At 42.2% G+C, this 132,281-nt stretch overlaps 2 protein-coding genes and 1 pseudogene across 3 annotated transcripts; 1 reads left to right on the plus strand and 2 right to left on the minus strand.

Annotated features, from left to right (window-relative positions):
* Positions 1–16,575: 16,575 nt before the first annotated feature.
* LOC119901318 (beta-1,4-galactosyltransferase 6-like) lies at positions 16,576–43,668 on the plus strand. 2 transcript variants are annotated; one of them, XM_038716944.1, is made up of 10 exons: positions 16,576–17,344; positions 21,358–21,474; positions 21,549–21,581; positions 22,794–22,907; positions 26,410–26,534; positions 29,204–29,320; positions 29,553–29,740; positions 29,837–29,959; positions 34,921–35,022; positions 36,873–43,668. In XM_038716944.1, exons 1-10 carry the CDS (start codon positions 17,230–17,232, stop codon positions 37,018–37,020), a joined length of 1,182 nt encoding a protein of 393 aa, XP_038572872.1. In that variant the 5' UTR covers positions 16,576–17,229; the 3' UTR covers positions 37,021–43,668. The 2 variants fall into 2 exon arrangements, with proteins under 2 accessions (XP_038572872.1, XP_038572873.1); XM_038716945.1 differs by lacking the exon at positions 21,549–21,581 and having other exon boundaries at positions 16,577–17,344.
* A 7,672-nt stretch (positions 43,669–51,340) lies between these two features.
* LOC119900195 lies at positions 51,341–98,776 on the minus strand (annotated as a pseudogene).
* Positions 98,777–104,288: 5,512 nt separating this feature from the next.
* LOC119901319 (sodium/glucose cotransporter 4-like) lies at positions 104,289–118,262 on the minus strand. Its single transcript, XM_038716947.1, has 5 exons — positions 118,210–118,262; positions 108,983–109,133; positions 107,605–107,773; positions 105,773–105,988; positions 104,289–105,350 (listed from the first exon to the last, which is right to left on the minus strand). The coding sequence occupies exons 2-5, from the start codon at positions 109,117–109,119 to the stop codon at positions 105,039–105,041; spliced, it is 834 nt and encodes a 277-aa protein (XP_038572875.1). The 5' UTR covers positions 109,120–109,133; positions 118,210–118,262; the 3' UTR covers positions 104,289–105,038.
* Positions 118,263–132,281: the final 14,019 nt, after the last annotated feature.

Genomic DNA, 132,281 nt, shown 5'->3' on the forward strand with positions numbered 1-132,281 from the left:
CACATGCTGGACCACTGGCTGGAGTCGTTAAAGTAGGTACCCCCGTGAACACACGTCCTCAGACGGGGGGAAAAAATGTAATTAACCTGTGCCAGAATTTTAAATTGTCTGCAGCCCAGTCTGCTCTACTCAGCAGGGGTCTAAATTTCATTCCCTCAATTAGCAGCAACCCGGACCTCAAAAAACAAATCAGATTTGACATCCAACAGTACCACAGACGACTCAAATTAGCGACTTACTTTGCACACAGACCCGACACAGACCGCCCACTGTTCACCCCTAAATCGCAGTGGGTTCCCCCTAAGGGCAAATTACCCCCCGAAATTGAAACACTCATTCGGACGGACTTACAGTACTTCCAGGACCACTTCAGACTGGGCTGGGTCCCTCAGAACTTGAACAAATTTGAATTTGAAGCACTAGATCAATTACGACACAACAAAGACATTGTCATCAAACCAGCGGATAAGGGCAGTGCAATAGTCATTATGGACAGAGAGCAATACCTGTGGGAAGGATACAGACAGTTACTGGACACGACTTACTACTCCAAATTAAAGAAACCCATCTACATGGAAACAATCCCGGCAATTGACAAGATTATACAATCACTACATGACAAAAAATTCATTAATCACAAACAAAAACTGTACCTGATGGGAGACAGCGAACCCCGACCTAGACTCTTTTACATGCTGCCTAAAATCCACAAACCCCCTGCTGGGTGGAGCAGACCCGGGGAAATCCCTCCTGGGAGACCCATCGTGTCAGACTGTAGCAGCGAAACCTATCACACAGCTGAGTTTATAGACCACTATCTCAATCCTCTTTCGATCAGACATGCCAGCTACATCAAAGACACATATGATTTTGTGGAAAGAATTAAACAGATTCACATACCCCCTACGGCATTTTTATTTACTATGGACATCGATAGTTTATACACAAATATTGTCATTTCAGAAGGCATTCAGGCAGTGAAAAAATATTTTTAAAGTACCCAGACGCAAAAAGACCAGACAGAGAGTTGCTGCAGCTCCTTGAGATAAATTTGACCAAAAATGATTTTGAATTTAACGGACAATTTTTCCTCCAAATTAAAGGCACAGCCATGGGCAAGAAATTTGCACCTGCTTACGCCAATATTTTCATGGCACAGTGGGAAACAGCTGCACTCAACTCCTGTCCCAAAAGGCCACTTTATTATTATAGATACCTGGATGATATTTGGGGAATTTGGCCCTATTCGAGAGAGGATTTTGATAGTTTTGTGACCACCCTGAACAATCACAATCCATCCATTTCACTCAAATTCTGTATTAGCCAGACTGCTGTGGATTTCCTTGACACAACCACCTTCAAGGGCCCAGATTTTGTGTCCACCCTCAGGCTTGATCTCAAGGTTTTCTTCAAAGAAACAGACACACATGCCTTGCTACACAAATCCAGTTTCCATCCAAAACACACATTCGCAGGATTAATAAAGTCACAACTTCTGAGATTCCATAGAATTTGTACTAGAGTAGAGGATTTCAAAGGAGCCACAAAAGTGCTGTTCTCAGCTCTGGCCAACAGAGGGTACTGTAGGTCCTTCTTACGCGGAGCTGTGAAAACCTTTCAGCACCCTAAAGTTGTCAATACTGACTCTCTCCTCCCTGTTATCACTACCTATTCCCCAGCAGCAGTAAAGCTTATCAGGACACTCAAAAACAATTTCCACTATTTGACATCCACCACCCAGCTGTTACAGAACCATAGACTCATCGCTGCATACAGGAAAAACAAAAATCTGCAAGACACTTTAGTCAAGGCCAAGCTGGCAGCAACTACTCACTCTAGATCCATAGGACACGGAGAATTTTTTAGGCACCACCCCTGGGTGCTGAACCCACACAACAACAATGTTTTTCCTACACATAGGCATGGCAGTGTTCATTCCAGGAATTGTGTATATCTAATTAGATGCAGACGGTGTAACATGCAGTATGTTGGTGAGACAGGGAACACACTCTTGACCAGGTTCACACAACACAGGTATAACATTGGGAGGAAGAAAGACACACACATCCCACTGGTCAAACATTTTATTGAGCATGGCTGGTCCCAACTCACTGCACTGATCCTGCAGTGTAACCCCAGGTGGTCCACAGCTCAGAGACGGCGGGAGGAGAGGCTCTGGATTCACCGTCTGGGCACTTTGATTCCAGGAGGCCTCAATGAGAAGTGAGGGCTAAGAGCTAGCGGGCAGCCGATGGCCTGTGCACTCAATGTCGCCGCCTTCGGCGTCGACATTTCAATTTTTTCTTCCCTAACCCCCTAACCCTCACTGTCTACAGCTACTATTCTTTGAACCCTAACCTATCGGTTATCCTAACCTTAACCTTAACCCCATATTTGCCATTTTAATCCCTGATACTTACCTTTTTTTTCTCTGCAACATCAATACTTACCTGACTCCTAACCTATCGGTTATTCTATCCCTAACCTCACACATAGCTGGCAATTAATCCTTTACACTTATTTTTTAGAATATTTACATTTATTTTTTAAGATAAAAAGTCCTAACCTCAGCTGGAATTGCAATACTTACCTTTTTCCTACTTTTAACTGCAACTTTTATACTTACCTTTATACTTACTTGGTATAAATTTAAGGCTTACCTTTTATGCTTAAAAACAGCACTGGATTTCAAGGACACGAAACTTTTATACTATTATTTAACATGGGCTTTAACTACTAAAAATTGTTAAAACATAATGAAAGGGATACTCACCAGCAGGATTACAAGTTTCAAATAATTTTAGAGTTTTTTTGTGTTTATAATGGTGTTAAAAACAATGTTTACTGAGGGAAAAGACCGGACACGAACTTTTGAGGCCACAAGGGGGCGGAGCCGGCACATGGGTGAGTGTGGAAGGGAGGGGGGAGGGGGAGAATTCATTTCTCCTTCAACCCTCTCACAGACAACAGCTCCAACAGGTTGGTGATAGAGAGAGGAAAGAGTTTAGTGTGCTTTACCTGAAGAAGACCCTTTGTGGGTCGAAACGTCGTTCATTTTGCACACCTTTGTTTATTGTAAATAGTTCTTTCAGTTTTGTGAAAATAAATATATATTTAATTTTAAAGAGACTCTCTCTTGGCTTTTTTTTGGAGTCAGTTTTTTGGAGTTAGTTTTTTTTGGAGTTAGTTTTTTAAAAACATTTAAATATGTATGGATGGACAGAGGTCCGCTACGGGAGACGCCGTCAGCGGGCCGGTGAACCTGCTTGGGACCGGGGTTATGGGAGGTCCGAGGGCTGGATGGACCGTGCACCCTCCTTCCCGTTTCGGAGGGAGACAGTCCCCTTCCCTAACCCACCCTAACCCCCTAACCCAAGTCGGCCTGAATTAAGGATAAAATAATCAACAACTACAGGACCCGTGGAGTCCAATTTTTTGAACCAGCGCAGAGGTAATGCACTTTTGTGTCTGTTATAAGGGAAAATGTGGAGTGTGGAGGTGCTTTTCACTTTCTGGGGACTCTGAAGGCACATCACAGTACCGTGCACCAGTCTGGCTAACACTCGTTAGCCGGGACTTTTCCCCTCCTCCTAACCAGCCAGTGCCGTGTGTGTCATTCTGGAGCTTTCCCTGGAGAGTGAGGAAATCCTTACCCAGCTGCAACCCCTAAACTTAACATCAGTAATTATTGTGACCCACTGGAAATATAAAATTGAAACCTCAAGAAGAAATTGGATTTTAATCGTCAGACACCCAAATAGGGTGCAGATTACAACACTTACCTCAAGCCGGAAAAAAGGAAAATACTTACCGTTTTTGAACCAAATTAAAGGGAAACCTAAGGAAAAGGACATTTAAAGATACCACTCTGTTATGCCTGATGAAGGACAAGCCACCCTCCGAAACGTTGCAACAGGGCAGAGTGAAGCAGGACCAAGTCGGCCTGAATTAAGGATAAAATAATCAACAACTACAGGACCCGTGGAGTCCAATTTTTTGAACCAGCGCAGAGGTAATGCACTTTTGTGTCTGTTATAAGGGAAAATGTGGAGTGTGGAGGTGCTTTTCACTTTCTGGGACTCTGAAGGCACATCACAGGACCGTGCACCAGTCTGGCTAACACTCGTTAGCCGGGACTTTTCCCCTCCTCCTAACCAGCCAGTGCCGTGTGTGTCATTCTGGAGCTTTCCCTGGAGAGTGAGGACATCCTTACCTAGCTGCAACCCCTAAACTTAACATCAGTAATTATTGTGACCCACTGGAAATATAAAATTGAAACCTCAAGCAACAGAAGACTAAGAAATTGGATTTTAATCGTCAGACACCCAAATAGGGTGCAGATTACAAATTTAGCAGATATTATTCTGATTACAAGCCTCAAGCGGAAGAGAAGGACAAGAAAACACTTACCTCAAGCTGGAAAAAAGGAAAATACTTACCGTTTTTGAACCAAATTAAAGGGAAATCTAAGGAAAAGGACATTTAAAGATACCACTCTGTTATGCCTGATGAAGGACAAGCCGCCCTCCGAAACGTTGCAACAAGGCAGAGTGAAGCAGGACCAAGTCGGCCTGAATTAAGGATAAAAGAATCAATAACTACAGGACCCGTGGAGTCCAATTTTTTGAACCAGCGCAGAGGTAATGCACTTTTGTGTCTGTTATAAGGGAAAATGTGGAGTTTGGAGGTGCTTTTCACTTTCTGGGGACTCTGAAGGCACATCACAGGACCGTGCACCAGTCTGGCTAACGCAAAGCTACGTAAGTCGTTAGCCGGGACTTTTCCCCTCCCCCTAACCTTGGCAATCTGACCCTCTGACCTAAACCTAACCAATCAGGACATTATAATTACTGTAATTGATACACACTGAGTGTTAATTTCAAATTGATCTGGCACTACAATTAATTTATTTTTAAAACTACAAAATGACTACCCACTAGAGGGCGCCACTGGAGGATTTCTCACTTCCCAGGTGGTGGGAGGGGTCAAGGGTCGCAGAGATTGTTGACTTCCTGTCCCGCTCTCAGACCTTGTTTTCGCTCGTCTTTGGACAACAGAACTCATCGCACAGTAAGAATTTTATGCCTGAAGAAGGTCTTTTTAAAGACCGAAACGTTGCATTCTTGCGAGATTATTATTATATATATTTTTATTATTATAATAATAAAGCCTTGCAAACGGACCATCACGTCTCGCTTTTTTACTTTTTTCACTGTTTAGCTTAGTTTTGAAGTGCTAGCTAGCTGTCTTCCCGACACTGCCACACACTGAAAAGCCTGCTGAACACCGCAAACATGACGCACCGAGGAGAGGAGGACAGGACACGGGTCCACTACCGACGCGGCCGGATGCAGCAGCGGGGCCGCTCGCCACCGTCACGGGTAAGAGAGAGCCCGTATTCCCGCCGCTACTACGAGCCGCGGCAGCCTCCCCGCTCCTACGCAGCGGCCGCCAGGGCCCCGCCAGCTACACGGACCTACCGCCGCGAGCCCCCGCGTCGAGAGGACCATCGCGGACCGCCAGGAAATCACCGCCGCGGACCTCCACCGGTCCGAACCAGGACCGACTTCTCCAGACGCAGCAAATAGACAGCTTCCCTGGGGCCACCTTCAGGCACGCAGAAGCCATTTTGGCTAGAACCAATGTGTCTGCAAACATTGAAAAACTGGTGCTCTCCTTTGGGGTTAATAACAGGGCACAAAAAAACAATGACTACTGTTAAACAGGTACAGAGAGCAATCAGGATGGCGAAGCTGGCTTTTCCCCAGGCCACAGTCATGGTGCCGGAGATTAACTTCTCCAGACACCTACCTCACGCAGAGCAGGAGAACCTCAGACAGCTGAACCACTATCTCACTAACAATCAGCTGTTTCTCCCTGCTCTCCCAAGGAACGACTTCACCACCGAGAGAGACGGCATCCACTGGTCTCATTCCACGGCCCAGCACATGCTGGACCACTGGCTGGAGTCATTAAAGTAATCTGCCCTGTGAACACACGTCCTCAGACGGGGGGGGGAAATGTAATTAATTTGTGTAAATGTTTTATTTTGTCTGCAGCCCAGTTTGCTCTACTTAGCAGGGGACTGAACTTCATCCCAACGACCAGCAGCGACCCAAATCTCAAAAAACAAATCCGATTTGACCTACAACAGTACCACAGACGACTGAAATTAGCAACCTACTTTGAGCACAAGCCTGACACACAACGACCACTCTTCACCCCCAAGTCCCAGTGGGTCCCCCCTAAAGGTAAACTACCCCCAGACATTGACACACTTATCCAGACAGACTTGCACTACTTCCAAGACCAATTCAGATTCGGCTGGGTTAAACAAAATTTGAATAAATATGAATTTGAGGCACTAGAACAATTAAGACGGAATAAGGACATTGTGATTAAAGCAGCGGACAAGGGCAGCGCAGTAATTATTATGGACAGGGAACAGTACCTATGGGAGGGCTACAGACAGCTACATGACACGACCTACTACTCCAAACTAAAGAAGCCCATCTACAAGGACACCACTCCACTGACGGACAAGATTATACAATCACTCCAAGACAAGAAATTCATCAACCACAAACAGACTCTATACTTGAAGGGTGACAGCGAACCTCGACCCAGACTGTTTTACATGCTGCCTAAAATACACAAGGACCCTGCTAAGTGGAGCAAACCTCATGAGATCCCTCCAGGACGTCCCATTGTGTCCGATTGCAGCAGTGAGACGTATTATACAGCTGAGTTTATTGACCATTTTCTTAATCCTCTCTCGATAAGACATGCCAGTTATATCAAAGACACTTATGATTTTGTGAACAGAATTAAGCAGATTAACATCCCTCTGAATGCCTTCCTCTTCACCATGGACATTGATAGCCTATACACAAACATTATAATCCCAGAAGGCATTCAAGCAGTAAAAAACATATTCCAAAAATACCCAGACGCTAAAAGACCCGACAGAGAATTATTGCAACTTTTAGAGATCAATTTGACCAGAAACGACTTTGAATTCAATGGACAATTTTTCCTCCAAATTAACGGCACGGCCATGGGAAAGAAATTTGCGCCCGCGTATGCCAATATTTTCACAGCAGAGTCGGAAGCGGCTGCCTTAAATTCCTGTCCCAAAAAAACACTCTATTACTACAGGTTTCTGGATGACATATGGGGGTCTGGCCCTTTTCAAGAGAGGATTTCGACCAATTTGTTCATGTTTTGAATCACCACAATCCTGCAATCAAACTCAAATATTGTATCAGTGCCACTACGGTGGATTTTTTGGACACCACTACCTTTAAGGGTCCCACATTCACCCAGACTGCTAGACTTGACCTCAAGGTGTTTTTTAAGGAAACTGATACACATGCTCTTCTGCATAAGTCCAGCTTCCACCCAAAACACACTTTTGCAGGTTTAATCAAGTCTCAGCTGCTGAGGTTTCACAGAATCTGCACTCGACCAGAGGATTTTAAAGAGGCAACGAAGGTGCTCTGGCCAGCAGAGGGTACTGCAGGGCCTTTTTACGGAGAGCCTTTAAAACCTTTCTCCACACAAAACCTCTCAGCACAGATTCCTTACTCCCAGCAATCACTACCTATTCTCCCTCAGCAGTACAACTAATTAGGACACTCAAATGCAATTTCCAAAATTTAATTTCCACAACTCAGCTGTTACAGGACCACAGACTCATAGCTGCATACAGAAAGAACAAAAATCTGCAGGACACTCTGGTGAAGGCCAAATTGGCACCACGTGTTGACTCTAGACCCCTGGGTCACAGAGAATTTTTTAGGCACCGTCCTTGGGTGCTGAACCCACACAACCACAATGTTTTCCCTAAACACAGGCATGGCACTGCTCATTCCAAAAATTGTGTTTATTTAATCAGATGTGGACAGTGTAACATACAGTATGTGGGGGAGACGGGGAACACCCTTTTGACCAGGTTCACACAACACAGATATAACATTGGGAGGAAGAAAGACACACACATCCCCCTGGTTAAGCACTTTATTGAGCATGGCTGGTCCCAGCTCACCGCGCTTATTCTCCAATGTAATCCAAGGTGGTCCACAGCCTAGAGACGGCGGGAGGAGAGGCTCTGGATACACCGACTGGGCACTTTGACTCCGGGGGGCCTCAATGAGAAGTGAGGGCTCGGGACTCGATGTAGCGGCACTTCAGGTGTGTAGCTTCAGGCAAACAAAAGGCCTGTCTCGCTGGCCGAGTCTGGGCGTTGCCTGGCGAGGCACGCCACACGCGTGCCGAAGCGTCCAGAGGGCCGAGCAGAGTGGAAGAGCCAACAGCGAAGAGAAGAGTGCGAAGCGAGGTCGCGTGTCTTTCTTTTGTTGCCTGGGGCGTGGTTCCCCAGGGGGCATCTCAGGTTTCCCAAGGGACTGCCTTTCTAAACTTAATGTCTGAAAGAAATCTATTTGCGCGAATTATAATCAAATATTTTCCACAATCGAACCTCAATGGTCGAACGGTTGTACTGTTCTTAGGCATTAGGGAACAGGAAACAATTGTCACATTATTGGTCAGGATATTTATACATTTAAGGCATTTCCGACGAGGGCATGTAATACTTATTTCATCCACTTGGGGGAGCTCAGGTTACATGAGGAAAGCTTGGATTACATTAGATGAAGGAGTGTCTTGCTGAAAATAAAAACACTGCACAAGTAACTTTCTTTTCAGCACTAATAACAACGGAAAGCAACAACAGTTAACATAACTACTCAAATAGAGGCAAACGTAATCAGGTAACTAAAGATTTAATTAAATGCTTTGAGTCTTTGGAGACTGCAGTCTTTTTTACATTGAAAGTTCAGTGTCTAGACCATGTCACACCTAGGTGAGACAAGGAGTATCCCTTTGATGTGGTAATAAAACAAAGAAGAAGGTCAGTTGCTACGGAAACATGTGGGGGGGGGGCAGTTTTGATAGGCTGTTCAGGGAAATGCCAATGGCTGGTTCGTGTCCCTTTGTCAGTTTAACAGTCAGGCCCTGTGTTATCAGCTTCGGAATCAAAAAGGTGCCAGTTTTATGGTCGGGATAGCACTTAGAGAAAGCAACTTTGACCCCTCCCCTTCTTCTCTGGGGAGGAGAAAGGAATTTAGGGTAGCTCCAAATTTATTCAATGTAAAATGCACAAATCCACACCGTTGTTCACTACAATATATTAAGATCAGTGAGTGCACACACACTCTTAGGAAATCACATCTGTATTTTTGGCAGGGACAGATGTTGATTTCTGGATTTGACTGGTGACTTTGTGTATACACACGAAGACATGTACATCCAGAGGATTCCCAGAGACGAGGAAATCACCAAAAAAAATTTAAGAAAAAACAGACTGTTTATTTTATTTTTACCTGTGTACTTCTCTGGATAGTTAGATTATAATAATAATAATAATAATCTTTATTTGTAGAGCACATTTCAAAAACAAGTTACAAAGTGCTTTAACAAGTGTAAAGACAATAATACCCAAGACACAATAATAAAAAAACGATACAAACATGAAAACATTGAAAAGACTAAAATACACGTTTAAGATAAATATAAAATTAGTAAAATACAATAAAATAAAAGGGATAAAATAAAGTGAAATAAGATCGGGAAAGGCTCTCCTATAAAAGTATGTTTTAACCAGGGACTTAAAAGAGTTCACTGACTCAGCTGACCTGATTTCCTCGGGCAGGCTGTTCCAGAGCCTCGGGGCCCTGACAGCAAACGTTCTGTCCCCTTTAGTTTTCAGTCGAGACTCTGGAACAGATAGCAGACCTCTGTCCGAGGATCTCAAGGTACGTGCTGGTGTTAATGGGACTAAAAGTTCAGAAATATAACAAGGCGAGAGGCCATGAAGAGCTTTAAAAGTATCAATAGAATTTTAAAGTCAATTCTAAAACATACTGGGAGCCAGTGTAATGAAGCTAAAATAGGAGTAATGTGGTCATATTTCTTTGTTCTGGAGTCGATCAATAGATTTTTGGGTTAAACAGGTGAAAAGGCTGTTGCAATAATCCAGGCGTGATGAGATGAAGGCGTGTAAAATGGTCTCGGTGTCCTTAAAAGTTAACATAGATCGAATTTTTGCTATATTTCTAAATTGATAAAAACATGATTGAACAAGCTTTGTGGTGTGCTGCTCGAAATTTAAATTACTATCAAACCAAACACCAAGGTTCTTTGCCACAGGCTTAATGTGATTTACTAGGGAACCAGCAGATGGCAGTATTTGATTTGCCATCTGCTGAGACCCGATGACCAGGATTTCTGTTTTGTCTGAGTTCAGCTGGAGGAAATTATTTGACATCCATTTTTTAACTTCACAAAGGCAGTTGTTAAGTGAACTCAGCATTCCAGGGTCTGTGGATCTGACGGGCAAGTATATTTGTGTGTCATCAGCATAAATATGAAAAGAAATGCCATGTTTATGGTTAATATGTCCAAGGGGAAGCAGATACAAGGAAAACAAAATGGGTCCTAAGACCGACCCCTGAGGCATACCATATTTAACTGGACAGAACGAAGAGACATAGTTGTTTACAGACACGCAAATCTTCCTATTTGACAGGTAGGATGAAAACCATTCTAGGGCAGTACCAGAGATCCCCACCCAGTGCCTCAGTCTGTCTAACATGATGTTGTGATCAATGGTGTCAAAAGCAGCGCTAAGGTCCAGGAGTACCAGGACTGAGCACATGCCTTCATCAGCAGACATTAAAAGGTCATTGGTGACTTTAAGCAGGGCAGTCTCAGTGCTGTGGTACTTCCTGAAACCAGATTGAAACTTTTCAAATATTTTTTTATTTTCCAGTACAGTGAGCAGCTGTTTGGACACAATTCTTTCTAGAATCTTTGCAATAAAAGGCAGTTTTGAAATTGGTCTAAAATTATATGGGATGGAGGGATCTAAACCAGGTTTCTTTAAAAGGTGGTTCACGCAAGCCGTTTTAAAATAATCAGGGACACAACCAGTAGATAGGGAGCTGTTGAAAACAGAGATCAAATGGGGCCCAACAGAATCTATCACTTTCAGTAAAAACTTTGTAGGTATTACATCAAGTGGGCTGGAGGACACTCTCATTTGTGATACTATTTTTAAAAGCTCAGACAAGTCGATGGGATAAAACTGGTTAAAACTCTCTTGTTGCTGGTGAGGAACCTCTGAGTAAGAGGCCGCGGGGGTAATAGAGGCTCTGATTGACACCACCTTATTGGTAAAATAAGATAAAAACAATTCACAGTCATCATTACTTCCAGCTGAGGCACAAGGAGGGGTTGGGTTTACCAGCTGATCCACCGTCTTAAACAGAAACCTGGGATTGTGTTTATGTGTAGTAATGAGTTCAGAAAAATAGTGTGTTCTCGCATCCTTAACCAAGTTATTGTAGTTAATTAATAAATCCTTCAGACTGAGGTAATGGACTTGGAGACTGGATTTTTTCCATCTGCGCTCTGCTTTCCTGCATTTCCTTTTTAGGCTGTGAATGCTGTCATTTATCCAGGGTTTCTTAGAGGAGCAGTAATATTTATTGACGATAAGCAGATATGATTGAAGTGATCGACCAGATTGTTGGTGTTGGAATCAGACAGGTGTTGGCTTTGGTTTCTGAAAGAATGTGCAAAACTTTGAAACACTTTGTTCATTAAAGATGCGAGAACACATGGGGGCTTGGTGAGGTGGCATGAGTAACAGGCGAATCGCAGCTAAAAACAATACATCTGTGGTCAGATATGGTCATGTCCACTAATTCCACAGAGGAAATGCTGACACCCAGGGTAAAAACCAAGTCCAGGGTTTGCCCTTTGACATATTGTTTGAAGTTAAAAGAAGTGGCCATATTTAAAAAGTCAGTTGCATTAACATTGGTGGGGTCATCAACATGAATATTAAAATCGCCACAAAGAACAATTCTGTCATAATTTAAAACCAGAGTAGATAAAAATTCAGGAAGTTCTGATAAAAATCCTCCACGCGGTTTTGGGGGGAGATAAATTATAACAAATATGATAGGTTGCAGCCCTCCAACTTTTAAGAGTGAGAACTTAAAAGGAGTTAAATTCATCACAGCGTACTTGATGACATTTTAAATATTTCCTATACACGCTCACTAGCCCACCACCACGACCACTGACCCTCGGTTGACTAAAACAATCGTATTGAGGCGGACACAGTTCAGCTAGCTGGCTATAGTCATTCATTTGCAACCAGGATTCAGTTAAAAAATCTAGATATGCAGACAAGATAAAATCATTTAAGATAAAAGTCTTACTTGAAAGTGATCTCACATTGAAGAGAGCCATTTTAAATGTGTTTGTTCTAGGTGCTGGAGTTGGTGCAGTTGTCCTAATCCTTAAGAGATTACTAATATTTTTGTGTGGGATGTGCACATTTCGGTTTACTGGTCTATGCGTGATGATGACAGGAATAGAAGTCTTTGGAACAACGCTGGGAGCAGACAGTTTTACATGCCAGCAGGTGGAGACAGTTGTTTGTGGCAGTGAGGCAGAGATCTGTTCAGTGAGCGGTGGTGTGTCCAGGTGTGCTGCATGAATGATTAGTCATTCACGTAAGTCATGTGTGGACCGCACCACATGCTGTATGTGAGCAGCTAACATTTCTGAGCCCTGTTTGTTTGGGTGAAGACTGTCTGTCTTAAAAAGAGACATTCTTTGCCAGAAAATATTAAAATTATCCACATAACACACACGGTGAGCCCTGCAGGCGGACTGGAGCCAGTCGTGGAGGCCAAGGAGTCTACTGAAGCGGCCAGCACCGCAACCAACTGTGGGAATGGGACCAGAGATAAAAACGGACTTTCCACACTGCTTTAAAAAGTTAAAAAGACGGTTAAAATCTGATTTTGTCAGCTCAGACTGCTGAAGATCTGTGTCATTTGTTCTGACATGAACTATCACTCTTGTGATGGAGGACGGGAGCAATGGCATTAGGTCCTGGAGTTTTTTTTAAATGTCAGCCGTGGTGGCACCGGGGAAGCAGTGAGTGGTAGCGTTAATGATGACTAAAATCCTTAACCCACGTAAAAATTTAAGTTAAAAACTCAAGTTAAATAAAAAGGATATAAAAATGTAACGAAAAATAATGGATTAAAACTGGATAAGAGTCCGGTTTAAGACGGAGCTTCCGACAGGTAGCTACAGACGCCAACGCATGCGCAGAGTGCAGATTACGTCAGCAATTACGTCAGCAATCTTGTGACTTAGAGGGTATTACATTTCAGATTGTGACAGGACTGCACCATCACCTTACTTTCCTGCTATTCCTGCTGTCCAAAAAGAATGACCAGTGTATTCTAGGACACTGTTGGTCTGGGTTTGTACAAAGTCTTAGTTTTGAAAAAGTAGGTCCTGTTTTTCCCTGACTGGAAATTCTTTTACATTTATGATAGTTTTTTGATTTTAGGTACCTTGAAAGCAATTGGGTATTTCTAATTAAAAGCTATATATCTATACAGCTGCTTTTTTGAAAACATGTTAAATGTTTACCTTTCAATTTTTAGCCTTATTGTATGTCCTATCTGAAAAGCTTCAATGTTGACAATTGTTCATCTCCTATGAACGTTTGTGTTCATACAGTCAATAAATCATTCCTCAATGTATGCATTTATGTAGAATGTTAAATATTTTGAAAATTTTTATTTATGTTATGAATATTCATTTTCATATTGTTGAAGAAATGTTTTATAATATGGATTGACATTGCCAATAAAAAACATTTTGAACAAGTATACAGTTGGGTTACTTTTGAAACATTTGAAGAAACTGTAAATAGATAATAAATAAAATGAAAATGTAATTTATACATTTTGTGCAAAAATAAAGGAGAAAATACATTTGCAGTTACATATTTACAAGGTCATAGTCATGTATATTTAATAAGGGAAACAAAAAATTTTGTTGTGTTACTTTCGACTGTCCTGTGTGTCATTTCTGTCATAAAAAAGGTCACTGGAAAAGAGACTGTATGGCGTTTAAGTTGCGGAATAGGCAAGATGTGACTCGTGAAGCTGGTGGCTTTAGCGGTACCAGTTTTCAGACCAATCCAGTGTTGAGTTACCAGCTGTAGTATCAAAGCCAGACTTAAGCTCATACTTGCCTTTTATTTCAAAAGGACATGTGTCTTTGGTTGGAAATGAGAGGGTGCTGGTGACTATTTTACGGGACACGGAAGCATTTGATTCATTTGTCCTGGCCTCTGTTTTGCCTTTTTCTGAGGAAACGGATACGGGATCATTTATACCTGTGTTGGGCATGGGACTGTCTGTTTTTAATGTTCCAGTACATAAACTTGTTCTCTATTCAGAGTTGTTAAAATGGGAGTGCGTCCTGCTTTGCCTATCGACGGTGTCACCGTGATTTTGGGGAATGATGTGGCAAGAGCACGTGTTTGGGGAAGTAATCTAGTACATCCAGTGGTGTTCCCAGTAACGCTGGGTAGTGATGGCCCTGATAAGAATGAAAAGCAGTTTCCTGAAGTGTTCACGGCTTGCGCTGTGACGTGCACCATGAAGTAGGCAACTGACTTTGTAGATTCTGTGGAGGTGGAAAACGTAGAGGGTGAGTCATCTGAGTTGTTTGCAATGTCTTTGTCTAACACACCCTTGTCTGTCTCCCGTAGTGAATTTGCGCGAGCCGATGTAACACTGAAAGAGCTGTTTCTGTTCTGCGGGTGGATGAGGTGAAAAATCGGGCACATGGTTATTTTGTACAAAATGAGGTACTGATTCGGAAGTGGGTGCCACATGGTGAGGGTTTTGTTGGAGATCCTGTTTATCAGATTGTCATGCCCTCCAAATTTCGTGATGTGGTTCTGTGTATTGGTTTCAAGCAACAACTTTACTCTGCTGCAGAGGTAGCGGAAAAGTTGGCTTCGGCACAGAAGAAAATGAAACGTCTGTATGACCGCAGAGCTGAACGGTGGCATTTTAGTCATTTAGTGCTTAGTAATCCAGTGTGTGTTTGTAACACAGTTCTGTCTGGTATTGGAGCCGTTTGTGAGGATGATTTTGGTATTGACCGACCTGTGGGTTTTTATTCGAAACTGTGCTGCCCAAGTCAAAGACTTGTTAGGTGGTCTTTATTTCTCCTGTCCTATAATTTGGATATACATCATGTAAAAGGCAGAGATAACATTGTAGGACATCAACTTCAACTACCTCTAGCTCAGTATGAGCCTGCTAGACGTCTTACCTTGTGAAGAACCGTATGTCCTTGTCTGAGCCACAAAAATGATGAATGCCAAACCGCTGATTAATAGTCAGTTTCACAATTTGTTCTCAGCTGGAAGATCTCCTCTCTGAGAGACTTGTTTTCATCCAGAGCTAAGTTGACAACTGGGGGATTGCCTCCTCGCCCCGTGTGTCATCCTCTGTGTCCTCCGCTAGCAGCGGTCACTCTGTCCTCTCTCATACCTCCGGTCTTGAACGTGGAAAAGTGAAATTGTTCCACTAAACAACCCTGGAACAGCTCCCTTCTTTAACAGACGCCGCCCTGTCTCGGATCCTGGCTCACGAACATCCTCTTTTTTTAAAATGCTGGCTACAAACTTGAGTATGGGGGGTAACCGTAAAGTTCTCTCTCCAGATAGCGACAATCCATTTTTGCTACATCAGAGTGAAATGTATGAAAACTAAGTACTTGACACAAAGGCACACAGCAATGTTCAGCTGTAGAACTATCTGTGCACTGAAATTTAAACTTCTTCTCAGACATATCGTTTGCCAAAAATCATAGCAGTGGGATAATAGCAGAAGTGGTTTAGCTGGCGGGGAGTTTTAAGCGGAAGTACGTCAGCGCCACAGTGTGCATGTAGCCTATTGGAAGAGAGATTGATCCATTGAGTTTCCAGAAATCTTCTATTAAACTAAATAGTTATCAGGACATCAACAGGAGGGAATTTGCATGGCAGAGCATCACTGCAAAACTGTATCTATAAGGTAACCTTACCTATAATTTTAACTTCAGTTAAATAGGCTACAGCTGTGTAGGCACAGAATGTAAATGCTCCGTACTTGTATAGCACCTTTCTAGTCTTTTCGACCACTCAAAGCACTTTTACACTACATCCACCAGTCACACACATTCATACACTGAGCCTAAGTGCTCAAATGGAAACTAACATTCACACTCATTCATACACTGGCGGAATAGCCGCCAGGGGCAATTCGGGATTGAACCGCCAACCTTCCGATTAACGGCCAACCCGCTCTACCGCCTGAGCCACAGCCGACCCAGAAGCCGTTGCCATTGTTACTATCCATAGAGCGCCTGCCGTTTACTGTTGCTTCCCCACTGAAAATGCCTAGGCTTATTATAAATTTAAAAAAACTCCATTCTCTATTCCTCTGGGACAGTTAGTTACTGTCCATTGTCCCTGTGAGTAAAACCCAAACCAAAAAACAATTATTCTAATGTGGTTATTTTCTTTATTATTTTAACATGCTGTTTGAATGAAAAAGGGTGCTTTAAAAAAAGGAGCTACAGAAGGCACTCCGCTGCACCGCGCACACAGGTTTCCATGGCGACGTGAGGGAGGGGTGGTTTTCCAGCCACCGGAAACGGTCTCTGCAGTGGCAGCAGAAAATGAAAAGGAGGCAAAGCTGAGATTTATTTTCATGTATCATCCTGGACAAATGTGTGTTGAATGCGACTGTTACGTGGAAACAGTGTGGAGACACCCGGTGGCATGACTGGACTCCTGTGTGCGCGGTTTGATGAAGTAGTGCGCCGACTGTTTTGGAAACATCGCACCGGCCGCGAGTAGATTGTGTGGGATAGTAAGAGCGGTCCTGCCCCCTTCAATGACCAACCTACAGCGCTAGCGATAAAACTTCGCTGGCGACACCGCAACCATGGAAGGCTACCACGGGTATTCGTAAGCAGTATTGCTGCAGAGCTCTTGGTCCGCAGTAAAACGGTTTCAACATGCCCGACCGGCGGTGCTACACGAGGCTATCAGTTGCCTGATAATAACGTTAAAGGCCTGCTTTTTCCATCTGGAAATTTCTTTGCAGGGGAAGCAGGCCAGCTAGCACTGCTAGCGTTAGCCTTTCCGCGCTGCATTTCTGGGCTTTGGCGGTGCAGGTTTTTCCATGACTACGCCATCGACTTTGGTGTGTAATTCAATGACTGTTTAACTCAACGTATTGTATGGGATTCATATCGGCGAAAGAGAAGCGGGCCTAAGCCAAAATGGTGAACTGGAGGCGGCTGCTGCGAATGTCCAACCGATCATTTCTGGCCTTCATATTCTTCTTTTCCATGTCCACCACTTGTCTCTACTTCATTTATGTGGCTCCTGGAATAGGTTAGTTAACCGATGTTTACACTAAACGCTTTACAAGGTAACATTTAATGTGATTATGTGTGGATTATCTTCTGCAGCCCAACACGCTCCACCTGCTGTCACAATCAGTGAGCTAACAGGCTAACTAGCTAAAAGGTCCAGCCGAGGCATGATGTCCAGCTAACCTAGCCCTGTTTTACTAAGTTAAAGAGGAAACTGCTACTCCTATTGGCACTTGGATTGAAACATTGCCTAAATATTGTCCTCTTGTGTTGGATACATGGATGCTATGCGCTGTAAGTGCCAGTGCACAGCTAAACTGTAAATGAATGAACTGTGGGCATCACTGCTACTTTTAATTTCAGGGGTCATACTCAGGCAACCACGGTCCACACAGCGACATGGGCAGGTTGAGCCAGTCCATGAGTGGGCCCAAATGTGTCCAGTTTCTTTGAATTTCTGGTTAATATTACTTAACGAGTACCCCAGAGTTTTGTCTTGTTTGTGACATTTAGGACACAACTCTTGTGATTTTTACAATATACTTTAGCTGTCTAAAGTGTGTAACGTCTATTATGTTTAATCTTTGTAAATAGTAAATTTAAATGAATTAGAGATCCATCCCATAAACTTTGTCTTTATCTGCTGCCGTTTATATTGTATTTATTTTATATTGTTAGGATTTTATTGAAGCTATTTATTGGTTCTGTTCTTTATCTATATGGATTTGCATTACTAAATTGCCTTTTCAAAAATATCTGATTTTAAAAACGAATTTCAGAACAGGAATCAAATTTAATATTTTATTATAACTAAATGTTTTCAGAGCAGCAACAAAAGTAAAGTTTACAGCAGCAAAGTCACTATATAAAATCACTAAGTTTAGAAAGAAGACATTCCTCTGCTGCTGCTGTAGAGAGGAGCTGGTTTCTCTCAACAAGCATCTGAGTTTACAAGGATTTGCCAAATTGTATGGTACATAGCATCTCAGTTAAACAGGCTATACAGACACAGGTTTCATTTTCGCTTATTTATAACTAGCTATTAGCAGAGCTATCACATGTGCTTGGGTAAAACCAAAACACAGCTGCGGTGGATGAGACAGCAGATTAGAATATCGCTCTGTACACGTTCCTGCTTGGTCGAACTGATGCAGTAGCAGCCTTTTACTAGTACTGCAGGTTATGCTACACTTACAGTAACGAGCGTAGTTATGGTCAACTTGTGTAACCAATATAGACTGTTTTTCATGTGCAAGAATTTAATAAATGAAAATAACCCACAATTAATATTAGGCCTAGCAGTGAGTGGACTTTATATGAAAGTTTAATGAATATAGTAGGTGGGGTTGTTAACATGTAATACTAATACCAAACCAACAACACATAGGCTACACTGCAGACAAAAAAGAGGCTGAGGCAGAACAAAAAAAATTGAGGTTGAAGTTTATAAAACATATTTAATGTGATGTCTTAAGTACATTTAATAGCTATAATTTTTTTTAGCATTTTGCTTAAAATTTATTTATCTAATACTTATACTAATACTTATATAAATTTCAATCTGGTGCCTTCTTTAAGTTTGGATTTGACAGAATATCTTACTCCCTCAAATAAAAGGACAGAAACAAATGTATACGGCAATTTATTATTTTGGCTGGTGGATTTTTTTGTTTTTTTTCATCTACCAGTCCCACAGGCAGGTCAGCCTAAAAGTTCATTTCCGCCCCTGACACACACACTCTGAAACACACTGAAACTGGTGTACTGGCCAATAGGAGAAGTTACAATAGGGCTGTATAATACGATGGTAGGCCTTAATATTGTGAAACAGTCTAAATTTGTTAGCCTTCAAAGATTTGGCTTTACTGTTGTCACACATTTAGTTTGATCTAATAGCCAAAGCACGCACGCTTGTCTTTCAGTTAATATGGTGAAAATTACATTACCATATCTATGGTGCACAAGGGATGGGTCATGACTTTCGAATAGTCATTAATATTGTAAAAAAAAATCTAATAATGTATGTCTAGGGATGGACCATACGATTAATGTATGATTACCATATTGGTCCGAATATAAGATGGGATTTTTCTTCCTGGAAATTCATCTTGAAAACTCACGTTGTCTTATTTTTGGGTTCTAGCACTTCAAATGCCTATATTTGGGACTGGCGTCCATATGATCACGAAAACCAGACCGTGCGTCTAATGGAGACCTGCGTTTATTCGTCAATGTGTTCCCACACCAGGGGTCTTATTTATAAAACTGTGCGTAGAAACCTCACTAACAGTGTACATACTCCCAAAAGCCAAAAATGGCGTACGCCAAAAAATATTCAGACTTATAAAACCATGCGTGCGCTCTGGCAGGTGGGTCTGAGCTTGGTGGTACCGTATGGACCCAGTGCGGCGTTGACTCAACCTCCCTCGCCTCTAACCCAATAGCAATAGCCTTAGAAGGCTGCACCTATACTCATAGAATCCGGAGTTACAATACGTAACTGCAGTTTCTGTGCTACTACCTTGGCTGGTTCAGGTCTGTCATGGACAAGCTGACTCCCAACGAAACCATGGTACTAAAAGACATCTGCACTGGTGTAACTGTCGCTTTACCTGTTTCGTTCTTGTAAAATATATCCACTGTGTCTGCATCTTGCAATGCAATAGATAACATCTCTGTCTGTAAAATGCTACAGTGGTTCGCCAAATATACCTGGGCTGCCTGCCCAAGTAATGTCTATGTGTGGGAAACACTGTTTTCATCTGTTATAACACCTGACAGGGAACATCATCTGTAATGGAGTGATGTTTTCCTTTGAATGTCACATGGAGTTGGCCGCTTCTCTCTTTTTTTTTTTAGGCTCTAACTTGAAGTCAAACCATTCCTTCTTTATTTCTGCCACAGTACTTCTCTCTGAAGATATGGCATAGACAGCTTTGCTGATACTTTCTAATTATTTTGGGTTTTCTAACATGACTGCTGACACTGAAGTATTTACTATAATTCTGTCTGCTGATTTCTCATTTTATTTACTCTTAGTTAAACGAGAGTTTGGTGAACCTGACTTGGAACACTCATAATAATTACTTACTCATTAGCTAATTAGTGATGCAAACCAGTCCTTTTAAGCCATTGAGGAGCCATTTATTTTTGGATTTGAATGTGCAAATAAAATGCACCTCAGAAGGGAGGAGGTTTCTCATGTTGCCTATTTTTTATATTAATGTCTACAGATAAATGTCAGAAGCTGTAAAATGAAGACACAAAGCAAACATGAACAGTTGTATCTATAATGATTCTGAGGTCACATTAACAGGGTTTTCCTGCTGTTAAGGCTTAGGGGTGACGCCCAAAACATGCTGTGCCATCACTGTGGAGCAACAGAACCAATCAAATTACTTTACCCAGATCTAAAGGTTGTAGTTCCTCCAGTAGACTGATCTTTGGCTGTTGGAAAAGCTAGAGCAGATAATAAATAACCAACTATTTGTTCAGAGATATGGTGAAAATAATGGCCCAATATGATGTGAAATTACATATTTTTTATTGGAAAACGTAAACCCCACCGTCCAACACCAGAGCATTCATCTAAAGCTCACATTACGCTGGGACTACAGGGAGACAGGGAGGACAGCTGCTCATCCTCACACTGGCAGACCACATGCGACACGTGACACACTTGAGATTATTTTCATATGAGATCAGCATATAATAAAAGTGATTTTCTTTTTCTCCACACAGCTTGGGTCAAAAGAGGTGTCACTCACCTTAAATTTTCAACTTTAATTTAAGCCAAATATTAAATATTTCTTTTATTGTTGATTCATGGTGCGTTCCAGCTGGTCCCAGTATCCACTTCTGTGTTGTTGTAGTTGTGATAAATGTTTCCAGTGTTTCTGTCTTCAGCTTGAGAATCATATTTGTGTTTATGACAATAAGTGAGGGGATGTAATGGCATGAAGCAGATATAATTGAGCATATGGAATGCAATTGGTCAAGTGAATTAAAATCTCTTTTATGTCTTTCTGTCAGCCAACACATACTTCTTCATGGTGCAGGCTCAGGGCATCATGTTGAGGGACAACGTGAGGACCATTGGCCAGATGATCCGATTGTACACCAACAAGAACAGTACACTCAACGGGACGGGTAAGTGACACACACACACACGCACTTACCACATTGACTTGAGAAAAGCTGCTGTTTCTACTTTCCTTCCAAAGATGCGACCAGACTGACCAGCATGTGTGTACATGGTAAGTTATGCTCATTTTCAGGTTCAAAAGGCCATTGCTAGTGATGAAATTCCATATGGAAACTGTAAAATATAAACCTTTCTGTTGCTGGCCTCTGTCTGGTGCACGCGATGATGATGCAGTGAATAGTGAATATTCTCTCTGACCAATCAGCAGTCTGTCGTGTTTTCACATTACATTTTAGTATCCCTCAGCTCGCTTGGAACCTCGATGGAGGTGAGGTGAGTCGAAAAAAAGTACCTGGAAGTCGAGCCAAAGGGCCTCCGCTCAGACTAGCTTGGTTTGAGGGCGTGCCTGACCCCGCTAGCTGCTTGGCAATCTTTATAATGCATTTTCATCGTGACGTCACAGTAAAGGAAGTGAAGGGCTGGACTACAAATGAGCTGTTTTCAAGCGGTTCAGAGCAGTGCTTTCTGTGGGAGATGGGAACTCCCTTTGGGCTGGACTTTGGGCTTTTTCACTTTGCAAACCTGTTACATGCACAAAAAAGATATATAACTCAATAAAGGAGAGGGGGGGGGGGGGGGGCAAAAAGCATAATTCCACCTCTTTAAAAGTTAGCAGCAATGCCAGCCACATTTACAGTTTGCTATAGTGCTTTTCTAGATACTCAAGTTTAGTTAAGAAAGTAAAGCCAATAAAGTTTATTAAAAAGCAACTTAAAAGCCCATGCCCCCTTCAGCTATAAAAAAATGTATTCAACCTTGAACCTTAGACAGGCAGAACAGGGGATGTGGATGAATGGGAGATGGAAATCACTGGTCAACACTGTAAACTACTAGTATTTCTACTACTGCTGCATGCATCAGTTATATGCTCATCCTTCATGCTCCACATTGTCAGTGGAAAAAAGGCCTGCTCAAACTCCAAGTGCATTTCTGGATGTGAGTTTCAGCAGCAGAGGAGGAGAGGAATTGGGAAAGTTGTTGCTTTAATTTGACCACCTTGGCGTTGAGGTGCTCTAATCCTGCACAATATCCTGTAACTAAACTATAACTTAAAGTACAAGTTTATTATCAAAGTGTAGTGAAGTACAGTGGAACAATGATCAAGTATAAGTACCTCAAATTTGTTAGTACAGATGTTGAGTAAATGTACTTTCCACCACTGTATTATGCATCAATCTACATAGAGGGATTTTGAAAGTGAAGTTAGTTACTTGCTCTTCACCCACTTTGGTGATCTGTCTGATGTTTGTTGTTAATGCTGCAGACTATCCTGACGGTAGTAACTCCAGTGAATACCTGGTCCAACCAACCACGTACCTCCCTGAGAACTTCACCTACGTCCAGAACCTCCCCTGCCCAGAGCGATTACCTTCTATGAGTGAGTAGACTGGTACCTCAATAATTTTTTTTTATATAACTCCAATTCCTAACAAAAGCTATCTCATTGTACTTTTCAAATAGAGCAGGTCTTGACTGTACTCTATGTGATATTATTAACAGAGACCCAACAGTTCTTATCATGAGCCAGCGCTTGGCGACATACTTGATGAAAAACTGCTGCCAACACAATATCCCCTCAGAAATACAAAAACAGTAAAAATGGTAGTGGTACAGACTGAAAGTGAAAGACAACGAGGGCCACAATGGAAATAAGTTTGTAACTTTCTTGTGTTATCCTCGACAGTAATATATAATGTCACTGTGATGGCATCTTGTTATGCATTTTTTTTACTGTCTAGTAAATCAAATAAAAAAAATTGAACTTATAATGATAGTAATATTAATGATAACAATAATAGGACTCTACAACTTCAGAGCCAGAAACACCTGCAGAAAGCAACAGAAAGAGAGAGGGCAGGGACAAGAAAGCACAAGACTATGGGAGAAGGTAGAAGGCGAGTTAGTAACATGCATTAATGTGATAATGCATGGAGATGGAGAGAGTGGAGCTCAGTGCATCATGGGAAGCGTAGGCCTATAGCAGCATAACTAAGGGATGGTTCAGTGAAAGTAATATAGTAACGTAACTAGTTACTTTTATCACCCTGTAGTAAGTAAAGTAATATTTTTACTTTTTTAAGGAGTAAATTTTCTGAGTAACGGACAAACAGCTTTACAGCAGGTCACTAAGTTGAATACATCCGAAGAAAAAGGAATAAGTAACGTTAGTATTAGTTGTCCATTGGTTTATTCGAAGTAAGAAAAGAAGAGAAATTTGGACACATGGAGGGCCCACATGTATTATTTAGCACAAGAGACAGAGTGTGTTGGTCACCGTAGCTTCTCCTGGTCACTTGGAAAGGGAGGGACATGGGACATAAAGAAATATACAGTACTTTTTTTTTTTAGTGATGGCGAGATGGAGCTTCATGAAGCATTGAAGCTTTCCATCCAGTTGGTTCACTCATGGGCCGAAGCTTCACGGTGCTTGATTTGCTCTACTGTGCCATCCAGTGGACAATAAATGTAAAACAGGCAGAGTGATTATAAGGCAACACAGCTTTGGTGTTTGAAGCTTTGAATTGAATAAATTAATGAATATAATATAATAATAACCCTTATTTGTAGAGCATTTTTCAAAAACAAGTTACAAAGTGCTTTAACAAGTGTAAAGAATAATACAAAAAAAAAGATAAGAGCATGAAAAATTAATATAAAATTGATTGAATTGAATGCCATGTTTGTGATGCCAATATATGACTGATTAGCTTTTTAATAAGGTGTGTCTTTATGATACGATGACGGTGTCAAAAGGAAAGTGGAAACAAGGGAGAGGGTTATGATAACTTGGTTTGTGACTTTAGATGATAGAGACAACATTTTATCATCTTTATTTAAAAATAACACTTCCACAGTGCTGAGCTTCAGGCCCTTTCTTTTTTGGAGATGATTTTACCTGCTTTAGAAAATTATTATTACTGTAATATGGGGTAAGAGTTTAATTCTTACCAAAGCCACAAAATGTAAAAAAAAAAAAAAAAAAAGTCAACACTTTTTTTTAGTCATTTAAAATGAGCTGTTGATAAAATCTAATTGTGTTCAATTTCAAGTCCACAAAATGTTGAGGACGGTCCATTGCATTTTGTTCCTCCTTTCGAATCGCACGCCAAACCCGCAAAGCATCTCCTGAATCTGTCAGTACGGCCGGCTTGCGAGGCTTCGAACATCACTACATACGTCATCAACACAAGCCTTGATACGCGCTTCACAAAAATCATCCTGCATTACTTGACACACGCTTCGAAGCCTCGATACGGACGGACACATCACTACTTTTTTTAATTCCTGCAAAATCATGTATTGGATTTACATATTTCGCAATATGGTTCCATCCATCCATCCATCTTCATCCGCTTATCTGGGATCGGGTCGCGGGGGGAGCAGCTCCAGCAGGGAACCCCAAACTTCTCTTTCCCGAGCCACATTAACCAGCTCTGACTGGGGGATCCCGAGGCGTTCCCAGGCCAGTGTGGAGATATAATCTCTCCACCTAGTCCTGGGTCTTCCCCGAGGCCTCCTCCCAGCTGGACGTGCCTGGAACACCTCCCTAGGGAGGCTTCCAGGAAGCATCCTTACCAGATGCCCAAACCACCTCAACTGGCTCCTTTCAACGCAAAGGAGCAGCGGCTCTACTCTGAGCTCCTCGCGGATGGCCAGGCTTCTCACCCTATCTCTAAGGGAGACACCAGCCACCCGCCTGAGGAAACCCATTTCGGCCGCTTGTACCCGCAATCTCGTTCTTTCGGTCACGACCCAGCCTTCATGACCATAGGTGAGGGTAGGAGCGAAAATCGACCGGTAGATCTCTTTTCGCCACAACGGTGCGGCAAAGTGAGTGCATTACCGCCCCCGCTGCTCCGATTCTCCGGCCAATCTCCTGCTCCAGTCTCCCCTCACTCGTGAACAAGACCCCGAGGTACTTGAACTCCTTCACTTGGGGTAAGGACTCATTCCCTACCTGGAGTTGGCACTCCACCGGTTTCCTGCTGAGAACCATGGTCACAGATTTAGAGGTGCTAATCCTCATCCCAACCACTTCGCACTCGGCTGCGAACCGATCCAGTGAGAGCTGCAGGTCATGGACCGATGATGCCATCAGGACCACATTATCCGCAAAAAGCAGTGACGAGATCCCAAGCACCCCGAACCGCAGCCCCTCCTCGCCATGACTATGCCTTGATATCCTGTCCATGAATATCACGTCCGAACCCTCCGTTCCAGCACCCTGGAATAGACTTTACCGGGGAGGCTGAGAAGTGTGATACCCCTGTAGTTGGCACACACTCTCTGGTCCCCCTTTTTGAACAGGGGAACCACCGCCCCAGTCTGCCACTCCTTGGGCACTGTACCCGACTTCCACGCAATGTTAAAGAGACGTGTCATCCAAGACAGCCCCTCCACACCCAAAGCCCAGGTGGAGGGCAGGATGATGCCAACTAGAGTAACTACACTGAACAAAAATAAAACACTTTTGTTTTTGCCCCCATTCATCCTGAACTGAACTCCCAAGATCTAAGACTTTCTCTATGTACACAAAAGCCCTATTTCTCTCAAATATTGTTCACAAATCTGTCAAAATCTGTGTTAGTGAGCACTTCTCCTTTGCCGAGATAATCCATCCACCTCACAGGTGTGGCATATCAAGATACTGTTAAGACAGCACAGGGTTGCACAAGTGTGTCTTAGGCTGGCCACAATAAATAGGACTTAAACCAGCTTAGAGCGGTTCCTTTAATGCCAGTTAAATGTTCCAGTCTCTGTGATAGGATCTACAGAGACAAGTCCTTTGTCTGATGCAATTAGAAGATCATTTGTAATTTTCACTAGTGCTTAGTGCTGTCTCCTCCTACCCCCCCCCCCCCCCCCCCCCACCCCCCCAGAGGGCCTTATGGAAGTGAACATGACAGAGATCCCTATGGAGACGATAGAGCTGAAGTTCTCCAAGTTTTATGGCATTGAATTTGGAGGCCATTGGAAACCAAAGGACTGCAGACCTCGCTGGAAGGTAGGTTTATGCATTTTAAAAGTCTAGTAATTGTATAAACATGTAATGTACACTTAGTTAACAATATAAAAATATGTATATATAATATAATATAAAATAGAATGCAGTGTTTCCCCTCTTTTTTTTTTTTTTTTCCGGAAAAACTGTTAGTGTCGTGGAGCGGGCGTGTTACGGATATGTGGTGTTGTTAGGGCTAGGCGGTATATCGGTATAATGATTTGAATGAATTTCAAAAGAGATGTAAAATTGACAATATCGTTTATAACGATATAGTTTGATGTTGAGTTAATTAATTTGTTTCCGTAAAGTCCTGCCTGCATTTGCTCCCCTCTCTCCCTCACCACGCAGCCCCGCCCCTCCCTCTGCGTCTGCCCCCCTTTAGCTCACAACATGGAGGGATGCTGGTCGACACTGCTGAAGACTTTGGGCCTGTACCACGAAGCAGGATCTGAGCTTATCCAGATAACTTCGGGGTTAACCCTTGGTTTTCAGTACCATAACGGTGGTTCACTTCTTACTGGGGTAGATCGCCATGGTAACTTATGCTGAACGGCTAACCTGCTCCAGAGCAGGTTATGTTCCAGATAAGAGATCAACTCTATAAAAACGCTGCCTACTGACCAATCGGCTGTCTTGGGAAATGACATCATCATCTGTAGGAGATCCCACAGACTGTTTTATAGGCTGCTTTTTGTTTGCTGCAGTGATATGGAGAAACTTTTGTACAGCAATATCATCCTACAGAGACTGATTGAAAAGCCTTGTAAACTACTATTGTAGGTTTTTAGTTAGCCCACTTACTGCTTTGAAATGTGTTTTATATTTTTATTTGCTCCAAGTCTGTTTCACACAGCTTGTTGCAGACATTTAAATATATGGGTTTCATTTGTCTTTGTGAGGCTGAATACTATCAGCATATAGTTTGATATGGATTGAAATTAATTTTAATATGAATGTAGGCTATTTATTTTAGGTTGGTAGCTATCTTGTATTAGAGCAATTGGTCATGTACTGGCCCATCTTTTGCTATGTGGGCGCAGGTTATGTGCGGGGTTTTCAGTAGCCTAAATATCGAGATTCAGTCTTTCGACCACCTATTTGAGCACATTTTATGGCCTGAATAGATTTTTCATTTTGTTGCTGTATGAAGTTAATTTAGAACAATGTTTGGAACACTTTTGAGTGTGTTAAATAAATGAATCTCATTTTTTGAAGTGACAAGAAGTTCTTAAAAGTGAGTTGGATTGACCACTTATTCAGTGTCCGAGTCTTTTAATGTGGAAACGCTAAGACACAGCCGAGCTGAAAGAACAAGGCTAAGATTTTCATAGATGCCATAAGAACACATCAAATCAACGCATTATTATAGACTATGCGGTTCATTTAGGCATTCACACTGTCTGCAATTTTCTGTCTTCCTGCATGTGTCAGCTGCAGCTGTGCTATTTAGACTATGTCTATTTGTCTAATATTAGGCTACAGTTAGCTCCTGGTTTGTAAAATATGACTCTCTATTGCCAATGGACTTGGTTACAAGTCGCGACACAGTGGATATCTTACAAGCACAGACCAGGTAAAGCGGCAATGAACACACCAGTGCAGATGTCATTCGTTAGCTACCATGTTGGTACATGTGGCGCAGCAGCTGCTGTGAATGGAATTGCGGGTTGAAAAGTCCAGAAGACAAGTTTTTGTTTTTATAGCATAGCCTACTACTGATGGAGAAAGTCACTGCAGCAGACACACAGGGAGAGAGTGATGGCAAGAAGCGTGATATACAGATATATATTTTGTATTGGTATTCTGCCTAAAAGGTACCGGGATATAACTTTTGGTCTGTATTGCCCAGCCCTAGGTGGTGTTGTAGACGCGGTGCACTAATTTTTGCCTGTTAGACTCATCACTTTCTCCGTTCCTCTGCGACATCTTTGCTGCTCAAGTTACTACCTCCTGATCATAGACAAAAAGCTCATCATGGAGCTTGTTACAGTTATGCTACATTCACGTATTGGGCGACAAGACCATGGATAGAGCCCTATGAAGTCTGTTTACAATTGTTGCCAGATTCTGTTTTCTGTTTCTGTGTTTTACAATTTAAGCACATTTGGTCATCATAAAGAGTGTGTAATCATGTGGTATAATAACATTTCATATTCAACAATAATATTACATATTGAATAAATATCAATTAATTTGATGTATCATGCAGAATAGAAATGTTCAAATGTATGTGCAATTATTTATGGGGACAATTCACAATAAATGTATTGCAACAGTTCAAAAAAATACTATAATGCAACACTGAACAAAATTCTAAATGCAACCCTTTTGTTTTTGCCCCCATTCATCCTGAGCTGAACTCAAAGATCTAAGACTTTCTCTATGTACACAAAAGGCCTATTTCTCTCAAATACTGTTCACAAATCTGTCAAAATCTGTGTCATTGAGCACTTTGCTGAGATAATCCATCCACCTCACAGGTGTGGCATATCAAGATGCTCATCAGACGGCATGGGGATTGCACAGGTGTGCCTTAGGCTGGCCACAATAGAAGGCCACTCTAAAACAATGGCAGGGGAAACACTGTAATGTAAATTCTTCAGAGAAAACAAACATGGAAACCAGATGCATTTAGTAGGTATGGGTTGATGCTACTATTTGTGCTGTAGGTGGCCATCCTGATTCCATTTAGAAACCGCCATGAACATCTCCCCATCCTCTTCCAACACCTCATCCCCATGCTACAGAGACAGCGACTGCAGTTTGCCTTCTACGTCATCGAACAGGTATATTCTGTTGGTGTGTGTGTGTGTGTGTGTGTGTGTGTGTATCCTGCAGTGTTTGGGGAGGTATTGTTGTCCATCTACAAGTCATTCAGCTGAATTAAACTGTTCTGAGCTCATGTTTGAGAAGCTTTTTGGGTAGTGAAGACAGTTAAACAAGGCTTCCTATGACTTCTTTATTTCTTTGATAGTGGCACCAGGCTCATTGACTCAGAGAGTGTGTATGTGTGTTTAGAGTGGGAGCCAGCCCTTCAACAGAGCCATGCTGTTTAATGTGGGATTCCTGGAGGCTATCAAGGACTTGGACTGGGACTGCTTGATCTTCCATGATGTTGACCACATCCCAGAGAATGACCGAAACTACTACGGCTGTGGCCAGATGCCACGCCACTTTGCTGCCAAGCTGGACAAATACATGTACATGTGAGTGTGCCATTAACATGTAGATCTTTGTTGAGAAAATATAAAATACAAATGCTTGTAGATCTGTGTTTAACTCATGTGTTTTGTGGTTTGCAGTCTTCCATACTGTGAGTTCTTTGGTGGTGTGAGTGGACTCACCGTAGAGCAGTTCCACAAGATTAATGGCTTTCCCAATGCATTCTGGGGCTGGGGAGGAGAGGATGATGACTTGTGGAACAGGTTGGTCTACTTAAGGGGGGTGGACAGTGGATTCAGAGAGTATTCAGACCCCTTCATGTAGTAACTCAATTGGTTTTGTTCTTTTTTTGGGAAGGGATTTCTCCACGCACACTGGTGCAGGAATCGGCAGCTTTGTTTCCGCAAACAGAGCTTGAAGTATGCTCTAACAGACTCCCTAACAAAGATCACAAGCTTGATTATGACTGTCAGTCTCAAAGGTTAAATGTGAAATGTGATTTTCTACATCCTTGTGTGTTTCCAGGTGTTAGGGAGTTCTATTGCATATGTGAAACAAGTAGTGGGCAACTGTGGCTCAGGGGATAGAGTGGTTGTCCACTAACAAGAATATGCGTGGTTCGATCCCCGGCTCCTCCAGTCTGTATGTCGGAACTGTCCTTGAGCAAGACACTGAACCCTGCCTTTGGTGTGTGAATGTGTATGAATGTTATTTCGGTTCTGATGTGCAGTTGGTACCTTAGCCTCTGCCGTCAGTGTGTGAATGGGGTGACAGAAAGGCGCTGTACAGACCATTTAGTGTGTAGTAGTGTCTCAGAGGGAGGTGAGGGAAGTCTGATAAATGTCCTCAATAAGGCTGACCCGAATAGTCGAAGATTTGATGCTTTGATGGGCGGAGCCTAATTCGACTGTCAATCTCACAGTGGAAGCTTCGCAGTGAAACGAGGATCATGCTATTTTGGCGATATGGGGGTGCTCAACGTCTGATTTTACATTAACTACATCTCCCGATAAGTTAATATACAGCCTATTACAATATACATTTCAACGTTTAATGCTGTAAATAAACATGTAAAAAGAATAAAACTTTCAAATGTAATTTTGTAAATGTTTTTAAAGTGCGTGAATAAATCCAAAATTGTAACCCTAACCCTGGGTCGTCAGTGCGCAAGTGAAGGCGTAGCGTGTGTGTGGTGGCAGAAGAGGAACGCTTGCTGAAGAGACTGACCCCCGGCTTCACTGGTGTTGTCCGCACCTCGTGGGACTTTCGGATATTTTATCACCGTTGATGAACCACACAAATAATATATTATTGTTTTTAGACAGCCGGCTACTTGAAATGGACCCATGAGGAACCGCGACATGCGTGCAGTTGTCTGCAGCATGGCATGCACGCAAAACTCTGCACAAGACCGGTGAATGGCAGGCGAGAGAGGGAGAGAGAGAAAAGGGTCTTCAAAAAGCCTCAGTTTAGCCGGAAATTTACAGTGTAAGTTGAATGAATAGAGACTGCAGCTTCTCAAGATTAAAGCGGAGTCACCATGTTTTGACAAGGAAGAAAAATGTGTGGAATTAAAAAGACTATATTGGTCCGTCATAAGTCTGACAATGTTGTAGGAATGCAATGTTAAATCTGTGGAGTACTTTTAATAATTAAAGGAGCTGCACTCAACAAAATGTTTGCTACACTGTTTGTGTGAGGCAGGCCTTGATTTTTAGGGCCCGAGCATGACCGTGTGAGGTCCCTATTGAATTTGCTAAGATTATTAGGGCCTGAGCACGACCGTGTGAGGTCCCTATTGAATTTGCTAAGATTATATTTAGGGCCCGAGCACGACTGTGTGAGGTCCCTATTGAATTTGCTAAGATTATATTTTCTTTTTTCTGCAAAGTAGGCTCCATTGACGGGGCCTAAACATACTCGAAAACTCACCAAACTTTGCACACGTCAGGACTGGTGAAAAATTTTGTATTTTATGGGTTTCGCGCATGGGCGTGGCAAAATGACTCGCTAGCGCCACCTAGAAAATTGGAAAAAATTAGCCCCTCGTTCACGTTCAACCTACATGTACCATGTATCATATCAAGATGCATACCCTAAAGTCAACAGGAAGTCGGCCATTTTGAATTTTACGGCCATTTTTGGATGATTTACACACTTCGTACTTTAACAAACTCCTCCTAGGGATTTAGTCGGATCGACGTCAAATTTCTGCTGTGCCTTCTAAAGGCATTGACGATGAAAAGTTGTGCTATTTGCGAGTTTTCGTCAATGGGCGTGTCCGTGGCGTCGATGATTCGCTATGAAACAGGAAGTTGTTGTAACTTCAGTGTATATGCTCACATCTGGACCAAACTGTACATGTAGGATGAGAGTCCCGCCCTGAACACATGTACATGCCGACATTCACCCACAGTCATAGCGCCACCTGCTGGCAACAGGAAGTGACTTTTAACGAAGCAGCCCCCGCCGCACGTTTCACCTACGTGCACAAATTTTCTGTGGTACGTGTATCTTGTCCAGACGCACAAAAAAGTCTCTTGGAGCGATGCCCTAAAACCAACAGGAAGTCGGCCATTTTGAATTTTATGTCAAATTTTGGATGATTTACACACTTCGTACTTTAACAAACTCCTCCTAGGGATTTAGTCCAACCGACTTCAAATTTGTGCTGTGCCTTCTAAAGGCATTGAAGATGAAAAGTTGTGCTATTTGCGAGTTTTCGTCAATGGGTGTGTCCGGCGTGGCGTCAAAGATTAACTCTTCCCCATGACACAGGAAGTTGTTGTAACTTCAGTGTACATGCTCACATCTGAACCAAACTTTATGTGCTTGATAACTCTCCCACCCCGCAGACATCTACACACCAATACCGATTTATATTCATAGCGGCAAGTGCTATGTAGCTCCACATAGGGGACATAGGAAGTGACATATAGCACCTTCATGTGGCGTCGGAACCGCGTAGCAAATTCACAGCCGCACCGGCAGAGCTCCAGAATGTGCAACTCGGCCGGCTCACACCCGGACGCGCTACAAGTGCGAGGGCCCACCCAACGCTGCTTGCAGCTTTAATTTATAATTGTTATTGTTACAAATTTTACAGTGACCATGTAGAAACATAAATTGCATTACTTCAAATATGATGCATTATACATGATAGTTGCATAGGCCTACATCTAATGATGAACTTGGACACATCATCAGTGATAGTACCTAGGGTCACTGGGTGACCCGACGTGGAGTGATCAGTTCCTGGCCTGCGTCCAAGAGGCATCAGCCCACGTCTTGTCCCTCCTGATTGATGGCCATCTTGAAGCTTTCTCTGCCAATGGCTTTTCTTTTATGTGCACCAGTGATACCCAGGAAGGCTGTATGCCTTGCACACAGAGAATACAGTGTTACATCTACGTACATACATTTTTCCCCAGTTCCCCGGTCAGTTGAGTGTGGGAGGTGACATGGGCCACCTTGCTTTATGAAGGTTAATATCATGATGTAGTTGTGAGTCCAGTTTTTAACCAGTGTCAAGACACATAACCATTAATTTTTTCTGAATGTGGTACAACTGCGGACCTCTACACAGGCTGCCTGTGGTGTCTATAGTAACCCTCTGATTGTGTCTTCATGAGGTGTTTCTGGGCAAGCAATCACTGAACCAAAGATCTCTGCACAGGAGTAAATATTCAAGGCTCAACGTTAATTTTTTTTCAACTGGCCCCACCAGGTTTGAAACTTACTGGCCCCAAGACCATTTTTACTGTCCCTCCCTCTAAAAGTTATTTATCAGTGTCGCAACAAAACAAAAGGTTTATAAGTTATGTTATTCTGTTAACATGTTTAATCGTTTATTAAATACATCCTGGATATAAAAAAACTAAACTAAAATGTAATCAGGTTTCCATGGTAGCGACTTCTCAATCACAAGGTAGTATGGACTGCTTTATCATCTATTTCCCTCTGAATATTATTATTAATTCACTAAATGAACATCACGCTGTGTTGAAGAAGACTTGAAACTAGCTACTGAGACCATAAACTCATCAGGAAAGTGTTTACTGAGGGAATAAATCAGCTAAGAAGTAGCAACATTTTACCATCATTTCTAATAGAACCAGAGTTCTTTTTGCAAAAACAGTGGACTCGCCCCCTGCTGGCAGGTTTAAGTTACGTTGGCATGGTTTCACTTTCAGACTCAGAGGTTGCCGCTTGATTGAAATTAGAGAAATAACATTTGACAACCACTCATCACATTACTGCAACTCTAGATTGGCCAGCGGTGTGTCAAGTGCTGCAAAACAACTGCAGGATGCTGAGTTTCTAATGCAATTTTTTTGGATATGGTTTTTCAATACTAATATTTCTGCACTGGCCTGATTGGGCCAGTGAGTTGCTAGTTCAACAGTTCTGACGTTACTTTTTACTGGCCTCAGGCCACCGTTATTGTTGAGCCCCGATATTGTAATAACGGATTTATGCGCTGCTACCCTACAATAATATGGCCTGTTGCTGAATGTCTGATCACATCCTGCATTGACATTCTCAGCTACCTGTCAGGTAGCACATCATATTGCAACTACTTTTTCCAACTAAAGTACATAGCTGGTAACTAGCAGCCCGGACAGCTCTGCTGGTGAGGGATGGTAGCGAGATTTTGTGGTGGCGTTCATACTGTAAATGGAAACTTCATTTCCTCTGCAGCAGCAAACACAATACACAACCTCAATACTATTGAGTGAATGTGCTACACACAGGTGTTATTGACGTCTGATAGTGACGCCTTACTACCAGCCACAAAAAGACAAGACGATACTCAACACAGTCAGTCTTAAAAATCATTATTTTCATGTCAATGTGACCTGTCGAGCTTGATGTTACCAAAACATCTGTCCCCTCTCAGAATCTGTGTCAGACCTGCAGCTACCAGGTCAGGACTTGTCTGCAGCCCTAATAAATATCTCAGCACAGATTCAATATCAGTGCAGTGATTTAGATTCAGTTTGTGAGATGGGGGTTCAGATTAGTGTAATGTATGAAATTATACCATTGTGTCAGTAACATGTATAGAGTTTATGTACTGATATAATATTTAAGAATGGCAGTCTCAACTGACTGTTTGTACTTTTGTATTTTCAACTAAACAAATGTTTATGAAACCGTAAATATTCCTCATAGATTCAGTTCAGCTGAAGCTCAATAGTAATACAGCCTGGTTTTTCCTCAGGGTTCACTATGCTGGTCTGAATGTCACAAGACCAGAAGGAGAGATCGGCAAGTACAAGTCAATTCCTCACCACCACAGAGGAGAAGTGCAGTTCCTCGGGAGGTAAGAAACAATTTACCTATGAGTAGGGATGGGGATGGGTAATTAGGGCTCGAGCACGAACTGTGAGAGGTCCCTATTGAATTTGTAAAGATTATGTAATTTTTAGGGCCCGAGCACGACCGTGCGAGGTCCCTATTGAATTTGTAAAGATATATATATATATATATTCTTCTGCAAAGTAAGCTCCATTTTGTGGACCTAAACATACTCGAAAACTCACAAAACTTTGCACACATGTCAGAACTGGTGAAAAATTTCGTATTTTATGGGTTTTGCACATGGGCGTGGCAAAATGACTCGCTAGCGCCACCTAGAAAATTGGAAAAAATTAGCCCCTCGTTCACGTTCAACCTACATGCACGAAATTTGCTGGGGACATGTATCATATCAAGACGCACAAAAAAGCCTCAAGAACCCATAGCTCCACATAGGGGACACAGGAAGTGACATATAACAGCTTCATGCGGCGTCAGAACCGCGTAGCAAATTCACAGCCGCACCGGCAGAGCTCCAGAATGTGCAACTCGGCCGGCTCACACCCGGACCCGCTACAAGTGCGAAGGCCCGCCCAACGCTGCTTGCAGCTTTAATTTTATAAATAGTATTTTATATTTGAAAATGTTTTGAAGGAAACCTGGAGGAGCCCGTTTGAATGGGCCTGATTCAATTTTATTTATATAGCGCCAAATCACAACAGTTCTCACAGCGCTTTTCATAAAACAGCAGGTCTAGACCGTACTCTGTGATGTTATTTACAGAAGCCCAACAATTCCCACCAAGAACAGCACTAGGCGACAGTGGCAAGGAAAAACTTTGCGCTAAAACTCTTGCAGTGCCCCCTGACATTTTGTACCACGGGTCGGCCCTGAGATTGGCCCCCAGTCCTAACAGACTTCATTAAGTCTGTTAGGACTGTGTTAGTGCGCAGAGGTCCACTCAAACCAGCACTGAATTTTTCTAGAAGAGGTTTCTGTTCAGGCTTATTAAAGGGGCAGGATTGTAGTGGGAGCTTTGTGGTGTCAGGTGTGACTGTGCAGCAGCTCTGGAGTCGCAGCCAGTTTGTGAAAGAGTGGTAACGCAGCCGTAGAGTTTTACAATATAAACATCTGAAAACTGAAGCCAACTTTGCTCTGTTTGGGACTGTGAGCTGCATTTTATCAGAGGTGCAGAAGTTAACGTGTGGGATTGTGGTGAGATTTCTGCCTGATCAGAAGTGTTTCAGTTAGTTTTGGTGTCCACCTCCATGTCTCATTTTCACATACCTAAAGTCCCAAACGGGGTTCTGTGTCAGCAGAACAATAACGCAGACTAATCCTCCACACAGTATAGGAAATACACACTTGTCCTCTTGCGACTCAATTTTCCTTATTGGTATTTACTTTAACTTCTAGTGCTGTATTCAAACCTGTCTCGAGTGAATTTAAAGAGATACATTGTGTTTTGTAAGATCATTAGATTTGAATGTGTAGTACTTTTTACTTTTGATTACTTAAGTATTTGTAAAACCAGGTACCTTTTTTTTTTTTTACTTTTACTTGAGCAGGTTTATACTAGATGACTTTTACTTTTACGTGAGTAACATTTTTCATGTTGTATCGATACTTTTTACTTAAGTATCAAAATTGAGTACTTCTTCCACCACTGCTTGTGGTATATTTGTGAGGTGTTTTTAACGATTTCTGTCATCGGCAACTAAGAGACCAATGGAACATGCTGAAACCTCTGCATCTGTGCAGTTATCAGTTATAGAGCTAGATACTCATGAAAGCAGCCGTGTCTGTCCTTTAGCAGAATTTGCAGATGGCGTGGATAAATATTGATGTTAGAACTGTGTGACTTTGTGTTTGTAGGTATAAGCTGCTGAGGTATTCCAAAGAGCGACAACACCTGGATGGCCTCAACAACCTCCGTTACAGCCCCCACATCTCCCTCAGCAGTCTCTACAAGAACATCACGGTGGACCTATACCCCGAGCTCGCTCCTATAACGGACTACTGAACTGCCCCCACCAACCCCAACCCAACCTCTCCTCCCCAGCTCACCCAGCTCCCCTCCAGCCTGGCCTCCCAGTGCCCCGTTCAGCCATGCAGAGGATGGAGGAGAGGAGGGGGGCACAGGACAGGGGGGTGAAGAGGCGCACCATGTTAGCTGCCAAGAAATCTTAGTGAGGGGAAAAAAAGAAAATCCAAACTGAAAAAATGAGGTGGCAGTGGCAAGTCTGTCAGAGTTAACTGTGTGTGTGTGTGTGTGTGTGTGAGAGAGAGAGAGAGAGAGATGGGTGAGAAGCTGCATGTCTTTTTGTCCGTGCCGGCTTAACTACTGCAAGTTGACATGAGTCTTCGTTTAGGTTGGAGGGAGCAGCAGCATCTCAGCTCTGATGTTTACTGCAAAGCCTTACTGTGGCAGAACCACAGCTCCCTCTGCTCGGCTCTGCGCTGCTTCACTTCTCATGTATCACCGTCACCTTACAAGCCATCGTTCTACTACCATTTGTTTTAAACATATCATATATTAGGCCACAGTTTTCCTTTAACGGAGGGAACTGAGCAAGGTCAGCATTGATGTTTTTTTATTTTGATACGTGGTATTTATTTTCTCTGGTTCAGGGTGTTTGAAGAAACACTCATCTGTGTTTGCTGTTAGTTTTGCTGCACTGCTGCTGAATCCGCATGAACTCGTATGTAAATATCGGCCTCTTAAAGCTCGAACACAACACAGAAATGTAAATATGGGCCTTTATGCGCTCAGGCATATTCCAGCGATACTCCAGTGGGTTTGAATTTTATTTTGGCAGCTACCTTTGTTCTGAGGATTTAATAAGAGTGAGTGGTGTCTTCTATATAGGATGTTTGGCTTAAAACAGAACAAAACAGAAGTATCCAAATCTAAAGATTTGACATTATCTTTTGCATGCCTTAATTTATTTTGTTTACCTGTTTTTGTTCTTCTTAAGCATAAATTATTTCACCAGTTGGAGAGTGTATATTTTTTCATTTTGCCTTTTTTCTTTGAGGTGCATTGTGTGAAAAGAGTAGAGCTGCTGCTCAGAAAGAGGGAGTCCATAGTCCACAGCAGGAGTTTGTCCACAAAGCACACTTTAGTGCAGGTTCATGGTCTCATGTGAGTGTACATTTTTTTGTCTCAGATGTGTTTTTAGTTTATTTTCATTTTTTTATGATTTTTATTCTAGTGAGTTCTGGACATGTGATAAAGCTCTTCATTGTACTGTACCATGCTATGAAGCATGGGCATTTAAGCTGGATGCTGTGTGTGTCTGGACTGTGGTGTAATTATTTTCTTGCTTGAAGGGCCAGAATGAGAGAACCTTAGTGTCAGCTCCTCACAGCTGAAGCTACTGCTGTTCTTGAATGGCACATGCTGTGAAAAGTTTCATTTCTTAAAGCTTTGAGCACTATAAAGATGGAGTGAAACGTGTAGGCAGACGATATCTGAACAGATGTTCACTGTTAGGATTCTCGTCTATATCACCATATCTCTTTTAAATTGGACCGTGAATTGTGTTTTGGGACAATTTTTTTATTGTATGTCCTGCAATGATAAGTCAGAACTCAAACCATTTTGACCTGGCCATTATTTACCGTCTTATCAGACTATTTCATTCATGAGCAAGATTCTCACTTCTCTGTGAGACCGGTCCAACGACAGCCCATTTAGGTCTCTGGTGACCAAAGACATGTAAGAACTTCGAACCAAAGGGTCTCTCTGTGACTGCTGCTAAGACCCACGGCTACAAACCAATCAGAATAAGACATGAAACACACTGTCCAACCCAACAGATCTCTCACCACATCAGCTTACGTACTTGCGTCATGTGGTTTAGGTAGGGAATGAACTGGAGTTGGGTCAGAAGGATGTTGGCCATTGAAGTTGTGTCTGCTTGCATATTTCCTGTTTTCTTCTATATACGAACAGTTGGTTAGCTGATTGACAGAGTTAATCTGCAACTATTTAGATTACAGATGGAAGTCGAAAACAGAAATGCCAAATTATTCAGTCCATTTAACCAAATGTGAATATATGTTTAGGATAATAAAGCAAATATCTTTAGATTTTTGGTCTATTGGGTAGACAAAGCAAGCATTTTGAAGACATCACGTTGAAGTCTGGGAAATTGTAATTTTATAGGCAGACCAATGAAGGGATTCAGTGAGAAAATCAGCAGATTAGTTGGTTGCAGATTTTGTTTTCTATTCCCATTGTAGCACTGTAATTGACCAAGCATTCTAACGTGCCTCAACGGTGATGTAATGATGAATAGACATTATCATCTCATCTCAAAATGAACCTGTGCGATGGCCGCTGGCACACAGCGTGTGCAGTCATGCCCTCCTGTCTGTACTAGCCGGCAAATAAAAGCATGTCTTCTTTTGAAGTGGTGATACTCATGACATGACCAAGTGTTCCACTTGGTCCATGGCCTTGTAACCAAAGTGTTTGCACCAATGGTGATTTTGGTTTTAGGCTTAAACGTTACACATGTTGAAATGATGTTCTGTGTGTGCTGTTAATATTTGGAGTAGCACACACTTGAAAGCCTTACACAAATACATGTTTAGTGAAGCAGTTGATGAGGTTTTGTTGACAGTAGATAGATAGGTAAGATGAAGGTGAATAGGTTTCAGGTATGAAATGGCTAGAGTTATTTCTACAGATTTTTTCTTGTTTTAAATAAGGGTTGGTTAGCACACCAGGGTTCCCAGCAGCCTGTACGTTGTTGTTTTCTTCTCTGAAAAGCAGAGTGTCTGAACATCACACTGCAGTACAATGTGGCTTGTGTTCAGTTCAGCCACAAAGCTTTAACACTTAATAGCATGTTGATCTGATCAGAGAGAAGTGCAGAGTACCTCTGATGCTTAAGTTCACCCCTTCTAGCCGTGGTCTTTCCTGTCTGGGGAAGTGGACACCGAGCAGTGTTCATTTAGCAGATGCTTCTCTTGTGCAATGCCTTCCTTAGCTTAGTACCACAATTTTGCATAAGATAAGAGAGCAGCCCTGTTCTTAGGTTACTGGCTGTGATCTGACTGAGTGTTGTTGAGAAGAACGTAGTAGTCATAACTCCTGGTGATCAGCTGGTTAGGGTGTATACAAAACCATCATGCCATTAATTACGTGACCCCCCCCCCCACACACACACACACACACACACACACACACACTGCACATACACTTTCTGTTGATCTGCACCTCCTGTTCTGTTGCTACGGTATTCAGTACAGCAGTAATGCCTTAATTATTAACTACTGTTTGGAGTAATCTAAAATATCTTCAGAAGCAGTATTCAGATTTTGTAAAATTTCAAAAAGATGAACCCACTTCTTCTGAATGGTCTGGTACAATTAACAAAAGGAGTCAGTTTGAACATGACACTACGAAGAACATGAACTGCATGTTAGCGTTCCCTTTTACATGTGTAACTATCCAGCAAATGAAGAATGTTACAAACATCAACTTTGTCCAAACGGCTACAAAAAGACAGGCTTCATCATATTTTCTTGACTTCAGTATTGATTGAAGTAGTTGTTTCTACAATCTACAACCCCCCCACCCCCCCACACAGTTTGAGTCTCAGTATATGGGTACCTTGGCCTCTACACGTCTCTGCCTCGGTCTGTCTGTATTTCCCCCACGTCTGTAGTTTCAAGCAAAACAAACCTCAATAATTCTCTTCAGTATACTTCCGATTTGGGTGTCTCCATAGACAGTTGAGACTAGGGAGGAGCAACTAGAATGAGCCACAGAAGCCGGCATACAACTGCTTCCCTCGGTAGAGAAGTACTTGACTAGTACACCGATGATAAAACAGGTGGACTTCTCCTTCAACAACTGAAGCAGTGATATGTCACGGTCACGGAGTGTTTCCAAGCATGACTCTGTTAGGAGATGGCTGACAGGGCACTCAGTATGTAGCTCAGGCTGTGTTCCATTATTCTAATGGATCTAGTTTGCAGAATGCTAAAAGGGAAAATATCTTTGTATAAATATCAAAATTTTTCATATTCGTCCCTGGCTCTGATAAGCGTTGGGTGTCAGGCCAGTGGGTCCCAGTAGCTGTGGTTGACTTCACCTTTTATCACATGACTGTCTGAAATCCAAAAGTATCTAATACCGTTCAGATGATGTGTTCACCATTAGGCAACTCTATTCCATTCTACTGTTTTTTTATTTGTGCCTTGAGTTCTTTTTCTTTCTTTTTCACTTTACATTCTAACTGAAGAGATTAAAATTGGTTTTGTTTTTCCTGAATTGTCGATGATTTGTCACCTTCTTTAATTATATCAAGCCAGACTTGAAAAGTGTGACATACGTAAATGATGAGACTCCAAAAGATCAGTCTGTCTGCTCCAGTGTGTGGCTGCCTTGACATCATGTGTATTAACCCACTGTATCTCACTGGATGCGAGTCATGTTCAATGCAAAGACTGAGCTATGAGTGCAGTCTGCACATTTAATGTGTTACTTGCAGTTGAGGGTTCATCTTATTTGCCAACCAAACTTCACTGCCCACCAAAAGAATGAACACAAGCACATATCCTATCATATCGACAATTTTAAGCACAAAATTGCTTAAGCTGTGATGCTAATCACCGAGAACTGCATCCTAAAACCTTTTTTTGTAGCCTATAATTTGCATGGCCTAGCCTAGCATTACATAGGTGGTTTTAAAAAAAAAAAAGATAATTTCCATCCAGTTTCCATGTGCATGATGACCAGAGCTGGTAGACGGAAGCTTTGCTTTTGTGAACAGCGCTGCAGGCAGCTTCCCACTGACGAGCAGTTATTGAACAGCATTATGTTGATAGTCATACCTGTGCACCTGGTGCAACATGACTCCGCTTCAGACTGGTTATGTGATTGTTTTTGGCAACACTGTGGTCTTTATTTTTCCATGTTCAGCATGCACTTCTGTCATTGTATGAACATTTATTTCATTTGTTGACTCTGAAAAAAAGTTCATAATTAGAACCTTATTGGCTGACACTGATATATCTATGATAATTGGCCAGTATATATCTTGTCACAGATATCTCAATGCATATGCTGGTAAATAGAGTACAAGCATCTACAAATATTCAGATGTGTTGGATGACATTTAGAAACAGTGTTGCTGTTACATAATTTGTCCACCAGAGACTGCTGACAAGTTATTTTTCTTGACTCCAGTCTGGGTCACAAGTCTTTATGAACCAATTCATACCACACGGTACACACTGGAAAGAGCTTTCAGCCACATCTTCTGGCATTCACCTGCAGATGGAGAGTGCTCATAATAATGATAAAGAATAAAGGCCGATATATCGGCCGATGGTAGTATATTGCAGATCTATTGGTATCAGTGTATTATGGCAGCCAACAAGTAACTAGAACTTGTCTTAGAGAAATGACAAAGATATGTTGCCCCACATGGTTCACTAGTAGGCATTCTGGAGCTTTCCATTTTCTTCATCATTGTCTTCCATAGCCCCACTTATAACGTTTAAGTCTTTTTAATATTCTGAACATGTAGAATTCATGACAACAGGGTAAACCCCATCCAAACATAATGTGATACAATACAGAAGCTCCCTAACAGCGACTAATTGAACTTTTGGTGACAAGAATGCATTGTCAATCTTTGAATTGAATTGTTTGAATTTCGTTAGTGTTGCCTTTTACATGGTCCTCCAGAGAGCGCTAATAAGTTGCATTTAACTGTAAAATTTCCCACTCGCTACATATTTAATAACAAAAAAGACAGATTTAACCTCATTCCAAATATTTGTGTTTATGTAAAATTAGTATTGGTCTATGTTATCAAGTTTTGTAACCATTCGATATCAGCCTCAAATTCCAGTATCAGTCCGGCTTGAAGTACCGAACCACCTTCATTAAAACTTACACCATTGGCTGGTGAAGACCATGACATGTAACTGAAAGCCCAATAAACTGACATGCTAAGAATTTTGTTTCTATCAAACTGCTTTTTCCAAGGTCAATATTGAACCCTCAATATATGTTTGAAGAAAATCAGCTCATATATTATCAGAGTTTTTATGCATACCAGTATCGGCCTCTAAAATCCAGCATCTGTCTAGCTCCACTGTTACTAATTAAAATGTTGCAATGATTTTGTAAACATTGTTTATGGCAACACTGGTAGGTATTTGTTGGTGGCTGGATGTAAGCGGAGACATTTGCTAAGTAATGCACTTAGAGCTTTATAAAAAAAAAATACTAAAATAAGAAAAGGAATCATTTGCTCAGTTCCAGCTCAGCTCAGTTTGGGTGATTGACCACATTACTTCCATCACAGCTTGATGTGGGACCTGTAACATATTTTCTTTGTAGCTCTTTGATCCTCTGTATGTCATCATTGTATGATCACCAAGTTTTTCATTTCCACATGAGTTCATGTCGAAGAATAAAGCGGCGTTCTCCCTCAGCCAACCCTGTGAATATGCTGATGTAGCACCCACTCTTGACATGCTCAGTTTCTTCAGTTCTTAGCTCCATTGCCAGACTTCTGCAGTATTTGGTAACAGACAGTATTAAAACGGTATGAGTCTGGTGTTGAACTGTTACTTTGTAAAGATTTTTTCTTTGTCAACAGAAGACAAAATAAACACTTCATTGCCATATTCAGAAAAACTGACGTTTTTTTTCTTGTACTTATGACACATTTCACATGATAGTTGAAAGTTGAATTGCAGTAGTTTGTCAGGTTACTAATGCCTTGTATTGTATAAAGAGGGCCAGTATTCATAATTTGATTTTAAAACATCTATGATCATACATAAGAGAAAATCTAACATTTTTTAAAACCCTAAATGACATTGGTTGTGTGAAAAGAATTAATTCCATTCAGTAGCTTGTTTTCAAATACTTTTTCCTTTAATAGTCTCTCTGTTCATTTGTCAGTTACCTTGACTTGTTTTTGTTGAACAATCACTTTTGCACCTTTACCTTGAAATCCTTTCCCAGCATGAAGTACAGTTTGCATTGTACGGAATTAGGTAATGGGACGGTGTGCTGAAATTGGTTTTGTGTTGATTCATAGGGTTGGTCACTATACTCACTGTAGAAGCGTTTTTAAACAATGGCTCCTTGAGTAGTATCTGAGGAAAAAAGTGTGGAACAAACTAATAAATACTGTAATAATAATTGTTAATTATGTACAGACTTATATGCAAGTAATAAGCTTGTGTTGAAGCTCAAGTCACTGTTAAAAGGTAATGGTGCTTTCAGATCAAACGCAAATTTAATCCTTGTGACGCTTTCCTCAAGTGAGTACATTTGCTGCAAGTGCAAGCACACACTACACGAGAAGGTAGAACCCGTGAAAATTCGCTTGAGTTGGAAATTTTCAACTGCACCGCCCCCTTCGCATCACTTTGCGCCGCCTGACAGGAAATTGCGGCTCTAAACATCTTGCATGCATTGACTTTGTGTAATCTCACCGCCCTGAACGCAGGCTTCGCTTTTGGTCTGAAAGCACAGTAAGGCTTTTTATCAAACTGGAGGAAATGGTGCATTTGTTGGAGACTATTTACAGCGGTGGATGAATCCACATGTGGTGCTGTAGTGCGTATTTGGGGCAGCAGGACGGTGTATGTGGGACTAAGTCAGAATAAACTAGTGTGTGTGTTCATGGTGATGAAGGAACATGTCACCCAGTGCAGCAGTGAGGCTCACTGATGGGTTTAATAGTTTCTGGACAAGAGTGGAGCTCTATGGCTCAGAGGAAGAAGATACTTAAAGCTGTGAAACACACAAAATCCATACATTCAGTGTCCGCTTTGGTTCTGCATATGAGATTTGTTGAAGGAAAAAAAACTACATTTTCATCCTTATGCAGCTCGCTGTCCTGATGTCTCCACCAGACCATAAATATCCACAGTGTGATGTGTATCACTAGTGAGCATAAGTGACCGCAGCTGTGGTCGTGTAGGAGTACGGACTGAGCAGTAAGTGGTAGGGCTTTCTGTAACTCCAGCCTTAACCCTGCAAAGACTTCCTCAACACTTTCCCTGTCTTACACAGGTTCATCTGTTTGTTGAAAATGCATAAAACATAATTTGGACTGTCTGACATAAGCATCAAATATTGTTGTATTTGTTACATTTATTCGTGGACATAAGCGAATATGTGTGTGGTGTATTACGCAACATACAGCCAGGGATGGGGCAAAAATAGGACAAAATGTATTTTAAAATAAGCTATTGTAATTAACTACAATATAGCTGCAAGCTGCAATGATCAGTATCCAAGCAGGTCGCGAAAATGCAAATTTGAGAGAAGGACCAGATGCAGATGATTTAGGAGATTAAAGTGATGAAAGAATTTGGACTAAGTCAAGCCATTTTTGAGATAATTGCAGAAAGGCAAACTTTATAATTACAGCATCATTTTGAGGTTAAAGAGTGTCATTATATATATATATACCCCTGAGGGTGAAAGGTTCAACCCACCTGCCAGTTTTTGTGTTTGTGGAATGTAAACTCATTCTAATCGTCTTTGTTTAAAGCAAAAATGAAAGCAAAAAAAACACCATGCAGAGAGAATGGTTTAGACCTTTATATATATGGCATAATAATGCATAATGATATATTACAAATATATTCAAATGTAACATACCGCCGTTAACAAAAAATACACAGTATTGCCAAATGTTTTGGTGACGTTTGATCTAGTACTGAGCAAAAAAGAAAATGTTGTGCATACGTACAAATTACAGCAAGACACTGAATATCACTGTGGACTCACCAGTTGATCGATCTAAAAACCCTTTGAAACACTTTATCTGCCATCTAGAGAATGTCAGTTTTGATTTTGGAAGCATTTGAACGAAGATATAGATGTTAATTGATTTAGCATATTCTGAAAAGTATAGAAGTGACGGACTTCAGAATTGAAGGTTGCAGTGAGGCAAACATATAAAAAAGTTCCGCTCTCCAGGATGTATGGGTGATTTGAAATGAGAAATTTCTAGAAATTTATATTTTTTGTAATAAGCATGCCCACTTTCAGCAATCATTACTAAATTTTGTTGTACGAGATATAAACTATCCGTACAGATGTTCTAAGTTTGGTTATAACAGCTAGGCCAATTTTTATTTATGTACAAATATACGTTAAGACCCAAAAGTAAAAAAAGAAAAACAGATTGATGTATCAAATTGTTTAATAACTTCAGATCAGTGAAGTCTGTAGATTTTTTGTATTTTTTTGAGTAGTGGGTGGAATTTTCAAACCACCTGTCAATTTTGGTGTGTTTTTGCTGCACAAACAGTTTTAGCAGAGAAAAGTAAGAAGAGTAGATCTGTAAGCAGGTTTCAAAGGGGTCCAAGCCCCCAGGCGTAAGCCGCGCCCTGCTGCCTGCCGAGGAGATGCAAGTTGGACCTGCAGTCCTGCAGTAAAACATTTATTTAAGACTAGCTTCGAAAAGTAATCTAAGCATATTTTGAAATTTGGCCTAAAAAGCACCACCTAGTGGCCGATTGATGCCAAATTTTGCACACATTCTTAGTGAGGCATGGGAACGCAATAGCATAAGTTTTGTGTTAACTGTACAGACCTATGCAGAGATATAATTTCCTGTTTTGTCCTTGACATTCTAGTTGTCTTTACAATATAAGCAATTACTGAATTATTAAAATTTTAATTATTTTAATAACTTTTGATCATGAGGGTCCACAGATTCTACATTCAAAATTTGGTGCAGACCGAACTCTCCGCTTGGAGTAGTAGTAATTATAGGCGGAAATGGCACGGCCTGGGAGGAGTTAAAAAAAGTAGGCTTTGCACATTTCCCGATTTTGCAGGAAAAAATTATACGGATATAGGCATGACCTAAATATGGATCTGGCCTATATCACGACATGCAGTTTTTGAATGTGCGGTGTACTATGTGGGAGTTATGGGCCAAAATCTGTTTACCTTGATTAAAAGTCTACCTGTTGGTTGACGTTTGATTTTTCTTTTTTTTTTTTTGCATCTAAGGTGTCTGAAGCAGTCTATACCAGCTCTGTGAATTTCACTTACAGAATTTTTACGGATTAGGCTGCAGTATGACTTTTACTTAAGGAAGAATACAAAAAACCCCAAAAGTAATAAAAAATCTGACTGATTTCAATAGGCTTCCCAGCACCACTGTTACTGGGATCCAGTTACTGGGATCTTTCCCCCTCCAGCTTGGACCCCTAATTATGATCAGTTACGACGAAGTACACTAATCAACAATGGAAAAGAAAGTGCAGGAAACTGGACTGAGTGCAGCAGACCTGAAAATTATCAATGGCCACGTTATCTCCCGTCAAAACAAGCAGAACAGCCGGACTAAAAGTCGGTTACGCTTACCCAGGTTGGATGTAAGGGTTTTCCCAACCTACTCTTGGCTAATGTCGATGATGAAATAAGACTTAGACAAACTCAGCAACGGGAATTCAGAGACTGTGCCCTTATATTTCCTGAGACCTGGCTTCACAAGAGCATACCAGAGGTAGCTATTACACTTAAAGGGAGGACCGTCTTCTGCACTTACCAGAGGCTGGTAAGATGAGGGGAGGAGGACTGTGTTTACATCAACGATGCTTGGTGCTCAAACGCAGTCAAGGTGGATGGACAATGTTTATCAAATGTGGAATTTTTATTAAGTTGTCAGCCATATTATCTGCCAAGATAATTCACCAGTGTTTCTGTTACTGCTGTTTACATTGCTCCAGATGCAAATTCAGTGTGCCAATCAGCTGACATTTTCAACATCTTACTGTCTCAGGAGAGGGTTCCCACCTGCTTCAAGGCAGCCACCATCATTCCTGTAGCTAAAAAGTCTGCAGTGTCTGGTCTGAATGACTTCCCCCCTGTGGCTCTCACCCCTGTTAGGTTAGGTTAACTTTATTGTCCCCAAGGGTAAATTCTGCTTGGCACAGTGCAGTGTTGCTTCATAAAAAACATCACAAAAGACATCAACAAGAACCTGAGAAGCATCGACATATACTTCACAAGAAATAAAATTCTGATGAAGTGCTTTGAGAAACTGGTTCTTCAGCACATAAACAACAACATCCCAGCCAGCCTGGACCCTCACCAGTTTGCTTTCAGAACCAACAGATCCACAGAGGATGCCATCTCCACTGCCCTCCACTCAGCCCTCACACACCCTGAGAAAATGCTGTTTGTGGATTTCAGCTCCGCATTCAACACTATCTCCCCATGAAACTGATCAGCAAACTCAGCACTCTGCAACTGGATATTGGACTTCCTCACAAACAGACCGTTCGGATTGGTGGACACACCTCCTTCACTCTAGTGCTCAACATCAGTCAGTTCTGGGATGTCTTTCATCAAAATGCCTGCTGATAATTATATATACAGTGAAACTGGCTCACATCCAAGGCAAGCATGCAGCAATGAGAGCACTTGCTTTCTTCCTCTTTTAAGACACCATCCCTCCTGTAGACCCCTCCCTCATTATATATGCTTTCATACAAAAACTAGAAAATAAGACAAAGTATTACAGCACAGTCATGTGCAGAGGTGACACACTTACACAGTATACAGAATATACTTAAATGAAATGATGACAGTATTCAATTTTCTTAAATTGTGTTTTAATAAAAATTGAATGGTAATGGTAATTTTATATACTGGTAAGAAGATGAAATCGCCTAGCTATAGCTTTAACACACTTACTACCACATACAGGTGCAGACAAGTATGTTCATTAAATCCAGCATAGTTTCTCCATATTTTAACCAGCCCTGTCTTGTAATTATGTACATTTCATCAAAGGTTCAGTGTGTAAATTTAAGTGGCATCTAGTGGTGAGGCTTGCTAATTGCAACCAATGGCTCACTTGGATGGTTCCATTTCCTGAAGTTGTTCTTCTGGCTTCAGTGTGTTTATGTGCTCTTAAGTTGGAATGTAGAATCAACATGGATGCTACTACAAAGATGCGTTGGATTAGCATTAACAGAGCGTATAGTCAACACGCAGACATCTATAATATCGTATATCAATTTCATTTCTAAAAAGGCTGTGAAAACTCCTCTTTCAATATCTTTAAATAATATATACTACCCCTGGCAAATTTATTATTTGTGTCTTCTTATATATATGATTACTGTTCTGTCTGCTTCTTCTTCTTTTTGTAAACAAGATTTAAGCAGGGGGGAAAAAATCAGATTATTCTGACACAACATGAATGCACCATCAGTCACCACTCACCTCTCCTTTTCCAAGCGTGGAGGAGAAGCTTTTGGTGGCTGACATTTTTACACACTGGACCTTTAAAAGCAAGTTACAGATGCTGCTAACACAACTGTGGCTATATGGTAAAATGAAAGATACATTATGTCATGAAATAAGGCTCATTTTGCAAGTAATTGTAACAAAAGGGTTGACCCACCACCAAATTTATAAACACACAATTGGAACTTGCTATATTTATATAAATCTTTGCAATCAAAGCTGTAAAAAGGCATTTTACTTTCACTTATGATTAATTGACAGACACACAAAACACAGAATGTTTAATCTGTAACCCAGTCTTCAATAATATAAGAATTTACCTCAAATTTATATGATCTAAATTTATTGGGCCTTTAAAGCGAGACCTTATACATTCATTCTCTTGTATAGTCACACAAACACAGGACTAATCCAGGAACCCGCTGTATGGCTCCTGTGCGAAATCAAAAGTAAATAATGTCTTGATGTCTGATGAAGTAATGTACTGTAGTAAACTTAACATAAGTTATGTCAGGTATGCAACATAACTTACAATCTTTTCCAAGTAGATTTTGTGCTTAAAACTAAGGAAGTGGTTTTTGTGCCTTAAACTAACCAAAGCACAACCGGGTGGGAACGTGTGTTCAGTTTGTCTAGATCAAGATGTTAAAACACCACGCTGTCTGCGCTTACATAGCTTACATAGGTTGGGAGTATGTTCCCCTTCACATATGACTTGCGTTACTTTGTGTCTCTGTCCTACACAGTCTCAACTCTGCAACACAAAGAAAACACCTGATGCTAAGGCCTAATTGGTCAATCACAGATGCTAAGCTGAATCAAAGCGTCCAGCACATTTTTTGTAATAATTTTACTAGATGAAGTTCTAAACCGAAGCCTCACATATTGGGTGTTATATAGATATAGATATGAGTTGTTGGGTAAAACAGACCTTCTGCCCCAGAAGCCCTTTTGAAAAGCCCCAGATCTCAAAAAGATTTTCTTTTAAACAAAAATAAGAACTGTCATTCCAATCATCCATTAAAGCCCTGAAAATAATCTGATATCGTTGGGTTCTCTGTCCTCTGTTAATCAGCATGCATCAGTTACAGCTTCAGGCCTGTCAGAGACTACTGGATTGTCCCCAGCTTTCGATTTTGATCAAAACATGTAAATATAACCAATGTTGTCTCTCAGTGTGTAGTTAATGTATTTGCAGCACAAACAGTTAACAGCAAGAGAATAACTTGACACACCTGATGCTCTGATGTCCCTTTTGGTCAGAGACAACTGACAGGCTGTTTGGGACTGTCCCTGCGCCAGGAAGCTTCCTTCTGAAGTGGCTGTGCTTCATCAGAGGTGCAGAAGTTAATATTTGTGGTGAGATTCCTGCTTAATCAGATGTTTTCCACCTCCGATGAAGAGTAGCACACTCTTCTCACCCAGTACAGTCCCAAACAGTTCTGTGTCTGTCAGATGGTGTGAAAGGGAATATCAGCAGGCATTAATACAGGCTAATGCACAGCAGAGCACAGGGCAGGTTTCGTTAAAATATTAGGGCAGTGGAAGTTAGAGAAGTGAGCTTGTGACTGGGAGGTCACCGGTTCAATCCCCGTAGCGGCAGGATAGAATCTGGGTGTGGAAATTAAACCACGCAGTTCTTGTCCTCCCTCATGTACCACCACTGAGGTGCCCTTGAGCAAGGCCCATCACCCCACACAGCTTAGTGGCCAACAAACCACTGCGGTTGTACTGGGCAGGCGTGAATTCGATCGGGGCCTTCCGGCAAAAGAGAGGCTTCCTCTCAGTGAAGCTCCCCTGAATAAATAAAGGTTAAAAAAATTATGACATGATTCTCATTATATTGCAACTTTTTTAAAAGTTGGTCTTTAAAAAAGTTAATCTACATATCTGAAAGCAATACAGAATGCCTGTTAGATTTTTATATTTTGAATTGTCACCTGCCACCTGAATGTGTTTCCCTTTATATAAATTTTCCATACATTAATGGAGAAAAGGCAGACATTGGTCCCACCTCCACATTTAACACTTAAAGTGTGTAGTTGTAAATGCAGCTTCAAACTGAAAGCAATCACTGTTGCTTACACTTTTCAGAGGGGCTTTTGGGACTTTGAGGACTCTTGTTCTTTTTGCTCTTTCTGGATTTGTTCTGAGGAACTTGTTTGATGACTGTCTGAAGCTGTACAGAACTTACTTGCCCACCACTTGTCTCAGACACAGCCTCTATTGAACCAGCTTCCTCCATAGTTTCTGGGCCTACCACTGCTGCTTCTTCAGTCATGTGCACACTGTCATTCTGAACAAGATAACCAGCCTCCTCAGCCATCGCACCTGTTGCAATAAAACTAGCAATTCCTGTTTCTGCTGGGCCTGGGTCTCTATCCAACACCAAAGATGTGGCCTTGTCCACCACTTTAATCTCAGAATATGTAAGTGATACCTGCCCAGATGCATCATCTAATCCATCTCTAATCTGCAAAAGTTACCTCTGCTTTGCCTTTTTCCAAAGTGCGATCTTCACCCTCAGTTTTAATTACGTCTGTGTTCTGGTAATTGGACTGAGTTATTTTACCCTCTGCTAGTTGTCCAGATGCCATTATGCTAGCACTGGTTCCTTTGTCTTCACTGGACATACAAACCTGTCCTGTGGCCACCCTGGACAGGGATTCCTCTAAAGATGTGACCACATCCTCCAAGCGCTCCATGTTAGCACCCCTCACTAATTCAGTATATTGTCTTTCAGGAATATCTAGAGTTATGTGAGAAGAGTCTACTTACTTGATTTATAGTCACTTCACATGGCATTTCAGCCTTTGACATTGCTGCCACCTGATTCATTTCTACACTCTCACTCTCTAAAGACTGTGAGTCTTCTTCTAAGATACAGTAAGACATAATGCCTTCTTCCTCTACGTAAGCGCTCATGCCTGATATGTCTTCTTTTGCATTTGCAACATTTTGGTCATCTGGCACTCTTATATTGTTCTGTAAAGGTGGGATCACAATATCCTCCTCTTTTTCTTCATCATATATGTTAATCGAGCACATAAGCTGATCTGACTGAGAACATTTTCTTGCTGCATCTTCTCTTTCACTTTTTTCATCTTGGTCTTCTGAAAAAGCAATATTTTGTTGGATGGATGGTGCGGCTTTCTTCCTTATCTCTCCATCATTTACACTGTCATCTGACATAAGCTTATCTTTCACTGTGTGGGATGAAACTTCTTTTTCTCTCTCTTTATCTTCACCTGAGATGATAGTTGTTTGCTGTACAGGTGACACCTCTTTCGCTCCATCTCTTATGTTGTCTTCTGAGATGAGCTGATCCTCCAGTGGAGAATCTCTTCCTGATGCTGCTTCTCTTTCAATCTCTTCACCTTGGTCATCTATGATGCTAGCATTTTGCTTTATGTGTAATGCCATTACGTCCACACTCCTTTCCTTGTTCTCTGGAACATATATGTCATCATCTGTGATTAAGGTATCATCCACTTCAGAACTCGCGTGAGATGCATTCTCTATTGTGCCGTCTTCATCTTCACCATCTGAGATGCTTATATTTTGCTGCACTGGTAACACCATTTCCTCCAGAGTATCCTCATCTTTCTCTTCTTCAGTAATGTTGTCATCTGAGATGAATTGAGCATCCATTTGAGAACTTGTGCTCAATGCATCTTGTCTTTCATATTGGTCATTGGAGGTGCTGAAACTCAGTGACACTCCTTCCTCCACCATTATCTCCTCTTTCTCTTCGTCACTTATACTGTCTACATTTGCATTGACATGATCCTTGTGGAATCCCAATCCTATATTTTGTTGATTGTCATGATCTTCTTTGTGTCCAGGCCTACTGCCTTTTGCTGTATGCAGATGTTGCTCAAATGTTGGAATGGTTGGCACATCAGAGCCCTCTACTTGTGCTTGAGTGGTAATTTCCTCTGACACTGATATCAAATTTGAATCACCCAGTTGTCCTTCCTCTTGGTTAGTTATTCTTTTGCTCACAGAATGAAATGTTTTTTCTCCAGCATCAGCAATACCTGTCTTTGCATGGCCTTTGTCTATCTTATGCTGTTCACTATGATCCACTAGTTCTGGCATTGCTTCTAGATCAGGGATGGACCTGTCTTCAGACGCATTCACTCTGTTTGTTGAAATCTCATTTAGAGTTGCTGACAATTCATCACCTACAGTATTGAGCCCCACTTCACAATCTAACACTTGCTTGTGCTCAGCCTCAACCTCTTCAGGTGCATCACTGGTGACAGTAGTTATTTCCCCCAGATTATTTCCGGCCTGTATATTATCAGAAGTGGCAAAAACCTGGTGTGTTTCAAAGTCTGAAACAACTTTCTTTACTAGACTTACATCCTTCTCCAGCTCCCTTACACTGTGATCCTCTTTGATTTTATTTGATTCAGGTTTGGACCTAACTTCAGAACTTCTGTTCTCTAGCCCTTCAACTATGCTGAACTGAACGGGTTTTCCTTTATCTTCTGCTTCTTCTGTCGAAGGAGCTGCTTTCTGTCTGCCCACACTTTCTTCTGTGCCCTCATGTATTTGATCATCTATAATAGAAGTGGCTTTTCTTTGTCGAGGAAATTTTGATGTCTCTTCAATCTCTTTGTCTGTATTGACTAAATCGGTGACATCCAATCCAGGTAGGAAAGCTTCTGCGGAGGACCTTTCAGTAACTAAAGATATACCTTTCTCTGACAAACCTTTAGAGGGAACACAATTTTCCTGCTGTTCTGATTGTGAAGTCATAGCTGCTTCTTCTGCATTCTCTTGTGGGCCATTGGATTCTGCTTGAAATTTGTTTGTAGGAGCTTCAGTCGTTTTATTTAATTGATCAGCCACAATTCTATCCATTGTATCTCCTGGTTTCTCTACCACTGTGTCAGACTGCTCAAATGATGTCTGCAGGGCAGCTGGCCCCGGTAATGGTTTCACAATATTGTCCTCAAGATTTGCACTTGTTTGTGTTGGATAGTCTTGGATACCCTCATAGTTTTTAAGTGTGCTTTGGACCATCTCACTAGGATCCTCATCTGTGTCTTGCTCTGATTGCTGTTCTACAACTGTATCATCGTGCATGTTCTGAGCTGGATAACTGTCATGCTTTAACAGATTTTTTACCATAACCACTTCATTTAAAGGCAGATGAGTTTTAGTGGTTTTAGTAGGAATGATCAAATTTACAACATTACTCATCTTGTCTTCCTTTGAATCTATTCTACATACTTTTAGAATACCACTGGCATTCACTGTTTGCTCCAATGGAGGTATTTCTTCGAACAGGGTTACACTGACTGGCCTAATACCGACTTGACTCAGCCCAGCTGGACAAATTCCAGCCTGTCTGACTTCTGGCTCCACTGACACCCCATATTCCATCCCCATCATTGGCTGTTCAACACCAAATCTCAAAACAGTTACTGGCCCTAACCCCATCTCCCCTGGCTGCCCAATCCTTGTTTGCCCCAAATTTCTATTTTCCGCAACAACACCCAAGTTTTTAGCAACAGTATGTCCTGGCAAAAAGCCACACACAGTCCCCTGGGCTGCTGGGTCTAACACCCCCTGAGGGGGAGCAGCTTCTTTTACCAGGATAGCACCTCTTGGCAAAGTGCCCTGAGATGACCCTGGGTCCACCCACTCTGCCCCACCTGGACTACACTTATTCTCAACTAACATATTACCATCAGGTTTTGGCCCTGTTATTTTCCAGCCATCCACAAGTACTGAGCCCTGACCCTGACCTGGGCTAACAGGTAGCAACAGGGTGGGGCTGGTAGGGCTTTTGGGGCTCTCAATGCCTTGGATAACTAACCCAGAAGGAGAGCCTTGCGATCCACTGATTAAAAGTCCAGAAGGACGTTGGGGTCCACTGACTACATACAGGCCTGGAAAATTAGATCCATTGGTTACATCAGCCAGCAAAACAGTGTTCTGAAGCTGTGGTTGAATGACATAGTGCATGGGCTTTTGCACAGGGCTGGTAGTGTAGTAAACTGGTGGCTGCTGTAGTACCACTGTCTGAACTTGATAGGGCAGGGTAGCAGAATTACTGATGTTAGAGGAATGACTGTTGTTAGTAACCTTGGTGTGAGTAAGTGTCATAGATGGCAGGGCAGTGCTTACAGTACTGTTGGATGATTTGGAGATGTTTGTTGATGACATGACTTTCTCTGTCTTTATATCAGTATGCTCAATTATGGGCTCAACATCTAGTTCAACAGTATCCACTGTGGTTTTGAAAGCAGCAGCTGCTTTGCATGTCGGGGAGTTTTTAGGTATTGGTGTAGAAGCTGAACAGATCTCAGCTAGAGTCCTGAACTTTGGTGCAAGGTCATTGAGGAACTGCAGGTCGTTATCAGACTCTAGGAGGCTGCAGCAGTCCACTGAGCCAGTAGGAGAGCTCTGGCCCTCAAAATCATACACCATCAGGCTGTCCTTCACTGGCACAGCACACATCGCTTTCTGTTTAGGACAAAGAAATAGCACAAACACAACTCAATCAACTCTGAACATATGGTTGTATGTGGAAGATCTGGTGAGAAATGCTAAGCTAACATAGTACCTGTGAGTAGTAATCATTAAGGAAAACATCAGATAGGGCTATATCCTCATACACAGCTGTCATGTGTTGGATGCCAAGTGTTTGCCTGCTGAATGTATCGCTGCCATTGCCATGGTTGAACGAAGCCCTTGAAAACCTGTAGGCATTGTCAACCTCCATCAAATGCTGGCTGGTTTCCTGAAACTTCTGCACAGATTCATTGTAGATTGTGGATGTCTGATGAGAGTCTTTGATTTTTAAAGGAATGGTGTTAAATATTGGTGCTGGTGCCATCTCAGTTTTCTTTTGGGTCCCCAAAATGATAGGGACACTTTGGATTGGCACTTCCTAAAAAAAAGAGCAGAAGAAATAAAATGAAAAAAAAATACTTATTGACACATATTATGTATGATTTTGACAACTTCAGTATATTGGTAAACTAAAATAAAAAAGTTAGGTATCTCTTCCCCTAAAAAAAAGACAAAAAGGCCAGCCAACCTTATCCTCGCCTCTGCCTTCAGTGTGGTAGGATATGAGGTGTTCTTTGGCATCAAATGGCAGATCACTAAATTGGTCAGGAAAGATAGTGTTTGCTCCACACTGACAGACCAACAGGAGAAGAGGGATGACTGCAGAGAGAAGCCAAATATTCAGAACAACATAAAGCTAATTTTTGCTGTATTGAATTAAAACAACAACACAGTCAATATTTACTAAGGCTAATCGCCTCTTCCACTGTGCTTCCTTGCCAAATGCAAAGACGTCTATGTCATGCAGTATACTGGATAAGCAGTATAACTTTAGCAACTTTTGTGTAGGACCGTAGATACACTCCTTAGAAATTAATTAATTAAAAAACAGGAAAATCTTTGTTTTAAAATGAATATGTGTTATATGATGTGATAACTCACAAGTCAGCAAACACATTGCCATCAGCAGAAGGCCGATGGCTGGGGCAGACAGCTCAGAAGTTCCTAGTCTGGCTGCCTTAAAGCTGCAGTTCTTTGTTTCCACACAGGTACAAACGTCCACAGTAAAAACCTCAGTGGCTGGGCAGGACAAACCCTGAGCGTCCAACACCTCCACCTGCACCTCATATGAACCAGGCCACAGCGCATTGCGTGAGTGAAGTGCAGCACTTGTCTCTAGAGGCAACAAATGATAGCCCTCTGTCAAACTTACACTGTATTATCATTATTAATATTGGTCTTAACTTCAGCAGTAATACTAGTAGTACTACTACTAGTTCTACTGATGTATGCTACTAGACACAGGCACATATAGGCAATAGAATTTGTATGTCAGGTTTTAAACTAAATTGAGTTTGATGGATTAAAATAAAACAATAACAAACTCTCTATAGCACTTTTCAAACTCACTTTTTGGTTTCTGAAATTCTAATACAAAATCCTTAAACTTTGACTCTGATTCAAGGGACAGCTCTCTTTTTAGCAATTTAACCCCTTGACGCCGATTGTCGCGAATTCACATCATACCTCTTCCTTGCAGACTGCAAGCCAAAATAGCACATGGATTCCCCCAATGCCTGCATATTTGATACAAACCTAGGAACCTTTTGCAAGCCCTGGTTTCTCATTTATGCCTGTTGTTGCTAATTTGCATCATACCTACTCATACCTGAATTTATATCTTTTCTATGTTCTAAAGACAAATTAACAATCTTCACTTAATTTAACATCAGCTTGAAAGCAAATGAAAACACAAATAATATATTTCTTCATATCTTGGTCCTTTACACTATACAAATACAGAGCATTTACATAGCATTTACATTGTGACAAGCTCTTGCTAAAAAGAAAATTTGAAAAACAGTCACAAATGCATGAGGAAAGAAAATAGTTTGTGTCTGTTTTAGAACATTTTCTCACCATTGATGACTTCTACGTCCCAGCTGCCTCCTGTCCCATCAGGTATGATTCTGAATGTCAATGGAGCAGCGTTAGGGCTAACATCTTCGTCAAAAGCAGTAACATAAACAGTTTTTCCATCAGAGCACAGACTGCTGTGGGTGGAGTTCAGGGTGGGACAGTGGTCATTGGAATCACTGACTTGAATGGCTATTGTTCCCGTGGCTGTCTTTGATGGCATGTCTGAGGATGACAACAAACAGCACACAGCACCACAAAGATCCACTCTGTAGTGTAAAGGTCAAGTCAGTAGTGAACACCTGTTTCCTACTGTAACTTACACACTCGAACATTAGTCTGCCAAAACTAACTGCTCAGTGTGCAGTAAAAGCAAACGCATGGTAACTCTGAAAGCTTTTCTATTACACGCATCTGAACATCAAAGGTGTCAAATGGTTTTCTTTTCATAGTTTCTCATACTTAAGAGTTCTGTTAAAACCATTAGGGGATGGACATTATTTCGTACCTGGGCTTCTTCTCATTCTATGTCAGACACACCTTGAGTCAGAAAATAGTTTGGCAGGTTCTGTCACAGATCAGTGTGCTTCATTTTATAAATTACCTCTGGCAACTAGGTTCATGAAATACTCATTCAACTCAAACATACAGGTGATAAATCATGTTCAGAGAAGTAGAGAGTTGAAATTAGAGTCCTAAAGTCCTTCAGCAGGGAAGGAGGTTGTTCAAGAGGGAAGAAATAATGCCTTATTGTTGTAAGTTTACAGGATTATAAAATACAAATGGTATTACCTTTGGTTATGGCCAGAATCTTTGCAATGTAGGTACCATTCACCAAGAACGGTGACTCTCTATCTGGTACCTTGTTGAGTTTAAGCTCAGCTGTTTCTTCATCAATTGTAAACCAGTTATCTGGATCATAGGCTTTGGCATAACTGGAGCACAACAAATATGGAAGAAATAGAATAAAAACATTAGGAAAATTATTACAAGCAACAATAAGCTGTTTAATCAGCAGTGATTTGGTAAGTAATCATTTAGGGACCAACACTTTCTTCCTGAGAGTTTGTTGAGAAGATCGATACCTAAGTGCTGTGTAAGTACGTAGCTGAAGCAAGGAGACAATTAGTTAAACCAAAGACTGGAAGCAGAGGGGAAACAGTCAGCCTGGCTCTGTTCAAAAATATCTATAATATATATATATCTATATATATAAATAATGCACATTCAGAGCAAATATGAATTGAGGGTAGGGGCAGAGTGAATACATACAAAGTCAATGCAAATACGCGGTGAGATGTGATTTCCTGTCAGGCGGTGCGGAGGACCCGCTGCCAGTGACGCGAAGGGATTTGAAGTTGAAAATTTTGAAAGTTAAATGACACTGTGTCGTGATAGCCTATCAGCATTGAGACATCACGATGCCGTCTGTGACGTCCAGACAAACCAGGCAGAGCAGGGAGGCAAAGAGCAGAGCTGCTGAGCCACGGGGAGGTGTGGAGGAGAGAACTGGGGGCAGCGCTGCAGCTTTTGGACACATAAACACCCTCAGTCGGACTGGATTATACTCTGATTTTTTTTTTACTTAAATTTTTGGGATTAAAATATTTGTCTTCACTTGTGCTTCTCGGCAGCAAGCTACTGCGTATTTCTGGTTACACTGTTGGTGTTGGTGTCAGTGGGCACCCAAAGAGTTGGTGAGTTCAGAAAATATGTGTCTGTTACTTTATTCCAGTTATCATTGTATTTTACTGAGAACAGGTTAGCATAGCATAGCCCTGATTGATCTGAACTCCATTCAGAAAACAAACATTTCAGAAGTTGTTGTCCTGCTGTCTTGCTGACAGACCTGACAAAGCACAGATTCATATGTTTAACGAATGTGCATGATGTTGTAGTTATTTCAGCATCAGTTTGATCCATTTATTGCAACTAATTCACAGCAAAATGTGTTGTTTGGGTTCATACAGCTGTAGTAATTGCGGGTTGTGTTCATTTGAATTATTGTAGTCCAGCGATAAAACCCTGCAAGGAAATCATTGCGAGGATTAAATTCGCATTTGGTCTGAAAGCCCAGTTACTCAACTTGCTCAAGCTACATAGACAGGAAAGTGATATCTATCTTCTTATCTAACTCAAATCAAAAAAATCAAATAGATGTATTTTCCAAAATGGTTAAACTAATCCTTTATTATAGTTGCCATTTTTTCCATGCTGGCGGCATAGCTTTAGGTATGGCAACATCAATCCAAACTAAAGAGTATCTCAGCACTTATAAATTAATTTTCCTGAAATTTGGTTGAGATATTTTTGTCCCTCTAACTTTGGTGATCATCTGACTTTTCATATAGTGTCATCAAGAGGTTAATAGTTGGATCATCATCAGGTCAAACCTTTGATTTCTCCAATACTTTGGTTTAAAATACCTGTAAAATTGATGACAATCTCATCAGGCACAGCATTTTTTGTATTTAGGTCTAATTAGTAAATATTACAGTGCTTGAACTAAGATGGTGAACATGGTAAACATTACAAACATCAGTGTGTCAGACATCGCGTACAGTTGCACAGAGCTGCTAACTTGGCTCTATTAACTGCAGCTTGACTAACCTGACATCTTCAGCTGGTTTTCCTGTGTCTGGATCAACAGCAGCGAACACTGTGATCACACCATGCTTAGGTGCTTCATTTGGATCTTCTGATACAGAAACATTCTTGGTGTCAGGTATAAATGCTGGACCCTCTGGCACATTATTCACTGCTATCTTAATGGGGTAGTTTTTTGCTGGTCCATCTGGCTTCGGCCTTGTCCCTGGCCCTGGTTTGACACCTGGTTTAAGTCCAATGCCCACTCCAGACCCAATACCTGGCTGAACTCCAACTGCAGGGCCAAGTCCTGCCTCCGGCTTAACTCCTGTATCCAACCCCACATCTACTCCCAGCTCTACCCCAGCACCGGCTCCAGCTCCAGCACCGGCTCCAGCTCCAGCACCAGCTCCAGCACCAGCACCAGCTCCAGCACCAGCTCCAGCTCCGGTAGCCAGAGGATCACCCTCTCCAACCTGAACATCCACATCCATCAGTAAAGCACCACCCTCCACAAAAGGAGCTACATTCTCAATGAGCAGGCCAAGCTCAAGATTCTGGACTTCTTCAAAATCCAAAGGCTGTTTGGAAAGTAAGAGATAAGAAACAGCCAACAAGTGTTAGGGACCTATCCAGCACTAGTTACAGTAATTCAAATAAAAACAAAATTTTATTAAAATATTAAAAAATATAGCAGCAAGCGGCAATGATTGGAAAATTCAACATTTCACATTTTCAGAGAACAGATGCAGATTACTCAAGAGATTAAAGTGGTGAAAGTATTTGGACTTTTTGTGGAAACGCAAAAGTGTTATTTTGGGTTGTGTTTGAGTTGTATCTTTCCCTGTGTGTTTCTGGTTTTGCTATTGTTTCATGTGTCTTTCTATTTGCCTCTGTTTCTCGTGTTCCTTGTCCTTAGTTCTTTATGTCTTGTCCATCCTTTTATTTTGTTATCACTGTCTGGTGTTCTCATCTAGCTTTGTTCTTCTTCTGTTTATTTTAGTCTTGTTCATTCAATATTCAGTAACCTCTACCTGTTTTTTGTACTTTTGCCTATGGATCTGTCTGCTTGTGTTTTTGGTTTATTCTTTATTCTGGTTGAGTCCGTTTTGGTTTCATGGTCTGTCTGGTTTCAATGCCTTCCTGTTTCACTCTGCCCTGTTTCACTGTGTCTGTCTGCGTGCCTAATTAGTTCCTCATGAGTCTCACCTGTGCACTCCCTCCCTGATCGTTTGCCTGTGCATTTAAACCCTCAGTTCAGTTTTGTCTATGTGGCGTCCTTGTCGTCTGATGTTGAGTGTTCCGCTTAGCTTTGCTCCCAGTTGTTGGATTACCCTGTGTTCCTTGGATTTACTCTTTGCTGGATTTATCTCTGTTCTGGATTCTGCTTTGTTTGGACCTTTTGCCCCGAGTTTCCATGTAAACCTGTTTAGTTTACTTGAATTAACTTTATTTTGAACTACATCCTCCTCTTGCCTTGCCGTTGTCTGCATTTGGGTCAACACTCCTCAGTTCCCTGCCACTTCACTCAGCCTAAACACAGCAAAACTTGATTTTTACAGCATCACCTTGAGATCAGAGAGTGTCTTTATATGTACCTGAAAACATTTTGTGTTTCAAAGGTTTAAAATTTAAGCCACACAAACACTTTTAGGCAGAGAAAAATAAAGTTTCACTCAGTAGAGAACTTAAACTCACTATGATCTGAACACCCTCATTGTCAGCAAGTCTGATTTGGTCACTTGGGGATTTGAACCCTGGAACTTCAGATCTGCAGAGTAGGTGACTTTACTGTCTGAGCTACTGGTGCCAGGCTGTTTCTACACACCTTCACACAAGTTGAGCTAGTGACGTGACATGTGCCTGACTCAGATAGTTTTGTCAGTTTAAACTTAAAACGCTTACAACAGTCAAGATGTTGGTGAGAAAATTCTGTAAAAATCACACATCATTCTGCTGGTTTTAAGTGTGTGGTTAATAATTTTGGTGGCATTTGATCCAAAACTGAGCAAAAACGAAAATGTAGTGCGTACAAGTACTGTACAAGTTACAGCAAGATACTGAGGATCACTGCAGACTCACCAGTTGACCGATTTAAAAACCCTTTGCAACAATTAATATCAGCCATCTAGTCTGTGTCAAATTTGGTAGCGTTTGAAGAAAGACTTGTGGAGATATAGATGTTAATTGAATTAGCATATTCTGAAAAATATAGTGACTGACTTCTGAATTTGACCATAGGTTGCAGTGAGGCAAACGTTTGTTACATATCAGTGGATGTGCTGAAAGAATTTCAGCTCTTTGAAGTTTGAAATGAGAAATGTCTAGAAATTTACATTTGTTGTAATAAGCCATGCCCACATTACCAAACCGAATTTTATACAAATCCAATCAGCAAATTACGAGGTATAAACGTTTGTGTAGTGCCCCCTAGTGGAAGAATATCCCATAACTGCTCAGCAAATCACGGACCAATCATCCGAACAGATGCTCCGAGTTTGGTTACAAGCCAATTTTGATTTCCGAGCATTTATGTAAAATTGTGCGTAAATACACAAATGTAAAAATTTATGGAAAAAAAAAAAGGAAAGATGAATCAAAATTCTTTGGATAGCTTTTGATCAGCAATGTCTGTAGATGATCCTGCCAAAGTTTCGGGTCAATTTGCGAAATGTCTCGGGTTACACATGTAACCCTCGTTCCCCGAGAAGGGGAACAAGACACTGCGTCGGTTACGACACTATGGGAATGCCTCTAGGCGTAGCAGGTCTGAAAGTGAATGAAATCACTCCAATCCTATTGGTTTGTTGCTAGAACGGTAAGGTGTGACGGAATAACCGGAGGAGTATAAAACAAACCTGTACACACTCATCATTAGCTTAAACTGTGAAGCAGGCACTTCAGGTGGGGAGAGAGGTGCGGCGGGCCGATGCAGTATCTCGTTCAATTCAATTCAATTCAATTTTATTTATATAGCGCCAAATCACAACAACAGTTATCTCACAGCGCTTTTCATAAAAGAGCAGGTCTAGACCATACTCTATGATATTATTTACAGAAGCCCAACAGTTCCCACCAAGAGCAAGCACTAGGCGACAGAGGCAAGGAAAAACTTCCTTTTAAGAGGCAGAAACCTCGAGCAGAACCGGGGAGGGAGGCAGCCTACACAATATACACACAGAGGTACACACAGTGAAGGTAATGTTGCTATAGACTAAATGAAAAATGGTACAGATATTTATAATAGTGTTAATGGTAACCATCGTAATGTTAATGATTATAATAACAATAAGACTAGCAACAATAGTCGTTGCAGCAGAGGGTGTCGAGCAGGAACACGGGGCAGCAGGTGACCCGCAGCCACAGCTCCAGACTCCACAGCTCCAGAGCCAGAAACCTGCAGGAAGTGATAGGAGGAGAGAGGAGAGAGACGAGAAAGCACAAGACTACCAGAAAGGGGAGAAGTTGTGTTAGTAACATGCAATATTGAGATAAGGTTGCATACAGAGGGAGAGAAAGTAGAGGAGAGAGGAGCTCAGTGCATCATGGGAAATCCCCCGGCAGTCTAGGCCTATAGCAGCATAACTAAGGGATGGTTCAGGACTACCTGAGCCAGCCCTAACCATAAGCTTTATCAAAGAGGAAAGTCTTAAGCCTACTCTTAAATGTGGAGATGGTGTCTGCCTCCTGAACCCAAACTGGAACCTGGTTCCACAGGAGAGGAGCTTGATAGCTGAACGCTCTGGCTCCTAGTCTACTTTTGGAGACTCTAGGAACCACAAGTAACCCTGCATTCCCCTGCGTTCCCCTTCCCAAAACACACTAGCAGCTGGTCAGCCTTCCTCCAACGGGAGGACCTCAGAGTGTAAATACTCAGTGCTCTGACAGGGCAGAGCAGATGAAGTCTCCCGTCCTCTGCCGTCACATGAGGTGGAGGATGAAATGCCTGCAGCACTGTGGACCCTGCCGCACAAGAAGGCACTTCAGAGATGTATCCTGGACGAGGGTGCAGGATAGCCCTAATATTCCCCGGGGCAAACTCCAGGCTTTGCGGGGAAACCGAAAGCGCTTGGAGATCCCCCACCCTCCTCAGAGAGGTGATAGCAAGGAGAAAGGCCATCTTGAGGGTCAAGTGCTTAGCCTCAGCTGACTCCAGGGGTTCGAAGGGGGCCTCAGCCAATGCCCCAAGAACCACCGCCAGATCCCAAGTGGGAACCTTGGACCGAGTCGCAGGTCTCATCCTCCGGGCACCATGGAGGAAACGTACAATCAAGGGAAGTTTCCCCAAAGACCCCTCCCTCAGAGGGGCGTGGAAAGATGAAATAGCTGCCACGTACACCTTGAGGGTGGAAGGGGAAAGACCAGCAGAGAACCGGTCCTGGAGGAACTCAAGTACCTGAACCACTGGGCAGGTAACAGGGTCCACTGACCGCTCCCTACACCAAGTGGAGAAAACACTCCACTTCAGACCGTACATCCTCCGTGTGGACGGGGCCCTGGAGCTGAGGAGGGTCTCGACTGCTCCGGCTGTTAGACCCACCTCTAGGTACTGTGCCCCCTCAGGGCCAGACCCACAGTCGCCATACGGCAGGGCAAGGGTGAAGAACCCGGCCCTGCGCCTGGGACAGCAGGTCTCTCCTCAGAGGGACCTGCCAAAGCGGGCCATCCAGGAGCGACATGATGTCCGAGAACCTCACCCGGGTTGGCCAGAACGGGGCCATGAGCAGTAGGCTGACATTGTCCTGGCGGACCCGCTCCAGAACCCCCAGGAGCAGAGCGACTGGGGGAAAGCGTACAGACATAGCCTCGGCCACGAATGTACCATGGCGTCCAGACCCTATGGGGCTGGAGGAACGAGAGAAAACCATAGCGGGCAGTGCGTAGTCTCTTGAGACACAAACAGATCCACGTCTATGGGGCCGAACTCTCCGCACAAGAGCTCCACCACTTTGGGGTGAAGTCTCCATTCCCCGGGCCTCAGCCCCTGCCTCGACAGCAGGTCTGCTCCCTGATTCTGCGTCCCCAGGAGATACATCGCCCTGAGCGATAGTAACCTCTGCTGGACCACAGGAGGATCTGACGCACCAGTCTGTACAGAGGGCGCGAGCGCAGACCGCCCTGGTGATTCAGATAGGCCACCACCGCTGTGTTGTCGGAACGAACCAGGACGTAGTGGCCTTGGAGATCGGGCAGGAAACTCCTTAGAGCCTGGAACACTGCCAACATCTTGAGACAGTTGATATGCCACTCGGACTGATGCACCTGCCAGGATCCCCTTGCAAAGTGGCCGCCCATGACCGCGCCCCAGCCCATGAGGGAGGCGTCTGTCGAAATGACCAGCCGGCGACAAGACCCTCCCAGCACGGGCCCCTGGGACAGGAACCAAGTTTCCTTCCAAACTGATAGGGAACGAAGACACTTGCGCGTAACCCAAATCAGACGGAAAGGATTTCCTCTCGGGGAAAAACCCTTTGTCCTTAGCCACCACTGCAGGGGTCTCATGTGCAGCAGTCCAGATGGTATTACGCTGGACGCAGCCGCCAAGAGACCCGACACTCGTTGAAAATGTTTTATAGTGATGACGTGGCCTAACTTCACCCCTTTCACGGCAGCCAATATGGTGTCAAAACGTGCCGGAGAAAATTGTGCCCGCATCGTTGTCGAATCCCATCCTACCCTTAGGAACGTAGTCCATTGGGTGGGCGCCAGCACACTCTTCTTTGCATTGAGCCTCAGCCCTAAATGCAGCAGATGAGCCAGAACGACATCTCGATGCCGAACTGCCAACTCTCGAGACTGGGCTAGGATGAGCCAGTCGTCAATGTAGTTGAAAATCTGGATGCCCTGGAGCTTTCTTCAAACAACATACAGACTGGAATACTGGAATGAGTTTGCAAAAATACATTTTAGAAAAAAGTGATAAAAAGTGACATTTTTAGAGCTGAAGACCATTGGAGCAAAGATGCAGATGAATCCAGAGAAAAAGTCTGACTCTAAAGCTTGAGAAAAACGTAAAAATGTAAAGTTGATTGTTGCGCCACCATGAGGTCTATGAGTGCCATTTTTTTGCCAGAGTAGTGGGTGGAATTTGCAACCTACGTGCCAATTTGATTAGTTTTCATCTAGCATTTTTTGCTGCCCAAACACTTTTAGTGGAGAAAAAGAAGAAAAGAAAGAAAGAAGACGACTAAGAAGAATGACAACAAAAAACAATTGGGCTCCAGCAGCTTTGCTGCTTGGATCCCTAAACACCACAAAGGTCTCATCACAAAGGTCTAAATACCTTGATAATCCTCAGGATACCTTCATTGGTTTCTTTGTCTGTTTCAATAGAGAATAGATTATCCTCATTTCCTTTGGCGATTGTAAAGACAGTCAGCCAGTTGTCTGTGTGTTCAAGGTCTTTGTCCAGCGCTTTGATTCTCATCACAACTACATCAACGACATTTTCATCCACTGAGCCAGAGTACTGCAAACAGAACAAGATTCAAACCATGCAGCCTTAAGTGAAAACTGTTATGTGCTATAAATGTACACAAGTCTTACTGTCAGTTCTTTGTCGCTATAATTTAAGTGTGGTGAGAAAAACACTAGTGGTGCCAATGATGCTGACATTGTAAAGTGATGCCAAATTGTTTCATATACACTGCAGTGTAATGGTACACCAACTGAGAGTTGGCTGACTTTGTTGTGCTACAAAGTGATTAAAATTATTTAGGGCCCTATTTTGAAACTCTTGCCTGTCAGAGTGGTAGTTTGGTACCCGGTGCACAGTAAGGATTAGGATTATGTCAGCATAAGAGCTAAACTAACCTAGTTTTTAGTCCCAGGATCTACTTTTCAAGAAACCAAAAAGTACCTTTAGCCCATTGTTGTGTGTCTTTCCACCACAGTCTACCTGGGAAGATTAGGCAAATTACCCAGCTGACGCATGTTCTTTCTCTGAAGTAGCCCATACAGAGCAAGGGACAGGCATCATTATTTGGAGACATCACTATCCAATACTGTATACCAAATCCACCTACCTCAAGTACATAGTACCTGCACATAATACTTAATTATTCTAACATCCTTTGCACTGTACATGTATGCATGTATGTGTACCTGTATAACCCATCCACCTCAGACAGTTACTATAATAATAATAATTTTACTCCTGCATCCTTTTGCACTCTGTGCTCTCTATATTGTAGCCTGTGTCTGATTTTATTATTGTGTTTTGTATTATTGTATAAGTAAGCACATCGTCATCATTGTACAATGTAGGGTCAAATTCCTCATATGTGTACACATCCCAGGCAATAAAGCTGATTCTGATTCTGATAATCAACATGTATATATGAACATCAGATTTGATTGGAATATAATGAAAAGCAACATGCTGGACCACTAAAAAGCTAGCTATTTTGTGTTTGGCAGGTCTGGAAACAGAGTGGGTCACCTCCAGCGCTGACTGACATTAAAACAATTCCAGGCGGAGACACCCATTTTTTGGATGGAACTGCTATTCAGTGTCTTTAATTTTTTAATGACCAGGTCTGTTTGTTTTGGAAAAAACAGAAAATAAACTGAGCACCTAAACTGAGCTAAAGCTAGCAAATCAGCTTGAACATGCCTGTGTGCCATGAGCATGGCACACAGGCATTTCGTCAATGGGCTTCCATGAGGCTTTCCATGAGGAAGTGATTGACTTGACTTGACTGAAAGTGATTGATAGCTGCACACCGGCTGCTATTTCTGAAATTTAAATATAATGCCAATGTACAATCTCAATTAGACATCGAGACTTGTATGTGCTATCTGGGTGTTAATTGTGATTTATTGGTTTGCAAATGTAATTTTAATGGTGGAGAGAGACAAGCAGTAGTAGTAAAGCAGATTCAAAGTTCAGTTAGTTTAGACCCTGGTCCCTGCTGCAGTTCTGTGGTGGAAACATGGCTAATGATAATAGAACAGAAAATCATTCACCATGTTCCTGTCTAACTGAACTGCGACTGCTGTGTGTGTGTGTGTGTGTGTGTGTGTGTGTGTGTGTGTGTGTGTGTGTGTGCTGTATAGGCTATATTCCTCACCTCAGATTTTTCCAGAGCAGGAATGTTGTCATTGATGTCCAGGACCTTGATCTCCACAGTTCCTGTCCCTGTTAGCCCCCCTGCTTCCCCACCCATATCAATTCCCTTTATAACCAGTTTGTAGAAGTCATAAGTCTGAGGAAAACACCAAACCAAAATATGTTGACAAAAGCTGATTAAGTTGGGTGTCAGTCAAATTCAACAAGAGTGTTGTCTTTGAAAATAGCTCAGGGCAAAATTGTACTGCTGTAAAACTTTCTTTGTCTCCACCTTAAATTTGAACTTCATGGAACATTTTGCTCTAACTAAAGTTTTATTGCTGTGAAAGTGTCATTTGCTGATCAGCTGAGTGAAAAAAGATCATGTTCATGTTGTAGATAGTTGAAACACATTTCCTGAAAAGTACAATAAAGAATCTAATCTAATCTAATCTAATGAAGCTGTTAGAATTAGCCTGCACAAAAGGCTATAGTATATAGCACACATATATTATGTTTTATGAGCAGTGAGCAGCAGCCTCACCTCTCTGTCCAGTGTGGGTTGTTTCACATACAATTTGCCTGTCTTTTCATCTATAGTGAACATGTGACCTGTGCCTTCTGGCTCCTGACGGACGATGCTGTAGGATCTTTGCATTAATTGTGCCTGCTTGGTCGTCATCTTTTCCCTCGATCTGCATAACAAAAGCTCCTGCAGTGGATCACAACAGGACAAGATTATTCAATTCATTTCAATTTTATTTATACAGCGCCAATCACAACAACAGTTATCTCACAGCACTTTTCATAAAGAGCAGGTCTAGACCGTACTCTCTGATGCTCTTTACAGAAGCCCAACAGTTCCCACCAAGAGCAAGCACTAGGCGACAGAGGCAAGGAAAAACTTCCTTTTAAGAAGCAGAAACCTCGAGCAGAACCATGGCTCAGGGTGGGCGGCCAGGAACAGCGAGAAAAAGAGGATGGAAGGAGAGAGAGGGAAGGGAGGCAGCCTACACAAAATCCACACAGAGGTACAGACAGTAAAGGTGATGTTGCTAGACTAAATGAAAATGGTACAGATATTTATAATAATGTTAATGATTATAATACAATAATAATTAAAGCTGCAAGCAGCGTTGGGCGGGCCCTTGTAGCGCGTCCGCGTGTGAGCCGGCCGAGTTGCATATTCTGGAGCTCTGCCGGTGTGGCATGAAGGTGTATATGTCACTTCCTGTGTCCCCTATGTGGAGCTACATAGCACTTGCCGCTATGAATATAAATCGGTATTGGCGTGTAGATGTCTGCGGGGTGGGAGAGTTATCAAGCACGTAAAGTTTGTTTCAGATGTGACCATGTACACTGAACAATAATGTACCCAAACAATAAAATAAATTCCTTTTATATTTCCCTGCCTTGTTGTTTATGTGTACATACAGAGGAAGAATGTGAGAACAGCACACATTTCATCGTTACTGTGTTTCTGCTCCAGCCTGCCTAAAAGAAAAGCGTTTTTGGGATTAAATGGACTTTTTAGCTGCTGCAGTGCAGGATGAACTCAGAATAGACCCATTTCTCACCTTATTATTCTAAACCATGCAACGAAGAAGAAGAAATGCATAATAAATCCTGGGACAAAATCTGTCCACAAATACTGTACAGCATGTAGTCTAAGAACAAGACTTGTGTTATAGCTGACTTGGGCAGTGAAATGTTTAATTTTTTTAATTCATGTGGTCATAGTTGTCCACAACTCAAATCAGAATATAAGAAGAAATGTTTTATACCACCTCAAGAAGGCTTCCTATCAGAAAGGTAGGAAGGTATTTCAAATGTACAACTGCAGTACTTAAATCTAAGTAAAGTAATTTCCCTGACATTTGTGTTACGCATGTAACAGGTTTTATACTTCCTGTGAGTATAATCCAATCAATCTTATTTTCATACTGTATATCCGTTGTGTAATTTGATAAATTGTGTTGTAGTGTGCTCGCATCGGGTACTATGAGACTTCATTGCTTCAGAAGACTCTGACTGCAACATGCGTCTTTGTAAAGAGAGAAACAGACAGAAAAAGTCTCTAACTCTGCCTGTCAGCTCGCTCTGCTCCGTTAAAACTGAATTTACCATACAGAATTGAATACGAGTGCACTCCAGATTTAGCTGCAGCCAGCTGACCGTGTGCTTCTCCCTATACCGCAGTTCTGTGTCCATGCATGCAGCAAACTGAAAGCACTGTCTGTCGGAGCGTCTACGTGAAAAGAGAAGGAAGACATTGCTGGTAGTATTGTCTTCAGAGTTGTTAAACACCTCAGCGCACTGAAGGAAGCCATCTGACTGTGTGAGGGGCAAGATCGTTGATGTCTGCAGGCAGAGTAGGAGCTCTCCTGTCTGACTGGTCCAGCAATAGCAGAGAAGATGACCCCTTGAGACACAGCCCCTCCTCATTTGCATAATGAGGCAGAAATGCATACAAAAATTTAAAAAAGACAGGCAGAAATAAATACCATGGGTGAAAATAAATAAGGTAAATAAACAGGAAGAATAAAACAGACAAAATATTAAAACACACACATAAATAAATACATTAAAAAAATTAGTAATAAATAAAGTTGAAAAACAAATAAGGTAATTATAACAAAGGTGAATAAGTAAAGGCACTAATTAAAATATAAATTTATGTCTCCTTGTATAATTTAATTACTACCTACATTTTTATTTACTTTATTTTTTTGTATTTAATTGGATGCTTATTTATTTATTGAGCATTTATTTATTTCTGTATTTATTTCTGACTGTGTCAGGATCGGTCCTCCATAACGGGGTGGGAGAGTTATCAAGCACGTAAAGTTTGGTTAAGATTGAGCATGTACACTGAAGTTACAACAACTTCCTGTGTCATGGCGAAGACTTGATCTCTGACGCCACGCCACGGACACACCCATTGACGAAAACTCGCAAATAGCACAACTTTTCATCTTCAATGCCTTTAGAAGGCACAGCACAAATTTGAAGTCGGTCGGACTAAATCCCTAGGAGTTCGTTAAAGTACGAAGTGTGTAAATCATCCAAAATTTGACGTAAAATTCAAAATGGCCGACTTCCTGTTGATTTTAGGGCATCGCTCCAAGAGGCTTTTTTGTGCGTCTGGACAAGATACACGTACCACAGAAAATTCGTGCACGTAGGTAAACGTGCGGCGGGGGCTGCTTCGTTAAAAGTCACTTCCTGTTGCCAGCAGGTGGCGCTATGACTGTGGTGAATGTCAGCATGTACATGTGTTCAGGGCGGGACTCTCATCCTACATGTACAGTTTGGTCCAGATGTGAGCATGTACACTGAAGTTACGACAACTTCCGTGTCATGGCGAAGAGCTGATCTTTGACGCCACGCCACGGACACGCCCATTGACGAAAACTTGCAAATAGCACAACTTTTCATCTTCAATGCCTTTAGAAGGCACAGCACAAATTTGAGGTCGGTCGGACTAAATCCCTAGGAGGTTCGTTAAAGTACGAAGTGTGTAAATCATCCAAAATTTGACGTAAAATTCAAAATGGCCGACTTCCTGTTGATTTTAGGCATCGCTCCAAGAGGCTTTTTTGTGCGTCTGGACAAGATACACGTACCACAGAAAATTCGTGCACGTAGGTGAAACGTGCGGCGGGGGCTGCTTCGTTAAAAGTCACTTCCTGTTGCCAGCAGGTGGCGCTATGACTGTGGGTGAATGTCAGCATGTACATGTGTTCAGGGCGGGACTCTCATCCTACATGTACAGTTTGGTCCAGATGTGAGCATGTACACTGAAGTTACAACAACTTCCTGTCATGGCGAATCATCGACGCCACGGACACGCCCATTGACGAAAATTGCAAATCACAACTTTTCATCTTCAATGCCTTTAGAAGGCACAGCACAAATTTGAGGTCGGTCGACTAAATCCCTAGGAGGAGTTCGTTAAAGTACGAAGTGTGTAAATCATCCAAAATTTGACGTAAAATTCAAAATGGCCGACTTCCTGTTGATTTTAGGCTATGGCTCCAAGAGGCTTTTTTGTGCGTCTGGACAAGATACACGTACCACAGAAAATTCGTGCACGTAGGTGAAACGTGCGGCGGGGGCTGCTTCGTTAAAGGTCACTTTCTGTTGCCAGCAGGTGGCGCTATGACTGTGGGTGAATGTCGCATGTACATGTGTTCAGGGCGGGACTCTCATCCTACATGTACAGTTTGGTCAGATGTGAGCATGTACACTGAAGTTACAACAACTTCCTGTTTCATGCGAATCATCGACGCCACGGACACGCCCATTGACGAAAACGCAAATAGCACAACTTTTCATCGTCAATGCCTTTAGAAGGCACAGCAGAAATTTGAGATGGTCGACTAAATCCCTAGGAGGAGTTCGTTAAGTACGAAGTGTGTAAATCATCCAAAAATGGCCGTAAAATTCAAAATGGCCGACTTCCTGTTGACTTTAGGCTATGGGTTCTTGAGGCTTTTTTGTGCGTCTTGATACGATACATGTCCCCAGAAAATTTCGTACATGTAGGTTGAACGTGAACGAGGGGCTAATCTTTTCCAATTTTCTAGGTGGCGCTAGCGAGTCATTTTGCCACACCCATGTGCGAAACTTGTAGAATACGAAATTTTTCACCGGTTCTGACATGTTTGCAAATTTTGGTGAGTTTTCGAGTATGTTTAGGCCATGTCATTTGGGCCTACTTTGCAGAAAAAAAAAAAAAAAAAAAAATTATAATCCGAGCAAATTCAATAGGGACCTCGCACGGTCGTGCTCGGGCCCTAATTAAAGCGCAAGCGCGTTGGGGGCCCTCGCACGGCCGAGTTGCATATTCTGGAGCTTGCCGGTGCGGCTGTGAATTTCCTACGCGGTTCCGACGCCGCATGAAGTGCTATATGTCACTTCCTGTGTCCCCTATGTGGAGCTACATAGCACTTGCCGCTATGAATATAAATCGGTATTGGCGTGTAGATGTCTGCGGGGTGGGAGAGTTATCAAGCACGTAAAGTTTGTTTCAGATGTGAGCATGTACACTGAACAATAATGTACCCAAACATAAAATAAATTCCTTTTATATTTCCCTGCCTTGTTGTTTATGTGTACATAGAGAATGTGAGAACAGCACACATTTCATGTTACTGTGTGTTAGAGCATGGGAGAACAGTGGATACTTTTAATACAGCCCACACCCCTAATACTGTGTAACTATAACAAGTAGAGAACAGAAGAAAAAGATGTTCTTTCTTTACAACTGTCTGCATAGCTTATTCATATTGTGTAATGAATGAAAATAAATAGGCCTACTAGGTCCTCTCTCTTTGACATTTAAGATTAGCTTGTTTGATCCACCTTCATACACATGTGACATTACTGTACAACTTGAGAAAGGTGAGTTGTTTTCTGCTCCAGCCTGCCTAAAAGAAAAGCGTTTTTGGGATTAAATGGACTTTATTAGCTGCTGCAGTGCAGGATGAACTCAGAACAGACCCATTTCTCACCTTATTATTCTAAATCATGCAACGAAGAAGAAGAAATGCATATAAATCCTGGGACAAAATCTGTCCACAAATACTGTACAGCATGTAGTCTGATGACAAGACTTGTGTTATAGCTGACTTGGGCAGTGAAATGTTTTTTTAATTCATGGGTCATAGTTGTCCACAACTCAAATCAGAATATAAGAAGAAATGTTTTATACCACCTCAAGAAGGCTTCCTATCAGAAAGGTAGGAAGGTATTTCAAATGTACAACTGCAGTACTTAAATCTAAGTAAAGTAATTTCCCTGACATTTTTGTGTTACTTTACTTTTAATAGACCATGTAAGTTTTATACTTCCTGTGAGTATAATCCAATCAATCTTATTTTCATACTGTATATCCGTTGTGTAATTTGATAAATTGTGTTGTATGTCGTGCTCGCATCTCAGAGAAGACTCTGACTGCAACATGCGTCTTTGTAAAGAGAGAAACGGACAGAAAAAGTCTCTAACTCTGCCTGTCAGCTCGCTCTGCTCCGTTAAAACTGAATTTACCATACAGAATTGAATACGAGTGCACTCCAGATTTAGCTGCAGCTAGCTGACTGTGTGCTTCTCCCTATACCGCAGTTCTGTGTCCATGCATGCAGCAAACTGAAAGCACTGTCTGTCGGAGCGTCTACGTGAAAAGAGAAGGAAGACATTGCTGGTAGTATTGTCTTCAGAGTTGTTAAACACCTCAGCGCACTGAAGGAAGCCATCTGACTGTGTGAGGGGCAAGATCGTTGATGTCTGCAGGCAGAGTAGGAGCTCTCCTGTCTGACTGGTCCACCATAGCAGAGAATGACCCCTTGTCAAGCACGTAAAGTTTGGTTCAGATGTGAGCATACACACTGAAGTTACAACAACTTTCTGTCATGGCGAAGACTTGATCTTGACGCCACGCCACGGACACCCCATTGACGAAAACTCGCAAATAGCACAACTTTTCATCTTCAATGCCTTTAGAAGGCACAGCAGAAATTTGAGGTTGGTCGGACTAAATCCCTAGGAGGAGTTCGTTAAAGTACGAAGTGTGTAAATCATCCAAAATTTGACGTAAAATTCAAAATGGCCGACTTCCTGTTGGTTTTAGGGCATCGCTCCAAGAGGCTTTTTTGTGCGTCTGGACAAGATACACGTACCACAGAAAATTCGTGCACGTAGGTGAAACGTGCGGCGGGGCTGCTTCGTTAAAAGTCACTTCCTGTTGCCAGCAGGTGGCGCTATGACTGTGGGTGAATGTCAGCATGTACATGTGTTCAGGGCGGGACTCTCATCCTACATGTACAGTTTGGTCCAGATGTGAGCATGTACACTGAAGCTACGACAACTTCCGTGTCATGGCGAAGAGCTGATCTTTGACACCACGCCACGGACACGCCCATTGACAAAAACTCGCAAATAGCACAACTTTTCATCTTCAATGCCTTTAGAAGGCACAGCAGAAATTTGAGGTCGTCGGACTAAATCCCTAGGAGGAGTTCGTTAAAGTACGAAGTGTGTAATCATCCAAAATTTGACGTAAAATTCAAAATGGCCGACTTCCTGTTGATTTTAGGGCATCGCTCCAAGAGGTTTCTTTGTCGTCTGGACAAGATACACGTACCACAGAAAATTCGTGCACGTAGGTGAAACGTGCGGCGGGGGCTGCTTCGTTAAAAGTCACTTCCTGTTGCCAGCAGGTGGCGCTATGACTGTGGGTGAATATCAGTATGTACATGTGTTCAGGGCGGGACTCTCATCCTACATGTGCACTTTGGTCCAGATGTGAGCATGTACACTGAAGTTACAACAATTTCCTGTTTCATGGCGAATCATCGACGCCACGGACACGCCCATTGATGAAAATTCGCAAATAGCACAACTTTTCATCGTCAATGCCTTTAGAAGGGACAGCACAAATTTGACGTCGATCCGACTAAATCCCTAGGAGGAGTTCGTTAAAGTACGAAATGTGTAAATCATCCAAAATTTGACGTAAAATTCAAAATGGCCGACTTCCTGTTGATTTTAGGGCATCGCTGCAAGAGGCTTTTTGTGCGTCTGGACAAGATACACGTACCACAGAAAATTCGTGCACGTAGGTGAAACGTGCAGCGGGGGCTGCTTCGTTAAAAGTCACTTCCTGTTGCCAGCAGGTGGCGCTATGACTGTGGGTGAATGTCAGCATGTACATGTGTTCAGGGCGGGACTCTCATCCTACATGTACAGTTTGGTGTAGATGTGAGCATGTACACTGAAGTTACGACAACTTCCGTGTCATGGCGAAGAGTTGATCTTTGACGCCACGCCACGGACACCCCCATTGACGAAAACTTGCAAATAGCACAACTTTTCATCTTCAATGCCTTGAGAAGGCACAGCAGAAATTTGAGGTCGGTCGGACTAAATCCCTAGGAGGAGTTTGTTGAAGTACGAAGTGTGTAAATCATCCAAAATTTGACGTAAAATTCAAAATGGCCGACTTCCTGTTGATTTTAGGGCATCGCTCCAAGAGGTTTTTTTGTGCGTCTGGACAAGATACACGTACCACAGAAAATTCGTGCACGTAGGTGAAACGTGCGGCGGGGGCTGCTTCGTTAAAAGTCACTTCCTGTTGCCAGCAGGTGGCGCTATGACTGTGGGTGAATGATAGGAGGAGTTCGTTAAAGTACGAAGTGTGTAAATCATCCAAAAATGGCCGTAAAATTCAAAATGGCCGACTTCCTGTTTACTTAGGCTATGGGTTCTTGAGGCTTTTTTGTGCGTCTTGATACGATACATGTCCCCAGAAAATTTCGTACATGTAGGTTGAACGTGAACGAGGGGCTAATCTTTTCCAATTTTCTAGGTGGCGCTAGAGAGTCATTTTGCCACGCCCATGTGCGAAACTTGTAGAATACGAAATTTTTCACCGGTTCTGACATGTTTGCAAATTTTGGTGAGTTTTCGAGTATGTTTAGGCCATGTCATTTGGGCCTACTTTGCAGGAAAAAAAAAATATATATATATATATATAATCCGAGCAAATTCAATAGGGACCTCGCACGGTCGTGCTCGGGCCCTAAAAAACAAAACAAATATTAAAGCTGCAAGCAGCGTTGGGCGGGCCCTCGCACTTGTAGCGCGTCCGCGCGTGAACCGGCCGAGTTGCATATTCTGGAGCTCTGCCGGTGCGGCTGTGAATTTCCTACGCGGTTCCGACGCCGCATGAAGGTGCTATATGTCACTTCCTGTGTCCCCTATGTGGAGCTACATAGCACTTGCCGCTATGAATATAAATCATTATTGGTGTGTAGATGTCTGCGGGGTGGAGAGTTATCAAGCACGTAAAGTTTGTTTCAGATGTGAGCATGTACACTGAACAATAATGTACCCAAACAATAAAATAAATTCCTTTTATATTTCCCTGCCTTGTTGTTTATGTGTAGATACAGAGGAAGAATGTGAGAACAGCACACATTTCATCGTTACTGTGTGTTAGAGCATGGGAGAACAGTGGATACTTTTAATACAGCCCACACCCCTAATACTGTGTAACTATAACAAGTAGAGAACAGAAGAAAAAGATGTTCTTTCTTTACAACTGTCTGCATAGCTTATTCATATTGTGTAATGAATGAAAATAAATAGGCCTACTAGGCTCCTCTCCACTTTGACATTTAAGATTAGCTTGTTTGATCCACCTTCATACACATGTGACATTACTGTACAACTTGAGAAAGGTGAGTTGTTTTCTGCTCCAGCCTGCCTAAAAGAAAAGCGTTTTTGGGATTAAATGGACTTTATTAGCTGCTGCAGTGCAGGATGAACTCAGAACAGACCCATTTCTCACCTTATTATTCTAAACCATGCAACGAAGAAGAAGAAATGCATAATAAATCCTGGGACAAAATCTGTCCACAAATACTGTACAGCATGTAGTCTAATGAACAAGACTTGTGTTATAGCTGACTTGGGCAGTGAAATGTTTAATTTTTTTAATTCATGTGGTCATAGTTGTCCACAACTCAAATCAGAATATATGAAGAAATGTTTTATACCACCTCAAGAAGGCTTCCTATCAGAAAGGTAGGAAGGTATTTCAAATGTACAACTGCAGTCCTGAAATCTAAGTAAAGTAATTTCCCTGACATTTTTGTGTTACTTTACTTTTAATAGACGCATGTAACAGGTTTATACTTCCTGTGAGTATAATCCAATCAATCTTATTTTCATACTGTATATCCGATGTGTAATTTGATAAATTGTGTTGTATGTCGTGCTCGCATCTCAGAGAAGACTCTGACTGCAACATGCGTCTTTGTAAAGAGAGAAACGGACATAAAAAGTCTCTAACTCTGCCTGTCAGCTCGCTCTGCTCCGTTAAAACTGAATTTACCATACAGAATTGAATACGAGTGCACTCCAGATTTAGCTGCAGCCAGCTGACCGTGTGCTTCTCTCTAGTCTCTACAGAAATTTCATACATGTAGGTGAAACATGCTGCGAGGGCTGCTTCGGTAAAGATCACTTCCTGTTGCCAGTAAATGGCGTTATGACTGAATGGTGAATGTCTGCATGTAGATGTGTTCAGGGTGGGACTGTAACAGTAACAGTAACATTCAGTCACCATACAAATAAACATAAACAAGCTTGAAATTACCTCTCGAAGATCAGAAAAGTCCAACACTCAGGATAACTGGTCGTCACCCACAGGTTAGGAACAAATTGCTCTCCTACAATGTCTACTGTTTACATCCACTGCGTGAATACGTCTCTATCGTTCTCTGATTTCTGGGATCTGAGTCAGCTACCGTTAAGTCCCACCCCTTTACTTGGGAATGAACTTGGATTGATTGTCCACGGTATACTTTCCAATCAGGGTACAGAAAAACAACGACTGACATATCAACTGCTCATCACTTGGGTTGTCATACTTCTCACATGTGCTGTCTCCTGTACACATCATACAAACTATACACACTCAAATGAACTGCAACATTCAACTTTTTTAACATTCTTAAACCTTATTTAAACATTTTAATAATTAATAAAAACATGCAGACTTTTTAAAAGACATTCTTGAAGATTTCTCTGTTTTTCAAGTTACTTACTTTTTAATGATTTGTATTTTATAGTAATTATGCATTATCTTTCATTTAATAAAATAAATAAATTATACTGGCAAAAGTATTTTAGCCAGGGCTACACACAGATGGACTACAAAAAGCGCATCTCGGACACTGCTTTGTTGTTTTAATGTAGGCCGTCTAAAGGTGAACAACATGGTGGAATATTAGGCTACTTCAGTACCAGTCACCAAATAATGGAAACGGTTGGCACATTGAGAATGCTTGCTCACAATCACAACTGAGCATATAATGTTAGCCTACACATTTCAACATTATCCTAACTTTGATAATTTTAGGCTAGTAACATAGCTCGCATATACGTCACATATAGGTTATTATTGACAGTTCAAGACATATGCATATTAGCAAGATATGGCATAAAAGAGAGAAGGCTTAATAGCAAACCGTATCTTACATTGTGATTGACGTCCTTTATCATGGTTGATGGATTTCTTATGGATTATTGTAGAAAATTCAAATACCAGAAAACAAACCAAAGAAAAGAAGACATTATGAGAGTCTCTTTCAGGTGTCATAATGTGCGTCTGTATTGCAAGGATTTTTCTAAATGTGGTCGATGGATTTTATCGTTTGTTTGAAAACATGTGTCGCTTTAAAAGTTGCTACCGCAAGGAATTGTGGGACGGCATTATCTACTATCCTTTCGTAAAGGATGGTCCGGTGTACCCTATGCTAAAGAGATAAGAAAGGAAGCATTGAGTCACCTTTCCTTAGCTTTTAGAGAATTCAAACAGCTCTTATTATGACCGCCTTGGAAATATTTCGGGGTCACTTCACTCAGTTAGGAACCTTCCTAAGTAAAAAAGACTTTTTGACCGCAGCCAAGGTTTTATATCTCCCATCCATAAGAGTGAAGATAAATCTGACCCAAACAACTACAGAGGGATCTTTGTGACCAGTAATCTGTGGATGGTTTTCTGTAGCATTTTAAACAACAGAATATTAAACTTCCAAAATTAACAAAATATCTTGAGTAAAAACCATATAGCCTATATGGAATCTGATTTGTGCTAATTTACCACCAAGAGGTCATCAAACAAAAAGAAATAAGAATTTGAGAGAGAACAAAATTAACTGAAGCAAAAAAATTCATCTCAAAAGTAAAACATATAACTTGTGAGTGAGTGTAAAAGTCTAATCAGTGAGAAAGCAGCGGAGGGAACTAAAAACAAAAGGACTTACTATGGATGTGCATGCAATTGTTGGCGGGCACAAGATGAATGGCAGGTGAGCAGAGCAGAAAAAAGGTCAGCAATAAGCTTCAATTAAGCTGTAAATGTACAGTGTAAGTCAATGGTTTTAAATTGGGGTCTGGGGACTCCCAGGGGTCCTAGAGGGGGTCCCAGGGTGTTCCCAGCAAAACGTGGGATCATTTATTTTCTCTATACCTTTCATCCATAAGTAACAAAGTGACTGAATGCATGACTATTTTGGTAATGGATTTCATACACTTTCTGGAATAAAACATCTAAAAGCCAAAATCCTATCAGATGTGTGATCCTGGGACAAAATCTTATCAAATGGGGATCCGTGGTCTAATTTGTGTCAGTTTAGGGGTCCTTGACATGAAAAACTTTGAGAACCACTGGTGTAAGTTACACTGACTAATAAATAGAGACTGCAGCTCTGCAGCTTCTCAAGATTAAAACTGAGCTACCGTTTGTATAGAGGGTATGCATTGATGTCACTTACCCTTCCAGAACACGCTGGACTGAGTGGCAAAACATCTGTTACCATGTTAGTAAGTAGAGTACAAGTGATTATTTGGTCAAATTAAAGGTAGTTGGACTCGAAAGTGATCCTTACTGCTTACCAAAGAACCAGTGGTCCAGCTCTTTCCCATATTAGATGTGTTGTTTGGGTTTTCGCTGATTCAAGCTAACACTGCTGCTCATCTTTCTGACACACAGTGAGCGTAACTGCGTTCTGTGACGTCATGCGCATACCCTCTATTTTCTGATATTTTCATTGCAATTATGTTCTAAACACAAATAAACACGGCCACACCTCCGCACAACTGCGTTTGAAGCCATGCTTCATCCTGTCTTTGAGTGTGTAGCTCGGTCGGACAGACACACAGACCTGCAGCTCTATATTTTTTGGCTGGAGGCTGGAAGTCTGGGTGCTGTCTGGCTCTAAAGCAAGATCCAAGAAAACGATGCCAGAGATCTGGATGTCTCTACCCTGTCGAGGGCCCCATTTCCTTGCAGGGTTGGGGAGGACTTAAAGGCTTGCTGGGAATAAAATAGTGACGTGGAACTGAATGTAAAGAATTTACTGTTTATCAGACCACAAATGAAACAAAAATTTGGTTGGAAAATGGTAGATGCTGCCTGAGTGTAGGGTTTCTAGGGGCCAGTGTACAAAATGATTAACTGCTAATGGGCCTCTAGCTGCACAGCTAACTGAGCTAACTACTAGCTACTGTTAGCAGTAGTTAGTGGTTACTTTAGAAACAAGTACAGCCATCTGTCCATTAAGAAATGAACCAACTTTCCTTCACAACCAGTGGCGGTTCTAGACCAATCTTATTGAGGGGGCTAGGCTGGGGGCCAGTTGTTTTGTCAAAGGGGTACATTCAATCCCAGTCAATAGAGACAAAGGCAATGTTCAAGCTTTCAAAGTGTCTTGTTTAGTATATAATGTAATGATTTAGTATGTTTCAGTAACTTAGTTATAGTTTTACTAACACTAGAACTGCCAATGCCCAGTCTCTGACTTTTTCTAAAAGTGTGTTATATAGCACCCCCTATTGTTAAAAAATGTCAATATAAAGCCAGATTTAAAAAATGGGCATTTATACCTATAAGCGCCAGCGGTCATTTTAGCGCTGTTCATGTCGCGCGTTTAGATAAACATTCTATGTTGCTATTGGCAACGTCTTTCCCACTGTAGACATTACACTTGCTCAGCCCATTGAGTGAAGGAGAGTCTGACGGTGGGGGCTGAGCAATGTGTCCTGGGTTGATTCTGCATCTGACGGGTCATTATCGGACAGCGATCCACTTGAATGAAGTAAATATGCATAAAAGCCGCTGCTCATAGATTTTGTGTTGCTACATGATCATCAAAACTAATGCTGCAGTAGCCTAGTTTTTCCCTGTGATAGAGGTGTGTTCTACGGTCCCTTCAAGAGAGCGTGCGGCTCCCTCGTATGCTTTTTGACCGGCTATAATTTTTCCAGTGCTGTGTATTTTTTAGTAAAAGTGATCATTATACATATTTTCCGTTGGGTCAAAATCTACTATGAATTTTGGAATGGATAATAATTGTTTATTTCAAATAAATAGCCTACTATTGGACTTTCAAACTTTTGTAGCTGTGTGTTACTCTCTGGATGCCCGATGGAGTCCGAAAAAACAAGCACAACAGCAAGAACTAGCTGAGATTATGAGGCTATTATTACCGCCTATAAAACACTACAACAGTCAGTCTTTTTTGTAAATTGTATGCTGCATTTAAATTCAAAAGAGCCGCCATGTGTGAACGTGTCCTTCATAGATCCGCAGCGCAAGCAAACGACCTGCACGTGAAGACAATGAATAAAATAGAATAAACATTCTGTAAATGCCTGAAATATGGGGATGGTGTTTATAGGAAATGCACAGCCAAGGTGCTGAATGATTCCCAAAGTGTGTTGGAGCAACATGTAGCAGAAATAATCACAAAATCACGGCATTTTTATGGCGGTTACAGGTATACAACGAACCCTAAGTTCTAGTGTTAAATTACATTATACAAAAAACCCTTCCTGTTAACTTTAGCTCAAGTTACAGGACATTCTTTGATGCAACACTTCTTTGTAAGGCTTAATGAACAGAATCAGCTCTAGTGTACTAGACATTCTCTGAATCCCACATGCGCACTGATATGTTTATTTACATCATTAAATGTTGAAATGTATAATGTAATAGGCTGCATATTAACTTATAGGGAGAAAACTGGTAGTTCTATGTAAAATCAGATGTTGAGCACCCCCATATTGCCAAAACGGCATGATGCTCGTTTCGCTGCCAAGCTTCGACTGTGAGATTGACAGTCGAATCAGGCTCCACCCATAGGGTCAGCCCTACTCCACACTTTGTTTTAGTGTCAGCGCTAGAGGAAGCACTATGAGCAGAGCGATGGAATACTGAGACAGACTGTTCGGATGTATTTGGTGGGCGTGCTGTGCATTGAGCAGATCATGAGCAGTTGAACGCATAAGGACATCTGTGCCTGTTGTCGGCACGGAACAAAAGTAGAAAAAAATACTATTCAGAGCAGTCTAAAGCTTTCTGCTCAAAGGGATTACTTTTACATACATTATCTAATTTACTTGAAACTTTTGTTTAATATGAACATCCAACATTGCAACATTATATATATATGACAGAAAATAAGGGAAAGCATAATAGTTCAGGTTAAAGCCTGTGAAAACTTGGTTTCAAATTTGAAGTGCTTCTCTGCAAGATGAAATATTTGTGACTGAATAACAAATAACCATTGTTAAAGTTTAGTAAAAAACATCTTTTAGACAGCATTTATTAAGAGTTAAACTAAACTCAGACAATGTGTTTATAATAGGAATGTGTAGGTGTGGTATGATCAGATTTGATTAACAGTGCTGGAAGCATAAACAACCTATCACATTCTGATTTAAATGTTGCTAAACTCTGATTTGTGGCACAAGAAGTGTGAAGAAATACGCATTTAAAGTCTGACAGTACCTTCTTTGCTTGCCTCTGTGATGTTGCCAGTATGTAGCTCAAAATAAGGAACGTTGTCATTCTGGTCCAGGACTATGACATTTAGTGGGACGTCATCCTCTGCTATGGTTCCATTTCTGTATTTAGCGACCCCTGTTAGCTGCATGAATTACATGAAGAGATGAGACAATTTTCATCAAAGAATTCTCCATTCAGTGTTATTAGTTTTACTCCTATACCTTCAGCAACATCTCAAGTTTTTAACCAGGGTCCTACCACCAAGATTTCTTCCAGAGCTTTTCAGCAGAATCTCGTTGTTCATCACAACTGAGCAAACTCCATCTGATGAAGGACACAAGATGTGGCTGAACGCAAAAGAAAAAATCAAGTGGAACTTGAGTTCTAAGGTCAGGAATGAACCTTAAAACTCAAATGTATAGCTCTGCCTTTTATTGACTCACTGCTGTTCATGTGGCTATAGATTCTCCACAAGTTGGAGCTGTTCACTTTGTGTGAGGCCAGTTCTACACCTGCCAATCTGCGCCACCTGCAGGCAATGAGTCTTACAGTTGTCCATTCTGCCGCCAACTATACTAACAGTTAAGGGGCTGTAACCGCATGTTCTCCACCGAACCATCCAAAGTGTAAATACAGTTACAAATACCTTGGGGCCCCGCAGGCTAACGGAAATCATGAGGAGGTAGCAAGGATGTCCGCCCCAGCCAAATACCTACAAGATAGGCCAATGACATCAAGACAAGAAAGCTCCTCACAATGCATGAAGGGTTTCACCACAAATCCAGCACCCTGACACTGTACACTAAGCGGAGGGGGGGAGGCCGAGGGCTAGTGAGTGTCAAGATCACTGTCCAGGATGAAACAACAAAGATCCAGGAATACATACAGCAGCAGAAGCGGAGGTAGTGTGGGTGCATGGGAGCAGCCGACCCAGGGACCACTACGTGGACTATGAAGTTCAGCTCAGCTCTTATCAAAGAAACAGTCCGTTCACTCATAGTTTCAATGGTAAACCACCACAAGAATGACAATTACCAACAAACACACTAGATTCCAAGGAGACACATTTTAATAAACAAAAATCATGAAGTAACATTTGTATTTCAAACAAATGGCAAACTTATTAGCACATTTTAACAAACCTCCCTTCACCCTCATGCATCATGGGAATTTTGAGGGAGGGGCGTAGGCTGTGTGTATAGCAGTTTATTTACGGCATCAGCTTCCACTGCCCCACGTTAATGACTTGTTTTAACTGTCCTTTTTGTGCTTCTACTACATTCTTCAGAGCTCTCTGTGGCTAACTCTCCTTTCTCATCTTTATGGGTCCGTGCATCTAGCAAGGGAGCATTTCAGAATAAGAGCAGACTTTGCCGACATGTTTAGATTTTGTTGGTTTGGTGATTAGTGCTTGTTTTTTGTGCTTCTACAATGATTAAGTGTGTTTATTGTTGATATACGATCGGAAGTCTATAACGGGTATTTTGTTTTGAAAATTTACAGTTTCTCTGCCGTTTCTGTGTCTGACTTCCTGCCCGGTTCATCTGCGTTGTGCTGCTTGACGCTGGGACGCTTCCTGGACGCACTCAGTCTATGGACGCACTGCTGTGCTTCCGGTGTAAGCAAAGACATTTAGTAGAATGGCTGCTCCGGCAGCAGCGAAGCAGACAGACTCTGTGGCCTTTCAGAGTGAGTCTGGGGTCGCGTAAACTTGGTTAATATGTCTATGTAGCAGGTGTGCCCACGATAAAGCTCCGCCCTCACTGTGCTGACAGTCTAGCTCCATTATTTGAAGTTTCATTATTTGAAGTTTCAGTTCAAGTCAGTTTTATTTATATAGTTCAAGTCAGTTTTATTTATATAACACCAATTCATAACAGAAGGTATGTCACTGCACTTTTCATAGAGCAGGTCTAGCCTTGCTTTGTAAAGTGCATCACAGATCAGGATCACCTTTTTCATCATTAACTACAGTATTGTGAAAAAGTGTTTGCCCCTTCCTGATTTCTTATTTTTTGCACGTTAGTCACACTGCAATGTATCAGATTATCAAATAAATTTAAATATTAGACAAAGATAACAAAAGTAAACACAAAATGCAGTTTTGAAATTACGGTTTTTATTATTAAAGGTCCAGTGTGTAATATTTCTGATGATTCTGATTGACAGAAATGCAATATAAGATCCATGACTTGATAATGAATTTAGAGCTGATGGAATCGCATCCTTAAATTTAGCTACAGCACTATCAGACAGAGATCTTGTATAGAAGTTTTTGCCCAATGGCGTGTAGTTCAGCAATACAAACTCAAAAGTTATCAAACAGTGGTCGGACAAAGAGGGATTCTGTGGGAACACCACTAAATGTTCAATTTCATTACCATACACCAAAACAAGGTCGAGGGTGTGGTTAAAACAGTGAGTTGGTTCATGAACACTCTGAGAGAAGCTAATGGAATCTAACAGAGAGATAAACGCAGTACTAAAGCTGTCATTCTCAACGTCCACATGAATATTAAAATAACTTTGTCCGTTTTAAGGACTAAAGTTGACAAAAACTCTGCAAATTCAGATAAGAATTCAGAGTACGGGCCAGGTGCTCGGTACACTATAACAAAGAGAATTGGTTGCAGTGATTTCCAACTTGGGTGCGAAAGACCAAGAACAAGGCTTTCAAATGAGTTATAGTTTAGTTTAGGTTTAGAGCTGATTAATAGGCTAGAGTCGAAGATAGCTGCAACTCCACCTCCTCGGCCTGTGTCTCGAGGAATGTGAGTATTAATATGACTGGGAGGGGTGGATTCATTTAGGCTAACATATTCTCCATCAACCAGCCAGGTTTCAGTAAGACAAAATAAATCAATATAATCTGATATTAGTTCATTTACTAGTACACCTTTAGAAGAGAGAGATCTGATGTTTAAGAGTCCACATTTAATTTTCCTATTAGTTTGCACTATTGCTCTTGTGATTTTAATTTTTATGAGGTTTTTATGCACAGCTCCTCTTCTGTTTACCTTTGATTTAAATAATTTCGATGGTCGGGGGACAGACACCGTCACTATAGGATTTTCACTAAGTAACTCCTGAAATGGAGGAGCAGAGAAGTGTGTTAGACTGTGACTCTGCGTTGGGTTTTGGGTGGGTAACTGCTGAATTAGAAGGGCAGAGAAGTGTGTTAGACTGCGACTCTGCCTCCTGGTCTCAACTCTGGGTTGTCATGGATTTGGTCCACTAATAAACTTGGCCAGATTTCTAGAAATGAGAGCTGCTCCTTCCCAAGTGGGATGGATGCCGTCTCTCCGAATCAGACCAGGTCTTCCCCATAAAGCCTGCCAATGATCTGCAAAGCCCACATCATTTCCTGGACACCACCTCGACAACCTACGAAAACTACGGTGTCCGACACTGTTTTTGCATATGTACACACCGACTCAATATTAATCTTAGTGACCTTCGATCGGCGTAACCGGGAGTCATTACCGCTGATGTGAATAACAATCTCACTGTATTTACGTTTATCCTTAGCCAGCAGTTTCAAATAAGACTCAATGTCGCCCGCTCTGGCCCCAGGGATGCACTTAACTATGGCTAGGCAAAATTACTGTAAGAATAAGTGTTTAGCAGACAGTTGGCTGCTGTAATCTAGCAAATGTAACTGGTATTTAGCGAGACCAGCACAACACGGTACCAACACACACCAGAAACGGAAATGAGTCGACACAATTACCACAGTACATCAGCAACCTCGTCCGTGTGGTCCAAATGACCACCACAATCTCAAACTTCTCATTATAACATGAAATGTCAGTGTTTTTCGCCATTGAATTGGCGGCAAACTAACTAAAATTGAAAGCACAAAATGGCTTTGTTCCCATATCGAATCGCAAAAGAGTGTAATTTAATTAAACAAGTATAAGAAGTACAAGATATTAAATCAATATAAATAAGTTATTTTAGAAGGTTAAAAAAGTGACTAAGTAACTTTATCTATGAGTAAATTTTAAATGAGCTACATTTTACTTTTACGTGAGTAGATTTTTATAATAATAATAATAATAATAATCACACTTTTACTTAAGTAGAATATTTTTGTAGTCTTTCCACCTCTGGTGTTAATGTTTCAACTTTGATGAGAGGATGAAGAGGGACTATGCTTCTTCGCACAAGAAGAGAAAAACTCAATGACTGCACCACAGGTCAGGTAAACTTGTTGTGTTCCCTCCTCTCAAAGTCCGATGTCAGCAGATAACACTCATGTAACGTTAATGTGCAGCTGCAGAGAATCTCTCTACTCTGTCTTGCTAACCCAGCTGATCAGTGCATCTCATGGTCTGTCTGTGTCTTGGTTGCTTGCCAGACTGTGTCAGACCAATCTTTGAGTGAAATACAACTATTTATTACATTTGATAAACTGCAGAACTGAAACGATAACTGCATCGTGTGTGAACATGCGCTCATATATGTGCATGTAGGAAATGAAACTCATTCCAGCAAGAAACATCTGTGGGACCAGTCCAGACAGCACACAGATGTGATGACACCCCGCAGGCGCACCTTAAAACAAGACAGTGATTATCTGTCTCTCAGTCAATGTTTAGTTAAAATTCTGGACTAATGCAAGATGGAAACCAGTGGATTGACTATTAACTATTAAAATATTGATTAGAGGGGCAGACTGGGTGATATGGATGCACATCTGTCAGTAAATAATAAGCATCAGTGAAGTCATAGTATGCAAAGTATTTTATATTTGAAAAGTATTTAAAGAAATCTGGGGGAGACAGTTTGAATGGGCCTGATGGAGGCCTATGTTGCAAGCAGGGGTGGACTGGCACAAAAACTCAAGCAGGAAATTTCCCAGACAGACTGCACAGATCCAGTCCAGACGTCTTCAGCAGGTCTCACAGACCCAGGTGAAACACAGGCAGCCAGTACGAGCACAGCCAGAGATGTAGAGCCAGCATCAGATACAAGCAGCTCAGACCCTAATGGAACAGTTGCTGCTCCACCACATGTCCCAGCAGATTGGCCCCCAGTCTTAATAGACTTTATGAGGACTGAGTTAGTGCCCAGAGATCCATTGAAAAGTGCACTCGATGTTTCTAGAAGAAGTTTCTATCAAGGGTTCTTACAGGGCTCACAAGTCTAAAACATTTCACCACATAAGCAGAGCGATAACGCAGGCTAATGTGGTCTGAGCAACGGGAACACAATGTGTCACAACACGTCTTGGGTGCATTCACACCTGTCCTTAGAGCTGTCACTTGTGATCAGATCACCCAAGAAATGTTAATGCTAGGTGTAAACAGGACCGAAGACATAACTTAGTCAACCACTGCAAACCACTGCAAATTTTCTTTTAATGTCTCTTGAAATAAATAAATGCAGTATAGCGCACATGTGCGTAAGCAGAATACCCACAAAACAAAAGCTATGTAAAAAAAACTGCAGCTGGTAACACTGGTTTGCCTGCAGGTGGTGCAACAGCAGGTATTACTCTTCTTGCCTATAAGTGGCACTCATCAGCATGTCTACATATGCCAGTCTAAAATTGCTGCTGCTGTTACTTTTCTTGCCTATACTGGAGCACCAATGTTTTTGTTGATCCTCCTGTTGTTCATGTTAGCATATTCAATTGACTTTTCCAGACAACAAAGTTAATAGAATGGATTTGACTAAAACGGCCAACTTACCTGGGCAAGCATTATAATAATGCAATTTACCTGTACTTGTTAATCATCATATAACATGCAGTATGGGGCTTGAAATCAATTTTCAAACTTTCAGTCAGTAGAAACATTACACAGTATAAGACCTTCTAACTAACTCTTTTTTGTGCATCAAATCAGCTAATTTTGGTGCTGACCTTCCTGCTGTAACTTTCTGTACTGCAAATGAGCAGCTCTCTTTGGTGTTTGCCCTTTTGTCATTACGCAGAACATAAGCAAATATGTCTAAAAAGCCCAGTCTTGTTCCCTGGTTGTCAAATAATACTGATGTTTTGTCACACCTGTCAGTGTCTCATACAGTGTCTGTATGAGAGGCACCAAGCTGCCAGAAAGCCCTTAGGCAGTCAGGTTATGGTTAGAACGTTAACGTGTTGAAAAGGCCTCTCACACGAATGCAAAAGGCTACCTTGTGCATCTGTATTAGATGCCGAGGGGCGTAACAAGCAGAGTTGGTATTTGACGACCTCGGAATGAGAATGGGTTGGTCTGACAGATTTTATCATCATCTGTGACCCATCCTCTCCTTGTTACAGCATTCACTGGGCTGACAAAGAATATTCAATTTCAGCATATGAGCAGCTATAGTTATATGTTTAAGTCAGTTACCAACAACACCTCTCTGACACAAGCTAACCCCAATAAAGTACAACTTGGTCAACAGAAATCTAGATCATTTTCAAATTACTGTCACTTAGACACATGGGAGCTGAAACATACCTAAAAAAAATCAACTTTATTTAAGATATATGTAAATATGTGTAAAGGAAGCTTAGTGCCATCCAGTAAAGCCTTGTGACTAAGGGAAACCGAGCCCATTCTCCCAGTTGGCTCAGTATATACAGGACATTACAGGCTTGCAACTTATTTAAAGAAAGACTTACATTGTAGAATGGATATTTCTCCCGGTCCAGAATTTCAGTAATGCGTACAAACCCAGTGCCATGGTCCACCATAAAAATGTTGAAGGGTGGTTTGTCAGCTCCCGGTCCAGAGAGATAATACTCAATCATTGCATCGTTGTCTTTATCAGATCGAATCTAACAACAAAACACACAGAGAGAATTCAAGGATTCTTAAACACTCGTGATTATTGTTATTTCAGTATTTTAGTTTGGTCTAATATATGTGCCTTCAGCCAAAGGCCAAATTCCCTATTGTGGTGCAGCTGAGGACTGGAAATTACTGAAGCGGCCTCTTTCCAACAAGTGGAAACAGGTTATTCACTGCAGGGTTAGTACCTAAACCACTTCTTTGTTTGATGCTTTTGGGAAGCTCATCCATCCAGGCACTTTTTTTAACACACTGTGGGAAAATAAGACTTTAATGAGCAAAAGACGAATTACTTTGGCAATGAACTCTCTGTTGGTGTAGTCAGTGTTTTCGTACAGCTTGGTAGGAGGAAGGATCCACTCTCTCTTCTTCCTCCTCAGTGTCTTTGGCCTCTTCTCTCTTGCCTCAGCACTGAACATCTAAAACCAAAGAGCAGACATACACTTGAATTTGCTTTAATGGAGACTGTAGTGAGCGGTACAGTGTGCAGTACTGTATGGTATGTATACTCTATGGGATCTTTACAGACTAAATGGTGCAATTTAGTATTGCATGTCTATATAGTTGAGTCACTTAAAGAGCCAGATTTAAAAAGAATGGAACAGAGGCTGAGATCTTGACTTTCACTTCCTGGTATGAGTCAAGCTCCAAGAACACTGAATCCTACATTTCTTACAATGCAACTCAAAGGTGTCTTATGTCCTGCAGAGCCACAGACGACATTTTATTGCTTTTTTCACAGGCTGAATGGTACTCCTCAAAATGTTGATCTTCATGTGGGAAAATCAGTGGAATGCAGTGTGTGCTACTTTAGACACACTGATTTTATACTTAGTGTATAATTCATGTAGTGATACTGACAAGTTCCACATACAGATAAAATAATGGTAACAGTAGTGTTAATAATACAAATATCAACAAAAGTAATAATAATGGCTGACAAAAGCCACTCTGATCACCTCAAGATTGAAACATGAAGAGCATCTTTCAGAGGGATGATAACAAAAATCAGGTTGGATCTAAACCATTTTATCCAGAATGTGCATGAGCCTCTGTGTTTAGAGACTTTCCCTCTGCCTAAGACTGTTATAATTGATTTTGCTGCTGTTAAAAATGTTCAGGAACAAAGTTATGCAACTAAATTCCTCTACCTGCACTTGACCTTGTCATCACCACCTTTCCAAGATGTTTAACTGTGCTAGCATAAATCACTCCCTCTGAATGGTATTTTGCCCCTGGCACTGAAAACTGCTATTGTGAAACTTCTCCTAAGGAAAAGGAACCTGGATCCTTTAGGGCTAAACAATTTCATGCCAACGTCTCTTTTCTAAGTACAATTCTTGAGAAACTAGTATTTAAACAGCTAAATGATTAACAAAATCCAAGCAATATATATGATAAGTTTCAGTCTGGATTCTGTGCTCACCACAGCTGTCATGGTTTTGGGTTTGAGTTCAACTATTTCCTATCTTATTGTGTAAAAGGAGTATTCTGCCTTACAACTAACTGGCATGGGATGTGCACAGCCCAGGACCAGAGGCCTCTGCAGCGGGTGATTAAAACTGCTCAGAAGATCCTTGGTACCCATCTCCTGAGCATCAGTGATATCGGTGAGGTGAGGTGCCTACGCAGAGCCCAAAGGATACTAAAGGACAGTACCCACCCAGCCACAGCCTGTTCACCCTGCTGCCTTCTGGGAAGAGGTATAGAAGTTTCTGCTGCCGCACCACCAGACTGCAGAGCAGCTTTTCCCCCCAAGCTATCAGACTATTAAACTCTAATTCATCCTCAGCACTGCTCCAGTGATGATAGTTTATTTCTGTTTACCATTTTTATAATTGATTCTGTATTAATGTATATTGTCTGCTATGTAGCAGAAGGGAGTTACAAAACTCAACTTCACTCTTTAACCTGTTATATTGTGACAAAATAAATCTACCTACCTACCTACATGTGTCTTGTGTGACTTTTACTTCCTGCCTTTGTGTGCATGCCTGTTTGATTGTCTGGCCTGCCCTAATATATTCTAATATATTTTTTTTGCTCTAGATTAATCATTACCGTGACACATGAAACGAGAGACACAACTTATAATTCGAAAAACAGTACCACTTCAGAAATTTACTTGCCGTGCTCGAAAACAGTTTTCTGAAGCCAGCCAAAGGAAACCATGACAAAATCATGCGATATTTGGCTGCTCCATCAAGGGTTGCATGCTGAAGGTGCTATCACAGCTTGGACTGCAAATGCAGTCAGGGCTCTGAGAAAATCGCCTTGTTACTTTCGTCCCGTGTTACTTTTGCCTCGCTTTACCCCTATCTATTCAACATGGTGAGTGTCTACACTGCCTGAATTCTATAAGAAAAATAAGAAGAACGTAGTGACAAAATGCGCTCTGTAGTTCTGTTTGTCCATTTGGGCTACTGTAGAAACATGCCGGCGCAACGTGCCAACATCCACGTAAGGGGGACCTGTCTAAGGTAATAAAAACACAACGGTTCATTATGTAAAGTCTTTACACACCACTGAAAACATAGTTATGGATCTTATATTGCATTTCTGCAATATAAGATATTATATTGCATTTCTGACATTCTTGTTAACATATTACAGACGTGTTGGCCTCTCTGGCACAGTTTAATATTGGCTTAGGACTTATCTAAAAACTTTAACAGCACTTCATGCCCCACATTCCCATTCAATAAACGTACCAATGACATGACATGTTTCTCTAGCTAATGCAGTCTTACTTATTTTAGACTATGATAGGAAAGTACAGCAAAGTCAAATGCCATGCTGGATTTCATGAATTAAAGCTCAAGCTGCCAGTAATGTTGTGTTTGATCATGTACCATGTAAAGTAAATTTCACCTTCTTTTTTTGGAGTTAGTTTCTCAGGTCTCTTTGCAGCCCCTGTTTTAACTGTGTGTGTTTTATGAAAACCATACAGGGCTCAGGGCCCATAAGTTGCTTTTCCAGTCTGCCCAGTTGAGAACTCATGCTTAGCTGTTCCCACCTTCAGTTTTGTGCCAAAGGTGAGCAGGTTCTTACTGTCAAGGCCTCTAGGCTGTGGAATGTCCTGTGTGAGAAGCGCAGGTGCTCTTCTGCTTCATCAGAGCTTTTTTCCCCTGACATTGTTGGAACAAGCTGTTCCACTGTACTGCTTCTGTTCATAACTGTACTGTTGACTTGGGAAGATTATAGACTGCCATGAGCCAAACAGCATGAAATATGTTTCAGTTCAAGTTAAATGATTTGTAAACTTCTTGATAACATTTTCCACTAAAACACACACTAAACGGCTGTGGCTCAGGAGGTAGAGCGGGTTGGCTGTTAATCGGAAGGTCGGCGCCAGGCTCCCCCTGGTTGCGTGTCAAAGTGTCCTTGGGCAAGATACTGAACCCCGATTTGCCCCTGGCGGCTGTTCTGCCAGTGTATGAATGAGTGTGACTGTTAATTTCTGTTTGAGCACTTAGGCTCAGTGTATGAATGTGTGTGACTGGTGAATGCAGATGTAGTGTAAAAGTGCTTTGAGTGGTCGAAAAGACTAGAAAGGCGCTATATAAGTACGGAGCATTTACATTTAAACCATAATACTTTTCTATTTCTAGTGTTTGCTCTTTTTTTCTTGTGAAAACCCATTTCCTGGATATGTGTTATCCAGAATATGGACAGCAGAAGTAAATCTGTGGGTTACTGATAATCATCACGGTTTCTGCTCCCAAAAATTTATAAAAATACCAAACCTTCAGGCCTGTAATGGGTATCTTTGTAACTTAAGTTGGAGTTGTTTACTGTTTGAAGGGGACAGTGAACCTATTGAGAAAGAAAATGTTTTTTTCATCACAGGTACTCTTTGTAATTCTTAACTACTCACTGACACCAAGGTGGCCAGAGATCAAATAACAACAAAAATAACAACAACAACAACAAAAACAACAACGCCTTATTTAACCAGGGCCCCGTTTCAGAAAGCAGCATTAGTGAAAATTCTGAGTTTGTCAGCCTGAGATGAGGGAAACACACTGGGTTTTCTGTTTCAGAGAGTGGGATCAGATAAACCCTAGATCAGTAACAATACAATATACTGAAGTATTTTAATACAAAATGGTAAGGCATTTTAATCAAACCTATCAAATATAAATTACACAATCCTATTTTTATTTCAAGTACATATTTTAAATACATTTATCATAAATACTGTCCATCCCTGCCCACAAATAATAACAAAAGTTAAGTTCTGTGAAATGCATCACTTTAAGGCTTTAAAGGCTCTCATACATCACGCTTTACTTATCATGTACTATGACTTCCCTTTTGAATAGAAAGTATCTCAACACAAAAAGATGGTACATTATGATCTGCAAGTTAAAAAACTTCAGTGAGTTTACATCCCAAGTTGTAAACACTGTATTACAGAATGTAATATAAACAACACAGGCAGACCACACTTCTCAGCTGTTCCTGCATTTCACACTTCCAACACAGCATTATTGTTTAAGCATGTCTCAAAGTAGGCTCAATTTTAGTATGGTTCATTTAGGCAGCCACAATCTAATACAAGCCAATAATAATTAAAGACACAAAGCACTAACTGTCCACTGTCTCAGTTAATCAATGCATTATTTACTGATGCAGTCAGTATTTAATATGTGGATGCTGTTTCTGAAAATATGTTCTGTCTTTGAAAAAATAATGACAGTTGAGCAACAATGTATCATCTCTTCAGTGTGAATACTCACCAAAGCCAGTAGTACTAGAAGCAGCAGACCCACTTCTGCAAGGGAGAGTCGAGCCATTAATGCAGGGAAGCCACAGCACACAGCAGCCTATGGAAAACCACGGAGGACTACAGTCAGGTTGCCCAAACAGAACAAAGTAATGAGCCTAAAAGACACCTCTGCTTCACTCCCCTCCCTTCACACCTACAACCACTCCTAGAGGTGTTGCCCCCCACCCCGCTTCATGTATGCTTTTATGACTTCAACTGTCACATGCATGCATGTTTTTCAAAGGTGTGTCAGCTCACTGTAGTTTGAAAGGTTGAACACTTAAACAGGCTGACAGGTAGAATATGCTGTAAATAATTCTGTAAATGATCGACTACTTTTTTCTATATATATGAATATATCTTTTTGCAATGTCTGTTGGTTTTCTATTCTTTCATCAATCTTTACCATACACAGTTGTTCCAGAGAGGTTAGAACATATGAAGTCATGGAACAAAGACCACACCTCACTGTAATCTAGTTTCTTTTTCACTGTAATGTAAATGCTCCGTATTTGTATAGCGCCTTTCTAGTCTTTTTGACCACTCAAAGCGCTTTTTACACTACATCTGCATTCACCAGTTATACACATTCATACACTGAGCCTAAGTGCTCAAACGGAAACTAAAATTCACACACATTCATGTGTGTAAGTTTTAGTGGCAGCTAAATGTAAATGCTCCGTACTTGTATAGTGCCTTTCTAGTCTTTTCGACCACTCAAAGTGCTTTTACACTACATCTGCATTCACCAGTCACACACATTCATACACTGAGCCTAAGTGCTCAAACAGAAATTTAACAGTCACACCCATTCATACTGGGGTGTCCGAACAATAATGCTGCGATGATGTGTTGAGAAGAAATCCGTTTGACACTGTTCTTGATTATAAAAGTTTATTACATCAAAGAATTCAGCATCAATTACAAGCTCTGCAGCAGCTTGGAGAGTGACCCAGCCCGATGACCACTCTGTCTCTCTATACATCGAACACAGCTTATATAGGACATGTTTAGGTCTCTGCTAAAAACCATATAAGGGCACAGTCCCTTCATAGACACTAATCTCTACTCCCCCTACCACTGGGTCAGAGGTCAAATTCCATAGAGGGTTCACTCTTTGCACACCCATCAATCATTACTTCCCCATAAGGGTTCACTGTGCCTCTGTCCAGCTCTGAGTCAGGGGTCAAGTTCTATAGGAGGGTTCACTGTCCCCATAAGGGTTCACTGTCCCCAGCTACAGAGCATTATGTTAAACTGTAATGGTCAAATGCACATATGTTATACACCACAATACACTGGCGGAACAGCTGCCAGGGGCAAATCAGGGTTCAGTATCTTGCCCAAGGACACTTTGACACGCAACCAGGTCCCCCTGAACCGCTGACCTTCCAATTAACGGGCAACCCGCTCTACCTCCTGAGCCACAGCCGCCCCATCTCTAGTGGTGAGAGTTGAAAATTACAACCAACGGCTCACTGTGCATTCACATGCTCCTCAGATTTCCCAAGTTGTGAAGTTGTTCTTCTGACTTCAGTGTGTTCATGTGCTCTTAAGTTGGAATGTGGAATCAACATGGATGCTACTACAAAGATGTGTTGGATTAGCATTAACAGAGCGTATAAACAACACTCTAGTTACTCTACATCAGAGTATGCAATTAAAATTCAAAGAGGTGCAGTTAGAGAAAATTTCCTGAAGCAAAGGTCCAGAACATCATAACGACTAATGTGGGTTATTATTCAGTACCATAACGTATTGGATCAACATACGTCTTTAGTCAACAACTGACAAACTGTCAAATCAAATAATATTTCAAGAATGCTTAATTTCAGAAAAAATAAATTAAAAACTGTTGCTTGAAGTGATTGAAGTGTAATCTCAACCAATTTTATAATCAACACTCAACACATCTTAACTAATGAACAGCTTTATTACCTCCTCTTCTTTTTCATTCCGTCTTATAAAGCTACCACTTCCCCACTTTCTCTAGTTTAGTGAGAAACGTGAGCTGCAGTTTGTCCTGCGAGCTATGATTGGAGATATTTGAGATTTTCTGGTTTTTAAAGGCCCGTGGGAAGAATGTACATGTGAGAATCTGTACATTCTTGATTAAAAGCCATGTGAAATCTCTTTTCTGTTTTGTCTCCTCTCTTCCTCTGTGTATCTCACTCGCGGACTCGATTCTCAATGCTTATCAGAATGCACAATTGTGATTGACTCAGCAGCATCACATGAGACGATAGGAATATATGCCATTGGTCTGTGAGTTTCCTGGGCCGCTAAGCCAGTTCAGTAAATGCTAGAAAAGCTGGGCTGTAGTTCCAGGTCCGGAGAGGACGGCAGCTGGGTCCTGATCTGGACTGTGGTCCGCCAATTAGTGACCTCTGCATTTCATGGACAGCAAACTAGCCGTTATAACCATATTACAAAATAACATGATAGCAAATCAAAACCCCACCTGCCCCCAGCGTACAGAACCTGACAGCAGGACTAGGAAGAGAGTGCACGGGTGCCGGGTACAGAAGGAAGGTCCAGACTGTAAAACCGGATGAAAGTGTGAGGGGTGGCCCAGCCAGCTGCGTCACACAAATTCTGGAGCGACGCCCCTGTGAGGAGGGCCCTAGAAGCTGCCATGCCTCGAGTAGAGTGCGCCCTTACGGCAATAGGTGAAGGCAAACTGTGCACCTGATAGGCCAGGGAAATAGTCTGAACGATCCAGTTGCTGATGGTGTGTTTAGAAGTTTAGGGAGCCCAGCCTTTGGGGACCCGAAACACACCAGCAACTGGTCTGCTTTCCTCCACCGGGAAGACCTCAGAGTGTAAATACTCAGTGCTCTGACAGGGCAGAGCAGATGAAGTCTTCCATCCTCCGCCGTCACATGAGGTGGGGGATGAAACGCCTGCAGCACCGTGGACCCTGTCAGTCTGGCCGGAACCTTAGGTACATAACCTAGACAGGCCCTGACCCTCCCCGGGGCAAACTCCAGGCATCGGGGAGAAATCGAAAGTGCCTGGAGATCCCCCACCCTCCTCAGAGAGGTGATAGCGAGGAGAAAGGTCATCTTAAGGGTCAGGTGCTTGGCTTCAGCTGACTCCAGGGGTTCGAAGGGGGCCTCAGCCAGCGCTTCAAGAACCACTGCCAGGTCCCAAGTGGGAACCCTGGAACGAGTCAGGGGTCTCATCCTCCGGGCTCCATGGAGGAAGCGCATGACCAGTGGAGGCCTCCCCAAGGGCCCATCACTCAGAGGGGCGTGAAATGCTACAATGGCAGCCACATACATGCACGGGGAGAGGCCTGCGGAGAAACGGTGCTGGAGGAACTCCAGTATCACAATGACAGAGCAGGTAACTGGGTCCACCGCCACCGTTCTCTGCACCAGGCGGTGAACACATTCCACTTTAGGCCATACATCCTTCTCATGGACGGGGATCTGGAGCTGAGCAGCATCTTGACTGCTCCTGTCGTCAGCCGCCTCTAGGAACTGCACCCCCTCAGGGGCCAGACCCATAGCTGCCACAGGGCGGGGTGCGGGTGAAAGATCCGGCCCTCCGCCTGGGACAGCAGGTCTCTCCTCAGAGGGACCTGCCAGGACGGGCCCTCGAGGAGTGATATTAAATCCAAGAACCACACTCGTGCCGGCCAAAACGGGGATACTAATAGTAGACTGACACCGTCCTGACGGACCCGTTCCAGAACCCCAGGGAGCAGAGCGACTGGGGGAAACGCATACAGACGCAGCCTCGGCCACATCTGCACCATGGAATTCAGCCCTAGCGGGGCTGGGGGTGAGAGGGAGAACCACAGGGGACAGTGCGCCGTCTCTCGGGACGCAAACAAGTCCACGTCTATGGGGCCGAACTCTTCGCATAATAACTCCACCACCTCGGGGTGGAGTCTCCATTCCCCGGGCCTCAGCCCCTGTCTCGACAACAGGTCTGCTCCCTGATTCTGGGTCCCAGAAACATACATCGCTCTGAGGGACAGCAGTCTCTGCTGGGACCACAGGAGTATCTGATGTACCTGTTTGCATAACGGGCGCGAGCGCAGACCCCCCTGGTGATTCAAATAGGCCACCACTGCCGTATTGTCGGTTCTGACAAGGATGTGGCAACCGCGGAGGGCGGGCAGAAAACTCCTCAGAGCTCTGAAAACCGCCAACATTTCCAGGCAATTTATGTGCCAAGAGAAATGATGCTCCTCCCAGGAGCCTCTTGCAAAGCGGCCGTCCATGACCGCGCCCCATCCCGTGAGTGAGGCGTCTGTTGAAATAATTGTTCGGCGACAGATTGCTCCCAACACGGGACCTTGGGACAGGAACCAAGATGTCCTCCATACAGACAGGGAACGAAGGCACCTGCTCGTAACCCGTATAAGACGGAGCGGATTTCCCCTCGCGGAGAATCCCTTGGATTTTAGCCACCACTGCAGGGCTCTCATGTGCAGTTGTCCGGAAGGTATTATACTGGACACTGCTGCCAGGAGACCCAACACCCTCTGAAAATGTTTTACAGTGATGGCGCGGCCTAACTGCACTGGTCACTGTGGACAAACTGGACTCGATGCGAGCAGGAGACAAGTGGGTGAGAGCGCCGTCTTGCGTCCCAGGTTGGTGGAGGGGGATCCCGTGAAGCGACGCTCTGCTTCTGGCTGCGGCAGTAGGTGCTGGATGAGGGCTGCGTCCGCCTTTCCTGAACCGTCGTGGTCCTGGAGCCTGACCGGCGGGGGAGATATCGCTCAAACTCCTCTCCCTGAGTTTTGGCGTGCTGGAATCTGTTGACGACAGCATCCACTGCTTCGCCAAACAGGCCAATAGGTGAGAGGGGTGCATCCAGGAGAAAAGCATTCTCCTTCCCCTGGATGCCTGAGAGATTGAGCCATAGATGGCGCTCTGTAGCCACCAAAGCCGCCATGGATCGGCTGATGGAACGGGCCGTTTCCTTGGTCACACGGAGAGCTTAGTCCTTAGTCCGTCGCTCTACGGAGCTCAGTTAGGTCCTCCTCAGAGGGACCTCCCCCTAAGTCCCAGTCCCGAAGGAGATCAGCCTGGTATGCCTGCAAGACAGCCATCGTGTGCAGGCTAGCACCAGCTCGACCCACTGCCATGTAGGCCTTGCCCACCAAATCGGACGTCATCTGACACGGCTTGGTGGGGAGCGCCGGCGTCTGGAGGGATGAGGCGAGGTTGGGAGAGAGGTAGCTAGCCAGCGCTTCCTCCACCCGTGGCATCGCTCCGTAGCCGTGCTGTCTGATATCCGTCACATTACGTCCAGCCGAGGGGACGTAGACAGCCGTGCAGAGAAGGGTTTGTTCCAAGATCTACACAACTCGTGTAGATCCGGAAAAAATATTAAGGGCCGACGCGGGGGTGACGCTCGGTGTTGCAGAAACTGCTCGTCTAGTTTGCTGCCAGCCGAATGTTCAATATGCAGCTTGGCCACAACCCGCGTCACCACTTCCAACAACTCCTCGTATCCTGGCGAGGGCTGATGACGTTCCATCTCCCTGAGTCATTCTCCATGCTAAGCACATCTAGCTCCTCAGAGCCAGATCGTGCAAGCCTCTCCGGACTCAAACCTTGAGTGGTTGAAGCCGAGAAACGGGCTCCCGATCGGGGATGAGGGGAGGGGGATTCCGCGGACGAGGACTGGAAAAAGGCCTCAGCCGTCCCAGCACCCTCAGCAATCTCGCGTAGTGATCGCCGCAACGCACCACACCAATACACACCAATAGGATTGGAGTAGTTTCATTCATAGTTCAGCCCTGCCACGCCGAGAGGCGTGTGTCATCACCGACGCAGTTCGAGTTCCCTCAAAGGGGAACCATGGCTCAGGGTGGGCGGCCATCTGCCTCGACCGGTTGGGGGAGAGGGAGAGAGAGAGACAGAGAGAAAGAGAGAGAGAGAAAGAGGGAGAGAGAGAGAGAGAGGGCAAGAGAGGAACAGAGAGAAAAAGAGAGGGATGGAAGGAGAGAGCGGGGAGGGAATCAGCCTACACAGTATACACACAGAGGTACAGACAGTAAAGGTGATGTTGCTATAGACTAAATGAAAAATGGTACAGATATTTATAGTAGTGTTAATGATAACAATCTTAATGTTAATGATTATAATAACAATAATAATAATAGGACTAGCAACAATAGTCGTTGCAGCGGAGGGTGCCGAGCAGGAACACGGGGGCAGCAGGTGAGGGGGGCAGCCACAGATCCAGACTCCACAGCTCCAGAGCCAGAAACACCTGCAGGAAGTGATAGGAGGAGAGAGGAGACGGACGAGAAAGCACAAGACTACCAGAAAGGGGAGAAGTTGTGTTAGTAACATGCAATAATGGGATGAGGTTGCATACAGAGGGAGAGAAAGTAGAGGAGAGAGGAGCTCAGTGCATCATGGGAAATCCCCCGGCAGTCTAGGCCTATAGCAGCATAACTAAGGGATGGTTCAGGACTCACCTGAGCCAGCCCTAACTATAAGCTTTATCAAAGAGGAAAGTCTTAAGCCTACTCTTAAATGTGGAGATGGTGTCTGCCTCCTGAACCCAAACTGGAACCTGGTTCCACAGGAGAGGAGCTTGATAGCTGAATGCTCTGGCTCCAAGTCTACTTTTGGAGACTCTAGGAACCACAAGTAACCCTGCATTCTGGGAGCACAGTGCTCTGGTGGGGTAGTAAGGTACTATTTATTTAAGATAAGATGGTGCCTGACCATTAAGAGCTTTGTAGGTAAGAAGAATGATTCTAAATTCTATTCTGGATTTTACTAGAAGCCAATGCAGAAAAGCTAAAACAGGAGAAATGTGATCTCTTTTCCTGGTTCCCGTCAGAACACGAGCTGCAGCATTCTGGATCAGCTGAAGAGTCTTAATGGACTTTTTCGAGCAGCCTGATTATAAGGAATTGCAGTAATCCAGCCTAGAAGTAACAAATGCATGGGCTAGTTTTTCTGCATCATTTTTTACACAGATTGTTCCTGATTTTCGCAATTTTACGTAGGTGAAAAAAGGCGGTCCTTGAAATTTGCTTAATGTGAGACTTAAACGACATGTCCTGATCAAAGATAACTCCAAGATTCCTCACAGTGGTGCTGGAGGCCAGGGTGATGCCATCAAGGGAAACTATATCTTTAGATAATGTGTGACGGAGGTGCTTAGACCCCAGAACAATAACAGTTTTCTACTACAGTTTTTCATCCAGGTTTTAACATCCTGAAGGCACATTTGAAGTTTAGCTAACTGATTAGAAGGATTGGTCCGAGCGCAGACCCTTGCAGAACTCCATGACTAACTTTGGCATGCACGGAGGACTCATTGTTAACATGTACAAACTGAAATCAATCTGATAAATAGGACTTAAACCAGCTTAGAGCGGTTCATCTCCTGTTGTTTACAGCTAGTGAATTTTGGTGTGTGGTAAATACTGCACATACAAGTGATACAAGGTTTATAAGATGACCTGTCAACCACTTTGAGTATCTGAGTTTTGGTCTTCACACAGTGTTTGAAGTGACACTTAACTCAGCCCTTGATATTGATGTTTCAATTAATGACAGGTATAACCAGTTGTTTTTGCCAGGCAGTTTCTAATAAAGTCAGTCATATTGATGTGTATTACTAATGAGAATGTGCCAGAGCAAATAAATCACTTTGAGTAGTGTGGTTAAGATGGCATTTAATCTATATGCACTATATAAAATAAAGGCAAGAAAGCATCAACCTTTGTTCTGTTGCCTTGAGAAAAACTTCTGAGGCAGCCTGAAGGCATAAATTGTGTAACCCTTTAAAACAACAATGCTGAAAAAACATGTTTTGACACTTCATTGAGTAGGTGAATTTTTAACATTTAGCCTCAGCCCTGTATAGTGCCCTAGATTAGTTTTTAGATTTTTTATCACCTGCATTTCTCAGTTTATATTATGGCTGTTTTTTATACAATTAACAACATGGCATTCATTCACTCAGTGTCATTAAGTCAAAGTGTGCTGAATGTCCTAAATATTATGTACATGTCAGAGGTGGATGTGATATACAGGTACACATACACATACATACATACATGTATACATGTACACAGAGCGATGGAGCATAGTGTAAAGGATAAAAACAAGGACAAAGGACAAGGACAAAAAATGAGACAAAAATACTCTAGTTAAGAGAAACTTATTTAATTTGAACAAGCCCCAAAAAGTTTGCGCAGAGCTCCAGGGTCAGGAACTTACATAAAGAAATAGACAGGGACAGGGGGAAAATAGACCCTTTTCTCAAACAATCATTGGCTATCAGGACTTGATCATCACATTGATTGGTTTTTACATTACTTCACTGTTTATGGGTAGATGGTACTTCTGTCCAGTAGTTGCAACACCCCTTTGCTTCAATACACAAACAATTCAGCAGATAAGGTAATAAAACATATCATGCAGGTCTCTCTACCTCTTGTTCTCTTACATAATCTTAAATGCATGCACAAATAAAAAAAATCTTTTAAATGTATCACTTGGAATGCAGAATATATTAAATCAATTCATGTCATCACTCATTCTATTCCCCTCATCTCTTTCTGACTTCAAAAGGAGAGAAAGGCCTCCCCTGCTCCTATAATCACACAAAATGAAGGTGCTTGTCTCTTCACAACTGTTGATGTCAACTGATAGTGCCTTCTTTGCTGATCAAACCAATTATTCAGACATTATCAGGGGATACATAAGAAATATGAAAAAACAAGTTTTAAAATGTATTAATGAATATTCTCCAACAATATAGATTCAAACAATATAGATGTAAAAAATGAAAACTCTTGAACCTCTTCTTATTTTCACACCTCCTTTCACACCTCCAGGGACTTATTTATCACCCATGACAAATTTAGGGAATATATATTAGGAATATTTGACAGTGTGAATAGGGTGTTTTTCATTTATGATTTATGGCTATGTAAACCATGTTATCCTTCATATATGTTGAATGGATTTTAGGATGGCAGACCGCATGCTCTTTTCTGTTTGGGGTGCAAATATTTATTAAGCAAAGCAAGGCAAGGCACGTTTATTTGTATAGCACATTTCAACAACAAGGTCATTCAAAGTGCTTTACATAAAACATAAAAGCAACATAAAAAAGTTCATTCCAATATCAGTGGAAACTGAAATAACACCATGTTATATTTCAAATTTATCTGGTAGAAATTTGAGTAATACATAATTTGGTACACAAAATTACAAAACAAAATGACCAGGAAAGTCCTGAAGATTGACAAATCACTAATAAGTAGTTCCTGATTTACTGACTCAAAAACTACATAATGTTCAGTCAATAGAGAACAGACTTGAACATACTATCTTTTAAGAAACAGTAAGTAATGATAAGATAATCATGAAATACTGAGGGATTACTTCTCAATATGGTGTACTGCTTCACTTGAGAAGGCACAAAAAGGGTGCATTACTCATTATATATAACAAGCACAACATGGATTATGAGTGGCAATAAAAGATCATAAGGACTACATTTTTTCCTTTTCCCTAATAGGCAGATAGGTAGGAGTGTCCGGATAACTGCATCATAGTCACTTAAGTGGGTTTCACTCAGCTTTCTTTTTAAAAATGTTTAAATAGTGAATACAAATCTTGTGTGTACAATGATCATTATTAGAGAAGTCTGTCCTGATAAAAGCCTTTCATTTTATCAAACATTTTCAACGTAAGACCAAATGTCAGTACATCAATTTTCAAGACAATCTTACTGATAATACCGGGTTCAGGATTTCATGAAACCTGCACATTAGGCAAAGTATCCCCAGAGAAACACATTAACAGCCAGTAGTAGCAGGGCGTTAACACTGCAGACTCTACTCCAGAATGGCTCCTCCTGTAGAGAGTTTAGTTCACTGTTTTCAATCACTGGAGATACAGAGCCAGAGCTCGGACCTGTCAGACCACATAGCCACAGAGCAGCTCTCCGCCACCAGGAATCTGGCAAAAGTTCAGAGTCAGGGCTGTAGTCAGAGTTCACTGGGTCAGAGATCATGCGAGGACCTGTAAGGTCGATCCGAGGCTCCTGGCTATATCTGGACCACCAAGTCAACCGGTACAGCTGGACAGGAGAAGAGGAGATCCAGCACATATGTGTTAAGTGTTTTTGCTTGACAGACTAAAATTCCAATCCACTTACATGTAGTACAGGTTCACATTCGTATGTGGACTTGCCTTTTTCCACTGCAAGTTCCTGTTACTAAATTTCAGCACTCCTCAGCAGGTGACACTAAACGCAAGTTCCAAAAACTTTCATATTGAAAATCAAGCACACCTTTATGAAGAATGTAATATTCCATACTTTCAGGGACTAATGACAGTGCTGTAAATCATTTATATGTAAAAGTCCTACATTCTAACTTTAAGCTCATGTGCAATACAGATGACAGAATATCACTGTAAATGTCTCTGTCCTTCTGTACATGTGTTTCTCAATTTAAAGATGAGAAGAGAAAGATAATGAATGTATGACATGTTCCTTACATGTTCTTTAGGTATTGGTGTAGTGGTCAAGCTGACACCAACAACGATAAGGCAAGTGAGAGCCAACAGGATAAGAGCAAAGTACAGGTAGTGGACATTAGCCAGGATAGCAGGCCGATGATCAGGCTGACCACAGGAAGGAGCTATATAGGAGAACTCCAGAACCATGCGGATTAGTCCCACCACTAGTCCAGTCATGAGACCCCAGAATGCACCCTGAGACACACACACATACACACAAATATTAGTTTTAATGTGGCCGTCTTGTAGATGTGCCCAGTGTCAAAATCCTAATACCTTTGTTAAGCTTGATTTATAGTTATACATTAAGGGCTTACAGCAAAACTGATGTGCGCCTTCTGAAATATGTAAATACATGTTGGAGCTATGGAGATACCAAGTGGAGAGTGCAGGAACTGTAACTAGCTGCTTGTGTTTTCTCCCTCTGTTTCTGATACGGGTAGAGATTGTCCATGATCAAAGCGAAACAGTTTACTGTAAGGAATACGAGAGCATGATGAAGCCAACGACAAACTATACATCTGTCCAGTGTTGCAGAAGTGCTATCAAAGTAGTTAATTCCAACACTGAACCATAAATGACAAGCTACTTTCTACTCTACTCTTTAATAGGAGTTGTGTAATTGTGTCATGAATAAATCTGGTTTTACACCTACAGGGTCCAGCTTCCTAAATTAATTAATTAGTGTCTACTCCAGGGGTATTCAATTAGATTTCAAGAGGTCTAGTTAGAGAAAATTTCCTGAAGCAAAGGTCCGGAACATCAAAACGACAAACTTGCGTTATCATTCAGTACTATAACCTATAGTTGTATCAACACATGTTTTTAGTCAACAACGGACTGTCAAATCAAATAATATTTCAGTCAGTTTTCACATCAAACTGGAGGGATAATAAATAATAACTATTCAAATAATACATTCTAAATTTAAGTAAACTAAAGTGCCTAATTTTTAGAAAAAATGTAATAAAAAGTGTAGCTTGAAGTGATGAAGTGTAGTCTTAACCAATTTTATAATAAACACTCAACACATCATAACAAATGAACAGCTGTAATGCCTCCTCTTCTCTTTCATTTCCTCTTACAGAGCTACCACTTTCCTACTTTCTGTTGTTCAGTGAGAAACGTGAGCTCCAGCTAGCATATTGGAGATCTATGAGATATTCTGGTTTTGAACTGCCCGTGGGAGGAATGTACATGTAAAAATCTGTACATTCTTGATTAAAAGTCATGTGAAATCTCTTTTATCTTTCGTCTCCTCAATTCAGGTGTGTTTCCAAAACGTCTCTGGTGAATCTCGCGGACTCGACGCGCAAGCATCGGTATGCACAGATTTGATTGGCTCAGCAGCGTCACATGAGACGATTGGAGCCCATGCGATTGGTCTGTGAGTTTCCTGGTCCTCTAAACCAGTACAGTAAATGCTAGAAAAGCTGCGCGGGTTAAAATAGAAACGCTCCGTCACGAGGTAGTAAGTCTCAATAATAAATGTGCTGTAGGTCGGTGGCTGGGTCCGGATCCGGACCGCGGTCCGCCTATTAGTGACCTCTGGTCTACTCCAATAAGGTAAATTACTACAAACTGACACACTCACATGCTCCTTTCCATATTTATTGATAATAAGGAAGCTTGAGTGTAAAAAATGTTTATGCTTGCGTGTGGGTGACAAGAACTCTCACAAAATGACAGAATGATCTTTGGTCTTTCTTGGGTAGGTTAAGATGGGGAAATTGTTATGTAAGATATGTGTGTGTGTGTGTGTGTGTGTGTGTGTGTGTGTGTGTGAGAGAGAGAGAGCGAGAGAGACCTACCTGCTCATTGGCACGTGGCCAGAAGATAGCCATTAGGAATACAGCAGTAATTGGCGGAGCTAGAAAGCTGGTCACTGACTGGATATAATCAAACAGCTGTCCACTATTGGCTGTTTGGATGACTGGAATCCACAACAGACTAACACATACCAAGAACAGGATGAAAACCCTGAAAATACACACCATGTTATTATTATGTCAGCTTTGGTTAAGTTCAAAAAGAGAGGAAAGTTTCAGAAACGTGGTTGGCGGTTCAATCCCTGGCTCCTCCAGTCTGCACGAAAATTGTTGGGCTTCTGTAAATAACATCATAGAGTATGGTCTAGACCTGCTCTTTTATGAAAAGCGCTGTGAGATAACTGTTGTTGTGATTTGGTGCTATATAAATAAAATTGAATTGAATAGGGACCTCGCACTGTTCATGCTCGGGCCCTAAAAATCCCTTCAGTTTCAATAGGAACCTCGCACGGTTCGTGCTCGGGCCCTAATAAAGCCGGTTATGGCTTCAGTTAACAGATTTGCTAACTATGTAAGATTTTATTGGACTCTATTTTTTTTAACCCACAGATGTGGCACAGATATGTGTGCTAGTTCTCAAAATTTCACTATTCACAAATATGTATTGTTACATTTGTGTTGTGTAAAATCATATCCACAAAAATAGTGTGGGATTTTTACATGTGAAATGGGTTTTGCACTTTTCTGGATCACTGTCTAACAATTTGTGGGTCACGTTACATTTGTGAATTCCCTTTCTGAAATTTGTGGAATTTTGCCCAATCTCTATCTCGGAAATCTGTAGAAAAATTCACAAATATCTCACTATCCACAAACATGTATTTTTGTTTGTATTGTGTAAAGTCATATCCACAAAAATATAGTGTGGACAATGCAGCTGAGATGAACGCTGTTTTTATTATTATTCAAGTCATGTAATTGACATGACAAATGATCAACTGAGTGTGCGAGTTACCAGGAGCTACTCTCCATAGCTCCGGTAGGCTGATGTTTTCTTCTGTGCTGCAGTGTTTTGAACAGAGGATCTGCAGAGCACCCTCTGGTGGGCAAACTATAGAACACTCATGACATGAGGGAAGGATCCGACTGTTTCTTTTTAATGGTCATAAATCGGCTGTTATAAACACAGATGCACCTTATATCGGCCAATAATATCTGCAAATTATACATCGGTCAGGCTCTAAAAATTTGCGAGCCACCCACAGAGGGACAGAAGGCTCACGCCAACACACACAGAGTCACAGTGCAGAGAAAGAGATAGAGAGAGTTTGGAAAGACCATTTTTTGACAGCCATATATTCTTTTCCACAATTTTTGCAGGATAGTCTTTGATTGATATGGTTCATATTAGCATCACTACCTTCCAACAATCATGAGTTCCCTCTCTGAAGCTTTAGGCCTGGCTCTGTGGTAGAGGTCCAGTGTAAACAGAGTGGAGCTGCTGTTAAAGATGGAGGTCAGAGATGACATCAGAGCAGCTAACATCACTGCCAGCATCAGACCACGAAGACCTGCACAGAGAGAAGGATCAAAAGATTGTGTTAGAAGTTGACAGAAGTTGTGTTGGTGAACCATCAGGTGAATAATTCTGATGTTTACATACTACTATCCAGGGTTCTAAAAATCTATTATTTTATTATTAAATAATCCATTTACACAGGGGAAAACCAATAATGATGCAGAAGCAATTAAAAGCACAACAAACAAAAATTCGATCAATGTCTGAGTATGTCAAATAGAAAAGTTAATAATGGTTTCACTGATTTGTTGTTGTTGTTTGTCAGACACTTAACTTTAAGGGACAACATCCTGATACCAATATTTCATATCTGTTTTGTCATGTGGGAGGACTTCAATAAAAAAAAAAACCTTACAACTGGGCGTGTCTAACCTGAATCTGTTGGCCAACCAAGGTGACCATTATCCTAAATCAGGGGTCTGCGAATAAGTCTGGCATCGGGCCAAAATTTTTTCAAGCTGTTACATGATGGGCCAGAACATAGTTAAATTATTTCACACCCTTTCCTACTCGTGTGCTCATTTAGCTCAGTCAGTAGAGTATAGCACTCCCACTAGGAGAGCTGTATGATCAATCCCCTTTTCTCCCTTGTAAACAAATTGATTATAGGACACTTTTGCACATGCTCACAATACAGCATTTGCTGAAGTGCATGCGCGCGTCCTGGTGTTTGATCCGCATTCATAAACCTATGGACTGGAATGGTATTTTCTGTTCCATGAGAAAATCCAGGGGAATCACACGTTTACTGATGGCTTTTTCAGAGGTGTGTCAAACGTCCTTCAGAACTTCTCAAAGTAAAAGCTCTCGATAAACTCAACATGCACCATTGCTGCAAAAACGTTGCCGCAATTTTATTTTGTAGGTACAATCACTTAATCACTTAAGAGGAAGTGATTATGTGAGTAACGGTTGCTGTCATGACTGAGATCTATTTCAGCACCAGCCGCTATCAATCTATTTATTTTTTATTTTTCTCCTATCAAAGCAATCTGACTATGGGCCAGATATTATTGCTAACGGGCCAGTTCTTGCCCATGGTCCACCTATTGCCGACCACTGTCCTAAATTATGATTGGCTATCTGCTGGGTCAGCAATGGGAACCAACCAACAGATGAGTTTTTGAATGGGCGTTGTTTTTTGTATGTAGCAGTGGCGGAAGTAGTATTCAGATCTTTTCTTAAGGGGCTATATGTAGTTTTCAGCGACCTCTAGCAGAGTAGTTTCAGATTGCAACCGCTACCTTCAAAAATGTGTTCTTGTGCACATGCTGGAGTCACAACAGAGGCAGACACACCGGAGGCAGCTTTACATAATATGCTGGAAACTGAGGGAAAATCAAGCACAACATAAGAGTGGTATTTAAAAGGCTGACGATGAACTCCTTCATGCCCATTGCATGATATTACATTAACTGTTTTTAGCCGACATGATATGTTGGTGTTAGCTCGCCTGCCAGCTTTTCTTTTGTCTATATGTGTATTTTTCATCAGAGGCTTAGCAGTGTAAACATTAAAAGTATGGGATGATAACCAAAATGGTTAGTGAACTAGACTGAATATCATAAATGAGATTGTTGCCATGCTTTATAACAGTTACACCACAGAAAGTAATCTTAGTGTAGTGAATGGGTCTTCCACTGTGATGTTCTCCTGCGCTGTTACGTTATTGTATATGGGTGACATAAGTTACAGCAACTGAGAAGAAGCTGTATACCTGATTATAGGTAAAATGACTAAATTAAACGTTATGAAGCAAACAGCGAAAAATCTGTGCTAAAGTAGCTGGCTGCCTCTGGCATGCAAAGCAGAGGCAGCCAGCTACTTTAGCACTGTACTAGTCTATAGTTATAGGCTAGTAGCTCTTCAGCCCTCTCTAGTGGCTCCTCAACTTCATCAAAAAAATTTAAATGAATAACTTTTTCATATTTACATTTTTCTATCATTGTTTTTCAGCCTAATGTCATCCTAGAAGTATTCAATATAAAAACATGTAGAATATACTTCCCCGCGACCCTGTACGCAGGATAAGCGGTTGACGATAGATGGATGGTAGCATATACTATGAAATAAAATTAACACTTCATCTTAAAAGCGGTGTCTTGAGTGGGAAGCCTGTTGCAAGATGCTGATGTGTGTGTGTGTTAGTTTCTGTTTGAGCACTTAGGCTCAGTGTATGACTGGTGAATGCAGATGTAGTGTAAAAGTGCTTTGAGTGGTTGAAAAGACTAGAAAGGTGCTATACAGAGCATTTACATTTAACTATGGAGAGGTTGTTCCAGACAGGACATGACAGCCAGGCTTTATCACCCAAAACAATAAGCTCACAACCTGATTTACTGCCAAGTAGGATTTGAACTTTTAAACTTTTTAATAAAGATTTTTGCTTTGGAAATATGTAAAATAAAAGTACTGTAACCACAACTATACACTAACAATGTAATGTCTATTTAGAATAATAAAGCAGTCACCTTTCATACTACTTCTGTAGTTTATTTTTCCAAAGTGCTTATAAGTTTTATAAGCAGAAAATGTTATGTAGGCTCCATCACGAGTCAGATGTTTCTTCTTTCTTTAAAATGTTAAACCATTTCTCAGATTGTAAAGAAAGAATAACACCGGTACAAACATTAAAACTATCTTACAGTTGTGGCCTTTCCTCTGTCACTGCTGCAGTGGTCTGAGTCTGTGTGACGGCCCCATGTTTGGGCCCTCTCTTGTTCTTTGTATCTTTCTGTGTTTTGTCCATTTAATCCAGGTAATTGGTGGGTGGAGTTGTACCTGGTGTGAGATGCAACACACCTGAGCAGGCGGGCCTCAGGTGGCTATAAAGGAGCCTGTTTGATGATTTGACTCCCTCTTCTCCTGGCCTGCCGACTGATTCTGTTCTGTTTGGTTCTTTGTGTTCTACACCCACCCACACACTCCACTCACACATACACTGCATCCTGATCTGACAGACACATACAATTGTATATTTTGCTTAATTTACTTATTAAGATCTCTATTATTTTCAGACTGTGTGGTTTCCTGCTTTTGTCACCCAATGTTGAGCCAGGTTGTGACAAACTGGGGGATGGTCCGGGATCCAAAACCATTTGGTAATGTTGAATCTTGCCTACTGTGACAAAAATGGGGTTTTGTCCATTTTCTTTCTGGTAAGTTTTTCCAATGCAGAGTTAGAAATTGTTGGTATTCTGCTGTTATTACTAGTACTGTTGGTTTCACTCTTTTGCACTAATCTGCCTTAGTAAAAGTTTGGGGCTGGCCTTTGGAGGATAGTGAGTCTCATGTATGAAGTAAGTTGTTAAACTGGGTGTAATGCTAAGTACTAGTTTTGGGAAGCCTCATCGTCTGGAGCTTTGGTTGTTGAGTTTCTGTTGTCACTTTTGATTGGTGTGGTTAGGGTTGGAGCTTTAGTGCGGTCATGTGTAGGACTAGCAACAGTTGGAGTTGGAGCTTTCCCTGGTAGGATGAACACTTCTCCTTTGGGATTCGTTCATAATATCTTGGTAGTGTTGCAGTGAACACGTTAGAGCAGTTCTCTTGGGGGCACATCCCTGGACTCGAGGGGGTTGCTGTTTGTGCAGTTGCCTTTCTCGCTCAGGTGGTTGTTGGTGCATAAGTACCCACTGTAAGTAACTGCATGAAGACTACGGTTGAGGTTAATAAGTTTCTGGGTAAGTAGCTAGTGGGAAGGCTCTGAGTTTATATTTTTTGCACACCGGATTTTGTCTTATGGCCACTGTTGCCAGGGGCGGCTGTGGCTCAGGAGGTAGAGCGGGTTAGCTGTTAATCGGAAGGTTGGCGGTTCAATCCTTGGTTGCGTGTCGAAGTGTCCTTGGGCAAGATACTGAACCCTGATTTGTATGAATGAGTGTGAATGTTAGTTTCCGTTTGAGCACTTAGGCTCAGTGTATGAATGTGTATGACTGTTGAATGCAGATGTAGTGTAAAAGCACTTTGAGTGGTTGAAAAGACTAGAAAGGCGCTATACAAGTACAGAGCATTTACATTTACCTTTGTTCGGTCTTCATCTGAGGAGCTTTTGAATAGTTGTACGTTGTAAAGATTAAAGATGACTAAAGATGAACTTTTGAAGCTCACTGACTATTATTGTATTAATGTTGGAGAAAAACAGTCAAAGGAGGAAATTAAAGGAGTAATAATAATAATAATCCTTATTTGTAGAGCACTTTTCAAAAACAAGTTACAAAGTGCTTTAACAAGTGTAAAGAATAATATAAAAAAAACAAGATAAGAGCATGAAAAATTAATATAAAATTAGTAAAATAAAAGGGATAAAATAAAGTCAAATAAGATCGGGAAAGGCTCTCCTATAAAAGTATGTTTTAAGAAGGGACTTAAAAGAGTTCACTGACTCAGCCGACCTGATTTCCTCGGGCAGGCTGTTCCAGAGCCTCGGGGCCCTGACAGCAAACGCTCTGTCCCCTTTAGTTTTCAGTCGAGACTCTGGAACAGACAACAGACCTCTGCCCGAGGATCTCAAGGTACGTGCTGGTGTGTGTGGGACTAAAAGTTCAGAAATATAACAAGGCGAGAGGCCATGAAGAGCTTTAAAAGTAATAGAATAGAATAGTAATAGAATTTTAAAGTCAATTCTAAAACATACTGGGAGCCAGTGTAATGAAGCTAAAATAGGAGTAATGTGGTCATATTTCTTTGTTCTGGTTAAAAGCCTGGCAGCTGAGTTCTGGACAGTCTGGAGTCGATCAATAGATTTTTGGGTTAAACAGGTGAAAAGGCTGTTGCAATAATCCAGGCGTGATGAGATGAAGGCTTGTAAAATGGTCTCGGTGTCCTTAAAAGTTAACATAGATCGAATTTTTGCTATATTTCTAAGTTGATAAAAACATGATTGAACAAGCTTTGTGGTGTCCTGCTCGAAATTTAAATGACTATCAAACCAAACACCAAGGTTCTTTGCCACAGGCTTAATGTGATTTACTAGGGAACCAGCAGATGGCAGTATTTGATTTGCCATCTGCTGAGACCCGATGACCAGGATTTCTGTTTTGTCTGAGTTCAGCTGGAGGAAATTATTTGACATCCATTTTTTAACTTCACAAAGGCAGTTGTTAAGTGAACTCAGCATTCCAGGGTCTGTGGATCTGACGGGCAAGTATATTTGTGTGTCATCAGCAGGGACGTGCACAGGAATTTTGAAGGGCAGTTGCTCTGACCTGAAAAAAGGCACTAAACACAGTATCCAAAATGTATTAACAATATAAATGTCACCAAAATACATATGAGAAAAAGAGTTCCTTATATTATTGTTTATTGTTTTTTTTAATCTTTTTTTTTTTTTTCCTTTTTTTTAATTTGAAAATAATCTAGATTGAATTGACAGATGGGGAAAACTCGCTTCTAATAAAATATAAAATAAAAAAACGCTTAGATTTTGGAAAAAAATACAATCCTTTTTTAACCTTTTGGCTTCCCGTACATTCAGTTGCGCTTCTAGCTCGTATTCACTTCTGTTGGTACGTATCACGTATGGTAACTGGGCAAAACTACGCATGATTTGTTGTAGTATGATTGCATAAAGGAAGGAAACAGGAATTCCGGTAGGGAACAGAATCGACTGACGTGCAGGCAGCGCTGCAGCAGTGCAGCCACTTAAACAGAGTTTGCCCTTCCCCTACTGACTTTCACTTTCGGTGCCCGAATGGAAGTGAATGAGGCTTTGCGATCGCGATTATTTTTTTATTTTTATTTTTTTTCTCGGAAGGGCGAGTCGGAAGGGCAACTTGAGTCAGGAAAGGCAAACGGGCAGTTGCCCGGGCAACCAGAGCAACCCCCCTGTGCACGTCCCTGGTCATCAGCATAAATATGAAAAGAAATGCCATGTTTATGGATAATATGTCCAAGGGGAAGCAGATACAAGGAAAACAAAATGGGTCCTAAGACCGACCCCTGAGGCAAACCATATTTAACTGGACAGAATGAGGAGACATAGTTGTTTACAAACACACAAAACTTCCTATTTGACAGGTAGGATGAAAACCATTCTAAGGCAGTACCAGAGATCCCCACCCAGTGCCTCAGTCTGTCTAACATGATGTTGTGATCAATGGTGTCAAAAGCAGCGCTAAGGTCCAGGAGTACCAGGACTGAGCACATACCTTCATCAGCAGACATAAAAAGGTCATTGGTGACTTTAAGCAAGGCAGTCTCAGTGCTGTGGTACTTCCTAAAACCAGACTGAAACTTTTCAAATAATTTGTTATTTTCCAGTACAGTGAGCAGCTGTTTGGACACAATTCTTTCTAGAATCTTTGCAATAAAAGGCAGTTTTGAAATTGGTCTAAAATTATGTGGGAGGGAGGGATCTAAACCAGGTTTCTTTAAAAGTGGGTCCACGCAAGCCGTTTTAAAATAATCAGGGACACAACCAGTAGATAGGGAGCTGTTGAAAACAGAGATGAAATGGGGCCCCACAGAATCTATTACTTTCAGAAAAATTTTGTAGGTATTACATCAAGTGGGCTGGAGGACACTCTCATTTGTGATACTGTTTTTAAAAGCTCAGACAAGTCGATGGGATAAAACTGGTTAAAACTCTCTTGTTGCTGGTGAGGAACCTCTGAGTAAGAGGCCGCGGGGGTAATAGAGGCTCTGATTGACACCACCTTATTGGTAAAGTAAGATAAAAACAATTCAGTCATCATTACTTCCAGCTGAGGCACAAGGAGGGGTTGGGTTTACCAGCTGATCCACAGTCTTAAACAGAAACCTGGGATTGTGTTTATGTGTAGTAATGAGTTCAGAAGAATAGTGTGTTCTCGCATCCTTAACCATGTTATTGTAGTTAATTAATTAATCCTTCAGACTGAGGTAATGGACTTGGAGACTGGATTTTTTACATCTGCGCTCTGCTTTCCTGCATTCCCTTTTGAGGCTGCGAATGCTGTCATTTATCCAGGGTTGCTTACTAGCTTTAGACGTAGGCCTAACCTTTAGAGGAGCAGTAATATTTAGTGACAGCAAGCAGATATGATTGAAGTGATCGACCAGATTGTTGGTGTTGGAATCAGACAGGTGTTGGCTTTGGCTCTGAAAGAATGTGCAAAACTTTGAAACACTTTGTTCATTAAAGATGCGAGAACACACGGAGCTTGGTGAGGCATGAGTAATAGGTGAATCGCAGCTAAAAACAATACATCTGTGGTCAGATATGGTCATGTCCACCAATTCCACAGAGGAAACGCTGACACCCAGGGTAAAAACCAAGTCCAGTGTATGACCACGGTTATGTGTTTGCCCTTTGACATGTTGTTTGAAGTTAAAAGAAGTGGCCATATTTAAAAAGTTAGTTGCATTAACATTGGTGGGGTCATCAACATGAATATTAAAATCGCCACAAAGAACAATTCTGTCATAATTTAAAACCAGAGTAGCTAAAAATTCATAAAAATCCTCCACGCAGCTTTGGGGGGCGATAAATTATAACAAATATGATAGGTTGCAGCCCTCCAACTTTAAGAATGAGAACTTCAAAGGAGTTAAACTCATCACAGCGTACTTGATGACATTTAAAATTTTCCTATACACGCTCACTAGCCCACCACCACGACCACTGACCCTCGGTTGACTAAAACAATCATATTGAGGCGGACACAGTTCAGCTAGCTGGCTATAGTCATTCATCTGCAACCAGGATTCAGTTAAAAACATAAAATCTAGATTTGCAGACAAGATAAAATCATTTAAGATAAAAGTCTTACTTGAAAGTGATCTCACATTGCACATCCCACACAGAAATAATAGTAATCTCTTAAGGATTAGGACAACTGCACCAACTCCAGCACCCAGAACAAACTCATTAAAATAGCCATTTTAAATGAGTTTGTTCTGGGTGCTGGAGTTGGTGCAGTTGTCCTAATCCTTAAGAGATTACTATTATTTCCGAAATGTGCACATCCCACACAGAAATAATAGTAATCTCTTAAGGATTAGGACAACTGCACCAACTCCAGCACCCAGAACAAACTCATTTAAAATAGCCATTTTAAATGAGTTTGCTCATTTAAAATAGCCATTTTAAATGAGTTTGCTCATTTAAAATAGCCATTTTAAATGAGTTTGTTCTGGGTGCTGGAGTTGGTGCAGTTGTCCTAATCCTTAAGAGATTACTATTATTTCTGTGTGGGATGTGCACATTTCGGTTTACTGGTCTATGCGTGATGATGACAGGAATTTGAAGTCTTTGGTCTTAGTCATTCACGTAAATCATGTGTGGACCACACCACATGCTGTATGTGCGCAGCTAACATTTCTGAGCCCCGTTTGTTTGGGTGAAGTCCGTCTGTCTTAAAAAGAGACTTCTTTGCCAGAAAATATTAAAATTATCCACATAACACACACGGGGCTGCTGTGGCTCAGGAGGTAGAGTGGGTTGGCCGTTAATCGGAAGGTCGGTGGTTCGAACCCTGGCAGCTGTTCCGCCAGTGTATGAATGTGTGTGAATGCTAGTTTCCATTTGAGCACTTAGGCTCAGTGTATGAATGTGTATGACTGGTGAATGCAGATGTAGTGTAAAAGCGCTTTGAGTGGTCGAAAAGACTAGAAAGGCGCTATACAAGTACGGAGCATTTACATTTACGATGAGCAACTGCTTAAGACCTACACCGCGACCAACTGTGGGAATGGGACCAGAGATAAAAACGGACTTTCCACACTGCTTTAAAAAGTTAAAACGACGGTTAAAATCTGATTTTGTCAGCTCAGACTGCTGAAGAGCTGTGTCATTTGTTCCGACATGGACTATCACTCTTGTGATGGAGGACGGGAGCGATGGCATCAGGTCCTGGAGTTTTTTTAAAATGTCAGCCGTGGTGGCACCGGGGAAGCAGTGAGTGGTAGCGTTAAAGAAACGGATGTTTCTGGTTATGGAGTCACCAATTATTAGTGTGGTTGGGGAGAAAAGGGGACGAGGAGTTGTGGGGTTCCAGAGCAGGACTGAGCAGAATCTGCTTCAACACTGCGTGCGGACTGAGGATGGAGTGTGTGAGCTGCCGAGTGTTGTTGAAGTAGCAGTAACATACCTGAGAGAAGGGCTACCCGACGGTGCAGGGTAGAGACTGCCTCCGGAGCGTCTGAGCACAGCCTCCTTCAGGATCCTACGTCGGGAAGCGGAGGTTTTTGACAAGGATGACGGCCGCCGATCAGGCCCAGTGGCAGACCGGCGGCCCAGTGCAGGAGATGTAGCCGGTGAAGGAGATGCAACAGTGTCTGTAGGCACTGTGCGCCGAAAGAGATCCGTATCAGGGAGACTCGAAGCCACAGGTGCATCAGCTGGATGGACCGGAGTGTCGTTAGACAGGGCTGCATAGCGATTGGAGAGGCCGATGTGCGGAGGAGAGGCAGCCCCATCCGACCACCACTTCAGCCCAGGTTGACTGATGCTTTGGAGTCGAGCAGGATGAAAGCCTGGGAAGGCTAGAGGGGTCCCATAACACGGTGTCCTGGATGTTAGCGGTTGCGCTAAGAGAAACAATCTGTTTGGCTTGTACTGAAGCCACATCCATAAAGCCAGTCAGCAGGGAATCTTTCTCTTTGAGTTCCCCTGAAAGTCGTCGGATGTCTTCCATAAGGTCAGCAATCTTCTTGTTCGCTTTCTTAAGGAGTGTGCAGTCCTCCTTTGTTGCGATCAGTAGCGTTGATCGCGAGTGAGGTCTGCTTTAATGGAAAATGGTATACACCGCTAACCTTGCTGGCGCTTATGGAGCTTCTCAACCCCAAAAACGTTTGAGCACAATTTCAATTCCTCACCAACTTTTGTAAAACTGCCAACATTCAGCTCTACACAGTTGATTTCTTGCCTCAAAACCTCTCAAATTTGTATTTAGTGATGAAGTAGTGTACAAAACTTGTAAAAACCAAAAACAATCTTTTAGCCTCTTTCTCTGCTGCTTCTTTGTGAGTAGTCTTATGGTGCTTTCAGACCAAAAGTGAAGCGAGCGTTCAGGGCGGTGAGTTTACATACAAAGTCAATGCAACGACGAGCCATAATGTTACAACTATAGTATTTTTGCATTGGCTAACATAAGCAACTGGTCAGTATTGGCCAGTGAGCTAATGTTATCTAATTTGAGAGCAGCACTAGGCAACACAGGCAAGGAAAAACTTCCTTTTAAGAGGCAGAAACCTCGAGCAGAACCATGGCTCAGGGTGGGCGGCCATCTGCCTCGACCGGTTGGGGGTGAGAGAGAGAGGAATAGAGAGAGAGAGAGAGCAGGAGAGGAATAGAGAGAGAGAGAGAGAGCAGGAGAGGAATAGAGAGAAAAAGAGAGGGATGTAAGGAGAGAGAGAGGGGAGGGAGGCAGCCTACACAATATACACACAGGTACAGACAGTGAAGGTGATGTTGCTATAGACTAAATGAAAAATGGTACAGATATTTATAATAGTGTTAATGGTAACAATCGTAATGTTAATGATTATAATAACAATAATAACAATAAGACTAGCAACAATAGTCGTTGCAGCAGAGGATGTCGAGCAGGAACACGGGGGCAGCAGGTGACCCGCAACCACAGATCCAGACTCCACAGCTCCAGAGCCAGAAAACCTGCAGGAAGTGATAGGAGAGAGGAGAGAGACGAGAAAGCACAAGACTACCAGAAAGGGGAGAAGTTGTGTAAGTAACATGCAATAATGGGATGAGGTTGCATACAGAGGGAGAGAAAGTAGAGGAGAGAGGAGCTCAGTGCATCATGGGAAATCCCCCGGCAGTCTAGGCCTATAGCAGCATAACTAAGGGATGGTTCAGGACTCACCTGAGCCAGCCCTAACTATAAGCTTTATCAAAGAGGAAAGTCTTAAGCCTACTCTTAAATGTGGAGATGGTGTCTGCCTCCTGAACCCAAACTGGAACCTGGTTCCACAGGAGAGGAGCTTGATAGCTGAATGCTCTGGCTCCAAGTCTACTTTTGGAGACTCTAGGAACCACAAGTAACCCTGCATTCTGGGAGCGCAGTGCTCTGGTGGGGTAGTAAGGTACTATGAGCTCTTTAAGATAAGATGGTGCCTGACCATTAAGAGCTTTGTAGGTAAGAAGAATGATTTTAAATTCTATTCTGGATTTTACTGGAAGCCAATGCAAAGAAGCTAAAACAGGAGAAATGTGATCTCTTTTCCTGGTTCCTGTCAGAACACGTGCTGCAGCATTCTGGATCAGCTGAAGAGTCTTAATGGACTTTGACTTTGTTAACATCTCCTTTATGGCCAAGGAAGATGTCCTCTCCTCTTGCACTGGTCTGAAGGGGTGTGACACCTAACAGGTCTTCACAGAACTCTCCCTTGTCCTTGTTGAAGAACCTTACAAAAACTAACAGCTGAGCAATGTCAGACACATCAGTGGACTCATCTACAGCTAAGCCTATGCATGGTGCCTTGTGAATTGCTTCATCCAGCTAAGCTAGCACATCCTGGGTTAATATTTCTTTTATTTGTGGCTGATGATGCTGATACAGGTATTTGCTTCTTTTTGTTTTCCCTCAAGTAAAGTTTCAGCTACTGCACTCATGCACTCCTTGACAACCCCTCCATCAGTAAATGTTTTTTTATGTTGACCCAAAATCCAAGCAACTTTAAGACAACATTCATTTGCACGTTGTTTGGCAGTGAATGACTGTGTTAGGATTCTGCTGGACTGATCATATTGGGCTTTTAGATTGTTTATTTTCTGTGCCCTCAGTCCGGATTTAAGTGAGTATGTTTGGTCAAAAGATTTGTGCTTTGTGTCATAGTAGCGCTTCACATTGCCACATAATCAGGACAGTCTCTGAACATATGAGACATACCCGTTTTGAACTGCCTGTGGGAAGAATGAACATGTAAGAATCTGTACAGGTTTAGCAAGGACATGCGAGAAGTAGGTAGAATTATTCCTGATGCTTTTCTTTCAGTTACTTATTTAAATTAATTGTTATTATGTTGAATAAGGCCTAAAGATCATGTAGGCCTAAAGCCTAGATTGATTGCATAAGGCCTAAATCCTAGATTGATTGTTAGGTTCTTTTTCTATATTTATACACCTTATCAATGGTTTGCAATATGTTATAACTACTGAGTGTTTCACTACTGAGTATTCTTTTAGTGTGAAGTCTGACTGCTGAGTGTTTAAACTACTGAGTGCTTACTACTGAGTGTATACCTACTGAGTGTTTAAAGAGTGAGTTCAAACTCATATTTTATTCTTATATTCTGTGTGTTATCATACATTATTCCTATACTCTGTGTATTCATGAACGTGTGCTTTTTAATGAGCAGAGAAGCCGCTCAGGCCGCGCAGGCAAAACCTAGCCAACCGTAACCCACTCATTAGAAGCAAGGCACATGCAGTAAGTCACGTACGCCAGGGCTGAGATCATCGCGAACTGAAGCCAAGAATGAGATCATGACATGAGGTACTGCATGCAACCAAGCTCTGCGCTGCTGAAAGTTAACTTGTATGAGACAAAGCACCTCATGGTTGGCATTGCTAAATCATGTAATTGTTCATTGAATCACGTTATACATGTATGAAATATGTTATTCCTTATTAATTCTTTTAAAAAATACGATTGTAAGTGTTTAAGTTTTAATGGTGTCAAACTATGCCTGTATAACTTTTAAAAAAATACAGTGGGACTGAAGTTGAAACATATTGGTGGATTTCTAAATCCAGTAGTGTAAAAAATATAAAGAGAGATAAATGGTAACAATAATTACACATAATATAGTTAAAAAGTGGAAATTGTAACATTAATAAAGGGTTAATTTTGTAAAACAGTACAAGAAAAAGGCCACTAGATGGCAGTAGAGGATAAGAAATCCACCAAAGGGGAGGAATGGTCAGCGAACACCATAGGTGGAGTTAAGGAGTAACGCCCACCTAGAAGGAGGAGATAAGGAGGAGTTAAGATGTAACGCCCACCTGAAGGGAGGGACAAGGTGGAGCTTAAGGTGAATATAAGGCGATGTTCGCTGACCACCAACTCGGTTCCATCCTGAGACCTGCAGGGATGTTGCTCGGGTTTATCTGTCCTTTATTGGAATAAACTCTTTTGCACCGACTCTTGACCGTCTCCAGTGAAGTTTTTGACTACGCCGTCTTTTGACTAAAGAAGAAATCTAATAGAGTAATTTTATTGAGTTTATTACGTTGGTTAGGGTAGGGACCAGGTCTTTACTGGCCCGGCCGGTCCTTATTTCCGACCCGACAATTGGCGAGGCCAGCCAGGAGATTGAGTCCAGAGGCCGAGAGTTTCTGACCGGGACGGACAGCCTGTATCTGAGACACGTGGCCACATAGAAAAGGTAAGCAGAATACCTGTTTAACCAAAATTCTGCATTTTAACTGTGTCTGAATACGGGATTTTCCGCCCAGGTGTGAATCTTAAAGTCTCCTCAATCTTGAACCTAGAATAAATTTTGAGTGCTAAAAGCAGTAGATTAAGTAGAAAATATTTTACTAAAATACGAAATTTGGATTTTAATGGTGAATTGAAACTAAAGAAAGAAAGAAAGTAAACGCTGGAGGGTAAGAGTCGGTGCAAATCTAAATGCAGGCAAAATGCAATAGCAGCTAAATTTGCATGTGTGTGTGAACCATGGTGCGGAATATGTCTATGTCAAAGTGTGTAAAGCTAGTAGAATAGATGCGCTTTTTGTGTTTAATTGTTTGCTTTTAAGGGTAAGTAAAATAAGTGTTTTCCATCATCGTGAATACCGCTGTTTTTAAGAATCGCAGCGCTTCGACTTAGTGTCGGGGAGCTTCGATCCAATTAGAACAGGACTGCATAGGCGTGGTGAGCTGATGAAGAGATAAGAATTTAAAGCCATTATCGTGAATACCGCTGTTTTTAAGAATCGCAACGCTTCGACTTAATGTCGGGGAGCTTCGATCCAATCAGAACAGGACTGCATAGGCGTAATGAGCTGATGAAGAGATAAGAATTTAAGCATTTTTGCGGATACCGCCGGATCGGAGAGTTGTAGGGTCACAGCTGAGTGCTGGGGCGCTCCACTTACTGGCTCGGGGCTGCATGGGCAAAATAGGCTAATAAATAGTCATCACGTGGCTACCGCAAGCTTATATCGCAGGATTTCAACTGAGTGTTGGGGCTCTTCGATGGTAGGTTCGGACTGAACGGGCGGATGTACTATAGCACGTTACCGCTAGGAGCCTAAATAGGACTGCGGCAGGATAGGAGAATAAAGCGTGCTTAAAGAAGTGTTACGCGCTCATGTTGAGGAAGTGAATTGAGTAGCGATTTATAAAGACAGATTTTGTGTTGAGGAAGTGAATCATTTCTGTCTAAGCCCTCATGTTGAGGAAGTGAATTGAGAGGCTATATTTATGTGTAAATTGGGCCTGTGTTGAGGAAGTGAATCAGGTCCACCAATTTGGAAATAAACCTAGGCAGAATAAATTGAGTCTGTGTTGAGGAAGTGAATCAGGCTAATTAATTTGGAAATAAAACCTAGGCAGTGTAAATTAAGTCTGTGTTGAGGAAGTGGATCAGACTATTCAGCTGAAAACCTAGGTAATGTACATAAAAATCAGAAGCCGGCAGGCGATAGGAGTCAGAAGGCGCACGTGCATGTAAATACTGCTGAAATAGAATAGGTAGAGTGAAGAGGGTAAAATATACTTGAAAACATTTAATCAATGTAAATTAAAATTGAGTGTCTGAAAGTAGTGAAAGGCGTGTAAAAAAATGTCTATATATTAATTTGATTGACTAGTGTGAAAAAGTTGTTTAACAATTAAAGTTTTGTAAATATTATTAAAGGCTTCTGAAGCAGCAATACTGATTAAATATTTGTGAAGAAAAGAATAGTGATAGCTAAAATAGCTGTGGAGGAGAGATAAAGTTATGGAAGAGGGAAATAGCAGTGAAGACGAGCTATTTTTGCCAGAACACTACACACAGGAAGGAGATATAGGAACACAAGGAATAAGAACACATTGTTGGTTGGAACGAACCTGTAAGGATGAGGATGGTGTAGAGCAATGGCAAACTGAACAAGAGATTAATCAGAAATTGTGGCAGTTGACAAAATTCATTAATTTGGCACAAGTGCAGGACGAGTTTCCTGACGTGCCGTGGAAAGAGGTGATACGCAGGTGGTGGACACCAAAGACACTTGCACTAGTGTTGGAGCGGTTGTGCAATAACCCTAGTGCTACTGTAGCCATACCTTTAGGTCCAGCATTGGGACTGCCCGCAGGGTATGGTATACCAGGGCGCAATAGAGTGACCTCAAATCCACGACTGAGCTTCACAATAGTCCCTAGGAGAGTTAACTGGGAAACAGGCAAATTTGGGTGTATTACAAAAACACCAGCAGGAGACGGAACGGATAGATTAGAATACAATCCCACAAGGGAAAGGAAATATAAGTCAGGAGTTACAGTAGATAAGATACTGGTAACGATAAAAACTAAAGACACAGACGAGGAACCAGAGATACGTAGAACAGCACATAGTGTAAGACAGGGCTATATGGGGGCAGGAATGGTGAAGGAACAAGGGAACGCAACTCCAATGGGAGTGGTGATAAACAATCACCCAGATCAAAAAGAATTTATTGAAAAATGCATGAAAAGTGGCATGGGAGAACAAAAGGAAAACTAAAGTGGCCTTTACAAGGCACCTTCATGGAAGCATACTGTGATGAAGTGGCAACAAATATAAAACACCATAAGTCCAGAGACACAAGTGAGAAAAGAGAAGGAAAGCGTGCAAGGGAAAGAGAGGTGTTAGGTTGGTTTAAGTTCGAAGGGTATCGACACATGCATAAAGATCAACCCCCCAAACCTCCACCAGCAATTAAGAAAGTAATGATAGAACAGGAAGTGAAAACAAACCAGGGACAGCAGAAGGCCACTGCACCTGAGTGGTCAGCCAAACCACCACCGCCTTATGCCCCAGATAGTCGCACACCTAGGACAGGTATTTATCCAGTACTAGAGACACTTGAGGGAGAGGAGAGACAAGAAGTAGAGGGAGAGCTGCAGGGAAAGTTTACAATGACCCTTACCAAGCAGACTCACAACAAAGAAAAAGACAGAGGATGGACTGCTAATGCTGAAGAAGATCAACAAGAGAGAATGACAGCAGAAGATGGAGAATGAAGAGGGAGGAGAGATGGACTGGTGCCAAAGAGAGCGCACGCCTAACCCTGCAACGCTTCATCTATTGGGCAAGGCATCCCGAGGAACAAAACCTCAAGTTTCTCTGAGCATGAGCGGAGATTCACAAGGAAAAAGAAACAGAGAAAACTACTACCAAGAGGTGAGAAGAGAATTCAAGCCTGAAGTAATGAACAGAGTGGATTACTGGCTAAAGGAAGTAAGTGCTCAGACATCACCAAAGAAAGAAAGATGGGAACCAGATGACAGCAGCAGAAGACACACCAGCAGAGATACAGCTGGAGGAGAAGAATACACCCCACTCAAGCTGTCAGATTTGCCAATCACAACAAAGCAACAACAACAGGAAAGGCTGAAAAGACAACAAGAATGGGAACAGGCCAGCCCCAAGACACGAGAAGAACGCATGAAGGAAATGAAAACACTGGATGAGACCATCCGTAGAGAGGAGGAGGAGCTGCGCAGGCTGGAAGCAGAAGAAAAGAGGCTGCTAGCACAGTGGGACAAAATCCGCAAAGATTCAGACAGAGTACTAACAAGCACTCCACACACTGTGAGAATGGAGCTGAGTGGCATCATGACAACCGAGAGTCCGACACATGCAGAAGCACAAAAAGTGTTGGAGAACGTGGAAACCAGAGTGCATGAAATGACCAATCGACAACTGCAACAGATTAATGGCACTAATGATTATGTAAAAGTGCTAAGGAATGGAAGAAGAATTGTACCCACAGTTCCCAAGAAGAAGCGATCACGTGCTACACATATTCCTCTGCTAGAAGAAGAAGAAGAGGAGGAAGAGAATATGAGGAGGAAGAGGAGCATCATCGTGGACTCATGTGCCCACTGATAACAAAGGCTCAAGGACAAACGGCATATGTAGCCTGGGGATTCGCTGACATGGTGGGATTAGCCAGCAGACTGCCAGATCTAACTGAAGGTGCCAATAAGTGGATCACAGCACTGGAAGAGAGTACAGCAGGAGTGACACTGGCTTTAGGAGACATCAAAGCCCTATTGATGCATGTCGTGGGGAAACAGCCACGGAAGACATCATGATCGCAGCAAACTACCTTTGGTAGTGAAAGGAAACATGGCAGATGGCATAGGCTTCAGTGGACATCGGACTAGAGTGTGGGCTGAGCTGAGAAGACTGTATCCGGAGAAAATGGATCCATCCAAACTGGATGGTGAAAGGCTGAAGGACGATGAATGTCCAACTAAGTTCCTGATAAACTTCAGAAGAAGTGGAGAGATGAAACTGGAAGTGCTTGGAACACCAATGACACCACGAAAAGCCTGTTTAAGTGATGATAAAGAAAACCATGCCTCCAGAGGTCCAGAAGCGACTGGACAATGTGGTTGGACTCATGAAGATGGAATGGCCATTGTTCTCTGAACACATTGTACATCATGTGGAATTGGAGAAAAGAAAAACAAAGAGAAGAAGAAGCTAACAAAAACTTGGCCACCAAATTGACCCAATTACAACTGAATGAATTAACTAAAGCAAAGAAGGAGAAGAGCAAGACACAAGCTCCAGTGGTGACCGCAGAGTTATCTCAGCCAACTCCTCCTGTAGTTGTGGCACCGCAGGCACCTGCAACGACGCAACCAATGGCACTAGCACAGCCACCACAGGTACCCCCAATGATGACACAAGGAGGTGTGCACCCTGTGCCACCTCAACAAGGGTACACCCACAACAAGGCTACCCACAGCAGGGTTACCCACAACAGAGCTCCAGCAGCGAGGAAACTACCAGCCACAAGGAGGCTATCCACCTCAAGGAACAGGAGGATACAACCGATACCAGACACAGCAGAGACCCAGAGGTGGCCCAAATAGACGTGGAGGATGGAGAGGCCCAATGGGACCATCACCAATGCGTCGCACACAATCCAATCCACAGCTGAACCAACCACAAGGGGCGTTGAACACTTGCTGGGGATGTGGAGAATCTGGACACCAGCGACGAGACTGCGAAACCCATCCTTGGGAAGGGCCGACGTATGGATGGCAATAGGGGAGCCCAGAGGAGCCTGAGGGGGAATTAATAGGAATAGCCATCTCATCACGACCACAAGAAGAGCCTACCATGACAGTTACGATTTATGATGAAGATCACCAATTTATGGTAGACTCTGGAGCCACATACTCTTGTATTGGAAAATCCGGCTCAAACCTCCCCCTTCAGAGTCATCAGTAAAAACAGTAGGCTTCTCTGGGAAAACACAAATAATACCTTTAACACAGCCGGTACCAATGAAGATTGCAGGAAAAACTATTGTGTCACCATTATTATACTCGACAACACTCCAATGTGCCTGATGGGACGAGATTTACTCTGTCAATTAAAGGCTCAAATAATGTGCACCCCAACTGGATTGCACATAGAGTTTCCAGAAGATCACACAACCTACAGAGTGGCAGAACACACTGCAGGGATGATGCCCCTAACCAAATTACCAGAAGAACCACACCAAGAAGAAGTAAAAGAAAAATACAGAGTCATGCCCAAGGTATATTGGATTAAACTTCAGCTGCGTTCCCGGCTGCAGCAACTATGGGAAACACAGACGACAAAAGCACATCTAGGAGAAATTGGCAGAAAGCCCCAGCTGCCACTACATTGCACCCTCCATTATGATGAAAGACAGCAACACCAAGATTATGAAACCTTATGGGATGAAGTGATCAACAAGACTCTGCACTATCTGACAGTCCAGAATGTGTACATAGGACCTCAAGGAGCAGCGGCAGCTGTCATCCTCCCACCAGAACTGCAAGATTGGTTCGCGGTTTCGGGCTCTGTCCCACATGTGACCTTACTTGTGTCAGAAGGTTATGAGTCCCATGATTTAGGACCTATGGTTAAGGGAGCATTACAGATACCAAATTGGACACAAACACATGATGCAAACATACACATTGCCTCAAATAGACAATGCATGAGAATAACACTGACAGCAGTCGATGAGGGAATAGCAGAAAAAGTGATAGTTGATAGGGGACCACAGGATAAGAAACTGCCTCTATTAATGATGGTAACAGACAGGCACAGAGCATTATTGGATCAAGTATCTCAGGAACTATGGTCAAAACACAACAGATGTAGGACTAGTCAAGTCAGCACAGCCAGTAAAAATAAAACTTAGAAAAGACATCACATTGCCATACCAAAGACAATATCCACTGAAACAGCATGCTTTGGAAGGAATCAGACCTACAATTGAGGGTCTGATGAAGGCAGGGGTCCTGGTCAAAACACAGAGTCCCTGTAACACGCCGATCTTCCCAATTAAAAAGCCACATTCAAATGATTACCGATTGGTTCATGACCTAAGACAAATAAATGCCATTGTAGATGCAGAAGTACCTGTCGTTCCGGACCCACATACCTTGCTCTCTAACATCCCACCAAACACACAATGGTACTCAGTGATAGATTTGTGCTCAGCATTTTCAGTGTGCCACTACACCCAGAGTCACAGTACTTGTTTGCTTTCACATTTGACGGTCACCAGATAACTTATAGCGCCTACCACAGGGTTTGTTTCGAGTCCGTCAATCTTCAACAGAGTACTGGCACAAGATTTACAACATCTAGAGGTAGAAAGCACTGTGATTCAATACGTGGACGACATTCTCATATGTAGTTCATCAGAACAACAATGTGAGGAGGATACCATGACGATATTGTCAGCATTGGCCAAAGGAGGGCACAAAGTTAGCAAGGACAAACTTCAATTCTGTCAGACGGAAGTAGAGTATTTAGGTAGAAAACTGAGTGGAGACAAGAGACTGATAGCCAACTCACAATAGAGGCTATAGCTAAGATACCAAAACCACAAACAGTAGGACAAATGCTCTCATTTCTAGGCATGGCAGGGTATAGTCGCTCGTGGATTTGCGATTACGCAATAAAAACAGCTCCATTACGAGCTATGATAAGAGCAGCAGGTCAGGCAGTCAAATCAGCCCAGTTATACTGGACTGAGGAAGCCGAAGGGCCTTCCAAGCACTAAAACAGGATTTGCGTTCTGCTCCAGCACTGGGCAATCCAGACTATTCTAAACCATTCCATCTGTATGTAGCTGAGAGATCAGGGTTTGCGAGTGCCGTGCTAATGCAAGACACACCAACAGGTAAACAACCACTGGCATATTACAGTACAAAACTGGATAACATTGAGATGGGACTGCCACCGTGTTATCAGGGATTGGCAGCAGCAGTTTTTGCATTCCAAAAAGCTTCTTCCTTGACAATGGGACATCCAGTGATTGTATGACGTTCTGTCTGCTCAGCTCTGCTCACCAGTCCTCGATTTGTTCTAACCCAAGCTAGGAAAACAGGATACGAAGTCATCCTGTCTGCACCAGAACTCACTATCCAACGGTGCAACATAGTGAATCCAGCAACACGTATGGTGCTGCCAGTAGATGGAACACCACATGACTGCATACAGGTAACAGACACGTTCATGAGAATACGCGAGGATTTGCATAATCAACCAATCCCAGCTGATTTGACATTCTTTGTTGATGGCTCTTGTTTCAGAGACGCCACAGGTAATCATGCAGGATATGCAGTGGTACAGCTAAACAAAGATAATACCTTTACAGACGTTCAAACCACCAGTGTGCCTCAACCATGTTCAGCACAGTTAGCAGAAATCAAGGCTCTAACAGCAGCCTGTAAGCTGGCAAAGGGAAAGCGTTTGAATGTATACACAGACTCAGCTTATGCATATGGAGTGTGTCATGTACATGGCAACACTTGGAAACAGAGAGGGTTCTGCAGAGCAGATGGAACTCCGGTAATACATGGAGAAGCCGTCTCTGCATTATTAGAAGCAATCCATGAACCAACCGCAGTAGCAATTATAAAGTGTCCAGCACATCAAAAAACAGACACTCTGATAGCTCGAGGTAACAACCAGCAGATGAAGCTGCTAAACGAGCCGCAGTAGGAGAAGTTATGGGTCCAATGGTAGCAGTTGAGGATTGTGAACCACTTACAAATTTGTCATCTCTCATTGCAGCACAAGAAGCAGCTGACGTGTATGAGAAGTCCATGTGGCTAAAGAAAGGGGCCAGACAAGTAACTGAGGATGGCCCAGAAGGATTATGGAGGGGTCCACATGGCCATTTTGTGCTGCCTATTTGTTTAACACGCTTTGCTATAAGGAACGCTCACGGACCAGATCATTGTTCCAGGGGACAGGTACTTAGGCGCATACAGGCAGTATGGTGGTCACCTTATCTGGCAGCCACCGTAGATAGAACATTGAACGAATGTCAGGGTTGCGCTCTTTTCAACACAAGAAAGTCATTCTCAGCCCTCTGGCTCACATACCAGCGCCAGATGGTCCGTTTAGACATCATAATAGACTATGTAGACATGACAGAGAGGGTAACAGAATGAGGTATCCTAGTAGTGGTTGACAGATTCAGTAGATGGATTGAAGCAACACCAACCGCCAGCCCGGACTATAAGTCAGTGGCAAAGTTCTTATGCAGGGAAGTTTTTCCACGATTCGGCTTACCAGACAAGATCAGTTCAGACAACGGACCACACTTTGTAGCACAGGTCATAAAGACAATGCTCCAAATGTTGGGCATTAAACAAAGATTTGGGTGTGTATATCATCCACAATCACAAGGGACAGTGGAACGAGCTAACGGAACTTTGAAAGCAAAACTAGCTAAGATAATAGAGGACAGCAGAGGTAAGTTAAAATGGGTAGATGCTCTTCCGCTAGCACTAATGGCAATGAGATCGCAAACTAACAGAATAACGCATCTAACACCGCATGAAATGTGCACTGGGAGGCCAATGCCTGTCCCATACTTGAGAGGTCCATATGAAGGGCCATCTCTTGAACAGTTAGAAAATGAGTTTTCAAGTTATGTCCAGCATTTAACTAGAATCCACAGAACTATCTTCCAACAGGTCAAAGGAGCCACTGAGGAAGAGACGCTGCCATACCAGAGCGCCAACAAACAATACGCCCTGGTGTGGGTGTACGTCAAGGTGTTCAAAAGAAAGTGGAACCAACCCAGACGAGAAGGCCCATTTAAAGTTGTCCTTGCACACCATCAGCCTTAAAAGTAGAAGGTAAGAACGTTTGGTTCCATCTAAACCACTGCTGCAGAGCAAATGAGCCAGAAGGAGCAACTGAGGCAGTCAGAGGAGGAAGGCACACGGGATCCGATGGGGACGGTGACACCGCCCGCAGGGATAGACGATCCCAGAGCCCAGAGGGAGACAGACAAAGGAGCGGTGAGCCGCCCTGCAGGGGGAGAGACGATCCGACAGACTGGCCGCCAGACGGACCAGCATTAGACGAACCAGTGACAGCGCAACCAGTAGTGGATCCTTACCTCCAAGAGAAGATGTCACAGATGCAGATAGTACACCCCTTGATTCAGCAGGACAGTCAGGATCAGATAGAGATATCCATGAATCAGAAGAATCAGGTGACTCAGGTTCAGAAGGAGATAGAGCAGAACAAGGAACTGCAGAAACCCAGCCAAGCTTACTACCAAGTCCCTACGCAGACACAATCCCAAGACCAACACCAAGCCCAATCACAGAGTCAGGACCAGGGTCAGATTCAGGTTCCAGTACAAGAGCAACCCCAAGGTCTGTACAGGTTCGGGTACATACGCAAGTCCGACAGAAAGCGGCCCAGAAGCAGGACATGAAACAGGATCAGAAGGAGAATCAGGTTCAGAGCGAGACAGTCCCTATGCGAGATCAGAAACAGAACCCGAAGAAACAGACCCAGAAGAGGGACAGACAGAACTCCAGGACAGACAGCTGGTGATGTGGATAGCAGTGACAGCAGTCCTAGTACTACTAGCATGTCAGATTCCAGATATGATTCCTCAGAAAGAGAACGGTCCCCCGAGACAGGGACAGATGATTGAATGTGCACTAGCAGTAGCAACAGTAGCGGTGCAGGAA

Source organism: Micropterus salmoides, unplaced genomic scaffold (assembly GCF_014851395.1).
Source record: "Micropterus salmoides isolate LMB-PRFRI ecotype aquatic unplaced genomic scaffold, ASM1485139v1 Ms_hic_scaffold_13, whole genome shotgun sequence".
In the NCBI taxonomy this organism is placed as follows: Eukaryota; Metazoa; Chordata; class Actinopteri; order Centrarchiformes; family Centrarchidae; genus Micropterus; species Micropterus salmoides.

What these genes read in the sequence shown, in the direction of transcription:
- LOC119901318 (XM_038716944.1), top strand. Translation starts at nt 17,230, where the DNA reads ATGGTGAACTGGAGGCGGCTGCTGCGAATGTCCAACCGATCATTTCTG. An exon ending in CAGTACACTCAACGGGACGG is followed by an intron (nt 21,475 to 21,548) that starts GTAAGTGACACA and finishes TTCCTTCCAAAG; the next exon opens with ATGCGACCAGACTGACCAGC. An exon ending in AGAGCGATTACCTTCTATGA is followed by an intron (nt 22,908 to 26,409) that starts GTGAGTAGACTG and finishes CCACCCCCCCAG; the next exon opens with AGGGCCTTATGGAAGTGAAC.
- LOC119901319 (XM_038716947.1), bottom strand. Translation starts at nt 109,119, where the DNA reads ATGCTGGCAGTGATGTTAGCTGCTCTGATGTCATCTCTGACCTCCATC. An exon ending in GAACTCATGATTGTTGGAAG is followed by an intron (nt 107,774 to 108,982) that starts GTAGTGATGCTA and finishes GTGTATTTTCAG; the next exon opens with GGTTTTCATCCTGTTCTTGG. An exon ending in GGCCACGTGCCAATGAGCAG is followed by an intron (nt 105,989 to 107,604) that starts GTAGGTCTCTCT and finishes TGTGTGTCTCAG; the next exon opens with GGTGCATTCTGGGGTCTCAT.